The sequence below is a fragment of the Orcinus orca genome, chromosome 4 (assembly GCF_937001465.1).
Source record: "Orcinus orca chromosome 4, mOrcOrc1.1, whole genome shotgun sequence".
Lineage (NCBI taxonomy): Eukaryota > Metazoa > Chordata > Mammalia > Artiodactyla > Delphinidae > Orcinus > Orcinus orca.
The window spans coordinates 103,199,459-103,343,637 of NC_064562.1; the positions used below are offsets into that span (position 1 = coordinate 103,199,459).

General features: G+C 41.4%; 1 protein-coding gene and 2 long non-coding RNA genes across 4 annotated transcripts; 2 read left to right on the forward strand and 1 right to left on the reverse strand.

The window, feature by feature from the left end:
* Positions 1-15,060: 15,060 nt before the first annotated feature.
* On the reverse strand, positions 15,061-47,792 carry LOC125964309 (uncharacterized). The gene is made up of 3 exons (XR_007477215.1): positions 47,463-47,792; positions 45,590-45,720; positions 15,061-15,155 (listed from the first exon to the last, which is right to left on the reverse strand). It is a non-coding gene; the product is annotated as an uncharacterized LOC125964309 (long non-coding RNA).
* An 87-nt stretch (positions 47,793-47,879) lies between these two features.
* On the forward strand, positions 47,880-91,381 carry SEPSECS (Sep (O-phosphoserine) tRNA:Sec (selenocysteine) tRNA synthase). Of its 2 annotated transcripts, XR_007477214.1 has the most exons (12): positions 47,880-48,011; positions 48,833-48,987; positions 50,830-50,948; positions 51,281-51,439; positions 53,821-53,974; positions 57,815-57,917; positions 64,506-64,635; positions 64,768-64,859; positions 77,893-77,986; positions 80,978-81,068; positions 82,462-88,674; positions 91,070-91,381. XR_007477214.1 is itself a non-coding variant. In XM_004266203.4 (11 exons), the coding sequence occupies exons 1-11, from the start codon at positions 47,898-47,900 to the stop codon at positions 82,763-82,765; spliced, it is 1,515 nt and encodes a 504-aa protein (XP_004266251.1). In that variant the 5' UTR covers positions 47,880-47,897; the 3' UTR covers positions 82,766-91,381. The 2 variants fall into 2 exon arrangements, 1 of the variants encoding a protein (XP_004266251.1); XM_004266203.4 differs by having other exon boundaries at positions 82,462-91,381.
* A 38,092-nt stretch (positions 91,382-129,473) lies between these two features.
* On the forward strand, positions 129,474-137,118 carry LOC125964310 (uncharacterized). Its single transcript, XR_007477216.1, has 3 exons — positions 129,474-129,501; positions 130,850-130,936; positions 137,028-137,118. It is a non-coding gene; the product is annotated as an uncharacterized LOC125964310 (long non-coding RNA).
* Positions 137,119-144,179: the final 7,061 nt, after the last annotated feature.

Consider the following 144,179-nt stretch of genomic DNA (forward strand, 5'->3'; position numbering starts at 1 on the left):
TGCGAGGGCTTTCTCTAGTTGCGGCGAGCAGGGGCCACTCCATCGCGGTGCGCGGGCCTCTCACTATCGCGGCCTCTCTTGTTGCGGAGCACAGGCTCCAGACGCGCAGGCTCAGCAGTTGTGGCTCACGGGTCTAGTTGCTCCGCGGCATGTGGGATCCTCCCAGACCAGGGCTCGAACCATTGTCCCCTGCATTAGCCTGCAGATTCTCAACCACTGCGCCACAAGGGAAGCCCCAACTCTTAAGCATTATAGTTGTTCTGGGTGGGCGGTGGTGGTCTGTCCGGCCTCCCTCCCACCTTCCGGAAGGCGGCAGCTGCGCAAAACTTGAGTGCTCGGGTAGTTGGTTAGTGGATCTGTCCTCTGACTTTACAAATGGCATTGCCAGCATTTAATACGTTTTACAGTAGTAATGAAATCACTTTTATAATTGAATTGCTCCACAGATTACAGAGTGCTTTCAAATGCATCATCTCATTGAAATAAGTTTTTTTTTTTCAGGCATAAAGAAACATATGCTCATCATAGGAATCTTAAAAAAGTTTAGAAAGGTGAAAGATGACATTAAAAAAATCTCCCAAACCCCATTACCTAAAGACAACCATTGTTAATATTTTACAAATTTCCTTCCAGTTGTTTTTAACGAATTAAAATTGTCATAAAATGCATCTTCACTGTAAAAAAAAAAAAATCAAATACAGAGTTTATAAAGTAAAAAATGAAAGTTCCTGTCCTCTCCCTAACCGTCCCCCACCCCAACTCCTACAACCACCTTGCCAAATCATACTTTTCAGAGACAGACATTGTGTTTTGTTTTGTTTTTGGTTTTGTTTTGTGGTACGCGGGCCTCTCACTGTTGTGGCCTCTCCTGTTGCGGAGCACAGGCTCCGGACTCACAGGCTCAGTGGCCATGGCTCACGGGCCCATCATGTGGGATCTTCCCGGACTGCGGCACGAACCCGTGTCTCCTGCATCGGCAGGCGGACTCTCAACCACTGCGCCACCAGGGAAACCCCAAATGGATTTTCATTTTAACTGTTTTAATAGCTTGTGAAAATATGGTGGTGCTTTTTATGGCTGCGATGAATTTTAGAGATATGAGACTTCACTGTAGCTTTCTAATACTAAATCTTTTTAGTGGAGATACGATATGCAGTTTGCTGGTGTCTCTCCATGCATCCTGGTAGCCAATTCCTCCTTCTGTTGCTATTCATGCTTTCCTAGAAATTGCGGGCTATAAGTATTGGTAGAAGGGGGACAGTCTCAGCAGTTGGTGCCTAGGAAATTGGTATCATCCCCCATGAGCTTCATTTAACTTGAAACCAAGAAGGACCCTGTGGGGCTCCTGGGCACAGAAGCCTTTTTGTCCCCCGTTTCTTGTAGGCAAGACTCCAGTCTTCATGACCTTCCCTGAGTTCCAAAGGGCAGATTCGAACAGCTGCTAATCAAGGGAGGAGCAGCCAAGCTCCCACCTGAGGCAAGGTTAAAGGGACCAGGGATTTCCCTGGCGGTCTAGTGGCTAAGACTCTCCCAGCAGAGCTCCCAGCAGAGCTCCCAGGTTCGATCCCCGGTCAGGGAACTAGATCCCACATGAATGCTGCAACTAAGAGTTCACATGCAGTAATGAAGATCCCGCGTGCCACAACTAAGACCCGGCGCAGCCAAAATAAATAAATAATTAATTAATTTTAAAAAAAGATTAAAGAGACCAGAGAAGCTGAGACGACATTAAGCCAACATGAAGCAAGTGCAGGCCTTGCACACACCCTAACCTTGTCAGTAATCCCACCCTTGAACTATTGCTATAAAACTCTTCATCAAATCCTCAAGCGTTGGGACACATAGTTTTTGAGGGCAGGAGCCCGCTGTGTCCCCCTTTGCCTGGCAAAGCAATAAAGCTATTCTTTTCTACTTCACCTAAAACTCTGTCTCCAAGGTTCAATTTGGCACCTGTGCAGAGAGGCCAAGCTTTCCGCACCAGCCTTCCTTAGGTTTATTCTCATTTCTTAAAGACGAACTTTTCCCCTTCCTGTGAAGGGCACATGATGGCTTCTTTGGCATTGGAACTTTAAAAAGAGGATAAATATATAGGTGTATTAAGACTCTTTGACTTCAATAGCAGAAACTCAACTTCTTTGCCATAAAAAGGGAATTAATTGGCTCACATAACTGAAAAGTCTAGGCCATTTGACCTCAGGCATGGCTGGATCCAGGAGCTCAAATGCTGTCAAAGGCTTGATTCACATGTCTTGGGGCTTGCCTGCTTTCCTCTATAGTGGCTCCATTCTCAGACAGGCTGATCTCTAGTGCTGACAAGATAGCTGCCAACATTTTGTCTTCTCAGAAAACCCAGCAGAAAAAAACACATTCTTTCTTCAGTAGTTCCAAGAGAATGTGTCCACTCTGGAGGATGAGGGGTAAGGACAGGGTTGATGCTTACAGATGGGACAACAGTCTATCACTGCCATCAACTGGGCAGTGCCTATGCTGTACCTGTTGTTAACTAATCTGAAGTAAGGAGAAGTGGCAAAGAGTCATCCTGTTGGGTTTTTAATAGCTTTTACTTCATTTCATCCATTTTCACTTTTATTTTTCCCTTACCTCTTTCTTTGCTCCTCCAAAGTCTCAAGAAGTGGGTGGGTAAGATTTGATCTTAGTTTGGGGGAATGAGTGTGATGTAGTTGTAGTAGTGGTGACTGTGTGTTTGAGGAGTGGGGCCTGGTTATTCCAGCTCCTGTTTTCCACCACAAATCCCTTTGTCCAAGAAGAAAGTAGAAAAACTTCAGCTTCACTAGGGCAAGTGCCTAACGTCTAATTCACCATTAATTTCCAGCACATCACAGTCCAGTGCCTGGAGTACTTCAGAAGTATTCATCAAGTATTATTTGAATGCAGAAAAAAAGAAACTTGAAGAAGCTATAGGATTTTTTCTCCCTTAGTTGTCTTAAAAAGCATGAGCTATGGAGGTAGAGTTCCTGGGCTTGAAACCTGGCATCCCAGCTCTTCCCTTACTACCTGTGCCACTTTGGGTATGTCACTGAACCTCTCTGTGGCTCAGTTTCTTTATCTGGAAAATGAAGGTAGTAATAGGGGGTTGTCGAGAGAATTAAATGAATTAATACACATAAAAACACTCACGTGGTAGACAGGATTTCTAATCACCTATACCTAATCAGCTATGGGAAGAATGTACCTCACCACCCGCTTTGAAGTCAAGCTTGGCCTTGGGACTTGATTTATCCAAAGATGTGAGAGCAAATGCCACGTGGTACTTCTGAGTAGAAGCTTTAAAAGCCAATGTGTGTTTTGACATATGCTATGTAGTAAGGAATTTGGCCTTGCATAGAGAAAAAAACTGACTTTGCTATCAGCTACTAGGAGGTAATCAATGTCATACTGGGTAGGAGTGTCTTTGCTTAGTGTAGGGGCTAGCCACACCAGAAAGACCACACATGGGGTTCAGGGGGGTGTCTTTGAGTCATGTGTTATCTCAACTCAGGAGACTGAGTTCAACCGTGTGGATAACCATTCCCTCAATCATGCCTCTGTAACCCCATAAAAAGTCTGGACACAGAAGCTCAGGTGAGCTGCTTTGGTCAGCAATATTCCGTGTGTATTGTTACATACTGACGCCGGCAGAGGACTGCATCCTGAGGACAGCATAGCTTTGTGTTTGGAACCTTCCCAGAGTCTGCCCTATGTGTCTCTCCCTTTAGCTGATTTTGATCTGTACCCTTTCCTTGTAATAAGGAGTAACTCTGAGCACAATAGCTTTCAGTGAGTTCTGAGTCCTTCGGTGAATTATTGAACCTGAGGGTAGTTTGGGGAACCCTTGAACTTGCAGTTGATGTCAGAAGTGAGGACAGTCTTGGGGGCTGTACCCTCAAATTTTCTAGTTTGGCTACCTCTGGGTATTGATACTGAAAACTTGGCCTCTGTGTACCGGTGCTGAATTGAATCTCAGAGACAGAGTTTTGGGTGAAGTAGAAAAGAATAGCTTTATTGCTTTGCCAGGCTAGGGGGGACACAGCAAGCTTGTGCCCTAGAAAACTGTGTGTTCCCACCTGGGAGGATTTGGTGAGGAGTTTTATAGCAATGGTTGAAGGGTGGAGTTGCTGATAAGGATCAGTGTGTGTGCAGGGCCTGCACTCCTTTAATCTGGCCTCAGGTGGTCTTCTAATGAGCTTATCTGGTTCTCAGCCACCATTCTACTGTTTCTATGAATTTGACTACTGTAGATACCTCATACAAGTGGAATCACATAGTATTTGTCTTTTTGTGACTGGCTTAATGTGACTTAGCATAATGTCCTAAGGCTCATCCATGTTGTAGCATGTGTCACAATGATTCTCTACGTAATCACCTAACATGTTGTTTATTCATTTATCTATCAATGGACACCTGGATTGCTTCCACCTTTAGACTACTGTGTAGAATACCGCTATGAACATGGGTATACGAACACCTCTTTAAGACCCTGCTTTCGATTCTTTTGGATATGTATCCAGGAGTAGAATTGCTGGATCATATAGTAATTCCATGTTTAATTTTGTGAGGAACCACGATACTGTTTTCCATAGCAGCTGCATCATTTCATATTCTCACCAACAGCTGGAGCAGTTTTAAAATAGATTCTGCATTGAAAGCTCACAAGGGGCACTTTAGAATTTAGCCATGGTCTATTCTTCCTATTATCTCTTCCATCATAGAAATGTGGGAACTAAGAAGAATCTTCTTGCTCGAGTATATAGGGGGAGGACTATTCAGAGAGATCAACCACGATAAGGGAGTAAGCCATACCCTTATTTGACTTCCTCAAAGCTTCATCTTTTTATACCACTCAGCTCCTATATAGTCTTAATGTCTCATCCAGAATCTGCAAAGAGGACAGAGCTTGAAAAGTTTCCACATTTGATTTTCAACCATTACTTTTTCTCCTCTTTTCTAAAAGGAAAAAATTTTTTTTCTTTTAAGGATTATATGCTTCTTTTTACTCCACCTGTCTTACCAGTACATGGGTGGCTATTAGCCCAGTTTAATTTCTGATTATCTATTGCTTTGTAACAAATTACTGCCACAATTAAAACAACAACCATTTAATTCTATCTCATGATTTTTTGGGTCATGAATTCAGGCAGGCTTAGTTGGGTGATAATTCTCCATCGTGAGTATCAACTGGGGTCATCTGATGGTGTTTAGCTTGTGGATGACTGCTCTGAAAGGCGTCACTGGCTTGTACAGTTTCTTGGAAGGGATGACTGAAAGGCTGGGCTTAGCTGGGACCCTCGGCTGTGGGATGCTCCCACACAGGGCTTCTCCAGCATGGTGGTCTCAGGGCGGTCAGACTTACATGGCAGCTTAGGGCTCCCAGAGAATGTTCCAAGGACAGGAGGTGAATGCTTCCAGACTCTTAATGCCTAAGCCCAGGCACAGAGTGAGCTTTTGCCATATTCTGTTGATGAAAACAGTTACAGAGCCCACCTAAGTTGAAGGGGAGGGGACACAAACCCTATCGCTTGATGGGAGGAGTGTCAAAGAGTTTTTGGCCATTTTCAATCTTTCACGCGATTTACATAAGAAGAGACTAACAAATACTGTGACTCAGGTAGAGTAGAGTCTGAGTTTCATAGTGATCAGTGATGGCAGGATTAAATGACTGTTGTAGGTTTAGGCAGAATAAAGATTGAGGTTCCAAAAAGTTAGCTATAGCCAAATCCCCAAACTGTGAATGAAAGAGTCATAGATTAATAAACTAATTAAACATTAAAACTACTAAATAGAAAAAATAAACAATTTACAAGGGAAAATAGTAATATGTTTAATAAATAGAGGGTTACTATCCTTAACATAGAAAGTACTTTTTGAATTAATAGTAGAAAAATACGTTTGGAAATGCAAGGGACCAGAATATCGAAAACAGTCATGAAAAAAAAAAACAACTAATTTGGAGAACTTACCCTTTCTGATTTCAGAAGTTATTACAAAACTATTTTAATCAAGACTATGTGGTACTGGCATGAGGATAGAATACAGATCAATAGAACAGAATTAAGAATAAACCAATTTATGGTCAATTAATTTTTGACAAGGGTGCCAAGAACAATTCAGTGGGGGAAAGATTCATCTTGTTTTCTTTTTTTTTTTGGCCGCACCCTCCAGCATGAGGGAGCTTAGTTCCCTGACCAGAGATCGAACCCATGCCCCCTGCAGTGAAAGTGTGGAGTCCTAACCACTGGACCACCAGGGAAGTCCCAAGATTAGTCTTTTCTAATAGTGCTGCGCCAACTGGATATCCACATGCAAAAGAATGAAGTTGGACCCCTGCCTCATACCATATACAAAAAAGAATTAATAATGAACCAAAGCCCTAAATGTAAGAGTTTAAACTCTAAGACTCATAGGGGTAAATCTTCCTGACCTTGCATTAAGCAATGGTTTCTTAGACATGAAACCTAAAGCTCAGCAACCAATGAAAAAATACATTAATTGGATTTCATCAAAATTTACAACTTTTGGGCGTCAAAGGACGCTATTAAGAAAGTGAAAAGACAACCCATAGAATGGGAGGAAATTTTTCAACTCATATATCTGATAAGGAATTAGTACTATCCAGAATATGTAAGGAACACTTATAGCTCAACATTAAAAGGAAAAATTACCTATTTAAAAAACGGGCACAGGATTTGAATAGACATTTCTTAAAAGAAGATAGACAAATGGCCAGTAAACATATGAGAAGATAGTCACAGCATTAGTCACCAAAGAAATGCATATCAAAACCACACGGAGATACCACATCACACCTACTAGTACAGCTATAGTAAAAGACAGATAATAACAAGTGTTGATGAGGATATGGTGACACTGGGACCCACATACATTGTTGATGGGATATAAAAATGTGCAGTTGCTCTGGAAAACCATCTGACAATTACTCTAAAAGTTAAACATAGGTTTACAAAATGAGACTCAATTTCACTCCTAGGTATATAACCAAGGTAATTGAAATTATATAAACTGCAATAACATTTCTAGAGAGCAAATTAGAAATAGTTATCACAACTTGAAAAATACATACCCTTCAACCCATACATTCCACCCCTCAGAATATATTCTAAGGAAACATATTAAGGCAAGAGTACAAAATATATATCTAATTATATATTCAATATATACACGTTCATTGAAGTATTGTTTAGTAAGTTTGGAAATAACCTATGATATCTATCAATAGGAAATAAGTTCTGATATGGTTTCTTTTAGGCAGTGGAATTCCTAGCACTTGTTTAAAAGGATAGTATGTGGCTGGGCTGATGACTCTCTTACACTGTAATTTTTTTCTTTCTTGTGGAGATTGAATGAACAGACTAGGACAAACATCTGTTTTCCTTATCCACCTCCGGGCCCAATTCCCAGAAGATGGACTGTGTATTTGAAGCAAAGGAGGAGAATGTGTGATACTTGTAAATTTCTTTTCGATAGTTTCTGTTTGTTGGAGGTTGTGCTGAATTGCTTTCTAGGTTGTCTGTTTGGGAACTGGAGGAAGAAAGATGCCCCTCAGTGTCCCAAATGAGAGAATAGAAGTGTGATTGGGAGTGACTAAGGGTCACAATTTCAGCCTGGAGGAAGGTTAATAAAAGAGGTAAGGGCAGCTGCCACCTTAGAAAGGCAGTTCTCTTCAAGCCTGCAGGACATCAGAGGCTCCTTGTCATCAGCTCCCAAATCACTCCCCGAGCCTTCCTGACTTGGGCCCAGCATCACTTGGTAATCTGTGCATACCACCTTCAGGAAGAAGGTTGGAACAGTACGGGACTAAAGGCTGCACTTTGCTTAACCTTGAATGGTCTTTGACTCTCTTGGCCCTGAAACTTCTACCTCATTCCAAAGAGTCTAAGTAAAACCGAGGCCTGGGTGGTGGCACAGCTGGCCAGGCTGAATTTTGACAAGTCTTAAGATAGCTGTTTATAGAAAGGGAAATATGTCCAGAATATATTAAGTAGAAAAAACAAAGCTGAAAAATTATATATGTTATGATTTCTACTTTTTATGTTAAAAAGCACACAAGTCCTTGCATAGACAAAACATTCTGATGGATATACAACAAATGTAGTTAACAGTGGCTATCTCTGGGTGTGTATTTTTGGAGGTGATCTTATTTTCTTCTATATACTTCACCAGGGTTTGGTCTTTTTTTTTCCCCCAATGAGCATATATTACTTTTACAAACAGAAGAAACAGAACTATTTTTTAAAAATGTGCCAGTGTGAGAAGGTCAGGTAGATATTACTGGCCTAAACAGGTGGACTTTGGAACCTGGCAGGTCCATGCTGACACGTGGAAAGCACAGAGCACTAGGGTGACTGCAGATTACAGGGCAGAGGGCATTTACTCTCTGGCCCATTTATACCCTTCACTAGATGCCAGCGGTCATGTTTCTTCCTGTGTTATGTGGAAGTAAAAGGGATGTCAGAACTGGTCTGCTAAATGGAAGAGTGTGGTGGGCTGAATTATATCCCCCTAAAATTCCTATCTTGAAGCCTTGACCCCTAGCACCAAATACACCCGAGACAATATTTGGACATAGGGTCTTTAAAGAATAGTTAAGGTGAGGTCATTAGAATGGCCCCTAATCCAATCTTATTGGTGTCCTTATAAGAAAAGGAAATTAGACACAGAAAGACACCAGGGAGGTACAAGCACACACACAAAAAAGACGTGAGAACACAGCCAGAAGTCAGCCATCTGTAAGCCAAGGAGAGAAGCCTCAGAAGAAAATAAACCTGTCGACACCTTCCTCTTAGACTTCCAGCTCCCAGAACTGAGAGAAAATAAATTTCTGTTAAGCCACCCTGTCTGTGGTATTTTATTATGGCAGCATTAGCAAACTAAAACAAGCATATTCACAATTTTAAGTTTTTGCATGTTGAAATGTGTAAATATTTCAGCCCAAATATTTTCACAGATGCTGACTTTTTTTGCCTTCATTCAGAGTGACTTTCTTCAACAAATATTTCATAAGAAAAACCTCATCAAATAAGTTGTCTCTACTTATGATTCTGCATAATTATAGGCCTCCTAAATTTCATTTCATTCCAGTATAGAACATAAATTTACCCAATTAAAAATAGGTACTTCAGGGCTTCCCTGGTGGCGCAGTGGTTGAGCATCCGCCTGCAGATGCAGGGGACACGGGTTCGTGCCCTGGTCCGGGAAGATCCCACATGATGGGCCCGTGAGGCATGGCCACTGAGCCTGCGCGTCCGGAGCCTGTGCTCCGCAACAGGAGAGGCCACAACAGTGAGAGGCCCGTGTAGCGCCAAAAAAAAAAAAAAAAAAAAAAAGGTACTTCAGCAAATGATTCATTCTGCAAGTTGAGATATCCCAAAATGCAATTACAGAATTTCAATATCAATATTGTATACCATTTAGGGGCTCATTGTTTAATTTGCTCAGTAGCTCCTGTGCTCGTGAAATTATTGCTTCCAATAACTGCATTTTGGCATTTCATTTGATGGATATTTTGATTAAACATTTTCATAAGCACACGAAAAGTGTCCAACTTTATTGGTCATCAGAGAAATAGCAATTAAAAATCACAGTGAGGGCTTCCCTGGTGGCGCAGTGGTTGAGAGTCCGCCTGCCGATGCAGGGGACACGGGTTTGTGCCCCGGTCCGGGAAGATCCCACATGCCGCGGAGTGGCTGGGCCCGTGAGCCATGGCTGCTGAGCCTGCGCGTCCGGAGCCTGTGCTCCGCAATGGGAGAGACCACAACAGTGAGAGGCCCGTGTACCGCAAAAAAGAAAAAAATAAAAATAAAGAAAACCAAAAATCACAGTGAGATACCACTATACACTAGAATGGAGGAAGTGAAAAAGACTGACACTACCAAGTGTTGGCAAGGATGTGGTACGCCTGGAACTCTCAGACATTACTGGTGGGAATATAGTCACTTTGGCAAAGAGTATGGCATTATCTTAAAAAGTTAAAGATTCATTACCATACAACCATACCATACAAGCAGAAATTCTACTTCTGGGTATTCACCCAGGAGAAATGAAAATATATGTCCAGACAAAACATGTATATGAATGGTTGTAGCAGCATTATTTGTAATAGCCCCAAACTGAAAATAACTCAAATGTCCATCGCCTTTGAATGGATAAACAAAGTGTGGTGTATCCATACCATGGAAAACTACTCAGCAATAAAAAGGAAGGAAATACTAACATAGACAACAATATGGATACATCTCAAAAATATTACGCTAAACGAAAGAAGTCAAACACAAAGATTCCATACTGTATGAGTAAATTTATATGAAATTCTATAATATTCTAACCTATAATGATACAATGGTTGCCTGAGCCAGGGTGAGGGGAGATGCTGGGTATGAGGTGAGGAAACTTTTTAGGGTGAGAGAATCGTTCTATTTCTTGATTGTGGTGGTGGTTCAATGATTGTAAAAAATTACAAAAGTTCACCAAATTGGACACTTGAAGTTAGTGTAAATATTACCTTGCTTAACAAAAAAGAGGAAAAAACTTCCAGCTAACTGTGAACAACATACAGCCAAAATTTAGAGGACTTACAAAAAAAAATAGATACACTGGTAGAACATATATTCATTTGCAAAGTAGTTATTTCAAGGCTCAAATGCTTGTTTGTTTGTTTGTTTAATGAAAGCTTATTTATTTTTGGCTGTGTTAGGTCTTCGTTTCTGTGTGAGGGCTTTCTCTAGTTGCGACGAGCGGGGGCCACTCTTCATTGCGGTGCACGGGCCTCTCACTGTCGCGGCCTCTCTTATTGCGGAGCACAAGCTCCAGACGCGCAGGCTCAGTAGTTGTGGCTCATGGGCCTAGTTGCCCCACGGCATGTGGGATCTTCCCAGACCAGGGCTCGAACCCGTGTCCCCTGCATTGGCAGGCAGATTCTCAACCACTGTGCCATCAGGGAAGCCCTCAAATGTTTTTAATATAAGATTGATGTGTTGGTTTGCATCCTTGGGAGTTTCCTGGTAAAATTCAGAATTGGTATCCTTACGTGGGGAACAAAGAGAGACCAAAGAAAGAGGCAGATCATTGCAGATTGGTAGGTGGCAGTTTTAATAAGCAAGAGACCTTACATATGAGGTTTGTCCTGGGTGGCTGCAACATAAGTAGATCTCCCCACCTATCCACCAGAATCTTAAGAGTTTGTGTAGAAGCCTTAATGGGGTTCAGTCATGTATACTGTCTAGATGTTCTCAATAATACATTGCTCTATCAAAGCTGTGTCCTTTAAGTGGCTCCTAGTGTGGGTACAGTGGGCAGAATGTATATTCCAAGGACAGGGGAGCAGGGAGTGAGGAGCTTCTGATTGCTTGGGTCCAGCTTGAAGGTCAACTGGGGTCATGTCCTCTTAATGACTTCCTCAAACACGATGAGATTCCCACAATGCTTTGAGGAAGTATGATCTTCATTTTGAAGTTGTTAAAGCAGGCCGAGAGACCATGAGTAACTTGCCCAGGGAAAGAGCTAGTAAGTGGTGAGGCTGGGATTCAAACTAGCTCTGAAGTCAGAGCTCATATTCCATCTACTTCACGCCTTTGACTTCTTAACTGAATCCGACATTAGTGTTTAACAGGGTCTTTGGGGGCCATTTGGACATGTTGTGAATAGAATTTAATGACAAACCTCATTTTTAGCTTGTTTTAAAAGTTGTTTTCCTCTCGAATCCTCTACCACAGTCACAATGCTCTACCAGTGGTCGGAGAATGTCTCATGAGTCCTTCTCCACACCTTGGTCTCTTCCATTTGAATCACCCTCTCACATTCCCCTTCGCTATCCATCAGTGGTTCACACACCCAGTAAAGGTCAGCCCTCCGGGGGTATTTGGAAGTGTATATGTCGGGGAGTATTTTGGATCCCTGGTACGTAGCGGGCAGGAGTCAGGGATGCTAAGCATTATGTCATGCATGAAGCATGAACGAGTCATCCAGCCCCAAACTGTCAATAGCACTCCCTCCAAAACTTTGGCTAAATCCTGTCTTTAGAGACAAGTCATCCCTGCAACCCAGCCCGAAGTCACCTCTCCTTCTTGGATGACTCCATGCCGTTGCTACCCCGCCAACTCCTGAGTAGCTTTTCAGTCTTACTTTCTCTGGTTTCCTTCTCCTCTTGATGTAAAAGCCTATCTGTCGAAGCACATTGGAGGCACTCTGCCTTCAGGAAGCCAGTCTGCTATTCATAAAATGATTTAAAAAGGCTTCCATAGGCAGTGCTGTAGGAATTTCTTTAGAGATTGTACCTAGGGAGACATGAACACGGGCCTTTCTACAGAATGAGTATAAATGTGTATGCTACGGATGCCAGTGAGAGACCTGGGGTTGGGAGTGGGTTGGGATCGGGGTTTCAACCATGGCTGGCCTTTGCTTGGGCCTCTAGAAGGCATCAGAGGTGGCTCTCCTGGAACCTCCTGTTAGCACTTAATTCTGTGCGGGTTGTCGACATGATTCATGCACCAGGCCATTAATCCAATAAGAGGCTGCTAAATGGGCAGATGAACAAAAACAGGAGGCCCTTCTGAGAGCCATAAATTATCTCTCATAATAGCTTTATATACTTGAAAGTGAAGGGTATTCTGAGAGCACTGTGGAAAGTACCTGGAACCTCAGTTTCTAATAGAAACCTGGGAAATTTGATTCAACTACTATCAAATTGAAGACTTATTTTGTACAGGTGGCCGGGCTGGTACAGAGATGAATAAAAAGACAGTGCTTAATCCTTCTGGAGTTCAAAAACTTAGGAGAGAGAGTAATTTTAAAAAACTACATTTCCTTCCCCTACCCCGACCCTATAGCTAGCCCTAAAAACTAGCCCTTTAATACCCTCTCCAGACCTTCTGCTCCTCTTCACCCCTATTGCTACTGCCAGGTTTTCTGAAAGCCTGGATGGAGAGCGGCAACAGCCTCTCTACATGGTTTCCTTGACCACTCCTGCCCCATCCGGATCCAACATCCTCACAGCAGAACGTGAACATTTCCAGAAAGCAATCTGATCCTATCATTCAGTAACTGATGCCAAACCCTTTAACGCAGGGGTCCCCAACCCCCGGGCCGTGGACTGATACCGGTCTGCAGCCTGCTGGGAACCAGACGCACAGCAGGAGGTGAGAGACAGGCAGGTGAGCAAAGCTTCCTCTGCCGCTTCCCATTGCTCCCCATCACCGGAATTACTGCCTGAACCATCCCCCCCCCCCCATCTGTGGAAAAACTGTCTTCCATGAAACCGGTCCCTGGTGCCAAAAAGGATGGGGACTGCTGCTTTAATGGCACTCTAATGTTTTTAAGGATGAAATCTGAACCCTCGCCAAGGCCCTTCACCATCGCAGGTCTGTTTGCGTCTTCAGCCTTTCTGTAATATAATTCTCTAATCCAGACATACCGACCCTCTGGCAGTTTCCCAGGCCTCCAAGCTCTCACTCGCTGCTCCCTGATGCTATGTGTCCCAGCCCAGAATCCAGTCAACCACGCTTTCAAAATTCAGCCCAGGTTCCATCTCCTCCTTCTCCTCCTGTCCCCATGGGTCAGGGGCACCTCTATTTGGCCTCCCATCGCCACTCTGCTTTCTCACTTGTCACACACACCATACCTGACTCCTTAGTTGTCTCTCTCAGTCAACTTCGATTTTCTCAACTAAACCACAAGAACTATACCTGACTCATCTCTGACTGCTCAGCACCTAGCAATGAGTCCGGCATCTGCTAGGCACACAGTAAGTGCTTGCTGAATGTATTTGAATGAGTCCTATGTGAGGTGATAATAAATAGGACAAGAATGGCTTATTCAGAGATGCTGTATTGTGCCTTTATGTGGTCCCTGCTTTGTTTCTAACATTGCACTTGGAAAAGTTGCCGTGGACAACTGAATGCCTCATTGTTCCTGAATGATGTATGGGAGGGGTATGATCTTAGAAAAGAGACAAGGTTTGTTTTCCTTGGGGAAACCAAAATACAGGTTTCCAATATAATTCTATCTCACAAATGATAAGAACATCCATGTTCAAAGTGATATATGCATAGAAGATCTATAGTTTAGTAGGCTGAATATTTTAGTTAAGTAGCTGAGTTTGAAATGTCATGATTTTGTTAAACAATCTGCCTTGCTTTTGACTCCACTTGATTTTTTTGGACTGTGTGTTAGTTTCCTAGGGATACCATAACAAATCCCCACTAACTTGGTGGCTGAAAACAACAGAAATTTATTCTCTCACCGTTCTGGAGGCCAGAAGTCCAAAAGCAACATGTTGGCAAGCTGCGCTCCCTCTGAAGGCTCTGGGGGAGGATCTCTCCCCGCCTCTTCCATCTTCTGGTGGCTCCAGGCTTTCCTTGGCACAGGGCTGCATCACTCTAATCTCGGCCTCCATCTTCACATGGCCATCTCTTCTCCCTGTGTCCTCTCCTCTTCCGTCTCTTCTAAGGATACTTGGCAATGGTTTTAGGTAATTCCCCAGATAATCCATGACGATCTCATCTTGTGATACTTAATTACATCAGCAAAGACTCTTTTTCCGAATAAGGTCACATTCATAGGTTGCAGAGATTAGGGTGTGGAGAAAACTTTTTTTTTTGGGGGGGGGATGCACAATTCAATCTACTAATAGACTAATTTAAATACATTTATAAATGCGATCTGGATGGAATTCTAAGAGGCTAAATGATTATTTTGTAATTATAAATTACAAATAACTATTTTGAAATGCCTGAGAGGGGTCTTATTTCCTAAAGTAAGGGGCTGCGACTAGGTGAGTATTCAGTATTAATATGAAATGGAGATGCCACCACCCACTGGTTGCTAAGATCCACAATTGGCAGAGCTCGGAGGTAACAACACAAAATGCAGAATAACATGTGATATCACGGCTAATACACTTAATTATGTGGTATCTGTTAGCACTTTTGAAAATGTAAAATGGCCATTCAAATACATTGGATATGTTGAGCCCAGCAAGGACAATTGGCAACTTTATTTTCCTCTTGGGCTTTGAAGGCCTGAGTTGAATGAGTAGGGTTAGAAGCCTTTTTTTCCCCCTTAGAGCTGTTGGTATTTCATGTTCATTAAGGAAGAAGCAAGGAGAGGCAGATTCTCTTGGAATCACTGAGTATCAATTCAAGAGTCTGCAACAAAGGGGATAGAAAAAGTATTGCATAGATATTACTATTGTGCCATGAAATGAATCAGTTTATCCAGTCCAGGGGTTGGCAAACTATGGTCTTAGGCCAAATCTAGTCCACTGCCTGTTTTTGTAGACAAAATTTTATTGGAACATAGCCATGCCCATTCATTTATATTTATTGTGGCTACTTTTGCAGTACACTAATGGAGCTGAATAGTTGGATCAGAGACATAATGGCCCTCAAAGCCAAAAAGTATTTACTATCTGGCCCTTTACAGAAAAAATTTGCCTGATTCTACTCAATAATATTTAACATTTTTGAACATAAGTACTAGATGTTGTGTCGTTCTATATGCATTGTGTCATGTAATTTGATTTTATATTCAAAGCTACGCTCTGAATTAGTTGTTATTGATTGTTATTATTGACATTTTGTAGATAAGGAAACTGAGGCTTAGAGGACCAAGTAACTTGCCCCAGATACAAAGCTGCTAAGTGACAGAGATGGGACTTGAACTGGTCTGTTTGATTACTCAACTAGAGTTTTCATTCATAAACCAAATGCAAACTTTTTGTATCTCCTAATTACCTAAATTAGCACAGAAGAGTTTTACATACCAAGGACCATAAGGAATATAGTATATATTGACATATTTGTTGTTGCATTTTGAAAAATACAAAAATATTTTTTAAACCCTATTGGAACAATATTCTAAAATAAGCTTTAGCTTCTTTTAGTTATTTAGTTAGCCAGTATTTCGTTATTTAAACTGTATTATATGCAGAGAGGCAATGAATTCGCCTGTGGAGTGCACCCTCTTCTCTTGGTTATAAACGTGATTAAAGGGAGGTCTCATTCAAAAGCTACACCTGGGATGGAACCTTGGCCAACAGACTTCGTGTAATACTGTGGTTCTATTGGCAAGACTATCTTTGCAGTGAGGAGGACTGTCTCCTCACTGCATTCTCCCCTCCCTTGTTATCGGAGGGCCACTTCTAAAGTCTCCCTACCTGACTCTCCTCACCTGGTTCCATGTTTAACAACCAACCTATTGGTTATTCAGGGCCGGTGCACTGCACAGCTGTGGGAGTGGAGGTTGCACCAGTCTCACTGCAGTCCGCATGAATGGCAGCCCCTAGGGTTCTGCACTATGCAGCCTGGGAAGCTGTATATAGGTGGCTCTGGAAAGAAGGGACAAGTCTTGCTGACACCTGCAGTTTTAGTGGAAGTTATGTCAGTCGTAAAATATATTGTCATCCAGTTGTATGCACTGCTATCTGTGAACCTGAGTTAATGTGAGTGCACCTCTGAGACAGGTCCATTTTCTATGTGCTCACACCATCAGGGTTTTGGATTTGGCAGACCATGAACCAGTCCCTGGAGGGCTGTAACATCGCCAAGGAATCAGATGCCACATTATGAGGTCTCTAGGTAAAGAGTCATAGACTTCCTTGGCATTACCATGATTAAACCACATGTCCTCCCATCTGTGGAAGATGTTTTGCTGTGCCACTCAGAAGTGGATGACTAAATCCTCAGCTGTTGAGATGGCATCAGCTAAGAGGACTGCCTTGTCCCCTTGGGAAAGCTTCCAAGGGTCCATCTGTCTTCAGAACTTCTTGTAGGGTTGGCTGAAGCTCCTACTAAGACCGCATCACAGCTTGACTTCTCCCACTGCCCAATCCTGCTTTCTTCCCTTCCTCCCACTGGTGCTGATAAACAACCTGCATGCTCATCTCCATCTCAGAGTCTGCTTCCTGGGGAACGTGACCTGAGATACCACTCAAGCCTCAGAATTGGAGACCTAACTAAGGATTGGCAATCTATGGAAATGACCATGGAGAAATCTCCACTTATTCATCCAACAATTATTTATTGAGCACCTATTATGAGCCAAGTCCTTTCTAGACATTAAGAATAGAGCAGTGAATAAGAAAAGTGTCTACATTCTGGAGAACTGTCTAGTGGGAGGCAGACAAAAACAAGTAACAATTTAATATATTAGGCAGAGATATACACTTGAAGAGAAACAAAGCAGGGTGAAAGCTTACAGTTTTGGGGTGGGAGGGGCTGCCATAGGATGCTTCAGGGAAGGCCTTTCTGAGGTGGCGACATAAAGCAGAGACCCAAAGGAAGTCAGCAGTGCAAAGATTTGGGAGAAGAGCGTTCCCAGCCGAGTCACCTAAAATGTAAAGGCTCAAGGTGGGAATGAGCATTGGGTTTTTGAGAAACAGCAGGAAGGCCAGGATGGCAGAGTGGAGTGAGCAAGGTGACAGGCGGTAGGGGGTGAGATCAGAGGTCCAGAAGCGTGTCTGAGCACAAGGGGAAGCATTTAAGGGTTTGAGCAGAAAAGCAACAGAATCTGATTTTTGTTTTAAAAAGATCAATCTGACTGCAGTTGGGGAAAGAGTGGAAGCAGGGGACCAGTGAAGAGGCACTACAGTGATCTAGGAGAGCATTGATGGTGACTTGGACCACTGTGAGGGTGGTGAGAAGTAGCTGGATCTGGGGATGTATTTTGAAGGCAGAGCTTTAGGACTTGCTGATTGTTATGGACTGAATGTTTATGTCTCCCCAAGTTCATATGTTGAAGCCCTAACGTCCACCCCCACCCCCAGTGTGATGGTATTAGGAGGTGGGGCCTTTGAGAAGTAATTAAGATTAGATGAGGTTATGAGGGTACAGCCTCCATGATGGGATTGATAACCTTATGAGAGGAACTTGCTCTCACCACCGTGTAAGGAAGCTGCAAGAAGTGAGCCTTCCACAAGCCAGGAAGAGGTTTATCACCCTAACCAACCAGGCTGGCACCCTGATCTTGGATTTCCAGCTCCAGATTGCAAGAAATAAATTTCTGTTTAAGCCACCCACTCCATGGTATATTGCTATGGCAGCCAGAGCTAAGACACTGATGAGGGGATGAGGGGATAGGGGTGGAGAGAGTCAAGGCGCTCACTAGTTTCTTGGCCTGGGTACGTGGATGAATGGTGGTGTCGTTTACTGCGATACGCATTCTCCCCATTTATAGATTTCTACAGTCTCTCGTGCACAAGTCAGAGGGCCCATATGGTGATTTGTATTTGCAGGAGAATGCGTCACTGCATGTCTGAGATGACTTATGATGAAGGAACTAGAGGAGATAGCATTTAAATTAGAACAATATGCACTTATTGTTTTATAAGAAATATTCCTGGTGGGAAAGGGAAAGTGAGGGAGGTTGCAGTCACAAGCATTCTGCTCTTATTATCACTAGAAGAATTGTCAACTCACTTGTAGAACAGAATTAGGTATGATAAATAAGCTTCAAAACCAGAGGAGTGCTGAATACAGTCTGGTGTCTCTGGTCAGTTCTGCTGGCATTTGTTGATATAGTTTTCTTCTTTAAATTGATGCAATAAATTTTACTGATATATTATTTCATAATGTTGAGCCATTCTAGCAATGCTGAAATAAAATTGACCTGGAAGTGGTATAACAATCCTTTCAATATACAACTGGATTTGATTTGCTCATAATTAATTATTTAGTTAACTTATTTATTAACATTTAATGTTCTTTCAAAAATAAGTTTAGAATACTTTCTATTGTCTTTTATTTTCTATTTTATTAATTTTAGCTTTTATCTTTATTAATTACCTTCTCCTACCTTATTTTATTCTCGTTCTAGTTTCTTAAAACTGACCACATATTTAATTTGTTTTCAGATTTTTTAAAATAATGACAGCATTTAAGGCTATACATTTCCATTTGAGTATAACACTACCTATGCCCATAAGCTTGGATATGATATATTTTCCTTGTTGTTAATTTCCATGTAATTTTTCAGTTTTGATTTCTCTTTGACCGAAGTGTTTAATTTTGTTTTGTTTTCAAGAGAGTTTAAAAGTTCCCAATTGTTTAAGGTTTTTTTAGTCATAATTTTGTTGTTGACTTATAATTTTATTAGCTTATAGAGAAATTAATCTATAAAAACAATATATTTCAGAGTTTATTAAGGTTGTCTTTCTGATCAATTATATGACCAATTTTTGTAAATAAGCAATGAACATAAGATTAGAAGGTATACTGGAAAGGAAATTTCAGTTACTCATGGGTTTTCCAAGAAATCTTGCCATTCCCTACAGGGCATACATGATGTGTTTGACTGTTACCTTCTACTGGTGGCTCCATCTTAAGCCAGGTCTGCATCATTTTCTTCATTATGATATCTCACTTGGTTTCATCCCTGTCACCTCATGTTAGAATTATTAATTATTCAATTGCTCATTCCTTCTATTCTCTTTACTTTTACCGGCTTGGTCAAGTTTCTCTACTTTCACAGCACTCCCTCCTCATTCCAGACCCTGGTTTTCTGGAAGTTCTTCTAGGCTTTTGAATTCCACTAGTATTTACTTTTCCCTCTTTAACTATATTTTTCATTAAAAAAATTTATTAGTAAGCTGTTATGTGACAATGCCTTTGTTAGGAAACATGAAAGATATAAGGGGGGGTCATTTCACTGCTATACGCTTCAAATGCTTACAATTCCATTAGTTTATAGCAGGGGCTCGCAATCAACTACCACTCATCTTTCTACATTTCAGCTCACAAAATTAGGTTTCAGTCTTCTCTTTCTTATTCTCTTTGTCCTCGTGGATTTACAATTTTTTTAAAAAGCCATTTATTGTAGCTTTTAGTGAGGACTTGGTAGAGAACAGAATAAAATTATGTGCTTCATTTTCCATCTTTAACCAGCAACCTTTATTTTTATACTAACATAGAAAATTTAAATAATGTTTATGCCACTCTAATAAACTATTTTACCTGCCCACTTCCTACAAGCCTCTAGAATTTTTAAAAAGCCTATTTAAACCTCTCTTTCCAGACTGCCCTGGTGACGCAGTGGTTAAGAATCCACCTGCCAAGGCAGGGGACACAGGTTCATGCCCTGGTCTGGGAAGACTCCACATGCTGCAATAACAACTAAGCCCATGTGCCACAACTACTGAGCCTGCACTCTAGAGCCCGCAATCCACAACTACTGAGCCCATGTGCCACAACTACTGAAGCCCGCATGCCTAGAGCCCGTGCTCCACAGCAAGAGAAGCCACCGCAATGAGAAGCCCATGCACCACAATGAAAAGTAGGCCCCGCTCACCGCAACTAGAGAAAGCCTGTGCTCAGCAACAAAGACCCAGTGCAGCCAAAAATAAATAAATAAATTTATATTAAAAAATCAACAACCGTCTCTTCCCCCTCAGGCTCCCTCACCCTCAGCTGCTGGGTTTTTCTGAGACAGTTTAGAATTTCAGTTTCAGGCTATTATAAATTTTCCCCTGCAATATGTCTCATCTGTTTCAACAAACCTATGGAACACTTAGATTGTAATTCTCTGTCTCTTTAACAGAGTTTTAACTATAGATAAGGTACAATGCTTGTTATTTCTTGTATTCTTGATATTTTCTTAAGATATTTGTTTTGACATCATCCTTATTACATTTAATGTATTTCCTTGAGTACTTTCCTCAGCTGATTTTATGGGTGGTTTACTTTATTCATGTCAGATCACATCTTTTATCCTTTTTTTAATCAGTGATATCATTGCTGAGTATGGAAATCTTGGAGTTCCATACCGTTATAACAACATTCTATAATTTTATAATACCATCTTTTAGTCATCAATGTTACAGATGAAAAGATGAACACCAACCTGATTTCTTTCTTTGTGAATAATGTGTTCTTTCTGCCTGAAAGTTTGTAGGTTATCTTCTTTCTCTGAAGAGTTCAGATACTTCAACAGGATATAATATGTCTAAGTGTGTGCTTCTTTCTCACTTATCAAGCCGGATTCTTCTTTTTTTTTTTCCAGCTTTTAGTTTTATTGATCTTTCCTATTGTTTTCTTTGTTTCTATTTCATTTATTTCTGGTCTGATCTTTATTATTTCTTTCCTTCTACTAACTTTGGGTTTTGTTTGTTCTTCTTTCGCTAGTTCCTTTAGGTGTAAGGTTAGATTGTTTATTTGAGATTTTCTTGTTTCTTGAGGTAGGACTGTATCGCTATAAACTTCCCTCTTAGAACTGCTTTTGCTGCACCCATAGGTTTTGGATCATCGTGTTTTCGTCGTCATCTGTCTCTCGGTATTTTTGAGTTCTTCTTTGATTTCTTCAGTGATCTCTTGGTAATTTAGTACCGTATTGATTAGCCTCCATGTGTTTGTGTTTTTTACGTTTTTTTCCCCTGTAATTTATTTCTAAGCTCATAGTGTTGTGGCCAGAGAAGATGCTTGATATGATTTCAATTTTCTTAAATTTACTGAGGCTTGATTTGTGACCCAAGATGTGATCTATTCTGGAGAATGTTCTGTGTGCACTTGAGAAGAAAGTGTAATCTGCTGTTTTTGGATGGAATGTCCTATAAATATCAATTAAATCTATCTGGTCTATTGTGTCATTTAAAGCTTGTGTTTCCTTATTAATTTTCTGTCTGGATGATCTGTCCATTGGTGTAAGTGAGGTGTTAAAGTCCCCCACTATTATTGTGTTACTGTCGATTTCCTCTTTTATAGCTGTTAGCAGTTGCCTTATGTATTGAGGTGCTCCTATGTTGGTGCATATATAATTGTTATATCTTCTTCTTGGATTGATCCCTTGATCATTATGTAGTGTCCTTCCTTATCTCTTTTAACATTGTTTATTTTAAAGTCTATTTTATCTGATATGAATATTGCTACTCCAGCTTTCTTTTGATTTCTATTTGCATGGAATATCTTTTTCCATCCCCTCACTTTCAGTCTCTATGTGTCCCTAGGTCTGAAATGGGTCTCTTGTAGACAGCATATATATGGGTCTTGTTTTCTGTATCCATTCAGTGAGCCTGTGTCTTTTGGTTGGAGCATTTAATCCATTCACATTTAAGGTAATTATCAATATGTATGTTCCTATTACCATTTTCTTAATTGTTTTGGGTTTGTTTTCCTAGGTCCTTTTCTTCTCTTGTGTTTCCTACTTAGAGAAGTTCCTTTAGCATTTGTTGTAGAGCTGGTTTGGTGGTGTTGAATTCTCTTAGCTTTTGCTTGTCTGTAAAGCTTTTGATTTCTCCCTCGAATCTAAATGAGATCCTTGCTGGCTAGAGTAATCTTGGTTGTAGATTCTTCCCTTTCATCACTTGAAATATATCATGCCACTCCCTTCTGGCTTGTAGAGTTTCTGCTGAGAAATCAGCTGTTAACCTTATGGGAGTTCCTTTGTATGTTACTTGTTGTTTGTTCCTTGTTGCTTTTAGTAAGTTTTCATGTCAGATCACATCTTTTATCCTTTTTTTAATCAGTGATATCATTGCTGCATGCTTTTCCGGATCTATGTGGGTTACTCTACATCCTCTTAATCTTGACTATGAGGCTGTTCCATGACCACCATCTGCTCTTAGCAATTCCAGACTTTTCTCAGGGGCATGGGACACTTTCAGATACTCTGTAATAGCTCTCCGGTGCTGTGGGAGATTTAGGGTTTTTTCTTAGGTCTTTTGCCTAAATACACCTGGCTTTCATTTTGAACTTAATACTACAAAGCCATGAAGATACCAGGAGCTTCTCCACGAGAAAATCAAGTATGAACCCTTCTATTTTGAAGACCAACATGAACCTATCTGTAGCTTCTATCACTACCCCACAACTGTCAGCATCAGAGGCTTGGCCTTGAGGGCAGAAATGGCTACTAGATCCATTTCAAGGATGAAACTGCTGCTAAATACTAGTTGCTTTGCTTTCTTTCCCTTGTCCCGTCCACCGATTTTACTTTCATCCCTTTTCCAACTGAAAAACTGACCTTACATCTTTATGTATTCCTCCTCATTTTTGCTCTAATGTATAAATTATTTTCTGAATTGTCCAGACTCTTAGCTTCTTAAGGCTTAAAAACTGTTTTTGCTCTCCAAAACTCTAGCTCTTACAAATCTAAAACACATAGGATTGTCAGGCTATACCATCTCAGGTCAGAGTTACTCAACTCTACCATTGTAGCATATAAGACAGTATATAAATAATGGGCATGGCTAGAATAATAATGGGTTCCAAAATTCCAAAGCTTTATTTACAAAAACAGACTGCTGAACCAGATTTGGTCCACAAGCTGTAATTTGCCAACCCCTGGGCTAGAGAGTAATTTTAATCTGAACTAATCTATAATACCTTAGACATTCCTGATTATCTACACAACAGAGGGTAGCATAATTTTGGAGAATGAATAGCAAATGAAGTTCTACTCTACCCATGCAGTTCTTATCGGAGAAAGCAGCTTGAATCTAGTAAGGGAAGGAGAACGTTTATGATCTCACCCAAACTGAGTTTTAAGATTGCTGGACATAAGTAACAAGGATCTCTGGAGGTGCAACTGTGGAGAGATTGGGTATCTTTCCTGCCCATCAGTTCAGGTGTTCTCCTCTTTGGGAATACCTCTTTGAGATGCAAACACGCCTGTTTATTTACTTTGAGACCTTATTTCTGAACTACAGAGATAAGGAGGTCAGGGTGATTATCATAACAATTGCTAGCAATTCCTCACCACATCTCTGGGGCATCAGTTAATGTTAGCGAAGGAGATCAGAATATGCCACCCCAAAATATGCCATTTTGGCGTAAGGATTATTTTGAGCTGGAGGCAAATGAGAATCAACAGATGGAGAAAGAAGCCTTCTCAGAGCTTATCTCATGTGAATAAAAGCAGACACTTCTGAGAAGTGAGGTCTGCTATAAATCCCCTTTCTCAGGGGAATTTTATGGTCATGAGGAAGATGGAAGGTCAGCACTGAGATAGGTCTGCAAACCAACCTTTCTGAAATAAACCTTATCTTTCATTAGTTTTCCCCATACATTTCCTAGTCACTTTCCCACAGTTTACCACCCTTAGCCCAAACTCCTTTTTCTTTTTTCTTGTCATGTCTCCACAATTTATCATTCTTTGTTAAAAAGGTATATATAAAATCTGAGGCCTATCCATGTCTTTGGGTCTTCACTTTTCTGTGAAGTGAAGACCTCCAAATGCATAAGTAATAATAAATCTTTTCTCCTGTTAATCTGTCTTTTGTCAGTGTAATTTGTAGGGCCCCAGCTACTTAACCTAAGAGGATAGAGGAAAAAGTTATTTTTTTCCTCCTTCACATTAGTTATACTTTTTCAATATAACTAGAAAATAAAAAGTTCATGAAACTAGGTAGGTGGCTTAATTTGGTCAATAGCACCCAGTCATTGGGTTTTTGTTTTTAATCGTTGGTCATATCATCTCTCTGGGGGTATTCTCTAGAAGCTGTTTACTGTGAGGTAAAATATGTTAGTGATGATTTGTTTTTGAAAGTGAAGCTGCCATTGTGAATGTGGAGGCTGAATCTGTAATTTCTGAGGGAATCAGCGTGTCCTTGAAGTCATGACTTGGGTGTTTGAGGAAACAAGCCTCATATGGGAGGTATAGATGATCTGGTAAACAAGCACCAGAATATGAATAATTCATTTACACTCCATTGTTATGAAACAAAATCATGTCCTCCCTTCAGAGCAGAAGTGAGGGACTGAGGTGGTGTGAACAGTTAGCTGTGTGGGCTTCTGCAGAGGCAGACCCTCAAATTGCAGCTCTGCCACTGATCGGCTGTGCCTTTGGGGCAAGTTCCTTTCCCTCTCTGAGCCTTAGTTTCTTTACTTGCAAAGGTGGAGATTCACTCAGTTACTGCTTCATTTATTAAAACACTATTATTTGGGCAGCCTGCCTTGGAACTTACTCTTATTTGTTGAAGATCTCCAGCGTTTGGGGGGGTGGTACTTGTTGGTTCTTACTCTCCACTGCTCTCTCTGGTTTACCGAAGTTCCACCACCGTCTCATGTAGCTTGGTTAACTCTTTGGATCTGAACAAATTGTTAGGTACTATGAATTTCAAAGCAAAAGGAAGGAGGGGGCCAGGAGATACCGCTTCTCTCCACTCCTTCCGCTCTATTCTGAAGTCCCCTTGGCTAGTGCATTCTAAAAGAGATATTTCATTCTTTCACCATTATCTGATATCTTCTGTATATTGGATACTGTACGAAATGCAGAATATACAAAATCAGTGAACTATGGTCTTGGTCCTTGAGATAACAATAATATTGCAAACCCAAATTCTAAAAATGAACCAGACAGACCTCAGAGTCTCTGAGAGTGTAAGTGTGTTCTTCAGTGAATGTTCAAGACAGTGTTTGGCAAAAACAGGTCTCATAATTTTTATAAATTCAAATGCAACACAGTGTCCCATGGGCAGAGAATTTTCCTTGATGTCTTAACCATCTGCTAACCAGCATTCTGCCTCTGTTTGTATTCACTTTTACTTCAACTGGACACCTCCTAACATCCCAAGAAGGAAGTGTTTCTAAGCTATAAAGAACTTGGAATGTTGTGATGGCTTCAAATAAGTTGAAGAAAGCTGATGCATGAATATAAGGCATTATTATTCTACACTGACGCTTCAGAGAAGGAAACTAGTTAAGCGAATATTTTCCTCCCTAACATTTTATCCCTGCTGAAATAAGTCAAAATACCCAATATTCTTTGTATTCAGAGGTGACACTGGTAGCAGCACAACTGTCAGCTGCTGTCAATCCCAGGCTATTGGAAGCAATGTCATGGTGCTTTAACTTGCTTTTCAGTTTGCACAGCATGTCTTTGAAGCATTGCCTCTACTCATCTCTTCCACAGCTCACTGTTCAGCCAAATAGCACTATTTCAGCAGGAACTCAGCTAAATACTTAAAAGCTAGTGGGCCAGCCTCCTCCTTGTTGAGGTTTTAAGTCTGTGTTTTTCAAAGAGAGATCCTCAGACAGGCAGCAGCCATACTGCCTGGGGTGCTTGTTACATTGCCTATTCCTGGACCTTATCCCTCGACAGGAGGATTCAGAAACTCTGGGAATGGGAAATCAGATAACCTGCATTTTAAGCAAATAAATGCCTCTGGTGATGTCTATGCGCTGATGGTTAACACCTCTGAGTTGAGGGCTTTTACAGTCACCAACTATGTTTTGGTTGAGCCTCATGTATTCCTTTACACACTGGGACATCAACAGTCTGTAGAAGCCTGTTCTCAGAAATACACCTGGACGCCTCTACAAAGGGTAGATCTGTTCATATGATTCAAAGCTTCCCAGAAAACTCCCTGTCCCTTAAATATTTTATGGCTTATATGTTGAAAACGTCCCACTTGCAATCAAGTATATATCTTTCTAAATGGCTAGGTAGATCTAGAACAAAGATAGAAAGCAAACCAAATCCAAAACATTAACATACTTTGAAAGAAGAAGAGATTGAATAGTGAGAGTAGAATTATAACTTTTCATGGGAACAGAAAAAGCCCTCAGCATAGCTGATACACAGGCAAGAACTCTTTCAGGTATTTGTTAAGAAAATGAAAATAAGTGCAATATCTTGGGCTTCCTTCCCAGACAGGTATCCTCCCTGCTGCGCTGCTCAGGGCAGACTGCACTTCCTCTAGTGGCCCAGATGCAGTGGCCATTCTGCCACCTCCTCACCTCCCACCCCCCAGTTCAGAGCTTCCTTTTCCATCCATATTGTTTCTACAACCATGGACATCATTTCTACCCAATTTTTTTAAACTTTTGATTTCGAAATAATTGTAGATTTGCAGGAAACTGAAAAAAAAAAAAAAAAAACAAGCACAGGGAGCTTCCATATGACCTGCACCAAGCTTCCCCAAGTGTAACATCTTGGACATCTGCAGTACGATATCAAAGCCAGGAAACTGATACTGGTGGTTGGTACAAACTAGAGCTTCTTCAGATTTGACCAGTTTTACCCACACCGTGTGTGTGCGTGTGTGTGTGTGTGTGTGTGTGTGTGTGTGTAGATCTAAGCAAATTTATCACACGTGTAGATTAGCATAACTACTACCGAAACTAAGCTACAGAACTGTTCCATCACCCAAGGTTCTCTTGTGCTACTCCTTCACAGCCAGGCCTAGCCTCTTCCACCACCATCTCTAACCCCTAGCAATAGCTAATCTGTTCTCTAGCCCTATAATTTCACACAATTATTTTTTAATAGCATTTTCATAGCCTTGGAGCAACTTCCAACCATGCCGAGCTTCCTGCCTGGACTGTCCAAGTTGTCTCCCAAGGTACCAATGACTGTTTTTGTTAGCGCTCTAGTTATAAAACTGCATAAATTTTTAGTGGTCTGACTGTAATCCTAATTCCTAAAAGCATTATTTTGAATGTATAATTTTGCTGAATGTGTGGTTTTTCGGCAATGTCTATTATGTCACAGCAGAAATATTTGTATAATGGCTCCAATATAATAAAAGTTTATTTTTTATCCAAAGAAGAGTTCAAGGAAGATCTTCTATATAGCAAGTATTTCTCCTCCAGTTGGCAATCAAGTCACCCACACTCTTTTCATCTTGTGACTTTGCCACTTTGATGGTTAATTTTATGTGTCAACTGGACTGGGTCATGGGATGCCTAGTGATTTGGTTAAACATTATCTCTGGGTGTGTCTGTGAGGGTGTTTCTGGATGAGATTATATTTGAATCAGGAGACTGAGCAAAGCAGATTGCCCTCCCCAGTGTGGTCAGGTCTTATCCAATCTGTTGAAGGACTGAACAAAATAAATAAGAAAGAATTCCTTCTCTCTGCCTGACTCTCTTTGAGCCGGGACATCGGTTTTCTCCTGTCTCTGGACTCAGATGTGGACTGAAATTTACACCATTGGCTCTCCTGGTTCTTAGGCCTTTGCACTTGGACTAGAACTGTACTACTGGTTCCCCTGGATCTCCAGCTTGCCATCTGCAGATCTCAGGATTTTTAGCTCCCATAATCATGTGAGCCAATTCCTGATAATAAATCTCTTTCTTTCTATATCCTATTAGTTCTGTTTCTCTGGAGCACCCTAAATAATACAGCCACTCTCTAGGGCTGTGCATAGTTGCAGTTGCACCTCTCTAGAGATGGGTACAGAGAGAATGGGAGAAGCACAGCTACTTCTTCGAGATTTGACTAGGAAACAGTCTGATCACTTTCACTTACATCCCATTGGCTAGAACTCAGTCACATGGCCACACTCAACTGCAACAGGGGCTGAGGAAAGTTTGTCTAGATCAAAGGACATCTCTCTTCTAACTTCTAAAAATGGAGGTTTCCTTAGGAGGAAAAACTGGGAGAAGAAATGGCTTTGGGATAAACAAAACTAGTGACTAAAAAAAGTATGCATGCAAAGATGATGCCACGAAAATGTTCATCACAGAGTTGTTTACAATAATGAAAATATTTTAACAACCTAAATAAGCTATAATAGGAGATTGGTTAAATATAATACATTATGATGGATTCATACAACAGAATAAAATGCGATGTTCAAAATAGTATTGTAGAAGAAAACATGACTTAGAACTACATGGAAAATGTTTATAATGCATTGTTAAGTATGAAAAGCAGGGAATGAAACCTACATATTTCCTCTTTTGTAAAACATCAACAAAAATAGCAAATATGTGCACAGAAGAGAGACAGGATGGGTATATACAACAATTTTAATAGTGGTTCTCCTTCTCTGGAAAATTATCGGTGATTCTTAATTTCTTCTCTTTTTTAAAATCTGTATTTTCTAATTTGGGGGGACTATGCCACAAATGTATTACACTTGAATAGAAATAATAAAAATTTAATTTCTTTTTAATAATAAAAAGAAAATAATAGATATAGATGACCATAAAACTGGTGACCTGGGTTTGAATCCTCACTCTACCACTTACTAGTTGTATGACCTTGGGTGAGTTACTAACCTTTCTAAGTACTGATTTCCTCATCCATAAAATGAGAACACTGGTAATAAAAATACCAACCTCATTGGCTTGTCATGAGGCTTAAATAAAATATTGTTCTTATAGTTCAGTACTTGGCACACAGTAAGAGCTCAAAAAGCTTAACCATTGTTATCATGATCATTATTAATAGTAATAATAGTGTCTTAGGGCAACTCAATGTCATGGGGTAACATAGAAGTCATTGATGGTTCTCTCCACTCCTGGGTCAAATATCAATCTTCATAAATAAATTCCTGTTCTCCCCAAATCCACATTGCTTTTCTTTCACCTCAGTTTTGGCACCATCAATCAATCATCATTAAAGATCATTTCTAAAGAATTCAGCTCTTAAGAAACTTCTAGGCATTTATGATGACCACATTTTATAGAACACATCTCTCTCACCACCTCCACACACATACCTATCTCCATTCCCAGTGTTTCTTTCATGTGGAGCTAACTCTCCTGGCTCTCTCCAGCCCCTTACTCACGCCCCCACCTTCCCTCAGCCAGGACTTCCTTTCCTTCTCTTTGGGGAGCCTGCCCTGGGCCAGCGTGCCTTATGGTTAAGTCTGGTTAATTCTGGATGCTGTAGGGGAAGCCCATTTGGCAGTGTCTCTAACCTGGACTTTATCAGTGATAAAGAGGATATTTTGGTCCCTATCTGCCTTATCCTTTGTCTTATTTCTTAATTGGTTCAAAACCTGGATAGGGAATGCAATTTTATTTGTTGGGCCCTACTCAAAGTTCCCAAGAAAACACACACACACACACACACACAGCTGCTTTTTTTTTTTTTTTTTTTTTTTTTTGCGGTACTTGGGCTTCTCACCGCTGCTGTCTCTCCCGTTGTGGGGCACAGGCTCCGGACGCACAGGCTCAGCGGCCATGGCTCACGCGCCCAGCCACTCCGCGGCATGTGGGATCCTCCCGGACCGGGGCACGAACCCGTGTCCCCTGCATCGTCAAGCAGACTCTCAACCACTGCGCCACCAGGGAAGCCCCCCCACACACGGCTTTTTGATGATACAACTTCAAAGGATAAAGGTGGGGTTTTGTGTGTGTGTGTTTTGTTTTTAACTAAAGCTACAGTAGGAAGCAGGCAGCCAGGAAGGTATACTAAAGCATCTAAAGAAATAAAAATATCTTTAGATGTTTTAGTATACCTTCAGAATAGGAAAGACTAGGTGAGTGCTCAATGTGGCTTCAGTTTGCATTTTTAGGATAGGCTAGTGGTTCTCAAACTTTAATAGTGACAAAGAATCACCATATGGGTGATGTTGAAATTCATATCTGATTCAACAGGTTTGGTGGGGAGCCTAGCTCCACAGGAAATTCTGTATTTCCAATAAGCTCCAGGTAATGCTGCTGCCTCTGGTCCACAGACAACACCTTAAGTAGCAAGAGTGTGGAGTATCATGAATTACTATCTTCCACACTCAAAAATCACTCATCAACTTTTTTATTGTGAAGCAAATTTACATTACTAATTATGTTGCTTAATCTAATATTTACGATGTGCCTACAATTTCCTAACTATATGTCTATCTGGATAGCATGTCATATTTGCTCACCTGCCTCCACCTTTGAATGGCTCCCATTATCAGCAGGCTTTTGCTGTTTAACAAACCACGCCAAATGCAGTGGCTTAAGACAACAACCATTACTGTGCTCACAGTTCTTTGGCTTGGGCCCAGCTGGGTGATTCCCTTGCTGGTGTTGACTGGGCTCGCTCTTGGATCTATGGCCAGCTGCAGGGAGCTAGGTTGCTGTTCCCCTGCCAGTGCTGACTGTTGACTTGTGCAACGGAGAGAACTGGACCACATGTTTCTCATCACCATCCAAATGACTAAAGCAGGCTTGTTCATGTGGCAGCAGAAAGTTTCCATGTGCAGCATGGGTCAGCCCACATGTGCAAGCTCTCTTCATGACTCTACCTGAATCACATTTGCTACCATCCATCCCACTGGTCAAAGCAAGCTGCATGATCAAGTTCAGTGTCAGTGTGGGAAAGAATTACCTAAGTTGTGGATGCTGAAGGGGGAAGCATTTGTGGCTGCTTTTACAATCTGACTATTCAAGTTCAAGTTGGCCTTTAAGGTCCACTCCCTTACCCAGCGAAAGGCCTATCAGGCTTATTTTTATCTCCACACTATTACTCTTTTACTGCCCTCCTCCTGGAACACTCTTTCTACCTATCTTTGGACAGAGACCTGTTCCACTTTCAGATGATACGTCCTACTTAAGCTTGTTGTCTAAATTGGATGGGATCTTGAGTTATATGGCGCATCTCATTCAGACTCTTATGTTACCTACATGCAGGTTGCATCCTCCCTTACTAGATCAGATATTTCTAAAGGGTTTTGATTGTGGCTTGCTCATCTTTGCATTCCTGTGACATCCAGCAAATAATTTCAATTTCAAGTCCATTCATATTGCTGCAAATGGCAAAATTTCATTCTTTTTTATGGCTGAGTAGTATCCCATTGTGTGTGTGTGTGTGTGTGTGTGTGTGTGTGTGTGTATACATACACACACACACACACACACACACACACCACATTTTCCTTATCCATTCATCTGTTGATGGACACTTAGGTTGCTTCCATATCTTGGCAATTGTAAATAATGCTGCTATGTACATTGGGGTGCATGTATCTTTTCGAATTAGTGTTTTTGTTTTTTTTCAGATATATATCCAGGAGTGGAAATGCTGGGTCATATCGTAGTTCTATTTTTAGTTTTTTTGAGAAACCTCCATACTTTTTTCCACAGTGGCTGTACCAATTTACATTCCCACCAACAGTTAAGAGGGTTCCCTTTTCTCTACATCCTTGCCAACATTTGTTATTTGTATTCTTTTGGACCATAGCCATTCTGATAGGTGTGAGGTGATATCTCATGGTGGTTCTGATATGCATCTCCCTGATGATCAGTGATGTTGAACATCTTTTCAGGTGCCTGTTGGCCATCTGCGTTAAAAGTAGGTATTCTTATTGCTTCCTTTTACAAATTAGGAAAATGAAATGCAGAGAACTAAAGTAACTTGTCCAAGATCACAGAGCCAGGAAGCCAAAGACCAGGATTTGAACCCATATCTCTTGAACTCAAGAGCCTGGCCTTTTCAGTTAGTCTCCTAAGGGAATGAAAATAAATGGTGTTGAATATGCCACATGCAGATAATTAAGAATTGAACAAAAAGTGTATGTTTGTCCACTTGAGAATGCAAGTCGGGCTTTGGGGGGTAGAAGAAGGTCTCAGGGTTAATGGGCTTCTCATAGAGATGAGCTCAGATTTTGACTCAGATTTATAGGTTCACAAACTATTCTCACTTCTCTGTAGAACAGTTTTCAGGCTCTGTAAAACTGAATCATTGATAAAATGATTACAGACTCACAGAAAGCTGAAGAAAACTCTAGAATGCTAACTCATTAGTGTTGAGGGAGATAGAGAAGTTACAACCACACCAGCACAGGTGTCAGATGGGCAGCGTGATCTTTCATCAATAGGGAAACCTAGTTAAGATGAAAGGGTTGCAGAGTGTGTTTATTTCCTGCCTTCTTCTGAAAATGATTTGAGTCCATTGCAAAGGGAGTGGCTATTTTTAACTAATACAGTCACCAATGAGGGATGGTGAGTCATTCTCAGCGAAAAAGCTAAATCTGTCAAGCTGACGGAAAGACTCATATTGAGTCATCAGTGCTCCATCTCTCTTGGGCAATACTGGAGAAAGTCTCCTCTGTCAGCGTCTCCATTTTCAATATTCCATGAGCACATCAGTATGGATCGGGCTCCCCTTTCTTGGTTTGGGAATGTGAAGTCTGCTCTACTCTGATTTTCTGACTCTGATTACTCCCTCTCCAGCATCACGGTAGCAATCTGGGCAGCTGTCACCAGGGGATGACAATGCCTCAGGCTTAGTTACATAGGGATGGGGTAATTGGTCAATCTTCCTGTAGGTGCGACTAACTCAGGGAAAATAATATTACCAGGTAAAGTGGATGATGCTTTAAAGACATTTTTTTTTCACTCATGAAAAATGTGATAACAATTGAGATTGTGAAAGAAAGAAATGCAAACACCTAGTGTACTAGTCAGGATTGAGTGCAGGAAGCAGACATGCCTCTAGATATTTTAACTGTGAAGGGACTTAATATAGAGAATAAGGTGTTTACAAAATCATCGGGAGTTCTAGGGGTGTGGCCCCTAGACTGGGCCTCTAGAAATGCGTTCCAGAATACTGCGGAACTGACCTGCCAGGGAAGATACCACCTCTGGGGCCATTGCTATGGCTACTGATGTCAAGAACCCAGAGCTGAGACTGTGTTCCTAGTATCAAGGTCACACTGCCTCTGGACACCCAGGAGGCTAAAGAATGGATTCCATTCTAAAGAATGGATTCTGAAACGCCAGAAATTTCATGTGTCTACTGCCTTGCTTGCCAGTGACAAGAAACAGTCAAAAAAAGCAGGAAATGCCCTCCATCTTCTAAGTCTCACACAAGTACAGCTAATTGGCTAAACTTAGTTTGTTTCTAGAGTGCTAGTTGGGAGTCTGGAGAATGTATTTTGTAATTGTCCAGCTTCCGGTAAGGCCCATGAGAAAGAAGCTGTACTCTCCACACCCAGGGTCAAGTGACTGCCTCACTACCATGGCCACTACTAGCTGGAACAGCAGAGATCAGGGTCTCCCATTTGCTGAGTGCTCCCTTGGTGCCAGCGCTGGGCTGAATCCTTTACATCTGTCATTGCCTTCCCCTCACTATTATTAGATTCCTTTCACAGAGGAGGGAGCTGGGGTCTACAGAGATTGGGTAATTTGCACAAATTAATGCTGGAGGAAAAGGAGGAACCAGGCTCTGAACTCCATCTGCCTGATTCCAGAGGCCACTTCCTCACCATTACTTGACCACCAGCCACTCACTTCCCTTTATCACTGCTCCCCCACCCGCCATCACTCTAAGTCAAGGGCCTCTGGAACTCTCCTTACTCTCTTTCAAGTGTCAGCGAGCCCCAGGCTCTGGGCCAGATCACAGACTCCTGACGAGTCTCCCACAGCTTTCCTCTTGGCTCCTGCTTTTGCAGGAACTGTAACCATGGCGCAGTTTTATTGCTTGGAAGAAGCTTTCTCTACCCATCCCTCCTCCCTCTGGAGAGAGAATTGCTTTACTCATCCCAGAGAAGGTCTTCAATTACCTTCTGCTACATCCACATCTACTTTTATTTCATCTTTCTCCATCTGAAATAGAGATGAAGGTGAGACCAGGATCTCTGAATTCTGAGTCTTAGCAAAATGTAATTACTACATTTTTTTCTTTTTCTAATCACAGGAGACTTTTCTGAGCAACCTAGTTACTGATTCTACTACTCCCTCACTTCCTCCTTCCAACTGCTCTATGAAGCTTGACATTGGTGTGGAAGTTATTTTGCTTCAAATTGCTTAAGAGGTCTCGTTAATGAGGTTGACAACCACCAGATCCTGCCATGCTTCGTGAGACTTGTCATTTCCCCCACCCTAAACATTTTTAGAACACATGTGAGTGGAATGACAAAGTGATGTGGTCATTATTTGCCTATTTGCATTTGCCTTTGGAAAGTATCTCCTTAATCTGAAATACCCTCATCACATGAGGTGTCACCTGCTCATCTCTGGTCCCTGCTCTCTCCTCTCTCTTCATATCTGGGTTCATTCAGCAACCACCAAATGATAAGCAATCTTTGGGACCCATTTTTATCATTTATTCATTCAAAAATGTTTGTGAATGCTTACTACGTGTCAGACACCATGCTAAGTGCTGGAAGAGTAGGTGAATAGTCATGGTTCCTGTCTTCCAGAAGCTTCCATTCCAGACATTACCCAAGCAATCAACTCATTAAAGAATTTTAAGTGAATATATAGAGAATTTACTTCAAACTAGGTTCTTACTTAGATATGGTGATCCGGGAAGGTTTCTCAGAAGAGGTGACATTTACACTGAAGGAAAAGTAGGAGCTAGCCATACAAATGGTAGAGGGGAAGATCATTTAAGGCAGCAGGCACAGTATGTGGGTAGGTCCTGAGGTTGTAAAGGAAAAATTTCGTGTGTTCCAGGGTCTGCAAGGAGGTCAGTGGGCTAGAGGGGAGAGATATCACTTGATGTTAGTGGGGACTAGACTTTGTGGGGCCTTACAGGTCAAGGTAAGGAGTCTGGATTGTATTTGCCGTTGTCTAAGGTTAATGAGATGCCTGGCATAGGTGGCAGAAGGAAGATGGAGAGAAAGGGCTGAGGTGAAGCATGAAAAGATTGTTGATAGATGAACTGTGAGTGGTGGTGGAGTGGAAGAGTCTATGGTGCCTTCTGGGTCTTCAGATGCTATCAGGGCTCAGCATCAAGGACTCCTGATACCAATATGGTGGAGTCTTTTCTGCCCATAAGGTTTAATGGCTTTAAGACTTAATCATATGCTTTTGGCAACCTGTCCTCTCTCCCCTTCTGGCAATATTTTTGTTACTCCATCCACATCCCATTGGATAGATCTTTGAGGCTGCATATTTACCTATCTAAAGCATGGACCATGCAGTGCCTCTTGGCTCTGACACTGGGTGGGGACGGTTTGTTAAGAGCACAGTCTCCAGAGCCAGACAGCACGGTCAGAATCCTATTTCCCTTGACCACTGGTGCAATCTCACCTGGCTTCTTTGAGTCTTAGCTTTTTCAGTTATAAAATGGGGTGAGGATAATAATACCTGCCTCATAGGGGCACTGGGAAGATTGGATGAGCTATTGCAGGTGAAGTCCTCAGATCAGCATCTGGCACATGGGCTCAGTGTTAGCTCTTATTAGAGCTAGGGACCAGGTGCTTCTGAACTGCCTTTATTTCACTCTTCACCCACGCTAAGAGCAGGATTTAGTGCTTCAAGACATCCCCAAAATAGATCCAATCCCATAATGGATTAACAAGAAAAGACTATTTTACTAAGTGTTTCATAGGGAGATGGAGGATGGGGGTTTCCTCTAGAATGTACAGCACTTCACCCCAAAATCCCCGTTGAAAATCTGGCTCCTTCTCTCCCTCCCTGGCCACTTGCTGTGTATCTACCTTCCCCTGCGACCCCTCACACTTCATTCTTGTAGTTTCCCTGGTCTTTGGACCTGGACCCTGCTTCCCACCTCATCCTTAGTTTTTTCATAGAAACCACTATTGCTTTTGCTAATCCTCTCTTTGTTTTCTATTTCCTTAATTTCCAGTCTTACTGTTATTATTTCTTTCCTTCTATTTTCTTCAAGTTTATTTTCTACTGTTTTACTAATTCTTGAGATAAAAACTAAGAAAGGTTTAGCTTTTTTTTTTTCCTTTCTACTATATGCTTTTTTCCTTCCATGCCCCCTCCCTTTTGCTTTAAAATATATATATATTTATTTATTTATTTTGGCTGTGCCGGGTCTTAGTTGCGGCACACGGGATCTTTAGTGTGGCATGCGGGATCTTCATTGCCACACGCGGAATCTAGTTCCTTGACCAGGGATCGAACCTGGGCCCCCTGCATTGGGAGAACAGAGTCTTAACCACTGGACCACCAGGGAAGTCCCCTCTTTTGCTTTTAAAGTCATATGTTTCTCCCAAGCATGGTTTTAGCTTCTTCCCATAAGCCTTGATATGTAGTTTTATTATCATTCAGTTCAAAATACTTTCTAATTTCTATTATAACCTTGTTTTTATTATTGATTCTTAGCTTAGTTGCATTGTGTCAGATGAGGTACTCTGCATGACTTTTACTGCTTTGAAATCTGTTGTGACTTGTTCTATGACCCAGGATGTAGTCAATTCTGGTAAATGTTCCACGTGACCTTGAAAAGAATGTATGGCTCTGCAGTTGTTGGGTACAGGGCTCTATGAATGTCCATTAGGTCAAGTTTACTAAATATAGTGTTTCTTAATCTTTACTAATTTTTTGTGTTAATATGACCTATTAGTTCCTAAAAGGTGCTCTGTAATATCTCAAAATGACTATAGATTTATCTATTTCTCCTTTTATCAGTTTTGACCTATGTATTTTGAAATTATATTATTTGGTGTGTACAAATTTAGAATTATTATATTTTCCTGGTGAACTGAGTCTTTTATCATTATGAAGTATTCCTCTTTATGTTTAGTAATGCCATTTACCTTAAAGTCTACTTCATCTAATATTAAAAATCTATGTCAGCTTTCTTTTTGTTAGTATTTGCATGTTATATTTCTTCCCATTCTTTTACTTTCCATTTTCAATCTTTGTATAGTCTTTTGTTTTAGATGTGTTCTCAGTACAAAGCATATAATTGTTTAAAAAAATTGTCTGATAATTTGCTTCACTTATATTTAATATGGTTTCTATGTGTCCTACCTGTTCTGTTTCTTTTTCACTCTTTTCTGCCTTATTTTGAACTGATTATTTTTTGTTATCCCACTTTTCCCCTGTGTTAGATTGGAAATTACACACTTTTTAAAACTATTCCTTTATTGCTTACCCCAGAGATTATAAAATAAATTCTAGATTTGCAAAAATGTAATATCAGTTGGTAGCTTTACTCTCTTTTTGAGATAATACAAGCACCTTTGGAACAGTATTTCCCAAACTTTAATGTGCATGTGAATCACAGGGGAGCTTGTTAAAATGAAAATTATGATTTAGTAAGTCTGGGAAGAGGCCCAAGATTCTGCTTTCTAGTAAGTTCATGGGCCACTCTATGACTACAAAACCCTCAGAACACTTTAACTGTATTTACTCTATTTATCTTCTCCCTACTTAAATGCCAACCATGTACTTTAATTCTATATATAGTTAAATCCCTCACCACATTACTGTAGTTTTTTATGTAGACAATATTAGCCTAGATTCACCCATATATTTACATCCATATATTTTCATTGTTCCTTATCCCTTCTTGCATCTTTGCTATCTCATCTGGAACTTTTTCTTTTCGCCTTGAGGACACTCTTTAGCATTTCCTTGAGTGATGTTTTGTTGAAAACTCTCTGTTTTTGCCTGAAAATGTGTCCATTTTTTAAAAAAATAAATTTTAAAATTTTGGAACAATTTTAGAGGTACGGAGATGGATAAAGTTTCCCGTATATCCTTCACCTAGCTTCTCCTAATGTTAATGTCTAATATTACCATAATACATTTGTCAAAACAAAGAAACCAATATTGACACATACTGTTGACCACACTTCAGACTGTTATTTGGATTTTTCTGGTTTTCTCACCAGTGTCCTCTTTCTGTTCCAGGATTCAATCCAGGAAACCACACTGCATTCAGTTACCATGCCTTCCCTAGTTTCCTTCCGTCTATGAAAATTTCTCAGATTTTATTTTTTTCCATGATGAGGACAGTTTCGAGGAGTACTGGTCAGGTAGTTCCTAGAATGTTCCTCAATTAGGGTTTGTCTGATATTTTCCAATGGTTATAATGGGGTTATTAGTTTTGGAGAAAAATATTGTGGAGCTGAAGTGCCCTTCTCAATTGCAATTGAGGCAGGCAGGGCAGTGGGAAAGCGTTATAATGGAAAAAAAAGAGAAGGCGTCAGGTATGCTCCAATTGTAGGCTGTTGGCATGAGGAAGCTAGAGATGGGTTAACTAGAAATGAGGTATCTGATGTGACTGGTTTGAAGAATAGCTTTTTCGAATCGGTCCTGCTTTGGAAGTGGAGGCAAATTAAAGGGATGCTTTTGGTGCTTGGCCAAGTCCTGACTATTCTAGGATGATTGCTGCAGAGACTGTGGTTTGCCTTCCTGGGCTGGTTGCTGCAAGGTTTTGGGTCAGAGTTCTATCATCATATATGGTCTGGCTAGTGTTCCTTTGTATAGTCAGCTCCTCAGACCCTGCCCTTTTGGGTCATTTTCTCACTTGAAAGAGGTTGGCCAATGTAGGGAAGGCTAGAGATCCAGATCTTCACCTCCTAGGGATTGCTCAGTTGCCTTCATGGTCAATTTTATTGTGAGATCTTCTTAAACTTTTTGTTGTTTTATTATTATGATAATAATCTGATGAAAGAGCGAGTGTACAGAAGAATTTAAGACTCTACATAGAATGCAAAGACCAGCATCATGACCATTATGACAAAAACAAAAACCAGTAAAAGTTCTTTTAAGATGTTTTAGAACCAGGAACCCAATAGATCCAACTCAGGCCAAGACAGCAAATCCTACAGGCCATAAGTATCAACTTAAGACAGCTAATTAGCTTTTTCCTTAAAACAATGTATAGCCTTTTCTATGTTGGATTTTTTATTGATCTAAGTACAGCAAGAATTTTAGCAATGGCACAGATGCCACCATGACTGGCCAATAAGAAACCTAGAAAAATGCATTTGTCCATTACTACTCATGCCAATGAATTGCAACTAATTTGTATTCCATCTAGAGCAGAAATGGTATCATTGAAAAATTCTGCTTTAGTTAGCAACAAGTTTCTTATAGTCTTTTCTCTTTGTATGATTCTCACCACTGGGGACCCTGCCTGAGCAATGAATCAGTAATTCTCCCAGGTAGAGAATAAGCAAGCAGATAAAAACCAAAACAGGAATAGGGCAGGGATCTTGGTTCAATATCTTGGGAGGAAGCTATCTACTATTTGAGGTCATCTGCTTTTTCTGAAGGTCTTGAGTCAGCTGTCAACTTCCAAAGATTGGCTTCTTCTAGAAGATCCCTGAGAATCTTCACTTTGAGCTGCCTTATTGGAGTAATCTTCTAATTGCATGGAATTCTGAATTGATTCTTTAGTTGTGAAACTTGAATCCCATGATTGACTCTCTGGAGTAACACTGTTGTACTTGTTGTTAGCAGTTCCTGATAAGGTCCTTACCAATGAGGTTCAAGAACAGTTTGTCTCTTATATCTCTTCCAATAGCTGAAATCTCCTGGCCGAAGATGACAAAGAGGCTGTTTAGGAAGATGTTGTGGGAATAATGGCAAAATGATCTTGGTGATAGGACGGGGTATAGTACATGAGTCCCTGCAATATTTTCTCATGTCTGTGTGCAGCAGTACAGAGACTATTATTAGAGGTGAAATCCCTAAATGCTTGGGCCTTCCAGTTGCCAATTCATAGGGGAATAACTGATGTGATGTGTGATGTGTCCCCAAGGGGATGGACCATATGGCCATAAAGGCTAGTGGGAGTGGGATTACCTTTGGCCAAGTGATGGCACACATTTCTGAAAGTTTTGTTAATTTAAACTTAAGGATGCTATCGGTTCTTTCAACATTTCCAGAACATTGTGGGTGGTAAGGACAATGTAGTTTTTGAGTAAGGGGTAATGCATTACAGAATTCTTTTATAATGATTACCATAAAGTGTGTGCTTGGTCACCTTACGTACAAATTGGTATGCCCCAGGTTAAAAATAAAAATCAAGCAGATTTTTAGTAGCTGTGAAGCCTATAGCTTTTTGGCAAGGAAATGCTGCAGCTCATCCTGAAAGTAGACATACAATCACTAAAAACTATTTTAAAATAGACAAAACAGTAAATTGAAGGTGTTCAAAAGGCGATTGTGGCTTTGGTTCCAGGCTATGTCCCACCTTTATGGGTTTTTTTCAGGATTACGTTGTTGATTGGTGGCCCATGACCTGAAAATAACCTCAGCTAACCTTTTAGAGTTTCCTGATCAGTCCTGATTTAAGAGAGCGACCGATTTGTCTCTATCATGATGAGTAGTTTCATGGAGAAATTTAGCTAATTTCCATTTGAAGTCATCTGATGCCACCAAGCAGCCATCTTGGGAGTTCCAGAGACTATCTCAGTGAAAGGTACAACCAGAGCTTTTCCATTTTTACCTTTCAAAATCGGGGGTTAAACACTGATATTTATAATGGCCTCTTTGAATACCTCCATAGATTGATGCTTTGAGGTTTAGATAGGATCATAACATTGGTTACAGCTGCTTATTTGGCACAATGATCTGCTAGAGCATTTTCTTTACCATATTATCCCTTTCTGCATGAGCCTCCATTTTCATACCAGCCACCTCTCTAAGATGTAGGAATGCACCTAAAGTTTCCTAACTCATCCTTTTTTTTTGCGGCGTAATACGCGGGCCTCTCACTGTCGTGGCCTCTCCCATCGCGGAGCACAGGCTCCGGACGCGCAGGCTCAGCGGCCATGGCTCACGGGCCCAGCTGCTCCGCGGCATGTGGGATCCTCCCGGACCGGGGCACGAACCCGTGTCCCCTGCATCGGCAGGCGGACTCCCAACCACTGCGCCACCAGGGAAGCCCACTCATCCATTTTTTAAATGAGATTTCCAGTATTGTTTTCAAAATCATGTACTATTCCAAAAGCATACATTCTATCTTTCTATACATGCTTACTCTCTGGTCTTTGGTTAACTGACTAGCTCTATTAAGTTCTGGCATCTGGGCTGATTTTTACCTTGGGCAGAGGACTGCATTCCAAAGGAGAGCTTAAATTAGTGATAGTATATCCTGCTTGATAACCTCCAGTTTCAGTTTTGAGGTATGAGCCATCAACAAATAAAATTAGTTTGTGGTTCTCAGTGGCATTCTCTAATGCATTTGAATGCGTACACAACACTCCCTAGCAAAGGTAAGACAACTGTGAGGTTCACATTCCTCTGGCAAAGTGGCAAATTCAGTGTTGGAGTGGCGAATACTTAGCAATGCGAGACTACAAGAGTAACAATGTCATAGGAGGTTAATCAGCTGGCTGAAAAGTGTTGCATGTTCTTAGCCAGTAGTAATGTCTGTCCTGTATGAGGAACCGTGACGTCAAGCAAGGAGCCTAGAACTAGCTCAGCAGAAACCTCAACAATTATTTATTTATTTATTTTTAGCAGCAGCTATTACTATAAGACGTGGGGAATAAATCTTTGCAACCAGGTCAAGGGTCTGGCAATAGGTTTTTGATGGTTCCCATGAAGTTGAATTAAAATCCCAAGGGCTTGTCCAGTTCACTTATGCACATATAGACAAAAGGGAATTTTGTAGTTAGGAATGCCCGTGAATGAATCTACTGAAGAACTTTCTTCATATTACAGAAGGCCTGTTCCATATCTGGGTTCCCAGAAAAGGTCTCTTACTGAGAACTTAGTCAACTCATAAAGAGGCATTGCAATCTTATAAAAATTTGTCTGCAATATCCAGTTAAACCTAGAAATCCTGTCAGACTGTTATTTTGTGAGAGGTCTAAGGTAAGTTTGAATAGTTGTTTGTCTATCAAGAGAGAGCGTTTTCCCCTCCTTAGATATCCCATGACCTAAATAATGGACTGTGCTTTGTAAAAACTGCAGTTTATCTGTTGAAACTTTGTCCCTTTTCTTCTGAGACTGAGCGCAAGTAAATGGAATCCTTTTTCAAGTTTTCTTAATCTTTGAATAAAGTAAGGCATCATCTACATATTGTACCAGAACTTAATAACACGGGAAATTTAGATCTGTTAAGACTTGTTTGAGAAACTGAGAAAAATAGGAGGGGGCTTCAGCGAACCTCTGGGGCATGACTGTCTAGGAATACTGTTATCTTCTTCAGGTGACGGCTAAAAGGTATTGACTGTCCTAGATGTGATCTAGAGGCACATCAAAAAAGACAAAGCAAAGGTCCACTACAGTAAAGCAAGTAGCTTCAGGTAGAATTGATGCCAAGATAGTATTTGCGTTAGGTATCACTGGGAAGTGAGGGATATGAGTTTTGTTGATTGTCCTGAGGTCCTGAAGAAATTGATATCCTTATCCATTTGGTTTCTTTACTGAGTGTTACAAGGGCTAGTGAAGGATATAAGAAGACCTTTGGATATAAGGCATTCAACTACAGCTTTGAAACCTTCCTTTGTTTCTGGCTTCAAGGGATATTGGGGATATTTGGTGGGATCTATTTACTGCTCTAATTAGTTTTCTATGTCAGGAGACTTTTAAGGTCATAGAATGTCATGTATGATGTCAAGAGCTTTATCTGGGGTATGCATCAAATATAATAGAGAAGGCAAAGGTATATCTAGAACAGACACAACTTGATTATGAATAGAAGAGTCCTCTGGAACTTTAATAGTCGTTCTGTTGTGTATTTAATATTACAATTCCATTTGCAAAGTAAGTCTCTCCCTATTAAATTTGCAGGGTGGTATCACAGAGCAGGAAGGAATGTTTTTTATTCAAGGGCTCAAGTGTTACAGCTAAGGGCTGGGAGATAGGAAATATCTGTGGGTTATTTGAAAGAACTGTCACTTGTGTGTATGGTTACTCTGAGGAAGAGGTTGAGCAAAGATGGTGTTTACTGTAGTAAGAGTAGCATCCCTATCTACCAGGAACTGATGAGGTTGACCATCTATATTTATTCAAGTTGAGTGTTTAAGGGTAAGTCAGGATATTGAGAGTGTTTTCCTTTTTCAGAGCGCCCCCATAGATCAGAATTGAGGGATTTTCTTCATCTTGGTTTTTCTTTTACAGGATGGGACATTCTTTTTTTCCAGTGTCCTTTTTGTTTACAATATCTACCTTGTCAAAAATAGTTGTTTGGGAAGTGGGCCACCTAGCTGTTGAGTCTGCATGATTCTAGTTTATTTTGGAGCTTATCTAAAGCTGTTCAAAATATTCTGACAGGTGTTTTAGTTCGGGCAAAGGAGCTACTTCCCCTTCTAATATCTAATACTTTTGAATTAGGCTTCTAGTTTCAGGTTTAACCCCATTGACAAAATGAGATGTAAGGACTCCTTTTACAACTGGCACCTTCATTAACTCTTGAGTGTTGTCAGAAGGTATTTTCTACTAGAAAATCATGGAAATCTCCTATATTTTCATCATTTTTCTGTTTGTATGGTTCAATTATGGTCCAATAAATTTTTATTGGAAATGTTTGGGGATACTACAGTACTTTTAGGAGACTTTGTCCTGCTTTTCAAATATATATATATATTTTAGATCCTTTTTTTTGGACAGGTGTATTGTAGAAAGAGAGATTCTGTAGATGCCTTTCTGGGTCAATCCAATCAGCTTTGCCATCCAAGATCTAGCTGAGGTTCTGAGGTTCTGACCAACATGTGTACAAGTTGATACAGGTTAGGTAACCCTGAATCATATGCACCCAAACTAATTTAAAATGCTCCTATGAATAGTTGCTGGTCTTATATGGCAGCAGAGATGCTTAATTATAGCTCTTAATTCATCTTGGGTCCAAAGTTTAAATGATGCAGTGGCCCATATATCTGGCTCATAGGAGGGGTGGATCTTCAGAGGCAACTGGCATTTTGTACTCTTAGGAGAGTTTCTGGGAGTAGGGAAGGGGTGCGGACAAGAGGAAGAGAAGGGAAGAGTTGATGAGATCACAAGGACAAGGAAGAAGGGGGACATCTGGATGTAGGGAGGCAACAGGATAAGGAGGATTTACTAGGAAAGGAGTCTAGTTTATTGTTGCTTAAGTTTGTTAAATTGGGACTTCCCTGGTGGCACAGTGGTTAGGAATCGCCTGCCAATGCAGGGGACATGGGTTCGAGCCCTGGTCCAGGAGGATCCCACATGCCGCGGAGCAACTAAGCCTGTGTGCCACAACTACTGAGCCTGCGCTCTAGAGCCCGCGAGCTACAACTACTGAGCCCATGTACCACAACTACTGAAGCCCGCGCGCCTAGGGCCCATGCTCTGCAACAAGAGAAGCCACCGCAATGAGAAGCCTGCGCACCGCAACGAAGAGTAGCCCCCGCTCACCGCAACTAGAGAAAGCCCACGCGCAGCAACAAAGACCCAATGCAGCCAAAAATAAATACATAAATAATTTTTTTAAAAAGATAAAATCTTAAAAAAATAGTTTGTTAAATTGCTCATTGGCTTTGGCTACAGAATCTTTTAGTGAAATACTTTTCGAACCAGAATTTCCTTTGGAGGCTTCTGCATGCTAATCAAACACAGCTGCCCATTGGGCCTGAGAAATCTTAATTCCCTTTCTTTTCTAAGGTGCCTATCAAATAAAATATGTATTCAAGTCAAATGTTCCCCAGAGTGGCCACTGAAGGCCCAAATACCCACTGCTGACATTACGCCATTTAGAGAACTAGGCACCAGTATTAGGATTGTAATAAAAATACACATAAGAAGCAGCCATTTTTCCCAGAGGAGGAGAGGTTTTAAGCTTTGATGACCTCAGGAGAGCTGGCAATGGTTGGTTAAAAGTGATGTTTGTTCTCTTCATGTTTCAAGACCCCTGTGAACACAGACCCAACAATCTGTGCCCCTTGGCAGGTGGAAAATTAGAGTGAACTCCCTTTTGATCAAAGGCAAGCTCTCAGGACAAAAGATCAAGAGGAAAGGAGAACCTCATCCAGTTTTACTGGTGACTCACAACGAAGTTTGTCCAAATGTATGCCGGTCTGGTAAGAACAGCAAACTCATCAGTCTGTGAGGCTGGCTCAGACAACAAGCTTACAGGGCCTATGCCTGTGTTCTACCCCATGATTCTTCTTATGACCACACTTTCAGATAGCTTAATACAAAACAGAAGTACAAAAGAGAACCAAAAAGCATGAAAAAGAATGGTCTGATTCCACCAAGGATGTCAAACAAAATCGGAAGCAATAACAAAACCTGGGTACCACACTTAGAATAAATAGCTGAGGAACTCAACACAAAAGTAGTGGAGCTCAGATTCAGCACTGACTTACCATGTTGGCACAGACTTGACAGCAACAAGGCGCAAGGCACTACGGTCTCTGTGAGAACCTCATCTGGCTGAAGGCTGGGGTCCATGGTGAGGGACAGTGCAGTCCGTGTCTCAGTGGAGTCTTCAGGAAAACTGTGGAAAGTAACGTAGACCATCCAAATAACAAACAGAGACTATTTATTCAGAACTTGGTAGTGCAGGAGACTTAGTTACTACCACTTGCATTGGCAGACTCAGAGGCAGGCAGGGGAGAGGGAAAAGCTTTATGGTGAAAAAGAGGAAGGGTTCAGGTGTGCTCTGATTGGAGGCTGTTGGCAAGGGGAAGCTGTTGAACGTCTATTACATAGTGTTCCGAGCTGTGCTTTGAACACAGATGTCAAATATAGTCCTTGTCAACCAGGAGCTCACAGTCTAGTTGAGGAAGGCAAAACATTAACAATTGAAATGGAATTTGACAAGCACTATGGCTGATAAATGGCAGGATGTCCTGGGAACATGCAGTAGGAATAGTGGTGAGTTGGTACATGTTAAACAACTGAGTCCTAGGGGAGTGGTGTATGGGGGGAAGGTAAGAGCCGGATTTGTAGAGTTTTCTGATTTCCACGGTGTAAATACTCCTACCACAGCCAGTTTCAAGCTACCAACATGATAACACTAAAAAAGGGAGTTGGAAAGAGATGGGCAGTAGGATGCCAATATATCTTATTTCCACTATTCAGGTACAACAGATGTAAATAATCTCAAGAGCAGAGATAATAGTAAAATGTAGTAAAATAATTAGGAAGTGATGACTATTTACTACTTTTGCTTTTAATACAATTGGTTTAATTGTAAAATCACAAAATCACTGAACATTTTTTTAACAATCAGCTCTTGCAAGCAAGTATGAACCAGTGCAAGTGGGCCCCAGCATACCACTAGATAAGAGTGATTTCAGGAATTACTGTAGGCTCACCTAAAGGGAAGATTAGGAGGAAATCAAAGGCAGGGAATCTGCCTTTTCATTTCTGTATCTCAGGCACCTAGGGCTGGGTTGTTGAATAGTGAAACTAATTCATTAATTCAGTATTAAAAATTTTTTTTAAGCCCCTTCTATATTCTGGGCACTTTTCTAGGTGTTCGTGGAGTATAGCAGCAAACACCAAGGCCCTGCCTTTCAGAGAGTTTACATTCATAGGGGTGTGTGTGTGTGTGTGTGTGTATAAACAAATGTCTGTTATATGAGGAGGTGAATGATAAGTGCTATGACCAAAAATTCTGTAATGCAAAGGAGAAAAGGAGTGGGGCACCACTATTTCAAATGGGGTCGCCAGGGAATTGCCTGGCAGTCCGGTGGTTAGTACCCCACGCTTCCCCTGCTGGGGGCACTGGTTCAATCCCTGGTTGAGGAACTAAGATTCCCCCATGCCAGGTGGTGCAGTCAAAAAAAGAAGGGGGGGGGGCTTCATTGGTGGCTCAGTGGTTGGGAATCCGCCTGCCAGTGCAGGGGACACGGGTTCAAGCCCTGGTCCGGGAGGATCCCACATGCCTTGGAGCAACTAGGCCTGTGCATCACGACTACGGAGCCTGCACTCTAGAGCCCGCAAGCCACAACAACTGAGCCCGCGTGCCACAACTACTGAAGCCCGTGCGCCTGGAGCCCGTGCTCCGCCACAGGAGAGGCCACGGCAATGAGAGGCCAGCGCACCGCAACGAAGGGTGGCCCCCGCTCGCTGCAACTAGAGGGGGCCCGGGCGCAGCAACGAAGACCCAACACAGCCAAAAATAAATAAATAAATAAAATAAATTAAAAAAAAATGGGGTTGCCAGGCAACTGTAAATGTTGAGATGTATGAGGGTAAGGATGAACGGTTCAGGAATCTGAGAAACACGACCTGAGTAAGGCTGAAGCACAGACTCCCAGAGCTCATCATTCAACAAGAGTGGAACACAGAGTAACTTCGGAAATGTTTTCTTCAGAGACGCCACGCACTTTGCCCTGACTCCTCAGCTCCTCCTCACAGAAGAAAAGTCCTTCCTTCAAGACGGTCTCAGGCACACTAGTGTTTAACTGGACCAATCAGATGCAGGGAGGCGGGGCTCGTTTTCTGTACTGCCTGAAGCCCGCCAAACGCCTTGACACCGCTGCGCATGCTCAAATCCTTCCGCGCCTGGCACGCTATTTGGAGCGGTTTGCGCATGTGCGAGAGCGAGACGTAGATGTTTGTCCCAAGGCCTTCCCGTACCGTCCAGGCGGCGAGTCACCTCCTGGTTTCGGAGTGTGTACGGCGTGTGTTAGTTGTTCACCGGCAGCAGTCGCCACTGCGGACATGAACCGCGAGAGCTTCGCGGCGGGCGAGCGGCTGGTGTCGCCGGCTTACGTGCGGCAGGGCTGTGAGGCCCGCCGCTCGCACGAGCACCTCATACGGCTGCTTCTGGAGAAGGTACCGAGCTTTCGGGTCCCTCCCCAGCTGCCGCGCCCCCCAGGCTCCGGCTCCGCTCAGCGCCCCTGTTAGTTCCAGGACCTGCCTCACCTGCTCGTGTTTGCTGGTTGAGCCCTGTCCCCAGAGTCTTTCGCAGCTGGGCATGCCGTATGCCGGCTTGCGCCGCTCAGCTCCTTCTCAGCCTCGCCAATGCTGGCAAAAACCCAGAGAGTGTTATTAGGGGATGTGGGGAGTTCGGAACGTCGAGCCCCTTTTTTTTCTTTTTTTCCTAACTTCGGGTTGGGGAAGCGAGGGGAAGGCCGGCATGATTTACTTTTTCGTTTGCGGATAGGGCAAAGTTCGTGTCTTCCATCTTTCACTACTCCTGGGGAACACATGATATTTATAAATTACGATATACTAACTCGAAGCAAGTGTTGCTGAGGAACTTCACAGGCCTCGTTCTTGCCAGCGTCCTGAATTTTAATGTCACTAAAGTTTGACAACCCTAGTTCTAACACCCTGGTGTGAAAAATCCTAGTTGAAGATAAGGTTTATTCGTTTTCAGTTACTTTTAACTGCAACTTTAAACCTGAGTAATCTCATTGTATTTATCATCACTCCTCACAGCATCGTGTGGATAATTGTAATATAGTGTAACACAAACATTTTGCCTATTCAGAGTTTCTTCAGAGTGCTGAATTTATGTCTGAATTTTAGAAAACAAGGAGCATGGCAAAATGTGCATGGAAAAGTTTTAAAGTTCATTGAAGTAGGGTTCTGGGGAATGATGGTTTTTTAAATATAGTCATAAGCCTTTTTTTGTTTTCTTTTTTCTTAAGGGCAAGTGTCCAGAGGATGGTTGGGATGAAAGTACACTTGAGCTCTTTTTACATGAACTTGCAATCATGGATAGCAACAATTTCCTGGGCAATTGTGGTGTGGGAGAAAGGGAAGGGAGAGTGGCATCTGCATTAGTTGCTCGGCGACATTACAGGTATGATTTTTTTAAGTACAAAGTATTTCCTTTTCCCTTTTTTCTTTTTTTTTTTTTGTTAAAAACAATAGTGGCAGTATTAATCATATTAAATTATAAAATGTCTGTTTGTAACCTACTTCTTGTTTAAATGGGCATGTGAACTAGATGCCACAGGGAGATGGAAACAATGTACCTGAGTAGGTGCTTTTCAGGACAATAGGGTAAAAGTTCTAATATGAGGTGGTTATACCCTGTCAGCTTCTGGGTGATTAAGGATACTGGCTGTACGTTCTGTTAAGAATGTTTGTACTGTCTATACATTCTGTTAAGAGTGTTTAACCTAATAAACCTATTTGGTTGTTAAGAGTTTAAAATATGCTAAGGTTGTTTATAGTTTTCCATGTTTCTTTTCTAACATGGCAAGTTTTTTTAGAGAATGGTATATTTATAGAACTTTTCATTCATCTGCATCTAAACTGAATCCCATTTTATAAATATCTTGCTTGTTGCAGTAGATGTAGGAAAGGTATATTATAATTTTAGATTATTAAGTCACTTTTTTCTTTTGCATTATTCAGAAAGCTTTTCATCAATTCTGATAACCATTTAGTTGTTAGTGGTTCCAAATATGATCATTTCTCTGTTCTCCAACCTTTCTGTGAAATATAGGTAAACTCTTTAAAACTCCCGTCTTCCATGATTTTAAGTCATGATGAAATTTTCCTAGGAATAGTAGAATTTTATTTCAGCCGAAACTATTGCAGTCAAAACTAATGATAATGAATGTATGACCTGGATGAAAAACTAATGGTTAAAAATAAGGTGATAACATGGTTGATAATATATGTAAAAAAATGCTTAGTATGTGAGGTTGCAGTGGTAATAGAGTGTGACACGTGTTCTGTGATAATTCCAGTATGCAGAATTTCTGATCTAGGCAACTATAAATGACAAACAGATTTTTGATTTTGAAGTGTATTCAGAGGTATCTTTAAATAGTGTATAACATGATTAAATTTAAAATGAGTGGATTTGCACACTAATTTTCAAGGAGCATGTACTTCTTCTAAACTTAAGGCAGTATTTGAAACATCAGCTCATCCCTGTTAGAAGTTAGCTCACTGCTCTGATTAGGGAAATGGGAAGAAAGAAGAGAATTTAATGTTGCATATATCCTGGTTTTCTATTGCTGTATAACAAACCACCTCAAAACATAGTGGCTTAAAACAGTCATTTATTGTTACCTCTGACAGGTAACTGGACTCAGCAGGTGATTATTGCTTCAGGTCTCTCATGTAGTACAGTCAGGTGTTGGCTGAGAGTTTAGTCATCTGAAGGTTCAACTGGGCAGTTTATCCAAGTTGAGTCACTCAGATGGCTGGGAGCTCAGATGACCTCTCCAAGTGGCTTGGCTTGGGCTTTCCCCAGCATAGCAGCTGGCTTTGAAGAGAGGACCCCCTGCCCCCCACCTCCCCTTGAGCAAACCCTTCAAGAGGCCAGATGGAAGCTATAAGGCTTCTTATGACCTAGCTCAGAAGTTCCAGACCATCACTTCTGCTAGATTCTTCCAGACCAAGCAAGTCACTAAGGCCAGCCCAGATTCAGGTAGAGAGGAATTAGACCCCATCTCTTGGTGTGGCAGTGGCCTATGGGCATAGGGAGAAAAGGAGTTGATGGTGGCCATCATGAAGACTAGCTACCACAGCATACTTGATGAAATTGTTTTGATTTAATTAGATATTTTCACATTATTAATAGTCAAGTATAGTGTTTATTTGGTTATTATATTTGTATACTTATACAGTGGATTACTTAGAACACTGAATATTTTTGTCCAGTTTTTGGCCATTTTTTGCTTAGGTTCATTCATGGAATTGGACGATCGGGTGATATTTCTGCTGTGCAACCCAAAGCTGCAGGTTCTAGCCTTTTGAACAAAATTACCAATTCTTTGGTCCTGGACATCATAAAGTTGGCTGGTATGTACTGTGTTAATCATAATACTTTTGGCTGACCAGTCACACAAACCCTTGCCTAATTGCTTTTATTAATGCTTCTCTCCAAAAAGAGTATAAAATGGCTTTTGAAAAGACAAATATATATATATATATAAAACTTTTAGAATAAGATAGAAAATCAGAGCCATAAGCCTGGAGGATGAATTTAGCAGTGAGCTTCCTGAGTGTGAGTACAGAAGAATAAGCACTAAGTCTGTTAACTCTTTTTATTTGATAGAAGTATATCATTTCTTTAAGAAGGATGCTGTTTTTTTAGTGGAATAACTAATTTCTGTTTTTCTTCTTATTTGTAGGTGTCCATACAGTGACCAACTGCTTTGTAGTTCCGATGGCAACTGGTATGAGTCTAACCCTGTGTTTCTTAACATTACGACACAAAAGACCAAAAGCAAAGTACATTATATGGCCACGAATAGACCAGAAGTCCTGCTTTAAATCCATGATCACTGCAGGTAAAAGAAGAGAAGTAACATATATGTTTTTCAATGTCACAGAAAATTCAAACTTTTTATATAAAGCTAGATAAATGAAAAAGAAACTAAACCTGTTCCTATTCCTTCTTTTTACTGTGGTAAAATATACATAACAAAATTTACCCTTTTAACAAAACATTTATAAATGTATAGTTCCTTGACATTAACTACATTCCTCTTGTTGTGGACCATCACTGCCATCTCGCTACAGAACTTTTTCATCCTCTGAAACTGAAACTCTACCTATTAAACAATAACTCTCCCCTCCCCACCACCCTCAGTGCTTAGCAATCACTATTCTACTTTCTGTCTCTATAAATTTGTCCTTCATATAGGTGGAATTATAGAATATTTGTCCTTTTGTGACTGGTTTATTTGACTTAACATAATGTCTTTAAGGTTCATCCATGTTATAGCATGTGCCAGAATTTCTTTCCTTTTTTAGGACTCCCATTGTATATATATCCCACATTTTGTTTGTTCATTCATTCATTCACTGGTGCACACTTGGGTTGGGTTGCTTCCACCTGTTGGCTGTGGTGAATAATGCTGCTATGAACATGGAGGTACAAATACCTGTTTGAGTCCCTGCTTTGAATTCTTTTCAGTACACTCTAAGAAATGGAAGTGTTATGTCGTATGTCCCTATTCTTTAAAATGGGGATATGATTACCTGCCTCAGAAGACTGTTTTCAGAATTAAGTGCGATGACATATGAAATGCCCAACAATAATCTCTGGAGCATAAGAGGTGCTTCAGGAATGTTTGTTCTGTATACATGAGTGGAGTACATGTAAATAATTACCATGAATCAAAGTACGAGGATACAGGCATCATTGAGTATAGATGAGACAAAAACTTTAAGTTGGTATTTTAGTATTTGGCTTGCTTAGGTCAAGTTGAATTTGAGAATTTAAAGTTATTTTTTGAATGGCCTCAGTCTGTTGTATGAAATGAACAGTATTGGGCTGTAATTAAACTGCATAAATAATCCTAAAGAAACTCGTGTAAAGGGATTCATAATAAGGACATATAACAGAAATGGGTAGACTTTTAAAAGGTTTATTTTAAGTGGCATAAAGCTGTCAAGTCTGTTAATTTGCAAACTATTAACCAAAGAACTGATAACCAAACTTAGAGAAAGATTGGCATATTGAAAAACTGTAAACTTTTTCCAAATGATGTTATGACTTGGACTGTGTTATGTTCTTAGGAAGCAAGATGGTTGTATTCTTAAAAAAACCCAAAAGCTTGCATCATAGTTGTTTGAAAACAAAAATAGGGTTGAGTGTAGAGAATTTGAGAAATAATAGAGAATTAACTGTCCTTAGGAAGTTACTTATTTAAGTAAAATTTTCTTTGTTTTAATAGCTGTATAGATATGAAACCTAGAGTTCTGTGGACCACCGTATATGAATTGATGATTTTATAGTGGCTGAAGTTTTATATTTCTGTAGATAGAATGTGGACAACTTGACGTGGATTCTAAAACAGAAGACTACTTGCCTGTAACTTTGCTTTAAATTGCTGTGTGACCTTGGGGAAGGCACTTAATCTTCCTAAACTTTGACTCCCTTATCTTTGAAGTGAGTGAGTTGAGCTAAATGGTTTCTGAATCCCTCATAGCTCTTAAATCCACAAATCTAGCCTGCTGCTAGATCTGGTATTTGAGAAGACTGAAGATGGGAGTACATAACTCGCGTGCAAGACAATTTTTATATTTAAATTATAGAAGGCTTTTGTAAGCTATGAGATAGGTCTACTAAAATGTCTTGTATTTTTCTTTAGAGGTAAAACATTAAGTTGATGATTGTGATTTGTTTCAATACTTGAGCTATTATTTTTGTTCATCTCTGAAATAAAGAGAAATTTAAAATAAAACTTAAATGTTGCCAGAGAATGAGTAGATTTACTTTTCTATGGACTGAAATTGAACTGGGCTAAGTGACCCTTTTTGTCATCAGTGAGTCTTTATTACTTTTGTAGGCCTCTATTTAACATTTGCTTCCTTACTTCCCAGAATTAGTCTTTCATGTCATATCAAAATGTTAAGTAGATTTGTCGTCCTAATTGTGGTCTAGATGCCGCTCCGCGGCATGTGGGATCTTCCCGGACCGGGGCACGAATCTGTGTCCCCTGCATAGGCAGGCGGACTCTCAACCACTGCGCCACCAGGGAAGCCCTTGACCTGCCTTTGACTCATGCTGGTATTAAGCCAGGTCTTTATTATTAGAGAAGGGTTCATTGACTAGAATAAATGTTTAAGAGTTTTTGTGTAGAATAGCACTGCTTCCTAGAGTCCACAATCTCCCCTTATTTCAGTTTATACTAACATTTTGGTTTCTGGTTGACTTGGTTAGGTTTTGAGCCTGTGGTGATAGAGAACGTTTTAGAAGGTGACGAGCTACGCACAGACCTGAAAGCAGTGGAGGCTAAAGTCCACGAACTTGGGCCTGATTACGTTCTTTGTGTTCATTCTACTACATCCTGTTTTGCTCCAAGGGTGCCTGATAGGTAAATGATTTGTGAATATTGTCCTTCAGTGTTCATTAGTCTTTTACATAAAATGCACTTATACTAATTCTCAAAGATGCCTAAATAACATTTGGCAGTAAATACTACGTGAATGGACTGTTGAAGAAACAACATAATGGCTTGGGAAAATAAAAATTAGATATAGAAGAAGGAAAAACAACTAGTACCAAGTGGAGATCCTTTTATCACCTGAGTAGATGCATAGCATCTCTGTTTTCTTGCTCTTCTTTATGTTTCTGGACATCCTGCATCTTTTTCCTTATTGTTTAATAGAAATCTCTAAGCTAAATTTTGGATTTACATACTTGTTTTTATTGCCATCTCCACTTTGATCTTACAATTAGTTTTCATATATAGGAACTATCAGTATTAACAGATTTTAAAGAGAAAATTTTAGAATTATTGTCCTCTAATTTTTTTTTAATTGCACGACTAACCCAGATATACAGTTAGGTATATAATTGTCTTTGCATTTTGAGAAAAATGCAGATATTTAAGAAAATTTTTTTTAAAAAGGCAAACGTTTGCTTTTCTGAAGGATGGCTGCAAATTTTTATTCTGAAAATGTAGTAGGCTTAGGTATAGTAATAAATATTTCTAGTTTTGACAGCAACTGTTGGTTTCATTTTAACATTTTGAACAGAAGTGCTAATAATTTGTAAAAAAACTATTGCTTTGGACTATTTTCATAGCATCAAGTTATACTTTGATTTTAATTCATGGAGTCATATAATTTGGCAGTAATTAATGCATGTTAGCTTTTACTATAGGCAGACTTTAAGAGACAATTTTAAAACCCTGCTCTTGAAAATTTACCTTGCTTCATTCATGAGTCTGGATTCTATTTTCAGATCATGTTGCATATGCTTTAGTTGTTTATTCATTACTTATCAATCAAATTTTAAATTTGTATTTAAATATTAAATAAGCATCTTTAGTCTTTCTTCATTGATGTTTTTGCTATCTAGAAAAATTTTAATGTGGTTGAAATAAATTACATTTCTAAAAACACCATATGAATATTTGTATTAGTTAAATTATTTATCCTTGAGGATATCTTTGTTTTTGTTTCATTTTGACTAACTTTTTTTTTAATTGACGTATTTTTAATTGATGTATAGTTGATTTGCGGTGTTGTGTTAGTTTCTGGTGTACAGCAAAGTGATTCAGTTATACATATAGATGTATATGTATATATCTATATAACATATATACACACATACATATATATATATATTCTTTTTTGTATCTTTTTCATTATGGTTTATTATAGGGTATTGAATATAGTTCCCTGTGCTATACAGTATGACCTTGTGGTTTGTTTATTTTATATACAGTAGTTTGTATCTGCTAATCCCAGACTCCTAATTTATCCCTCCCCTAGCCTCTTTCCCTTTTGGTAACCATAAATTTGTTTTCTGTGTCTGTGAGTCTGTTTCTGTTTTGTAAGTTCATTTGTATCATATTTTACATTCCACATATAAGTGATATCAAATGGTATTTGTTTTTCTCTGTCTGACTTCTCTTCGTATGGTAATCTCTAGGTCTGTCCATGTTGCTGCAAATGTCATTATTTCATTCTTTTTTATGTCTGAGTAGTATTCTGTTATATATACAGACCACATCTTTATCCATTCATCTGTAGATGCACATTTAGGTTGCTTCCATATCTCGGCTATTGTACCTAGTGCTGTTATGAATATAGGGGTGCATGTATCTTTTTGAATTAGAATTTTGTCTGTGTATATGCCCAGGATTGGGATTGTTGGATCCTATGGCTACTCTGTTTTTAGTTTTTTTAAGGAACCTCCATAGTCTTTTCCATAGTAGCTGTACCAGTTTACATTCCCACCAACAGCGTAGGAGGGTTCCCTTTTCTCCACACCTTCTCCAGCATTTATTAATTGTAGACTTTTTAATGAAGGCCATTCTGACTGGTGTGAGGTGATACCTCATTGTAGTTTTGATTTGCATCTCTCTAATACTTAGCGATGTTGAGCATCTCTTCATGTGCCCATTGGCCATCTGTATCATTTTGAATAACTGTTTTGGAATGTTTACAGTATGCCTGGTATAGTGCTAAGTACATTTTACATGCATTTTCTCCTTTGGAAAAAATCAAAAAGTTTTTTTTTCAGTCAATAGAATTCTCATATACTATTTTTTGGTGGTGTTACATAATGAATGTTTCTGATTAGAGTGAACTTTAGGAAAATGGTGATGCTCAGTTATTAGTAATATGTTTGAATTTCTGATTTTATTAAATTTAAAAATACATTTTGATTTCTTTAAGTTTAATTCCTTTATAGTCTTAATTTGAACATATATATTGTCTTTATTAGTTAACTGGACAGAGAGTATTGTGGGGCAAAATCAAAGAAAATGTTAAGAAAAAGAAGAGCATCATTTCTTCAAATTGAGAAACACCTTAAATTGGCTTCTAAGTTAGAATACAATCTGATTCACATGGAAAATATTTTTTCTGCTTCTCTTTGCCTTTCTCATACACAATGAAAATATTAGCAAATTTGATCAATTCAGAATATTTAAAACTACTCAAGTGATTTAAAAAAAATAGTACTTTATGTTATTATAGTGCCTTACTCTCAAGGAAGCTTGTTATCAAGGGATACTTTCATTAGAACACAAACATGTGAAAGTGCCTTTTATGAAGAAAATACTTGTGTGTATCCCAGAAGGTCCATTTTGTTAAAAACAAAACCTGATTAGTTTTCTGCTTGATTTGTGAGGTTTATGAAAATGAGTGATAAAATAAGTTTTTAATTCATAAAACTTTTAGGGAAGTAAATTGAAAACTTCTGACAGTTGAATAGAATAATGTTAGTTCTGTTTGTAGTTTAAAAACATATTAATGCACAGCTACTAAAAAAGGAAAATGTATTCTGTGTAAGTTGATAATTAAACCATATAATATATATTTGTAGTACATTTATCTGAGAAATAATTTTTATTCTCTCAAAATGCTTTACTTCCAGATTTTTTATACTGTAGACAGAACATTTTTTAAAAATTAATTTTATCAAACCATAGGATTTAGTTTTAGCTTCATAGTTTGAAGACATTTCTGTTAGAGATGACTTCAGTCACAAGTATTATTTGGTTTTGCAAAGGAACATCATTTATTACACTCTAATTGAAATTTATTACCTTACTTTGCATAAAGTTAGACTCTCAGATTGTTTTAATATGGGGAGTGTCAAATGAAGGAGTACGAGTGAATTTAAAACCAGCAGCTATTTAAAAGATTCTTTAGTATCCAAGTTGTTGGAAAATGTTATTTTGGTACTGAAATATTTTAATGTTCTGTATTTTTTAATACATTAAAGTCTATTTGAAAATGTATTTTTTACTTTATGAGATGCTTAATGTGAGATTTCTTAACATTTCAAGATATGCTGATTATTTTGCGGATATTAGCTTAGGATGATAAGCAACCGAAAGCATTTAAAAATGAGCATATCAACCTTGTAAGAGGTCTTTATAAATAATCTGCTTCTTGCTTTTTATATAGGAAATTTTCAGGTGATTTAAAAGCTACTATCTATGTAAGATTTTTCTAAATACACATTTTCTTATTTATTGGTGACATTAATTTAAAAGCTTTTTCAAGTTTATCCTTAAATGCCTGCTATGCATTTCCAAGGTGCCAAACTATATGCTAAAATACTGCTGTAGAAATTTCAGTTTGTCTTTTTTTTCCCCTAGTATACTTTAAGGATAACTATTAAATTAAAAACGTTTTCTCGTAATTTATTAAGACAGAGTATGAATATGTCTTTCTATTGAATATGTTTATAGATTAGAAGAACTGGCTGTGATTTGTGCTAATTATGACATTCCACATATAGTTAACAATGCGTATGGAGTGCAGTCTTCAAAGTGCATGCACCTCATTCAGCAGGTAAGAGAGTTTCCAAAGATATGTCAGGGAAAAATGGATTTTAACATATTTGGGATTATTACTTTGTGTTTCTTACAACCTAATACAGAAAAACGGTTAATCTAGCATCTTCTAATTCATGGAGCATTAGAAATTTGCACCCAGTAGTCACTCAGTAAAAGTCATTATTCTTTGCTAGTGTCATTGGACTATAGTTTTGGTCAGCACCAACATGGAAATACTTTAGTAGCTTATTTTTTTAACTTTCTGAGAATGTTCCATTGCCAATGTTTTTTTCATTTTTCTAATATAGTGGGTTATAGTGTTTTTAAAACTATATTGATTAGTGAAAATGACTTCATTTATAAACATTCTAGTGTATAGCTATGGAGTTGGCAGGTTTTTAAAAACTGTGATTTTATTTTTTTTTATTTTTATAAGCATCACCTAGATCCCAGTCATCTGTTTTAGATTCTTATTTTTAAAACATGTCTGAGCTTCCCATCCCACTCAGAGTAAGAGTCCCACTCAGAGTAAGAGTCCCATCCCACACAGCCATGGCTCTGTGTCCTCAGGCATCTGCAGCTTCCCTGATTTCATTTCCTGCTGCTCTCCCTCTTACCCACCCTCCTGGCACATTTGCCTCCTTTCTCTTCCTCTCTTGTGCTACCCGTGTGCACCCCACTCCGGCTCATACCTCTTGTTAGGTTGCTTTTCAAGAGAGTTGCGTGGCTTGTTACCTGACTTTCTTTAGATTGATGAGACTTTCTCAGACACCTTATCTAAAATAGCACCTTCTTCCTTGCCAGCATTTTCTATCCCTCTTTTTCTGTTTTGCCATATTCATTGATTTTAAAGTACACATTTTTCCATGTTATATCTCTGAAATTGAGGTGTCTTATAATGTTAATTGGCAATGTTTATTCTTACCTAGTGGTATGTAAAGTAATGGTGCTTCTTGAAATTGATGGCCTCTTGCTCTTTTTCTCCATAGCACTTGTCACCATTTGATATGATGTTTGTTTACTGTCTACTTATTGGTAGTGATTAGAATTAAGGTTCTGTTAGGGAAAGGACTTTGTTTTGTTCACTGTTGTGTCCTCAATACTTAGGACAGTACCTGGTACATAACTGACACTCAATAATTGGTTACTCAAACAATTGAATGAATAAATGATGTATTACATTTACTTACAGTGATTAATTATTCACAGTATATCAGGATATGGATAGATATTATCTGGGTATGAAATGAATTTTATGATTTGCGTGCATAATGACGTTAGTCAAATATTCAGTTTTGACACACATGTGATATGTGGAGAAGAGTTATTCACAGATTATCTGTGGCCTTCTGCCATGTGGTGGTGAGTGCTCCTTAGCCCTGTAAATCCTATCTCATAATTTTTTTTGTTTTCTTTTTTGTTATTTTGAGTACTAGTATTATCTCTGATATAAATATGGTTTATACAGTAGTATTAGCTGATTTGCTTAATTTCTTTACTCAAAGTTTGTACCAGTTAGTATGTAACTGACTGCAAGTAACAAAAACCCAACCCAAATTAGCTTAATCAATAAGGAAATAGATTAGTTTACATAACAAAAGAAGTCCAGAGGTGGAGTGGTCGTATGCATGGTATTCGAGGGTTTCTTAAAACCTTTGAGGAAGACCATTTACTGTTTCCTTGGTATCCTTTTGCATTATTCCTTAACTTTTTAAGGCTTATCACAGTTTCAGACTAGATTATATCTAATTTGAATGGTAGCAGAGGAAGGTTGTACAGTTAGCTATGCTGGAAATCTTGAAAAAACATACTATTTCAGTGATTCATTTTTATTCCTCCTCCCCTTTTTCCTTTCTCCTCCTCTTTAATTTTTAGCAGCCTTAATTCTTTTAAAAGTCAGATATTCTAGCATTCCTAAAAGTTTAGAAAAGTGAGGAAGGGATAGAAGATCACTCATAACCCTGTTACCCTAACAATTACCCTTAATAATTTGTGTATCCCTTTTTTCTCTTTCTTTAATACATATACATATTGCTTTTTACATGGTTATAGCCATTGTGTACATTTAGTATTAACTTTCTAAAATGTAGTCAAAAGCATATTTAATTTTTAAACTTAAATATAAACTTAGATTATATTTCTGTACTCTCCACATGCTTATAAAGTCTTCATTGATCAGTTTAATGGCTCCTTAACATTTACCCATATGTTATGTACTTAACTCAGCAGTGCTCATTGTTTTGGTGCTCATGACATAGTTTTGAATACTAGAAAATTTGGTGGTGTAATTGAAGAGATTAAGACTCTTAAATGAAAACAAGCTCCAGGATACAATATGAAAGCTGCCCATGGAGTTGTGCATCACGAATACCCTACTTTGTCATCACCTCTCTTAATTCGTGAGGTGGTTTTACTAAAATTTTAACCAGAAAATAACACTATAAGATGGTAAATGAATTTTTATAAGGTAGCTGTTGTATTGTTGCAGATACTGTATTACCTTCTAGAATGGACATTTCTTTAAAAAAAAAAAAAGCAGTACATAAAAATTGGCCCTCACAAAAAGAGATGGTGTCCCTATTGCTTTCAGCCAAATAAATACTTGGGTCTTATTCAGTGCTAGTTGTTTCATGACATTCTAAAAAATTAAAATTAGCTTTAATTTATCTCAGTAGTTTTTATCAGTTGTACATACCATTTACTGAGTACCCATACGCACCATGTGTCAGGCATCCTGCTAGATTTTTTTTTTTTTTTTTTGCGGTACGCGGGCCTCTCACTGTTGTGGCCTCTCCCATTGCGGAGCACAGGCTCCAGATGCACAGGCCAGCAGCCGTGGCTCACGTGCCCAGCCGCTCTGCGGCATGTGGGATCTTCCTGGACCGGGGCACGAACCCGTATCCCCTGCATCCCCTGCATCGGCAGGCGGACTCTCAACCACTGCACCACCAGGGAAGCCCCCTGCTAGACTTGTAAAGTTTATTAACTTAATCCTAACAGTTTAAGGTGTACTTCTCATTGTTTCCGTTCTACAAGTGAGGAAACAAACTCGGAAGTATTAAGTGACTTGCCTAAGGTCCCAAGCCGCAAAATGGCCCATATAGTTCAGTGTGATTCCAAATCCCTTTATCTTCGTCTAAAAATCAAAGTACTAAAACTGGGAAGCTTTCTTGAGAAGATAGTATTATAATAATCAAGCAAATAATGAAGAAAGAGGTATAACTAAAATGTTTCAGAATTTTTTTTTTTTAGGGCAATGTCCCAGAATGACTCAATGCTGAGCATATAGAGCATTCTGATATGCATATGTAGTCCCCAGGAAATTAGCTTTGCAGAACCTATACTTCTGACATATACTAAACTGACTAATTTAGGAGACTCATGGAATATGGATGTGAGGACACGTTAATAGAGAGGGTTGTAGTAGAGTCACAAAAATACATAGAATTAAGGATTGTAAGGCTCCCCAAGTGTGGGAAGCAGCAACTTTTGTTTATTGAGAATTTGAGAGAAGTAGGTGTTATACTAGTTATTCATAGACCTAATTGTCAGTTCATTCAACATATATTTGCAGGGTTCCCACGGATGTGCCAGGCAGCAGGGTAGGCACTGGGGATGCAGTAGTAAATACAACAAAATCTTTATCCTCATGGAACAGAAGCAGACAGTAAACAATAAGGATGACAGGTCTTGATAAATGCTCTAGTATTTGTGGGGGAGGAGTATCCGATGGTGTGATCCAGGAAGTCCTCTCTGAGAAGTAACATTTGAGCAGAGCCCCAAGTGTTATGAAGCCGTGAGCTGGGCAGCTCTCTGGAGAGATTCCAGACAGAAGGTAACATCAAATGCCAAGACATTGAGGCCGGGATGTGCTTGGAATGCATGAAGAATAGCAAGAGGCCAGCGTGGCCGGACCAGGGCAAATGAGAGCAGCAGTGGTCGTAAAGAAATGTGAGGTGTGTTAATTGAGGTGTGTTAAAGATTTGAGATTTTATTCTTGGTATGGTCATCAGCCATTGGAGGGTTTTGAGCAGGAGAGTGACGTGTGACGGCTGCGCTGTGGGGAATGGCCTGTAGGAAGGCAAACGGGGAACGCTGTTGCAGTAGCCCACATGAGATGCGTTGGTGGCATGGCCAGGGTGGTTGCTGTTAAGGTGTTAAGAAATGGTTGGATTCAGATGTATTTTGAGAGTCGATCTTACACGGTATGCTGATGAACCAGATGCAAGGAACGAGGAAATGAGGATTCAGGGACTCCAAGACTTTTGGCCTGAGTTGCTGGAAGGATGGAAGTGCCATAGGAATAATATTTTACTTTTATTTATTTTTTTTGCGGTACGCGGGCCTGTCACTGTTGTGGCCTCTCCCGTTGCGGAGCACAGGCTCCGGATGCGCAGGCTCAGCGGCCATGGCTCACGGGCCCAGCCGCTCCGCGGCATGTGGGATCTTTCCAGACCGGGGCATGAGCCCGTGTCCCCTGCATCGGCAGGCGGACTCTCACCCACTGTGCCACCAGGGGAGCCCAATATTTTATTTTTTAAACATGGGCTCTTCATCCTGACTACCTAGGTTTTTGCCTGGGTGGCTTTCAGTAAGGTGCTTTAACTGCCTGGATTTGAATCTCAGCTATGCTATTAACTACATTTCTGACCTTGGGCACGTCACTTTAATTTCACTGTGCCTTAATTTTCTCATCTGTAGAATAGCTATTATTGTGGCATCTGCCCAGATAGCTATTGCATGGGTTAACTGAGTTAAGCATGTAAAGTGCTTAGAACAGTGCCTGATGCATAGCAAGTTCTTAGTAAATTTTGGCCGTAATTATTATATGAACAATGATCTGTTTTATTCACTGCTGCTATGCCCAGAACCTGGAACAATGTTCGGCAGATGATAGGTGCCCAAAATATTTGTTCCCTGAATAAATGAGTGAATGGATGAACTGATAAATGGCAACCGTTTACTTCATAGGACATGCTCCTGTGTTTCCTATTCTGTTTAAGCCCTTCCAGCCTTCTGGTGTTTTTCTCTCCTCCTCATTAATGGCCCCAGACTTTAGTGTGGAGAATGAGGTCTATACACCGTTCCTGAGATCGGGTCCAGCCTGTTTGTTTTCTTGCTACAGAATTTGCTACCCTTTGAATGCTTCTGTGTTTTAGTGATGAAGGGGTTCTAGCAAAGTCTGGTACACTGATTGCTCTCTTAGTACTCCTCCTAATTTAGGTTCAGATTTCTCTCAGGAAACCTTGGGCACTACTTAAGTGTTAATAAAAAGGCAACTCTGACTGTTCCACTTTATTTTTATGTGCTACTTTGCATGGTTTTCAGTTATTTATTCAATTAGTCTCATATGCTTCTCTCTGTTTTCCTGTGATAAGGTGAGATTTTCTCTGATCATAGTTTATGAGGAAGTTAGAAAGGAGAATGACAGGGGAAGGTTAAGATTTAAACAATCATGCGATAGCCTCCGAAGTTGTCTGTGCCCCTTCCCTTTTCTGCTTTTGCTGCTTCTACCTATGGCCTGGATCTGGCCTCTTAGATTAGGCTACTTCTGTTCTCTTCTATCTGCTCCTTCTATTCTCCCTCAGCTATGGATGTGGATATAAAGTGGGAGGATGAAGGTCAAATAGGGTTACAATATTAATAGGAATGTAGATTGTGAATACAGATTGAAAATCTGTGGCTACAGATAAAGAAAAAAACTATCTTAGTTGAAGTTTAGATAGTATCTTAGTTTTTAAGAGGAGGAAATTGAATCACATTAGGCAGAAGGTTATAGACTATGTCGCATGGGACTAGAGCTTAGTTTTACATTTCTAGCAAGTATTCCGTCTTTCACCAGAATACTAGATTTTCACTTGAAGTTCATTTGCAGTGGAATGAGATCATCTAAGATTATAACATTAGGAAACATAAGTTATGTAGAAACTCTTACGTAGAAATTCTTATGCCAAGAGTATGCCAAAACAATTCCATTAGTTGAAGTTAAAAATAAAATTTTTCTTTTCTCCTTTATTATCCAAGTGGTGGTAGGAGCAGAGCTTGTTGCTTAAAGTGGTCACGCAGGTTAGTAGATTATCCAAGCATCAAAGAGAGGCACTTAATGTATAACTTATTGATTGGCAGCGTGGGTGGCTACAGTCCATTAGATTATGGTGGCCACTCGTGAACTCACAGAGGGTGTTTAAAATTACTTAATAGTTGTAGGACCCACTGTTGTTATTTATTGTCAAATAGAAGAGCACAGATGAAAGGCATGGGAGAAATTCACTCTCTCTTACTCAATTTTAAGGTGAAAAGTTCTGTTTCAGTGTAGTTCCCACCTGAACTGATACTGAAACTCTGCCTTCCTCACAGGCTTGGTGTGAAATTAAATGATTTATGTGTGAAAGCAGCTTGTAACTATAAAGTGCTCTTCCACCTATAAGGAGCAGCATTTAAAAACTCAGTTTAACGCTTAAAAATATTTTACTGGCATCGGTACAAAGAAAATGAAAATCTTTCATCTGGTTTTTGTTTCTTTGCATTGTTTTAATGGTATTTATTAATAGCAGTTGCTGTCTCTTCTTCTAAATATGTAATACTACATCTTATTCCATTCTAGGGGGCTCGGGTTGGTAGAATAGACGCTTTCGTTCAGAGCTTGGACAAAAATTTTATGGTTCCAGTAGGTGGCGCTATAATTGCTGGCTTTAATGATTCCTTCATTCAGGAAATAAGCAAGATGTATCCAGGTAAATAAATCAGCTGCTCTTCAGAAAAAGTAACTAACAAACAAAAATCCATTTGTACATAGGCTACTGTAATAAATCTTAATTTACAAAGCTTTTTCCCCTTCTGAATGTAACTTATCATCCTTATTTCAGGAAGAGCTTCAGCTTCACCTTCTTTAGATGTCCTTATTACTTTATTATCACTTGGATCGAATGGCTACAAGAAGCTATTAAAAGAAAGAAAGGTAAGCTTTCCCGTTAGGTGTAAACAATACCGTTGACTAAAACAGTACTCCAAAGTATTGGTGTTTTTGTCTATTGGTTTATCACATTGGGATGTAGATACCTAGCAAAGTCCTAGGGGATTTGCTTTGATCTGGATGGTTTTTAATTAATCATTGTTATCCTGTCTATTCAGATATCCTGAGGAATCTTGGAAAAGTGATTTTTGCTTTTGTGTTTGTTTTTGTCTTAAGAAACTCCTGCATCAGGGATTCTTATTATTTCCGTAAAATTTAATTCATTTATCACTTATAGGTAGAGGCTCTTAAAAGACAAATGGACAAATTTTTTTCTTTTTAGTTTTGGAAGGCTGAAGATTTGTTTAGGTGTGACATGTCAGTTGCAGGAGGAAGAGCCAGGTCAGATGTTGGCCAGCTTCTCATTCTAAAATACTAAGTCCATCCCTTGGCATTATTAGAATGCTGAACTCATTGATTGTGTTGATTATGAAAAGAAAAGTGACATTTGTGCTTAAAAATAGGACTTTGTGGGCTTCCCTGGTGGCGCAGTGGTTGAGAGTCCGCCTGCCGATGCAGGGGACATGGGTTTGTGCCCCAGTCTGGGAAGAACCCACGTGCCACAGAGCAGCTAGGCCCGTGAGCCATGGCCACTGAGCCTGCGTGTCTGGAGCCTGTGCTCCGCAACGGGAGAGGCCACAACAGTGAGAGGCCTGCGTACCGCAAAAAAAAAAAAAAAAAAAATTGGACTTTGTCTCCAGCACTAAAAACTAGCTTAATTCAGGGGCAACTCCAAAATTGTAGACAGACAATGTTGGTAGGGCAGATCAGACTAAGATGTTTTATTCATCTCCCATCTGGGAGAGCTAGAGGCCCCTGGTGCAGTTTTTGTATCTGTATAACTTTCTAACACTTTGTAGCAATTACAGTCCCTTAGATTTATAATAGTAATTTACATATTTAAAGTATTTTCATGTACGTCATCTGATGAATCCTCTCAACAGCCTTATGAATGTGTAACAGAAGTTTAACATTTTCTGTGCCCTGTTTTACCCTAGTCCCTTTCTCCCCACTAATTCAATGCATAGGAAGGTAATTATTTACTTTCCATTGTTAGGACATCTCTTAAGATTTACGTGATATAGGAAAAGATGCTCAACCTCAGTCATTAGGGGAATGCAGATTAAAACCACAGTGAGATACCACTACACACCTAGGAAAAGGGCTAATATTAAACAAACAAACAATGAAAACAGACAACACTGGCAAGGATGTCAAGCAAGTAGAACTCTCAGATGTTGCTGATAGGAATGCAACATGGTACAGCAACTTTGGAAAACACTTTGGCAGTTCCTTATAAACATTTACTTACCACATAAACTAGCTGTCCCACTCTTAGCTGTTTACTCAAGAGAAATGAAAATTTGTATCTGTACAAAAACCTTTATGTGAATGTTCATGGTGATTTTATTCATAATTGCCAAAACCTGGAAACAACTCAAGTGTCCATCATCTGGGGTATGAACAAACTGTGGTATGTACATACTTAGCAATAAAAAGGAACAAACTACTGATATATGCAATACTGTAACAACTCTCAGATGCATTACACTAAATGAAATAAGCCTGGCTTGAAAGGCTACATATTATATGGTTTATTTATATGCCATCCTGGAAAAGGCAAAAAAACATCAGGACAGAGAAAAGATCACTGGACGCTAGAGGCTTGGGTTGGGGGAGGGGACTATTAATGGCAGTGAAATGTTTTGTATCTTGATAGTGGGAGTAGTTTCATGACTGTATATGTTTGTCAAAATTCGTAAAAGTGGACACCTGAAATTGTACTATATGTAAATTATGCCTGAAAAGAAATTTTAAATGATTAGACTAACACTCCAGTTTGATAAACTCCAAGAAGTAATCATCTTGTCCTGGCCAGGAGAAAACCTCAGCAGAATCTTTCAAGGGCCCTTCTCCGTATGACAGATGAAGACTGTTTATAGATGCGGAAAGCCATCATCTCTCTGTATGAGAGTTGAGTTGTATCCGATGTCAGTGAGTCTTAGCTCTCCTATCACTAGTTGTTTCCCTATGGAAAAGGTTCTTGAACTCACAGATTTTATTTCATTACTTGTGAAAGAAACAGTTGCTATCTCAGGCCACTTCTAGTTCTAAAAGATTGTAGAATATTTCCTGAAATAAAACAGCTACTTTCTGGGCCTTGAGCATTATAATCATGGGAATTGGCCTGTGATTTAGTAATCCAGCACAAATCATATGGGTAATTTATAAATCAAACTTTTTTAAGTTTGAAAATTTTAAGATGATGGTCTCTTCAGTTTCATGGTACCTCCTATCCATTTCCACCCCTATTAAGCTGTTTTGACCCCTCCCACCCCCCATCTGAACAATGACAAGCCCATTTAAAGTAGCATGGTCTACAGTATGGACTAGTGTGTTTCTTTGAAACTCAAAGTAGGTAAAGTTGAGTGTAGGATAAGTTTCATTGAGTAAATACTTAATTTACTAAGTATCTGTTGAGCATCTGTTATGTGTCAGGCACATAATATTGATAGAGCAATCAATAAAATAGACAAAGATACCTGCTCTTATGGAGCTTGCATTTCATATGGAGGACACCAGCAATAAACAAATCACATAAAATATAAATGTTTAATACATAAATTATAAAGCCGAAAGTGCTGTGGAAGAAAAGAATAAAGTAAAACAAGGGGGGGTTGGGGATGATGTGTGGGGGGAAGTGGTGAGGATTGATTTTTTAAATGTGGTTAGTGCAGGCCTCGTTGAGAACATATTTGAGTTGACTTGAAGAAGTTTGAGGGAGTATACATGTATGATGAAGAAGAGTGTTTCAGGTAAAAAGCCAGTACCAGGAATCAGGGTCGAGTCAGTGCGTTTGAGAAGCAGAGAAGAGGCCAGTATGGTTGGAGCAGCGTGATCAAGGAGAGCTGTGAGAGTTGAAGTCAGGATGGTAATGGGGGTGGGCCGGTCATGTAGGGCTTTCTAGGCCATATAAGGTCTTTGCCTCATATTCTGAGTGAGATAGATAGAGAACCATTGGAGGGTTTTGAATAGAGGAGTAACGTGATCTGATTTATATCAGGAAAGACATAAAGGATCCTTGAAGGATCCTCTGGTTGAAGGATCGCTCTGGTTACCGTGTTGAGAATAAATTAGGGGGACAAGGGTAGAAGTTGAGCTTTTGCAGAAATCAAGAAGTGATGTTGACTTGGATCTAGATGGTGCCAGTGGAGGTGATGGAAGTGGTTGGATTCTAGCTCTCTTTTGAAGATTGAGCCAACAGGAATTCCAGATGAATGTATTGTGAGTGAAAGAGAGACATCAAGAATAATTCTGAGATTTTTGACCTGAGCATTTGGAAGAATGGAAGAGCCATTAACTGAGATGGGGAAGCCCATGGGTTGGAGGGGAAGGCCAAGAGTTCAGTTTCAGACAAAGTTGAAATCAGGATGTCCTCTGATGTCTAGGTAGAGATGTAGGTATGGAGCACGATACGAGTCTGGTGTTAAGAGAGAGAGCTGAGCTGGACATAAAAAATTGGGGGAGTTAATTGGCTAAGAGATTAGCTGAGATTTTAAGAGAATGAGTCTAAACAGAAAAGAAGTGTGAGGACTGAGCTCTGGGGCACTCCAACATTAAGAGGTCTGGGAGAAGGAAAGAGACCAGAAAAGGAGACTGAGAAGGAGGGAGAGCAAGAGCGTGGAGTCCTAGAAGCCAAGTGAAGGAAGTGTATCAAGGAGGGAAGTGTGATTGCCCAGTGCCACTGATAGGTCAGGTAGAGTGAGCACTAAGGTTTGACTACTGGGTAGAAAAGTTTCATGTAAAAATCATTCTTAACATAGTCTTTCAATGCAGGGCTTGTGTTATCTAGCAGATACCATATATGTGTAGATACACTTATGTATATATATGAAGTTATAGCCCCTAATATTGAGCACTTACCATGTGGCAGGCTCTCCTTGAAGCACTTTGTCATGTATTCATTTAATCCTCACAGCAGCCCTGTGAAGTGTTATCCTCATTTTCACAGGAAACGTAGTGACAGAGAAGTAATATGTATGAGGTAAATTGTGGGGCATGGGTTTAAATCTAGGCAGTTGGGCTTCTGATCCTCTCTCTTAAAACCTCTAAACTGTACTTTTTTTTTTATATAGGTAAATAATGTAGTTTGGTAGCAATGTAGCTACTTTAAATAGCTATAAATCTGAAGACCTCGGTCTACTAATATCCAGAGGATGCAAAAGCAATAATACATTTAGCAGCTTTGGCCAAGAAAGCTCAGTTGTATTTTAGATATACACTATTTGCTTGTGCAGAACCACTGTTGCTGGGGAACTCCCTCTCTGACACCAGGTGGTCCTGGTGAGACTGTCAATCACAGGGTCCCTTCTCCTCTTTCTTAGGGGTGGGCATGTGATCTGGCTAGCCTCGTTCGCAGGTGGACATGTGGAGATAGAGTCCTTCCAGCAGATATGATAGTTCATTTAGAGATGTTGTGTCTGTTGCTTTGCAGATAGTAAACTGTAAGGATGTAATCTTAAGACTCTCAGCCACCATATTTCTGGCCATGCCAAGGAAGCCTTCTTTAGAGTAGAGAACATAAGAGGGAAAACAGAACTGAGAGTCATTTGAGTCTCTGGATCCAGCCTTACCTGCTTGTAGAACTGGCTGTTATATGACCAATAAATTACCTCTTTCGTTTTAAACTAGATTTCTAATGCTGATACTTCTTTTTTTTTTTTCCATTGACGTATACTTAACTTACAATGTTATATTAGTTTCTGATGTGCAGCAAAGTGATTCAGTTATACATATATTCTTTTTCATATTTTTTCCATTATGGTTTATTATAGGATATTGAATATAGTTCCTTGTGCTATACAGTAGGACCTTGTTGTTTATCCATTCTGTATATAATAGTTTGTCTAATGCTGATACTTTTGATTCCTCTTATACCCTTCATAATGTTTCAAACATTGATTTCTTCTTTTCAATTGTCCCTGCCACAACTCCCTAACTAAAGCCCTTACCATATCACACCTGGATGGTTACAATAACTTACTAACTCTTCTCCTGATCCCCAGTCTTGGTCTACTCTAATTTGTCATGTTGTAGAGCAGTGCCAGGTTATATATATTCTTAAAATGGGGAAGTCCCTTTTGGTCCAGTGGTTAAGACTGTGCACTATCACTGCCGAGGGCGCACATTCAATCCCAGGTCAGGGAACTAAGATCCCACAAGCCGCTCAGCGTGACCCCCCCAAAAAAAAAAAGATTATATTCTAAAAATGCACCTTTCTTCAAGTTATTCCGCTTTGGGTTTTGGTTGCCTGTAAGACAAAGTCCAAACTCCTTAGCCTCCCATTATGATCCATCGTGATCCTTTGTGGTCTGGTCCCACATTACCTGAGCAGCATTGGCCCCTGCTCGTTCATTCATTCAAGCAAAGAAATGTTTATGCATAGGCCCTAAGGTTAAATTTACAAACAAGACTGACATAGTCGTTACCCTTAAGGAAATTGTAGTCGGGGAAATCTACATATTAAATAAATAATTACAAGTCTGATGAGAGTTATGAAAGAACAAGCAGAGTATATGAGAGCATATATCACCTAACCTTAGCTGGGGCACCTAGCCCAGCTCTCACAGGGTCAAGTGTCACTAGAAGAAGTGACATCTATCCTATGAAAATGCAACTCGTGCACTGATTAAGTGGCCCCCATGGTTTAATTGTAGGCTAGAATTGATGACTAGCGTAAGTGTAGAATTCTTAAAGGGTATTTTAGACTGAGTCTGGAAAGCAAAGTATTGTGCAATTATTGGAGATTTTGTGATTTAGATCACTTTCCTTTAGGGTAAGTTCAGGTTCTGTAGGTCTGGAGGGGGGCTTAGACACTGCATTTCAACCAAACTTCCCTGCACACCCAAGTTTAAAACCCATTATTTTGGGGCACAGGTCGCTTGTATCTGTAACAGAAACTTGGAGAGGAATATATCATAGCATTTTAATACTTACACATAGATAATATTTCATAGAGTTTGAGGTGAACTGCACAAATACTGCAAATATCAAAGCTTGAAAATATAACTTGTTAGTTTTCTATTTATTTCTGGTATTTTTAGTTGTCATAGTTATAATCTTTTCTTATACCGTAGCTACTTTTTACCTTATATTGATCAGTCTGCAGGTTTGGCTAAAATTTCATTTTTAAACTAAATAAATAGAATATGTAGTTCAAACAATAAAACCATTACACAGAGTTTTAAGTTAGACATTTTAAAACTATACTTTATTATATAGATGCAAATTTTTTAAATTTTTATATGCTGTTATTATAATATCAAATAAACATACTATTTAGTTTTTCCTGTTTTCTTCTTGAATTGAAACTGTAAATAATAATAGCTAATAATATAAAATATTTGCTATATAAACTAATATAAGTCTTGAGTAATTTGGTAGTAAACTTATTTAATTAGCAAATTAAACTGACTGTTTGAATGCACATCCCTAAAAAATTACCATCAGGTGTCTGAAGTGAAACTTGATGCTTGATTTTGGGTAGTCTAGTAGATTACTGACTACTTTGGAGTTTGCCGATTGATCCCTTTATTCTTAGCATCCTTTGCTTGTTATGTAGTAGACGCTCATCAGATGTTCATAGAATGAACTAATGCAGGGCATTTGGGAACACACAGGTCCACTGTTGTACAGTCTTTTCTTGCTTTACACAGAATAAGTATCTTTCTATAAAATTAGGCAGAAGGTAAATAACATTTTGATACTGACTTCCATTGTGACTTAGATGTTCTTATAGAGACATTTCTCCATATGGATATAGTTGAAAACTTGTGAAAAAGAGTAAGTTAAAATGGTGATTACCTGTTGTATGTAACAGGCACTGTACTTCTGGGAGTAGGGCTTCCTCCCTAGTGGATACTCCTCTTCCAAAAGTACTTTTTCATACCCCTAAGGATTTTGGAATTGTTGATATTAGGGGTGTTCTGTCATATATTTGGAATCTAAGAATTTCTTTTATGCCATGCTTCTTCTGACCATTGACATTTAGGGTTTGACTTTAAAATTTTCAGCTACTTTTAGGTGATACCAAAGGCCCATGCAGGTGTACATTTTGCTTAGCAAGAATGAAAATCCACCTTCTTTGAGACTGACCTGCAGCAATATGTAGCTCAGCTGGTGAATGGATCGAGTAGGCTGCCCAGCTCTGCTTTTCATTGTGACTTTGTCCTTTATTAATCATCAGGTAAATATTTTGTGGGGAAATTTTATGTTTTTAGTGTTATGAATTAGACTCCATTTTAGATGTCAAGCGGTAACTCGCTTTGTAACATCCAGAACTTTGTTCTTTTTCTTTATCTAGATACTGTAGAGTGAAATGAACAGGGACAGGACAAGAATAGGATTATAGCTGCAGGTTATTAGCATGTGTCTGTAGGAGTCCTGCTAGCTAATGTTAGTTATTTCAACCTGAAAACTATTTTAGGCTAAGGGAAAAGTAGGTGGGTAGGAAACTAATATTTTTATGGATGTCTGCTGTATGCCAGGAATTCTGCTAGGTTCATTATATTCATTATAATGAATTCATTATTTTCATTATAATGAATTCATTATTCATTTCATGTACTACTCAGAGCCAGTTTCTGAGGTAGGTGTTATCCCCATTTTACAGATGAAATTGAGGCTAGAACAAGTATACTTACCCAAGGAGCACATATAAGTGCCAGAACCCAAGTCTAGGTGATGCTAAAGCCTCTGCACTTTCTGTCTTCCCACTCTTGCCACTGCTTCCAGTCACCCATCCACTGTTGTGGAAGTGTTTACCTGCTGTGTGCTAAGCATTTGAGCCATAAAAATGATAATCTCCTCACCTCTATTCTTATCTAGTGGAGGTGTGTAAAACCCCAAAGGCTCTAATGTATTCATTGGTTTTATTTAAAATTCTTTGTATAGAATTTATTTAGAACAGAGACTATCTATAGTAGTAATTGTCAGAGTATAAAAATGCTCATTTGAGAACTTTGAGAACGCTATCATTGTAAGAGCATAGAGTTTGCTTTTTAACAACTTCATTCAACAAGAAAGTATTTTTGTTGAAAAATGTGGATGTCCTCCATAAACCATAATTGCATATATGTAGCATAAGTATTGTTTTTTTATTGGATTTGTTGCAGAAGTAAAGGCCTCTTTTGTTTAAATGGACTTGCTTTTGAACTGTGAAAATTTAATCGTGATAGTTTATTGGTTTAGCTCTGGAGAAGCTGAGGCAAAGCTATTTTGCTCCAGCCAGAGCTATTTATATACCATCACTGAGAGCTCCTCTTTATATTATTGGTGTTATTGCCTACTAAAAAAGGAGTGTTAAAAGACAACTTAGGATTTTTTTTTTTATTCCTTGCCCTTATTCACCACAATGATATTTTTAGTTTATTTCATCTAGCTCTACATCTTCCAAAAAGGCTTTATCTTTTTCACAGTAGAGGAAGACAAGAACTCAGCTTGAAGCCATTCCTTCTCAAGCCTTTTTTTTTTTTGAAGGGTGAAAGGATCAAAGAGAGTGGAACTCTGGGTGTGAATTGAACCTCTTTGCTCTTAGCCCCTTCCTGATCAACACATCTGCTTCATTGAGAGGAGAAGTGACCAGGAAGTTTAACTGAAGAGGCCTTTAAGAAAAGGGGTGAAAATTGAAGAAATTATTTCTTTGAGTTGCTCTATGCAGAAGGAAAGATCAGTCTTAGATGTTCATTCTTCACATTTGGTTCTGGAGAAGATCATTATAATTCTGCTTAGCTTTACTTTTAGAAGAGTGCTTTGCTGAACAGGGCAGGCAGATAATCATTCATTGTTGCAACTATCTGCTGAACTGGACAAGCTCAGAAGAGGAATGACAGAGGACTGGCTGCTCCTGTGGCTGGAATTTGTTAGCTGAAACTTGGAGAACATAAGACATACAGTTTCAAACAATATCCTATAATAAAGCTAAGTTTGGGAACTTAGAAGATTTGCAGCCCTGAAACTAGAGTAGTTGAATCTCAACAAAAGTGTCAGATTTCAGGCCTGGATATGGGGCTTCAACAGAAGAGTTTGAAAGCAGTGCTTTAGCCTGTGATGCAAGGAGTATGCCTGGACGCTGTGGCCTGGCCACGGTTATAGATAGCAGCATCCCTCATTTAGTACCGTTGTCTTCACTTAAGGACATCTGTGTGTGTGGATACATACCAACAGTCCGTTGTCCATCCAACCTTCCATGTTATCAATGAAATACCAGACTACTTGTTATGTTTCCTTTTTTTTGTATTACCCACCTTATGAGGCATATTGTAATAATATGTGAAGTTCTCTTTTATCTTATCCTGTAATATGAAGCAGTATAAGCATAAGACCTTTTTCTTTAGAATTTAGTGAATTATGCACATCTTTGGGTTATGGGAAGGGATAAGCTAGATGCTGGGCTTCACAACTGCAAATCAATTTGCAAAAGACTATACGAAAGATAATGCTTAATATAATTCAGCTTCTCTTCCATTAACATCTTGAATTATGGTGTAAAGGTTTTATATTTTTTTTCTAGAAATGTAGCTGACATTAGCATTCAGGTATACAGTTCAGTTTATCTCTAGTGAAGAGTCTCTTAAAATTAAGTTAAATACAGCACAAGAGACATAGAAAATCAATAATATTTCATTTCTTTTAAGTAAGATCTTTCTGTATACATTTACTTGGGGTGCTTATAAATTTCTCCCTTTACGGAAGTATTTTATAATAAATGTCAGTTATAGATCTAACTGTAGCAAAAAATAGTGCAGGTTCTGGAGTACCTTTGATATATCAGATAAAAACTGCTTAGCTAAGTATTAGTGTAGGAAATAGTGTAGGAAATAGTGGTACAGTCTCTTAAATGATATTTTTAAAATGTAGTGATATCAATGGGAGAGCATTTAGGACCTTAATATGAGAAATACTGTAGGATTCAGTACATTGAGCTTTAAGATATTGTAAACTGCTTTGCTTATTGGATTACCTATCATAACACTTTATATGGAGTAGAGATACTAAAAATATTTGCGGATGGATGTGAACTTGACTCACTAATATATTCTTTTTTGTTTACTCCCATTTACTAGTGATATGTGATTGAGTTAGTATTACGTTTAGTCTGAAGATTTTTATCCTAATGTTAGCTACAGTCGTAGTGGCATTAGCAAGTCATTGATAGAACTGGTTAGAACTAATTTGTTAAATATTGAAATTTAACATTGGGAAAATTTGTTTTTTAATAGCCACGTATGCATTAGTAAATTTAAAAGCACCCTCTAGGGGTGTTACTGAGGAAACATTTCTTTTTTTTTTTCTTTTTAAGAAATAGCTAAGTACAAATTAAGGACGAATTAACTACTCATCAGGTTCCTTTCACACTACAAGTGTAACTGCATTGGTGATTATTGTGGCAGCCATGACTAGATAGAATAATATTCTAAATTGGCCCTCACAATTGAAATAAGTTTTTTTGTTTTTGGGGGGAAAATGTAGGGGTCTGTAAAAGGCATTTTCTGGTTATCAGATTTGTTTCTGCTTATGAGAGGTTAATGAATTTGAGAGTAAGAATTAGATGCAGATTAAGACTTTGGTGTATAATATAATGAAGAAGAATCAACAGTTAATATCTAAGTTAAAATGTGTGACTCCTTTTTTCTTTTTTAAACAACGCTGAGCATTTATTTTATTTTATTTTATTTTTGGCCTCGCCATGTGGCTCGTGGGATCTTAGATCTCCGACCAGATTGAACCTGGGCCTTCGGCAGTGAAAGTGCCAAGTCCTAACCACTGGACTGCCAAGGAATTCCCAACACTGAGCATTTAAATTATGACCTAGTTACTTCATAGTAGATGAAAATATAAATGAAACCTAGGAATTCTACTCTTCATTAACTCTGGTGTGGTACTAAAAGATTATGAATTGTTTCAGTTGCAGGAAAAACTCTTGATTTTTAAATTTCATTTGATTTTCTTATTGTTTCACCTTCTGAAGTGAACATCAATATTAGTTTAAGAAGGAGGGGCCAGGAAATCTTTATATGTCTAAGAAAAGATGCCTACTCTTTTTTCTGTTTCTGCAAGTGGTGATAACATATGCATCCTTAAGGATTTCTATACACTTTTTTTAATGACAAAAGAGAAAGACTTATTACATATAACAGTATGTTTACTTATAGCTTCATTCAGTATGACAGATGTGGGCGTTAACTTTTTGAATATAAAAAGAATCAGTACATTTTAGTGATCTAAGATTTCATCATTCTGGCATGCTGAGAATTGATCTTATAAAATATCCTAAAAATTTAAGAATGACTATTAAAGTTTTTTTAGTTCAGAATATAAAATATACTGTGTTGACAAGGATAAAAATGTTTGTGGTCTTAAGGAGACTCATTAATGATTCATAAACCTGGTAAGAATTTCCCTCTTTTTAAAATCTTTACCTAACAAAAGCTGGAGTTAGTCATCTACTACGTACTTTAGAAATGAAAAAGCTACTCTGGGTCTCACTGTGGGATCAGACTATCCAACCCTCACCTTAGAGAGAACTGAAGCCGCTTATGTGGCCTTTGAAGTTGAAGTATCATTTCCTCCTGTCTCCACTTGGGTACTCTGTTGGCCCTTGGCTCTTAGGTGCATCATTAGAGTTTTTATGTTTTGACTGTGGCTGGAGGAGGTCAGTGCAAATGGGTTTTGTTCAGCTGCAGACTCACTTGGGCAGATTTTCGTTTCAACACTTTTAAAGTGCTTACTAGGAGAAGAAAATACAATTTTAGGTCAAACAGTTGCCAACTTAATATTTATTGGTAGGTTTATTAAATTCTCACATACACGTGCACATGAGATTTTGTACTTGTAAAATATATGTATTTTTATTTTTTACTACTGGGTATGCACTATTTTTCAGAGTAGGATCAAGAATACAGTTTTTAGTTTTTAGATGCTGTGTTCTTTTAATTGAGTTAAGGGAATTGTTAATTTTAAGTTTATAATATTTAAAGGAAGTACATTTTTAAACTGCCTCTTCCTAAGTCTGGCACATACTAAAAGTCTGGCACGTTTTTCTTGCTGTTAGGAAAGCAGTAGTGAAGAAGATAGAAAGTCCCCGCTTTCAAGGAGTTTTTCCATTCTAATAGGTAGTCATAGGCAATATTTATTTAAGCGAATTAAAGAGAAATTTCAGACTGTGATAAGTATAGTGAAGGAACCAAAATAGGTAATGGTGTTGGAGGGAGATTGGGAGTTGGGGGTGGGCAGAGTCGGAGAGCTACTTTAACAGGGAAGTAATAAAGAAAGGTCTCCTTACGTTGTGACAAAAGGGACCACTCTTGGAATCATCTGGGAGAAGAGCTTTCCAAGTCCAGGGGAAACAGGCACAAAGGTTCTGACATGTTCAGGGATTGGAAAGGAGGCTGATGTGGCCAGCATATAGTGAGTGGAGGGAATGACTGTCACTGAGTTGGGTGTGTTGGCTGGGGTGTATCACGTGGATGAAGAGTTTGATTTTTTTAACACTTACAGGAGGAAGTCATTGGGAGGGACATGATCTGATTCATGTTTTTGAGAGACCACTGTGGCCTCTGTCTGGAGGGGTGGGAAAGTAGGCAGAGAAGTCATTTAGAATCTATTGCTGTGGTCCAGGGGAGAGGTTAATGGCTGCTTGGACTAGAGTGGTAGCCCTGGAGGATTTGTGATAGATATGTGATAGCCCCAGAGCAGGAAATGTGCTGGTTCTTTACCTTTAAATCCTGTGGTTTCTGATAATTCTGACAGCTTTAAATCTTTCTATATTGTGGCAAAGGAAAAGAATTGCTCCTAGGGCATATGAAGGAGTTAATTTACAGCATAGACTGTACACCAATCAGGGTTGTTTTATTAAATCTAGCAAGCTGCAATGAGTATTTATTTGATTTTCTTTAAATGTAACATTTTGTTGTTGCAGGAAATGTTTTCATATTTGTCCAACCAACTAAAGAAGCTGTCAGAAGCCTACAATGAAAGAGTGTTGCATACACCTCACAATCCCATATCTTTAGGTAATTTTTTTTCTTAAAAAAAAAAAATTGTACTTCTGAACCATCCCCAGTGGGAAGCTGGTGTTTCTAGAAAGAGTATGAATTCTTTCTGGTTACAGTGATGTTTCTAATTTCATTACAGTGCTAATTTGTACATTTTAAAAGTTTAGTCAGCCTTTATAAATGCTGTAATGTATTTCTTTTTTTTTTTAACATCTTTATTGGAGTATAATTGCTTTACAGTGGTGTTAGTTTCTGCTTTATAGCAAAGTGAATCAGTTATACATATACATATGTTCCCATATTTCTTCCCTCTTGTGTCTCCCTCCCTCCCACCCTCCCTGTCCCACCCCTCTAGGTGGTCCAAAAGCACGGAGCTGATCTCCCTGTGATATGCGGCTGCTTCCCACTAGCTATCTACCTTACATTTGGTAGTGTTTATATGTCCATGCCTCTCTCTCGCTTTGTCACAGCTTACCCTTCCCCCTCCCCATATCCTCAAGTCCATTCTCTAGTAGGTCTGTGTCTTTATTCCTGTCTTACTCCTAGGTTCTTCATGACGGTTTTTTTTCCTTAAATTCCATATATATGTGTTAGCATACGGTATTTGTCTTTCTCTTTCTGACTTACTTCACTCTGTATGACAGACTCTAGGTCTATCCACCTCATTACAAATAGCTCAATTTCGTTTCTTTTTATGGATGAATAATATTCCATTGTATATATGTGCCACATCTTCTTTATCCATTCATCCGATGATGGACACTTAGGTTGTTTCCATCTTCAGGCTATTGTAAATAGAGCTGCAATGGACATTTTGGTACATGACTCTTTTTGAATTATGGTTTTCTCAGGGTATATGCCCAGTAGTGGGATTGCTGGGTCATATGGTAGTTCTATTTGTAGTTTTTTAAGGAACCTCCATACTGTTCTCCATAGTGGCTGTACCAATTCACATTCCCACCAGCAGTGCGAGAGTGTTCCCTTTTGTCCACACCCTCTCCAGCATTTATTGCTTCTAGATTTTTTGATGATGGCCATTCTGACTGGTGTGAGATGATATTGTAGTTTTGATTTGCATTTCTCTAATGATGACTGATGTTGAGCATTCTTTCATGGGTTTGTTGGCAGTCTGTGTATCTTCTTTGGAGAAATGTCTATTTAGGTCTTCTGCCCATTTTTGTATAAGTACCGCACGCTAACCGATTGTGCCATTGGAGTTCCAAGGTCTTCTGCCCATTTTTGGATTGGGTTGTTTGTTTTTTTGTTATTGAGCTGCATGAGCTGCTTATAAATTTTGGAGATTAATCCTTTGTCAGTTGCTTCATTTGCAAATATTTTCTCCCATTCTGAGGGTTGTCTTTTGGTCTTGTTTATGGTTTCCCTTGCTGTGCAAAAGATTTGAAGTTTCATTAGGTCCCATTTGTTTACTTTTGTTTTTATTTCCATTTCTCTAGGAGGTGGGTCAGAAAGGATCTTGCTGTGATTTATGTCATAGAGTGTTCTGCCTATGTTTTCCTCTAAGAGTTTGATAGTTTCTGGCCTTACATTTAGGTCTTTAATCCATTTTGAGCTTATTTTTGTGTATGGGGTTAGGGAGTGATCTAATCTCATACTTTTACACGTACCTGTCCAGTTTTCCCAGCACCACTTATTGAAGAGGCTGTCCTTTCTCCACTGTACATTCCTGCCTCCTTTATCAAAGATAAGGTGACAATATGCTGTAATGTATTTCTAATATAAAACCTATACGCTGAAGGAATTCAAATCTATGTTAAGTGTTATACTGAATATATGGAAAATAATACTTTTAACTCTTGCTTCTCACCAAAATAACTTGGTCACTGATAAGGACTCTATATAAATATTTTAAAATTTCTACCAGTTAACAAAACACCATAACATTAAAGATATTCTTATAATTTTTAATGCTGTTATTATTTATTTTCTTGAGTATGCCTGTGTTAGAGAAATCTGTATTTATGATCATTTCATTCTGTCATGTAGTACAAGAACTACTAAACAGGATAAAAAGAATGTTGACTTTTATGCATTTAACTAACTTTTAAACTTCATGATTACCCCTTTTAATTTGTGAATATATATAGTATAATATGGTTCCTATTTCATGTATATCTGAGGAAAGTAAGGAAATAATAATTTGTAATTGAAGCCTTTTTCAGGAATGGGCTTCCTTGGAAAACCATTTGGCCACTGATAGATAATAAAATCACCCCAATCAGTCCTTTGTTGGTTTATAATCTATGTAGATATTATAGAAGGTGATACGGTATGATTTGAATCCCAGTTCTGCCATGTACTAGCCTCTAACTTCCTTTTCCCTGTCTATAAGTAGAGATAATGATCCCTCACATACAAAGTTGTTAAAAATGGTTGAGATTATATTTGTAAAGTATCTAGTATAGTAAGTCATATTATCCATGTCATTGTTCCATTTATGTAATTGGAAAATTCACTTTTTGGAAGGGTGATATGGAAATTCTCTTCTGATTCTGAGCATGTTTATGTTAACATATTTTTATCTGATATGGAAACAAATCCTTACTATAATTTATTAAATGCATTAAAGTGAAATGGTGCCATGTGACAATGAATAAAAAGTGATATCTCCATGAAATAAGACAGTCACAAAAAGACAAATGCTGTATGATTCCACTGATATGAGGTACTTAGAGTACTCAAAATCATAGACAGAAAGTGTAATGCTGGTTGCCAGGGGGAGGGGAAAATGGGGAATTATTGTTTAATAGGTATAGAGTGTCAGTTTTATAAGATAAAGTTATGGGGATGGATGGTGATGATCGTTGTGTAACGAGATTGAATGTATTTAATACCACTGAACTGTATACCTAAAAATTGGGTAAGATGGTAAATTTTATGTTACATGTTTATTAGCACAATAAAAAAAGTGATGTCTCTGTGATTGATTGTTTCTTAAGTGGTTTTGTGCTGGTGAACCAAGGCTCACTGGAATACTTTTTTCTTTTTCAGCTATGACGCTTAAAACACTAGATAAACACTGTGACAAAGCTGTCACTCGGCTTGGCTCCATGCTTTTTACCAGACAGGTTTCTGGAGCCAGGTAAGTATGTTTAAAAGAGGATTAGATTTATTTCACTTTTCAAAATTAACTCTAATAAAGCACCTTTCTTTAACAATAAGTCCCCCAAGTATGTGCTGAACTGCACCTGAGAATTCATCGTGGAGGAAAAGAATGATGAGGTAGAGGATCTGCAAGGCTGTCACACAGTCAGTCACCTGTGGAACGTGAAATAGTCACAGGAAAGATATGAATCTTGTTTGCTTTAATAGACATATAAAAACAAAGTTCATTACCCCTCTGTACAAATTTTTGTCTTTATTTTCCTTTATTAGATTATCTTCAGTGGTGTCACATTATGGTGTTAGAAATAAGTTGTCTTCATTACTAAGTTTAAGTGAAAATGTTTTTAAGGAAAAGTCCATTTCCCAAACTGAAAACGCTATGCAATTCTTGTCTAAGTACTGCCTTTGAAAAATCTACTTTTTGCTTCTATATATACATAGCTTAAGATGAATTTCATTTTTCATTTTATGTTTGATGAGGTCAGAGAAAAATGACTTGAAAAGTACCTTGCTCTAAGTACTCTTCTTTACGTGCTCCTGCTAAAGAATTTCTCTCTGACTACCAGAGGTTAGAGATTTCACATCAAAGAACAACTTTTTAAAAGGAAAAACATCTTAGATTAATTCGCCTTTTACCTTGATGAGCTATATCTATATGCAGCATAGTTTTGACACTTCTAAAATGGTTTTCTTGGCCTTGCTTTTTAGTGTTGCCACTATTTGTCTTTATGTTTAGGTTGATCTTAATTGAGTTCTTAAAAAAAAAAAGAGTACTGTTAGAAATCTGCTTATATCAAGTATAACAGTGAAATCAAGCTTTAAAAATGCATGTACCGTTGCTGAATTTAATGATTGCTGACCATCAACCCACTGTAAGCAGTTATGTAATTTCTGCTGGATCTTGGCTTTAAAACCCTCCATTGCATAATGTGATCAGATAGATGTAATTCTAGTCTATTGATTACTTGAGGCGATACACGGCAGTTGATCAAAGTGGTTTGATCTACAAACTTAAATATTCCATTGAAGTGTGTATATGTGAAATCAGATTCTGGTATTTGATACAAAAACAGAAATAACTTTCTTTTTACCTTTTTGAAGATGTAAAGGTGTTTTTGATTCCTAGAGCTTATAGCTCTTTAATAGAAGATAAGTAAACGATAAGCATCAGGTAGTACTTCCTATGTGAAGTGCACTGTATAATTTTATTTTAAGGCTGCAGTCTGTTTTCATAGGCTACGATTTATGGCTGTTATTAAACTTCTTACTAAGTAGGTGTAAGGCTTAGTAACACAGCTTTCTTTTGTTTATGGGTGATACTCTGTTAACATCACCAGACATACTAAATTGGTAAATCTTTTCCCTTTCAGGGTTGTGCCTCTTGGGTCTGTGCAGACTGTGAGTGGCTACACTTTCAGAGGCTTTATGTCACATACAAATAATTACCCTTGTGCTTACCTCAATGCCGCATCAGCCATCGGTATGAAGACACAGGATGTGGACTTGTTCATAAATAGACTTGACAAGTGTTTAAAGACAGTAAGAAAAGAACAAAATAAAGAGAGTGATGTATCTGGAGTTGACAATTATGATAAAACTGAAGATGTGGTTATAGAAGAAATGGCTTTAAAACCGGATAATGTACTTCTTGGCACATGCCAGGATTCTTCCTGATGACATGTGAAGGGTTTCTTTGTGATAATTTTAAAAAAGTGATGAGGCTACAGTATAAGCTAGCAGTTTAAAGACAAGACTTGAGATTTTTGAATTGAGAATTTCATGGAGAATATTTGGTCAAGGAATAGAACATGGTCTGAGCTAGCCATTGACGATTGTTACATTTGTTGTTCTTAGACTGCCTCAATCATTATCCTTAACAGGTTATAATGTACAATTAGCGTTTTTCTAATTGTTAAATATTTGCCAAATAAACATTATGATTCAGATAATTCTTACTAATATAATGATAGTAAAATTACACATTACTCTAATTCTCTTTGAAATGTGTGGACTGCTTTCTTCTGACCATTCTCTGTCATTCACAAATTACTTATGTTTCTGACCACACAGAATTTAGAAAGATCGCTAATGCTACTAATTAGTAGATGTTTGTTGATGTGTGTAAGTCACAGAATGCCTGTAAAATGGACATTTCCCAGGAAAGCAGAGTCAAGGTCAAGGTGTAAGCTTTAATTTTTTCTCAACAGAAATGGATCTCAACTGGGGATGATTGGCTTCTTATATCTAAGTAACAGCTGGAGATAGTTTTGGGGTTTTTTTGTTTGGTTTTTTTTTCGGCCATGCCACACGGCTTGTGGGATCTTAGTTCCTCGACCAGGGACGGAACCTTCGCCCTCAGCAGTGAAAGCGTGGAGTCCTAACCATTGGACCACCAGGGAATTCTCTGGGGATCTTTTTTTTTTTTTTTTTTGCAGTACGCGGGCCTCTCACTGTTGTGGCCTCTCCCGTTGTGGAGCACAGGCTCCGGACGCACAGGCTCAGCGGCCATGGCTCACGGGCCTAGCTGCTCCACGGCATGTGGGATCTTCCCGGACCGGGGCATGAACCCGTGTCCCCTGCATCGGCAGGTGGACTCTCAACCACTGCGCCACCAGGGAAGCCCCTGGGATCTTTTTTGATTGTCAAACCTAGTAGGATGCTATTGACATCTAGTGAGGGGAGGCCAGGGGTGCTGTTCAACATCCTACAATGGACAAGACAACTTCTCAAAACAAAGATTTATCCAGCCCAAAATGTCAGTAGTGCTGAGGTTGTTAAAAACTTCTCTAAAGTAAAAGAACTCCTCAGTAAAGAGAAGTTTTCCATAGCAACTTGAATTATTCAGTAGTACTTCAAAGAAGGTAGCTCTATAAATGTTACCAACTAAATAGCATATAGATTTTTTTTTGTTAACATCTTTATTGGAGTATAATTGCTTTACAGTGTTGTGTTAGTTTCTGCTGTATCACAAAGTGAATCAGCTGTACATATACATATACCCCCATATCCCCTCCCTCTTGTGTCTCCCTCCCACCCTCCCTACCCCACCCCTCTAGGTGGTCACAAAGCACCGAGCTGATCTCCCTGTGCTATGTGGCTGCTTCCCACTAGCTATCTATTTTACATTTGGTAGTATATATATGTCAGTGCTACTCTCTCACTTCGTCCCAGCTTACCCTTCCCCCTTCCCATGTCCTCAAGTCCATTCTCTACATCTGCATCTTTATTCCTATCCTGACCCTAGATTCTTCAGAACCATTTTTTTTTTTAGATTCCATATATATGTGTTAGCATACAGTATTTGTTTTTCTCTTTCGGACTTACTTCACTCTGTATGACAGACTCTAGGTCCATCCACCTCACTACAGATAGTTCAATTTCGTTTCTTTTTATGGTTGAGTAATATTCCATTGTATATATGTGCCACATCTTTATCCATTCATCTGTCAGTGGACACTTAGGTTGCTTCCACAGCATATAGATTCTTAAGTGAAAACCGAGGTTACCATTTCTAAATATGTAATTACAAATTGTTAATATGGCATGTGTGCATTTTTCCATTTGGGAAAGTGGAAACTTTATTCCATTGTTTTGCTTCAAGGAGTCTGTATATTTGGTTGGTTTGTTCAGGTGTTTTGCACAGCTGCCATTAAGAGTGGTTAACATGGGGATTCTGAACATATTTTTGCTGGAGAGGTGAAAATGATGGAGTATGAAGAACAGGTGTATTCCCTTTTCATTGCCCATATGCTTACTTTCTGAGTCTGAAATTCCAGATGTACTGGCTATAACTATTACGTTTGTTGTTAATTTTAAAAAATAGACTGATGTCTCATAGCCTAAGGAGTTAGTGAAGCCTCTGAATGCACCAAGATGTCAAAGCTGTATTTCTCAAGACTTGCTCTGTGGAGCATTTATTCCTAAGAGATGCTCATGGGTATAAAAGGTTCCACGGACAAATAAGTTGGGGACTTTGCAAACCTGCCTATTGGCATATTAAAGTTTCTAAGAATTCCTTCTATTCGAGTTTGAATGTATCCTTATCTAAAGATGGAACCCTTTTTTTAATTAAATAGTTACCGATATCGCATTGAACGAACTTTTGAAAACACTACAGTAGAGAATGCCACGTAGCTTTCTGGATGGTGTTTTTCTCTATTGTTTTGGCATTGTAAACTATGTTAAATGTGAGCTCAGACAGCTGCCACTCCCACGGGTAAGTTAGAATATTTTGGACACTGGCTTGACAACCTTGGAAGTCAACTGTGTTGAGATAAAGTACTTAATTACAAATATTGTAAAGATTACCTTAAAATTATTGTATCTTTGGGGTTCAGATATTTGAAGTGTCTGGGTTCTTTAAATAGCTATAATAACTTCTTTCAAAGGGGTAAATCCTGGATTAAAAAATTGTATAATTTTTTAATGTGAATTTGAGACTGAATTGTAGAACTAATAAGCTGAAGAGTTGCTATAGACCCTCTCGAATCTGTGAAAAGGAATGAAGTGATGTTGCAGATGTAGATGCTGGCAGTGCAGCATACCGTCCACGTAAGCCAAGATTGTTTTCTAGAACGAGTGATCTATATTGTGGGATCATCATTTAGTTTAAAAAAGGCCAGAGCCGAGAGACCAGCAAATGTTTTCTCATCTGCAGTGTATCAGCAGTTCTTGGGCTTCAGCTGCTGAATAGATAATAATTCTAATTGAAGATAAATTACATGAACCCACATGTGAGTGATAGATATGTTATAACATTTCATTCCTGGTGCATAAAAATCAGCTGCAGTTTTTTTTATTAGTCCTTTCTTTTCAGAGGTTTTGGAATTCCAGCTCTATTCCTGCTGGTTTCAATTTGACCTTGAGGTCGGAGAAGTCACAAGAATTTTTGAAGGGATGTTGTAGGTTCTGCATATTGAGGCTTTCCTTTGCCACCACCCCAGTGTCCTTTGACTTGCTGTCTCTCATCTCCACATATAAGTATAAAAAGCATACAGTTATTTATTTTAGCCTGCTAGTAATGATTGGTAATCCTCATAATTGGCCTCAGTTATTCTCGTACTGGTGCAGAGGGGCAACGGATGATATCTTTTCCAGTCAGTGACTAAGATGTCCTTTTCTGTCTTTATGATCCGACTGCCCTTACTAAGACTATCAGGTAGAATTTTGGAGTTTGGTTTTTAAAGTCATTGGGCTGTGGTAGTCTGCCCCGAAAAGAAAATTGAATAACATGAAATATTCTTTAGGTCACCGAACGTATTACTAATTATACACACAGCAGGGAAAGGTATTTTAAATCCAATTCTCAATTTGGCTCCTAAGTTCTCTGCTGACAAATTCTCCCTCTGTGTGATACTAGCCTTAGGAACTCTGTGTTCAACTATAAATCTTTTTATTTAGCTTTTTGCATTAGTTGACAAGGTGTCCGAATATGAACTGTTGAATACAGTTATGTTCAGCCAATAGGCACTTGATATGCAGAATGATAACTTTTAAGTTTTTTCTAATATTTTGCCATAGCACATACCTCTATTGTGGTTCTGTTTCTCTAACCACTATAATAAGAACTGTAATTGAGGTCTGAGCTATGGGATGTGCTTTTATTTTTAGACTATATGGCTATGATAACGTTTTAGGAAAATTAAAATTAAAGATAATTTTTTTAACCAGCAATGTTACTTTAATATTGAATTAGTAGCTCATCATGAGTTAAATTCTTGTGTTCTTTCATAGAGGAAAATAGCCAACAATTGACGACAATGACACACCCTGATGAGTCTCATTGATAATACACTCAGAGAAATTTTTTTGAATACATCCACATTTGGTGCATATGAAAGTTGGGTTTTCTTTCCCACTGTCTAAGATGGACTAATTTCTGCCAAGCCCTTAAATGGTTTTGTTATGTTTTGCATTCAGGAGGCTGACCTCATTTTGTAACTGAATTTGTGTACACAGAAGTTTGATCATTTCAGAAGTTTGATACCTTCTGAATAATCTGATAAAAACAATTGAATATGCTGTTAACGTATAACATCAAGAAATCCAGTGAACAGTTTTTTTCCTTGTCTGTCAAATTGTGTTGATTATTTGTCTCTTGTGGCTACTCAGTGTACAGGTCTAAGACTTACCCACTGCTTCCTTTTGTGCCTTCCTTTTTACTTGCATGCTCTTTGTTGGCCATTATGGTAACATACACATGTAAGATGATGAGTTCAAGGCTAATGAATATATCGTTATAATTTTCCACCTAATGTTCTACAGTTCAATCTAACACCTTAAGCAAAATCTGGAAATGTTTATATGGTCTTGTTTTTATCAAGTGGTATCAACTTTAACTTTTAGAGAAATGTGAGGAAAGGCTATGTTCTTCATATTTATACATATAAATGTTTAATTGTGGGGGATTTTAGCTGTTAGAATTGAAGCTGGTGTCAGCCTGCTAACCTGTATGTTACACTGAAAGAAAAAGATGTTTCCAAAAATACTTTTGGTGTAGACTATGTATAAATAAAACTAAATTGTATAATTTATTACATGAAATAAATTTTTAATAGATCATTGATAGTGCATTATATTATTTTACCTAATCACTGCTCCAGATACAATTTGAAAGTACAGATAACTAACATTAAATTACTTGCCCAGTTTTTGATTCAGTCAACAGTATCGACTTGCCCAGAAATCAGCAAGAAAAGGCATACTTTATAATGAGAATCGTGAGTCACGGGGGTGGAGGCTAGATTATTTAAAAAAGAAAAAAAAACAGCAACCATTTCCCAAAGGATCTATTGACTATAGAAAGTTGGAGGCTTAGAAGTATTGAATCTTTTCTAAAGGAAACACCTTAATTAAAAATAAAAGTGTCACTTCCTTCTTCAGCAAATTTCATTTTTAAATTGTACTATCTGAATTTTACATGTAGTTCTCATTTGATTTGGAATTAGATCTCTGCACTGGTACTTACTGACCATGTGAGTTCACATATTTAACCTCTCTGAACCTCAGTCTCGTCATATGTGAAATGGGTACAATCCTATAGGATTGAGAGTTAAATGAGATAACAAGTAAAGTGATTAACTCAGTGCCTAAAACATAGCACTTGCCATTAATAACTGCTATGGTGGTCTGCATAAAGCTATAATGTACCAATTTGTACTAGATTTAAATTAAATTTCAAAAATTAAAATTTCTTCATTAGTTTATTAGTAGAATGTTTTTTGAGAGGGAGTCATCAATGAATTTTGCTCATCTCCAGTGGAAATTAAAAAGTATGTACTTGATTTTAGATGACGATCTTTTTTTTCTTTTTCCAGAATTTTTCTACTTTCATTTTTATGAGTTTCTTTTTGTTTTGTGTTTACACCTGAGTTGTTTTTTTGTTTGTTTGTTTGTTTTTGCGGTACGCAGGCCTCTCACTGTTGTGGCCTCTCCCGTTGCGGAGCACAGGCTCCGGACGCACAGGCTCAGCGGCCATGGCTCACGGTTCCAGCCGCTCCACGGCATGTGGGATCTTCCCGGACCGGGGCACGGACCCATATCCCCTGCATCGGCAGGCGGACTCTCAACCACTGCACCACCAGGTAAGCCCCTTGAGTATTCTTTTTAAGAAACATATTTAAAGTGCATTATCTATTTTATGTACCTGAAATTTCAGATCACAACCCAGCAAAAATGTACAGAGAAAGTTCATTCATTGTGACTTCCACATCAATTGTATTATCTGACCAAAGTTTTTGGTATAGTCAGCAGACCTGCAAGCATAGCAGTTTATTATATTTAGCCCTATTCTTAAATGACTTTATAGTAGAATGACTGATCGTGGCTCCCAAGTTTACATCTTTGTAAACTGAAGAAGAATCTGAAAAAGAATATATTATATAAAACTGAATCACTTTGTTGTATACCTGAAAGTAACACAACATTGTAAATCAACTATACTTCAATTTAAAAAACTGTAGCTCTGTTTATTGGCCTGATCTTGATTAAATCCTGTTAGGTCAGATGGAAAAAAAGAAAATTGAGACTGGAACTGTATTCAGAGTTCTTGGTTCGAGCGGCTGTTTTCCTTGTGGCCCCTTCCCTCCCTTCTCTCCCCTTTGCTCCCGTCTTATTTGCCACTGTTGGATTCATTTCTTTGTCTTAAGTCTTTCTTTCTCCTGTTAAAGTGTAGATACATCAGGAAATAGATAACTGCTATTTATCCTTATCAGTTAGTGACATCTTAGTTTGTATGAGTTTATCAGATGTTTCCCTAAGAGTGGGTTATTAAAGAAAACTTATTATAGAAAATTTCAAACATATACAAAAGTAGAGCAAACCATATAATGAGGCCCAGTATTCATCACTCATCTTTGGCACTTGTCAAGTCCAATTTCGTGTCCCCTCTACCACCCTCTTATTTGAAAGCAAATCTCAGGCATTTGAAGGTGTAGCTCACATTTCAACATGGATCTCCTAAGTAAAGGACTCATTTTTTAAAAAGTCACAATACTATTATCACCCCCCCAAATTAACATAATATCTTGATATCATCAAATATGCTATCATTGTTCTTTTCTCTAATTACCGTTTTGTTTTTTTTTTACATTTGAGTCATGATCCAAATAAGATCCCCTAAGGGTAGATTTTAGTGGAAAAGGGAGAAGAGGTGAGAAACAGATGGCTTGAGGAACCAGAGAAAATTAGAGAAGTGCAGAGAGAAGAAGGCTTGAGATGGTGTTTTTCTAACGACTTTCCCATGGATTAATAATACTGGATTTATGAAGGATGTACTCCAAATGGGCTCCTAAAGATCTTCCAGGATGCTGGAGAAATTCCCACTTGACCTGCTCCAGGTTTCACTGGTTATCATAAGAAATGGACTTCAGTCCATAGTCGTGTATAACAATTCAATTTCAATGCTAACTTCCTTTACATAAGGCTGCGAATTAGAACCCCAAATTAGATTAAGCCTATAAGGCAGTGGGGGTAATCATTCTAGATATATAGAGGGAACCCTTATTCTAAATAAATGTGTAGAAGGCTAGTTGAGTCATTGTGTTGGGCTCCAGCCAGCCAGGTTTAATGAGCAGTGGAAGGTTGAGTGCCATCTCAAAACCAGTTTTCAGAGGAGAAGGGAGGCAGACAGGGCCCCCCTCTGGGATGGATCAGAGGAGCTGAGTGTGACGCTCAATGAGAAGAATGTCTGATGTATCTCATGGACCACTTTAGAGAGACAGGAACTTTTAGGAAGTACTTGGGGCTTTTGACCAGATAAAAAGCTGAGAGAGTGTTTTTTCCACATTCCCGCTCCAAAAAATGTGTTCATAGGCAGTAAATTGGTCCTTTACACCATAAAGGCAGAAAGTACTTTTAGCTAGAAAGCTGTCCAAAAACAAAAACAAAAAGAGAACAGAACAAAAAACAAAAGCAAAACCTCTCCTTGAAGAAATTAACCTGGAAATGAAATTCCCCCTTTTAAGCTTTCCCCAGTAAGAACACAGGTTCTGAGAATGGCTGACTACCCAAAGTCACACAGCTAATTAAGGTCAGAACTGAGGCAGGAGCCACCTACTGGCCTATGACAGGGCAGGGGCAGGTCTGAAGGAGGTGAAGAAACCCTTTGCAAGATAAAAAGTTGATCTAGAAAACATTGTCACAGCTTTTGGGTAAACTTTCTTTTTTTTCCCTTGTGGAATGCATCAGTTTCTCTTTGTGCCTTCCATTTCCCATGCCTGCTCTCACCATGTTCAATTTATGCCCTATTTGTCATCACCTGGTGACTCAAACCTTCTGGGGTGGAGGTGGTGGCAGGTGGGAGATAGGAGCCTTTTGCACAGTGACCCCTGCTAAGTTTCCTTGAAAGCCAGTAAAAATACTCATTAGTTTTAATCTACTAATTATAAGCAAATGGACATTTTAACCTTAGGAAATTCAGCATTTTTGTTTGCATTTATGATCATTGTCTATTTTCCATTTATTCCCATCTATTTGCAGCAAGTGCATTTGGGGGCCAACTTGGTTTATGCTGTTCCCCAGGAAACAAAAAGAAAATCCACAACCAACCAAACTGCTTGTATAGCCATTCCCATGGAGCCCAGTGCTTCCTAGGCATGAAATTGACTGACACACAAAGGCAGCAGGTGCGGGGCCACATGCCACTTGCCGCTTTTTTTTTTAGTGTGTGTTTATAATCAGTAAATGGCTGTGGATGTTTAAATGGTTCCCTAATACGATGGAGAGCGGATGCCATTATTACTTGAACTTGTATTGCCACGCAGATGGTGGAAATAAACATCCAATTCTGCACACAGTTTTGTTTGCCTCTTACTTTGAAAAGATCGGCTGAGCATCAGGCATCCTCGGTGCCAGCAGGGACTCTTGGGCGGGTCGGGGTATAGGCGAGCAGGGCTGCCGTCGGGTTCCAGATTGGCTTTTGTGTTTTGAGCCACGAGGACAGCAGGTTTCCTGTAAGTGGCTGAGGGGGTTCATTGCAGCAGTGGACCCCACCCCTGAACTACCAGGCGGCAGCTCCAAATATCCCTTCCTACTCGAGACGTGCCTCACACCTTTAATCTTCTCTATTAGACAAAACTGTTCTCTACAGGAACTCTCGCTGTACCTTCCTCTCCACCTTTCACTTTCTTAGACACTTTGGAAAATGGAGTTGGTTCAGTACTGTGGTGATGGTACCAGCTTTAATTTCACCCTCCTAGCTTCCCCTGCTGGTCCCTCAAATTGCCTCCTTCCTGGGGGTCATCGATCTACGTACTATATTTTCCTCCCTCGGCACGTTGGAGGACCTTAGTAAATATCTGTTGGTCCAGTGATCAACTGACTTGTTCACACTACTGAAAAAAACAGTAGGGTTTAACGGCAGCCTATTCCAGAAATATTTAAACAAGTGTTTTAAAGAGTTCGGAATAAAGATAGAAATGAATCTGTGTGATCTTTTGCAAATCAGTGAACAGAAAGAACAGGGCGGATGTGGGGATAGGGAAGTCTTCCTAGCACCTTGAGATTCCCCGGGGAGGAAGCCCACTCCTTGGGAAGTGGGTCAAACTTGGGAAGGCTAGGTAAGCCACTTCTCTGGGGCAGAGACACCGGCCAAATAGGAATACGGATGCTTGAGGGATGATTCCTCTCTGCAGGGCCAAAGAAACTGCTAGATGAGCGAGGGGCACAGGGTTTACACCAAAGGCCATTTCTAGCAGGTTTGGTCTGTTTCATTAACGAACCATGCAAAAGCAAAGCAGAACTCCCTTCCCCCAAACTGGCTTATTTTCCTCATGCCAACCTCCTTTCTTCCCATCAAATAATTTAGTAATCCTGCCCATTTCTATAGAGTGCTTTCCGGATTACAAAATGCTTTCACGTACACTATTCTGTTTTCATCTGCTGTCAGTCTCTGGAGCTGGGCAGGGCGTAATGATGATGTGGATTTTGCATTTAAGCCCCAGAGAGGTTTGGTGATTTAGATGGCTTGTCTGGCCTCATTCCAAGGGGTAGGAGGGTCTAGAAACCCTGGCACTCAGGGCTCTGATGCTGGCCTTGGAGCTTTCTTGGAAACTTTGGAACAAGGATTAAGATCCTGTGCTTTGGAAGAGGGATAGGCAAACTTGTCCTGTAAAGAGCCAGGTAGTAAATATTTTAGGCTTCGTGAGCCACACGGCCTCTGTTGCAACTACTCAAAATCTGCGGCAGACAATATGTAAATGAATGGGCATGGCTGTGTTCCATTAACACTTTATTTATGGACACTGAAATTTGAATTTCATATAATTTTAAGAGTTGTGAAATATTCGCCTTTTGATTTTTTTTCCAATCATTAAAAGTGTGAAAACTATTCTTAGCTCATGGGCCACACAAAAATAGGAGGCTGGTTCGGTTTTGCTCATGGGCCACAGTGGGCTGACCCTCTTTTAGAGCTGGTTCTGCCATTTATTAAGCATGTAATTTCGGGCAGATTACCTAGGTAAGCCTCAGAGCTCTCAATGACAAGATTGGAAAAGTCATAATGATTTCCACCTGCAGGGACTAGAGGATGAAATGCAATAATTGTAAAGTGTTTAGCAAATCACTTATACAATTAGCCCTCAGTGGATGGGAGGTGTCATAATTTGATGATGCTACATTCTAGGGAACCATTTGTCCTCCCAAAATATACTGATAGGGGATTCTACTCTCTCTCAAACAACCTCAGCCTTTTCCACACCTGGTGCTAATGAAAATTTGTGTATTAAAGGGAAATCCAGATATGTCCACAGGACAGAAATACTTTTTTTTTTTTTAAGCCAAAGATAAACCTTTAAAAAATAATAACTCGTGGTGACAAGAAAGGCCCAAATGAAATGAAAACAGGCTGCATGTTTGGCCTGCTGACAAAATCAGGATAAGGAGCTTCTGCTTTCTGGCCTTAGTTTCTTCATCTGTAAAATAGGGATAATAACCATGGTCTCTACCTCATAGGATGGAGGAGAAGATGAAACAGGATAATAGGTGTCAAGGGCATAGCGCGGTGCTTAGCCCGGGGTCAGCACTCCTCCAGGGCAGGTGGACTTCATGTTCTGTGTCTCACTGGCGCTCCCCTCCAAGCTCAAGTTCTGAAGAGACCGATGTTGATGCTGATGGTGGTGGTGAGGTGGGGAGGGAATTGCCTATTAGCTGAATATGTACCTTTTATTCCTGAGCATTAAAGAAACTGAGATCTTTGGCAACCCTTTGCTCCAGGCACCTAGAGGATTCAGCCCCAGGACTAGGGTCATGGTTCTGCGGGGCCCCGGCATCACCACGGGAGGCTGGGAGGGCAGCAGGAAGAAGACGCCTGTGAGCACAGAAAGCTGAGGAGCTGAATCCAGGAAAAAATGCCGAGTCTGTCCGCTCAGCATGTGCCAACCTGGCCTAGATTTGCCCAGATCTGGCTCTCTGCTCTCCCTCTTCAGAAGCAGAAGCTTGTGACTTGGCACCTGCTTCTGGAAGCCTCCATAGACAGACCTTCTCAGATGATGCTACACCCTTGAGGCAGGAAGGATAGGTCTGGAGGCGAGAGCAGGGCTCTCGAGACCCAAGAGGCCGAGTAGAGTGTCTGTCCTCTTGGGCCTGAGGTTTCCTGCTCGTCAGTGGGAATCTCGGCCCGCACCCAGAGGACTCCTGACATGTGCACTGACCATGCTGCAAGGTGACCTTCTGCATCCTGCAGTGGTGGATGGTGAGGACCATTGGTAACCAAGCAGATGAAGTCCTGGGAGGTACAAATGAGGAAGGTCAGCCCTGTCCTTGGCTGTCCCTTCAGACAGCTTCATTGCCGGCCAGTCATGCCTTCTAGCCCAGGGGCTGCACTGGCAGTGATTTGGGGCCTGCATAGGGGAAGGCGGGTGGTGCTGCAGACTGAAGAGGAGCTGCTTTTGCCTGGCCCATCCATCTCTCCAGAGCCAGCCTCCCGCCTTCCCACTCCCACTCAGTCAGTCTTATATAGGCAGCGCTGGCAAAAATTATAGGTCAACTGGCGTTTCAGTTCAGTGGGACTCCCCATGGCACAGTCAGAAGGGGCAGAGGCCCTTTCTGGACCGTTTATCTGAGACTTACTGAGCCCTGCTAGTTTCTTCTCAGTATTCCCACCTCTCCTCTAGAACCCTGACTTTAACTGGGAATAACGGCACCTTTCCAATGGATTAAATTTCCCAGCTTGCCTTGGAGTTCAGTGTAGCCACCTAGTAAGGTCAGGCCAATGAAATGTAAGCTGAGTTATTGTGTGGGACTGCTGGAAAGTTTCCTTAAGGAAGGAGTAATACACATGTCTGTGCTTTCTTGTTCTGAATGCAGAATTCAGACGTGATAGCTGGAGCTCAAGCAACCGTCTTTGACCATGAAGTAGACACACCAAGCCTAGTGGAGTAGCTAAGTAGAAGGAGTTTGAGCCTCTGATGATGACAGTGCCACGAAACTTTCCCTACGTTGCACACCTGCAGACATTTTTCATGAGAGGTAGATAAACTTCTACCTTTTAAAACTCTTATTATCATGAGTTCCTTTGTTACATGCAGCTAAACTGATACAAGACCCTGCTGTGTGCCAGATACTCTTTCAGGTGATGGTGACACAGCAGTGAGGATGGTACATATGGTAACCTGCCCTGTATACTCCCGTTCTAGTGGAGAGAGAACCACAAATGATGAAACGCAATAATTCCAGGAAATAATCAGTGCTATGAAGTACAGAAAACAAGGTAATATTGAGTGAAACATGATTCTAAGCCTGTCACATGTATTAGCCAAATTAATTTTCATGCCAATTCTATGAAGTAGGGGCTATTAGTATTCCCATTGTACAGTGGCCTGTGTAAGGACACACAGCCAGTGAGTGGACGAAGCAGCATGTGAATCCCAGCACTTAGCCTCCAGAGCCGACACCATTTAACAGTGGGCCCTGCTGCCTGCTGAGAGGCTAAAGAGAGAAAGCCACTCAGCTGGCATTGGGCCCTCTTATTCCCGTCCAATGGTCTTTATATCAATACTGTTTTCAGCATGGTGGTCCTGGGGTGTGAGACTTCTTAAGAACCAGCATCCTTAGAGTACCATCTGGAAGCTGCATGACCTTTCTGACCTGAGTCACGCTGTCTCTCTTCCATTGCATATTATTGGTTACAGGTGAGTCACAAATACTGGCCCAAATTTAGACCTCTACCTTTCTATATAGGAGTGTCATAGAATCTGTGGACATGTTTAAAATCACCACACATATCAGTAAGGCATGCACTCAGTAATGGCCACTCTGGTTGGGGAAGCCCCTGGGAAGAAAGGAGAGCACAGATGTGATGACTGGAACTCAAGCAGCCATCTTGGGCCATGAAGACTCCACAGAGAGACACCAGGAGCCAAGAGCACAGCACAGACAATTGGGACTGTGTGCAGTCAGTCTTTCCAGACCTAACCTAACATGGCTAGGTCCTGGAATCTGGGATGCTGAGGAGGCCTCTGTGCTGCCCCAGGCATCAATTCCAGTGATCAGTGCTGGCTGAATTCCCCTCATTCTCCTGAGGGCCCTGTGAACTGCCAACCATTGCACCACCTGACGTGGGAATAACAGGGGCTGTGTCCAATTTAGATGTGCCCAGGCGCAGGGGAGTGTCTGTACCAGGGCAGGGCCAGATAAGCAAGACCATTTATAGATGAACTGGTGGGAGCACCAATGGACTGTTTTTGAATCATTGACATCTTGGAAGTGGTGGTTTTGAAATCAAACTGTCTTTGCAGGAATCAGCCTCAAATCCAGGACAACCTTCCAAGATAAGTCCCTGGAGAGTCCCCAAAGCTGTGGAATTGCCTGAGGTTTGGGGAATATGGACCAGGGCAGGAGAAGCTTGAGATCCTGCTCCAAAACTCTTCCAAGTCCTCCCACCCCATCACCTCCACCCCCTCATATCACCTCGGAGACAGTGAGCCACTGGCCCCAAGAAGTGTCACTAGATGGTTCACGGAATAGCAAACATAGGAATGAATATATATTATCATATATTATATCATATATTACACATTATATATGTATTATATATATTATCATATATTATAAAAATATATTATCATATGTTATCTGGCTTAATCTTCACTGCAACCCTGCAAGAGACCATCATTATCCCCCTTCTACAGAGGGGGTTACTGGTATTCAGAAAGAAGTAAGTCACATGCCTAAGGTCACAAAGCAAGCAGCAAGGACAGGACGGAAAGTCAAACCTGCCCGGTTTTGAGTCTTTTCTTCCTCTGCCTTATTCTAACCCTCACACGTTGATGAGACAGAGGGAAAATCAGGCTTGGACGAGCTTGAGATCCTTAAGTGACAGTGGATATAGCTCTGCAGCTGCCTTGAGTTATTCAAGAGTAAGCTTGGCCTGGTCAAGGACACGTCCTACAGGAGGGGAGAATTCTCCTTGCTCAGCAGGTCCCAGGTGTTGCCCTGGAGGCCCCACAGATCTGGTTCCACCCAGACACTGCCCAGACCATCTGCAGCTTGGGACAGCAGGGCTCTGGGCAGCTGGGGAGATGCCTGTAGAACTATTCCCAGAAAAGGAGAACAAAGGAAAATGTGGCTTATTAGTGGGGAAAAGGTGGAAAGGAGTCTGGAACTAAAGGAAGGATTTGAGTTTCAACGAGAAGACTTCTCTCCCTGCCTCTCATTCTGCAACTGGCTTTGAGAACAAAGCAACATCTTTTCATATGTTGAACAAATGGTTTGTCCCCAACAGTTCTTGGGAACCCGCACCCCAAACTCACCCTGGCTCTGACCTTAGAACACAACGGCTGGGGAAAGGCTCTCTGTCTGAATACTTCCCTTCCTAGAAATGAGACTGGTGAGCAGAGATTTGCACCTCAGCTTGGCCTTGCTCCGTCACAGAGCCACACTCCGTTAACATTACCCTCAACCCCAAAACCTTGGAAAACCTAAAGCTGAAAAAAATCTGACTTGAACTATGTGGGGCTCTTCTTAATCTTCCTTTATCCCACTTTGTGTGACTAGTCATCTATTTTTGCTGCAGAAATGTCAGTGTGTTTTTGTACAGGATGCTGCCCCAATACGACTATGCCCCATCGTACCTTTCTTAAGACCTCCCAGAATCCCAAATATGGAAAACCTCTGGTTGCAGGAGTTTCAGGTAAGAAACTGTGGAGCCGCCTGAGAAAAATGAGAACACCCTTCTCATCCTTCTCTCCTATCTCTGTCCTCCTCCCTCCTCTCTCCCCACTTAAAAAAATCCTGCTTTTAAGGGTACTCTGTTTCTTCTTTTCCTTGCCTTCCTACCTTTGTGTCTTCTTAGCTGTTTGGCTCTCTGTGCACACAGGTGCCCATCCATCCACCTGACAGAAATGCATTGTGGGCCAAGCCCGCAGTTGATGGTACAGATACAATGGTACAGATACCACATGGGCGGGGTCCTGCTTCAGTCTGGAAGTGAGGACAGGGGAAGGATAAGGAACAACTCACCCGGACTGGGGTGGGGGCAGGATGGAGCCTGGTAAACCGCTTTATTCCCTCCCAGCTTCACAATCCTTCCACCCAAAAGCACCACAAGGAAAGGTACTTATAGCACAATAGTCTCTCAACCCCATCCCCTGGCCATCCTCTCTTCTGTAGACCACCGTCAGGGGATCCATGAAGGCTTCTTGAGAGAGGGACACCTAAGTGGGGGAGGCTTTCATTAGCTGGGATGGCCACGTTTCCTCTCTATTATTTGATATCCAGTGTATTCACTGCCTAGGGCTACTGTAACAAAGTACCACACACTGGGTGGCTTAAACAACAGAAATTTATTGTCTTGCAATTCTGGAAGCTGGAAGTCCCAGATCAAAGTGTCGGCTGGGTTGGTTCCTTCTGAGGGCTTTGAGGAAGACTGTTCCATGCCCCTCCTCCAGCCTCTGGTGGTCTGCTGGCAGCATTTTGCATCCCTTGGCTTCTGTCGCATCACCCTGATCGCTGCATTCATCATCATGCCTCCTTACAGCATTCTTCCTGTGTGTCTGTGTCCAAATTGTCTCTTCGTATGAGCACGCCCGTCACAATCTATTAGGGCCCACACTACTCCAGTGTGACTTCATCTTAACTAGTTACATCTGAAATGACCCTGTTTCCAGATAAAGTCACATTCTGAGATACTGGAGGTTAGGACTTCAACATATGAACTGATACAATTCAACCCATAACACCAAGTCTTTCCTTGTGGGTGATGCTTCCAGGGAAGAGATTTCCGTCTCTACCATCGTCTTAGTCTGGACTTATGACTCCTGAAAAGACTGATGGGGAATGAATCAGGAGGCAGGAAAGGAGCCTGACTGGCTTTCCTGGTGAAGGATGGAGAAGGGCAGCAGCCTTGTTTGTGATGAGCTGAGATGGGCAAAGCAGGGATGGGGCTTTGGCCAGGAGGACCTCAAAAGAGGCAGGGAAACTAGGGGGCTGGTGGGAGGAAGGCTAAGTTTCCATAAAGTCAGGACCAAACAGTGGTGCTAGAGTGACCTAAATGGGCTTTAAAAACAACTACTCATCTGATGCAAAAAATATTAATAGAAAACTGAAAATAATCTCCCATATTCCATAATGTTACAAAGGGTCTTTAAAGTTAAGTTCAGAAAAAGTGACAAAGAACGGACAGATCAGTGTAGCACTGTGGTTCAGGACATGGGTTTGAATGCCAGCTCTGCCACTTAGCTGTGTGACCTTGGAGAAATTACTCACCCTTTCTGGGCTTCTGTTTTCTCATCTGCACAAGGTGGTTAATAGCTACTTCATTGAGTTGTTCCAAGAATCACTGTGAGTCTGTGAGTAAAGCCCTTGGAACAATGTTGAACACACAGTATGTTCTTCAGTAAATGTAGCTGTTATTATATAGAATGTTAGTATATGTGGGAGCCCTGAACAGACCGTGACCACACTTAGTTTACTTCTAGCTTCTTCGGAAAGGCTCACCTTTAAACAACTGTTCAGGAAAGGAGTGAAAGGATCCTTACAAGCAGGAGGACAGAGAGAGTATATTGAGCTACTTTAAATTAGTGCCATTCCCAAGGCTCAATTAAATTGCACCCCATGACACTAAACAACTTGCTGACATGGCCATAAAACTGATAGGGGAGAGAGCCAGGGATGAGGAGAGTTTTTCTAGTTCTTTTTTAAGGAAAAAAGGGTGAATTGTAGCAACTCCAGACCAGTGTGACAACCATCACTTATAAAATTATTAGACAGTTTGAGCATGCTTATAGAAGAAAAGAGTGATCACTGAGTACTATTATGGGTTCCCTATGCTAAACCACTTCAGATCTTTTAAGGATGGATTAATATGGATTTGGGAAATGCTAAATCCCTGGTGGACCTTGATCTTGTGCAATATTTATCAAAGGCATCCATGATAGCTTTTTGGACAAGAAGGTGAAATGCGTTCTGGCTATATAGCCCAAACAGGTTGATTCATCTGTGGTTAAAGCCAAAGAATGCTGATTAATAACCAGTTTGAGAGGAAAGTCTTAAAAGCTGAGTCCTGGGCCCGAACATCCTTCTGTTGTCTTTTAGAAATAGATACCATTCTCCCCAGCACTATTCCTATTATTCTGATTTTTTTCCCTCTGAATATAGTTTTAAGGTTTTTTGTTTGTTTGTAGAAGCACATTATGAGACTAACAACAAACTTGGGATAGTTTTGTATTTGCATTTTTTTCTTAAATTCTACCCCCATAATGAAATGTTTCATCCAGATTCAAAAGTTCGATAATCATTTCATGTAATACCAAAGTCCCTGCAGTGTCTTGCTGTTGAAGAAGGAATGAATCTAGTTGGTCAGTTAGCATTCTTTTCTGCTTTTGTTCCTTCAAAATAATTTTTTTTTTTTTTTGCTTAATACCAACTATGTGCTAGGCACTGTGCTAGAAATGAGAGAATCACAGGATCATAAAATCAGAAGGAAACTGGAGATTTTTTAGAGCAAGTGCAAAAGGCATTTTCCTCATAATATAGGAGTTGCAGAAGCATTTTAATGCAAGCCCGTGCTATACAGCCATCCTCAAAAGGTTTGCAAGCTTCCTTACCCTTTGTGCTGGGGTTTTACTTTTGAAATAAAAGTGATCTCATGGGAGAGGCCATAAAGGCAAAATTGCAGTCCAGGCATCTTTTTTTAATTTTTTTTTAAAGCAAGAAGAATGTTCAGAAAGGAAGTCCTAAATGATTACATTTGGCCAACCCTGGAAAAGAAGCAAACAAGCCCCTACCTCCCCCTTGCCCGCCCCGCCCAACAACTCAAAAACCAAACAGCCCCTAGACGTGGAGCACAGGCTTGTGCCCTGCCTTAGCCAGTCCCTTTCCTGGCCCTCATTGTGGTATGTGTGTGTGCTGGGCTCAGCTGTGTTTACTGTTCCCTGCACATCACAGGGACATTTGTGCTTATAAGAGGAGTGGAACAGAGCATGAATCATGGCTGGGACAAGCCGGGAGCGAATATCCCTGAGTTCTTCTCGTTGCGGCTACTTTTTATACTTCATAGTCCTGTAAAGCGTGTTCTCTAAAAATGAAAGGCCACATTAAAAAAGGAAAGGAGCATTCTCTTCTCCCGCCTCACTCATCCCCTCCACCCCTCATTTGCAGCCTTTAGGTCAGATGGCGGTTCTATCACTCAGGGGTGACTGGATCGTGTAATCCAAATGGCGATGTTTAGTCAAGCTGAGGGTTGCCCTGAGTTGCTGGGAATTTGGGAGGTCACATGCTTTTGTGCAAGTGGCTGAAAGTACTTTTCAGAAATAGGAACTGCGTCTCCGTGATCTCATGCAATAGTTCTTCCTCCCAGCTTCCCATTAGGAGTAAGAACCACGGGAGATTTGAAAAGATATCAATGCCCGGGACCCACTCCAGACCAAGTGGTGCAAATCTTTAGGGATTGGCTTAGGTTTCTGGAATTTCTTAAAATCTTCCCAGGCGTTTCTGAACCACAAAGGTGCCAAGAGCTTGGGGTTCAACATCAGGGAGACCTGAATTTGAAACTCGATTTTACTGCTACCTTTAGAGGGGTGTCCTTGAGGAAGTTTCTGAAACTCTTTGAGGCTGTTTTCTCAGCTATAAAATGGGGAATAATAGTAACTACCTTTCAGGGTTGAGAGGATAAATAAGACAAAATATGTTAACATTTGACGCATGGTAAGTGCTCACTAAGTGGTTGTTAATATTCTTATCAGGGATTTTAATCATCACCAGATGCTTATGGACCCTGGGCTCACACTCTGTCTCGCAGTAGCCTCCTCCATGTTCTGTGGGCTGTATTTGAAGGTACAAGGACCCATCTTCTCTCCCTTCTGTGCTCTGCCCACCACTTTGTGGGCTCCAGTCTCAGACTCCATGGGATGTTAGTTCTACTTCTATCACCTCATATTCATGGTGAGAATAAAAGAGTGAAAATCCAGTTCACACCACTGGCCCCAGTGGTGTCACATGTTCATTCCTAACCAGTCACTCTAGCCCTGAGAGTGTGAGGCTCTGATTGGCTCAGGACTGGGTCCCATGGTTCATGTCAAAGCCAGTGGTAGAGTTCAAACTGAAGAGTATGGGCTGGAGATCCACAAGGGAGTGAGCGGTTCCCCTGAGAGTAGCCACGGGTAGGGTTTATTGGATGCTGGGGCAAACACGGTAGATGCCTGCCTTCCACAGCCCGCCATGCTCATGGCCAACCATGACTGTGCTGAGAAATAAGTCAGACCACAGTGAACAGGAAGGTGGAACGGGACAAGAGAGAAACACTTTCCAACAGAGTGCAATGGCCTTCATCTATTCGGTTGATTGTCATATCGCTTGTTAATTCTTTCCACAACTACACTCAATTCCTGGCTGCTTCCTGAACAGATTCTAATATCTCTCGTTGCCCATGCTCTCCCACCTACTTAGTGTCAGGATCCTTCCTCCATATACACCCATCCAAATTCTTCAAGATCCTTCAAGATCCCACTACTAATTCTCCTCCTCCAGAAAGGCTTCTGTGAACTCTTTGCTCCTTTACCTCCTTCCCATGGTCAAAGGAATTGTATTTCAATTTCTAGCACTGTTATCTGTGTCTCTTTTATAGCACGTACTGCTTTCTATTTTGTACTACTATTCTAGCTCATACTATTGCTTCCCTACTAGTCTTTGATCTTCTTGAGGGCTGGGCTTCTTCAGCTCAGTGCCTCCATTACCACGATACTTAATTTTAAGTCAACTTTCTGTGTCAACTTGCCTGGGCCAGTGCCCAGACATTTGATCAAACAGAATTTTGGATGTTTCTGTGAGGTGTTTTTTTTGACGAGATTAACTAAATCGGCCGACAGTGATTAGAGTGGATTGTCTTCCATAATGTGGCTGAGCTTCATCCAATCAGCTGAAGGCCTGAATAGAACAAAAGACTCACCTCCCCCGAGCAAAAGGAGATTCTGCGAGCAGGTGGTCTTTGGACTTGAACTACTGCATTAGCTCTTCTGGGTCTCCAGCCTGGTGGTACACCATGCAGATTTTGTACTAGCCAGCCTCCATAATCATGTGTAGATTCCTTAATATAAGTATCTCCCTTTATATATGAATATCCTATAAGTTCCACTTCTTTGGAGTGCCCTGGCTAATATGATTACCTAGGAGAGAGCTCAGTAAGTGTTTGTCGGTAAGTGAATGAATGAATGAATGAATGAATGGATCAATGGCCATTGGGTGCTTTGCATCTAAGGGAAAAACTGTCTTTTCAACTGAAGCTAATAGGATTATGTATGGAAACGTGCTTTGTAAAGGGCAAAGCTCTACACAAATGTTTGTTATTATAATTGTTATTTCTCTCACCACTGTGGCTACCGCTTCTAGGACTTGTATCACTGCTGTCCTTAAGTGGTCTGCAGCTCTTGTCCTCATGGACCACCAGATACCTCATTGCAAATAATCACCCCTCCTCTCTCTCTCCAACTGCCTAGTACTGAGTTGATTAGTGGTGTTTGATTTCCAGGTCCCTCTCACATCGGCGCCATGTTGTTTGTGCCTCAATCGGTGGAAGGAAGCTATGGGGAGGGGCCATTCACTGTCCTCTTTGCCTTCTCATGAGCGAATCATACAGCCATGGAATAACCAAACTATGTTAGACTGAGGGGCCTTTTTTGGCCAGTATATCTGATGGTAGGAGAAAGCCAGTTTTCCAAATTCATGATATGATGTTGCCAATATGTGTTACTGGCTCCACTGAAAAGCCTTTGCTGAAACTGTGGAGACAAAATGATCAGTGGTTGTCAGGGGTGGTGGTGGGCTGGGGGGAGATGAATAGGCAGAGTACCAAGGATGTTTAGGGCAATGAAAATACTCTATATGATACTATAATGATGGATACATGTCATTATACACTTGTCCAAACCCACAGAATGTACAACAGCAAGAGTGAACACTTAAGTAATCTTCAGACTTTGGGTGGTTATAATGTCAATGTAGGTTCATCCTTGGTACAAAGTGGACCATTCTGATAACTGATGTTGATCATGGGGGAGGCTATGAGTGGGTGGGGGGCAGGGGGTGTATGGGAAATCTCTGCACCTTCCTCTCAATTTTATTGTAAACCTAAAACTGCTCTAAAAAATTGTGTTAATAAGGCCTTTGCTGAATGAGAACAGTTTCTGAAACCAATGACAAGCCCCAGATGAAAAATCACCCCTATTTATTGCAGGTCCAAACAGCTTGGCTCTGATGAGGGGCTGGCCACGGCATCTGAAGAACAGCTGTGAGATCAATTTGGGTATAGGTTTATTAGCCATGATTCAGGCTTGGAAGGGTATCTTTGGGGAAAAGGGGTCTTGGGCAGGGGACGCAAGCTACTGTGGATAATACTGACAGCACACGCATTGCTGGGGAACATTTAACGGCCTCAGCTGTGCCCCGTCTGTTGGCCAGTTCAACGGAGCCTCCGCGGATAAGAAACAACAGCCCAGGGCCAGCGGGCCAGCTCCCAGCCCGACGTCGGGCCAGGATTGATTTCACTTGTGGGCTGACAGCCGCTTCAGCTTCTGAGTTGGAAGAGGCCTAGGAAGGTCACAGAGTCCAGCAGTTTTCAAATGAGAGGAGACCTGTGAAGCTTTCCTGGGGGAGAGCGTTTCACCTTGGGACACAGCAGGAGGGTAGCAGCCACACAGCTACACAGACGGTTGCTGGACACCTGCCCTGTGCCAGCCCCAGTCCCTACCCTCCAGGAGCTCAGATCCTCACCGGGAGAGTATAAGAGGGCACCAGGCCTTCCAGGAAGGCTATTTTGCTTTCCCCAGAAGTTAGTTTCTTGTTGAACTCTGATGTTATGTTGCTTTTTCCTCATTCATTCACTCACTCATTCTGTTTACAAAGATAACATTTGCATTCTGTGTACATGCTCTTGTAGAAAATGTAAATACAGAAGGGTCGAAAGAACGCAAAACACTCCATCAACCAGAAACAAATCCTCTGATCACTCTGACGTTTGGCAGTGAAGTTTTTGACACTTTTTTTCTATGTATGTACTTGTGTAGGCATTTATGTGTCACTCAACACAGTGAGACTTTTTCCGTTTCCCAATTTGCTTTTTTTCACTCGATGTCACCGAGCACTTCCCCCAATGACTATAGACACACAGCAACATTTTAAAGGGCTGCTTAGAATTCAGTTCTCTGGCTGTAGCACAATGTACTCTCAGCCCTCCTTGGATGGACTTGGGTTGCTGCCGGCCTTTTGCTTTGATAAACCCCGCTGAGGCGACTCTCCGTGGACCCATTCTCACACACATCCCCCTGCCTGTTAGATTTACACTCTGCCTGCTCCCTAGCTCATGCCCTGTGTACGGTATGCTCTCAATAGATGTTTGGGGACTAACCTAAATGAACAGTTTTGTGTCCTCGTTCTATTGTCTCCTTGGGAAAAGTTCTTAGAACTAGAATTTTAGGACGAAAGGAATAGAGATTTTTATGTTAGTCACATAGGGTCGGATTGCCCTCCAGAATGGTCCTGCCAACTTACAATCCTACTTATATTGTCAGGTTTTCGCCTCATCTCTGCAAACCAGAGTTTTTCCCTTTTTCAGTCTTTGCAGATCTAATAGGTTTGATGCTTTATACTATTAGTCCCTGTTATCAATTTGGGTTAAAATTGTTGTCTACCTTCTTTCTTCTCATTAGCAGCTAGCCCAGGGCCTGAAGCAAGGTGAGTACTTAATACACAGGTAATGTCGTTGCTCGAGGATATTTAGTAAGCCCACCGCCATGCTAGGCAACCTCGGACATGAAGAGGAATAGAGCATTGTTTCTACCGCTGCTCACATGGAGACCCAGCACATGACCTGGTGAGGGGGGCACCCGCTTTGGGAGAGAAGCAAGTCATGCTGTAGGAGGGAGACCACAGGAATGTGTCCTGGCAGCAGACACGATGTCTAAGGGGTGGAAAGGGGGAAACAAGGAACATCCCATAATTGGCATTCCTGTCGTCGCCCTCAAGGACAGATTCGATATAGGAGGAAGGGACTGCGTGTAGCGACCATATTTCTTGCACGACAGCTGAGAACCACCTACAAGAGAGCCCCGCATGGTACTTGTTCAAAATTCATTTTTCTGGGCTCACCTCAAAGCAACTTAGAACCGCCGGAGATTAGACAGGTCTTGACAAGGCCATCAGGAAATTCCTTTACACACCAAAACTCGGGAGCCATCTCTCAGGTCATGTTACACATGTCAAAGGTGTTAGAGTGAAACAGAGGAAGAGGATTTAGGGTAACAGAAAAGCAAATAACCAGTCTGTCTGGCACCCTAACTTCCCCTGTGTCTCCGCACATCAGCCTATTGTTCTGATGTCAGGTCGACAAAGGGAATGTCTCCTTGCTGATTCTTGTGTAACCTCACCATGGGCAAATATGCTTTTGTCTGAGGGACTTAGAGAACTGGCCGGCGTGCACGCTGATGTTGGCTAAGTATGGGTGCGGAGGTGTCTCTCCCACAACACTCACCGTGACACCCTTGGGAGTCTTTGTGTGGTCAAATTGTCAACAAAATGGGAAATTCTCCCGGGCTTTCTCAGGAAACTCAGGAGAGGGCCTCCAGACACCCCCTCCAGTAGCCTCAGAGAAGAGCACACTCTTACTCTCCTGTCCCCAGAGCCAAGTTGCCCTTCCTGGGTGGGGTCAGCTCCCCCCAGGGCGGCTGGCCAGGGCAGAGCGTGGAGGGCAGCGGCAGCTGCTGGAAACTTCCCAGGCAGCTGCCTATAGAACTGAAGAATGAGCCTCCCACATAAGTGCACTGTGGAAAATTCAATTTCTGCTTGTTGCCTCCTGCAGCTCTCCACTGGCCAGCCACGAAGGTAAGGCTGGGAAGAGCTATGGAAACGTCAGAAAGCAATTGGTGCAGCTAAATCACGGCTGTCATCGCTGAGGCGTCCATACATCCTGATCTTGCTTTACTGACAGTCTTGGCTTGGGACCCGCTGCTGATGGAGGGCAGGGTCGGGGGTGCAGGGGGAGCTGCGATGTCAAAGAGGCTGCCAGATGGCGGTGAGAGGCCTGGCGCACATATGTCACGCCGACTGACAGCATGGGGAATTATGCAGATGGAGAAGGAACCCTTTAGCTACAGTGGATGGTGTTTCTGCCATTCACTGAATACCTACGCGAAAGTAATTCACCTTGATAACTGACCGTGAACTCTTACTAAAGGTCTGATATGCCGAGACGGGGGCGCCTTTTCCAGCAGTGATGATGCTTTGTACAGTCAGCATATCAAGATAATGTTCGGTGGAACCATCTTTCCCTGGAACCAAATAGAGCAGTTCCTCTTTCAAGTTTGATGACTTAAGGCCTGATGAGTGAGGAACAGAAAAAAAGCAAATGGTTTTGCCCATGGACTTCCTACTCTTCCTTTTATTTCTCTGTCCATTACCACCAAGAAAACTTCTTCCTCTCCTTTAGATGACCAGGGAATCTACCTCCACCTTCAAGAAGCCTTCCTGGATTTACTGAGCCCAAATACCCAATACGCTTTCCTTGGCATGCACTGTTAAAACCAGACAGTCTCCAGTGCTAGAGTTCCAGCTCTTTCTGGTACTAAATGCATGGCCTGGGGCAACCCTCAAGGCGGCTGGGAGGATGGAATGAGTTAACATGCAAAGAATGTAGTAACTGTCCTTGGAATGGAGGTGCATTCATTGTAACTAGAATCTATGATATATATAGTGCATATACAGTAAGTTCCCTACATACAAACACCTTCTGTTCCAAGAGCACATTCATAAGTCCAATTTGTTCGTAAGTCCAATGAAGTTAGCCAAGGTACCCAACTAACCAACACAATCAGCTATATCGTACTGTACTGTAATAGGTACAGGTTTATAATACTTTTCATTTTTCACACAAATAATACTTTCACACAAATATAATACTTTTCATACTTTTCACACAATACATAAAAAACAAGCAAACGCAAAAAATAAAGAAAACATTTTTAATCTTACAGTACAGTACCTTGAAAAGTACAGTAGTACAGTACAACAGCTGGCATACAGGGCTGGCATCGAGTGAACAGGCAAGAAGAGTTACTGACTGGAGGAGGGAGAGGAGGTGGGAGATGGTAGAGCTGAAGGATCGTCAGCAATAGGAGATGGAGGGCAAGCTGCAGTTTCACTCATGCCTGACGTTGACGGCACAGGTTCTCGTTCCTTGCTGGAACCAGATGCACGTTTGCATCTTTGAAAGTTCACGACTTGAAGGTTCGTATGTAGGGGTCTTACTGTATATATAATATATATAACACATCCATAATGTGTATATATATATACATAAAATACTATATATATATTAAATAAAATATAATATTACATATATACTTTATATATAATATATATAATGTATATATACATATATGTAATATAATAATAATTATTATTAGTTCAACAGATATTCATTAAGCACCTATCACGTGCCAAGCATGGTGCTGGCCACTGGAGATGGGGGTAAGAGGGAAGGGGAATAAATATAAAGCAAAATAAAATGTCTCCCATTCCCATCAACATGTAACAAACACCTAGAATGGGAGTAGGATGCATAGGCAACTCGCTCTAGCACAAAGCTGAACAAAACCTTTCTAAACAGAGAGTCAGGGGATAGGGGAGAGACCCGAGGAAGAAAGAGGACCTCCCCAAGTTACTCCGACTGCTGGAGGGGACGGAAGGCCTTCCTGGAAAACGTGGGTGTGTGCTGGAGTCTGAAGGATAAATAGGATTTGCCAAGGAGAGCTGGCGAGGCGGGTAATGGGCCTGGCACCCCTGGATCAGAGTCAGGGAAGGGAGCAAAGGCATTCACTCCTCCAGAGCGCACTTGGTGAGCACCCACTGTGTGCAAGGCACTGTGCTGGGCCCTGGGAACAGAGCAGCGACCAGCATGGATCACGAAGGCTTAGCTGGAGTTGAGAGGAGATATAAGGGAGAGGGAAAGCCCTCTCCCACCTCTCTGACCCCAAGGGGTCATGGAGGAAAATGGCACCAGAGGGAGAATGAAAAGTTCACATACCCAGGTCTTTGCTTTTCTGTTCCCTGATGGCTGCTGGTGGAGAAGGGAGCTTTAGAAATAGCCGGATAGGCATGAATATGCTAGGAAACATGGAGTTCGGACCTTTTGGACTGGGTGGTCATGGCTCAGGAAAGGCTGCCCTCAGGAGAGGTCATGGCCCTGGGGATCCCCAACCCTCAGTGTGTACACACACTCACACACACACACGACGTGGCCATGGGGTGATGGTGGAGAGGCAGGGGTGTGGGGCAGCCCAGCTGCCCCAGTCTGCCTGCCAGCCGAGTAGGCTGCATAGGTGAGCCCAGGTGAGTCCAGCAGAAGAACCAGCCAACCGGCCAACCAACCAACCAATCGAATTGTGAGAATTAAATGTTGAGGGTTATTATGTAGCAGTCGACAAGTGGAACAAGGTATTATGAAGAGAACAGTCAAGAAAGGTAGGGCACCCAGCCGCAGGACTTGATGGTGCTGGGGCAGGTGGGAGGGGGCCCAGTGGAGGGGCAAATGGCAGGGACAGATGGTGAAAAGAAAGGGTCTGAGTCTCTTTTCTTGTCAGTGAGTCTCAATGAGACCACAGCTGGTGGTTAGTTTCTTTGGGTTGGAAATTCATCCTTACTGCAGTCTCTCCTTCACTCTCACTTCTCTCCCAAGGCATCTACTGGGACCCCTTCCTACAAGGCTCATTGCTGGCTCCTCTTCTAGCTAATTCTATGCACCTTCATTCTCAGAATCCATTGTCACGTCCTCAGAAAGTCCTTCATCCTGAACCAGGGCTCCTGTACTCTCTCAAGATATGCTGAGTTTTCCTACATAGCACTCATCACAGTTTCTAAATATATCTTTATTTTTATGTTTCAAAGGTCCGGGCTCAGCAAACCCTAAAGACCTTATATGCATTGAGACTCTATAAGACCTGATGAATTGGAGCAGAACTTCCTAGTTCCTCGCCCTCCATACTGGTTTCTCTAGACTGTTGGTTCTCAAAGTGTGGTCCCTGGATCAGATCAACATCATTCGACATTACCTGGGAATTTGTTAAGAATGGAAATTCTCAGCCCCACCCTAGTCCTATGGAATCAGAAACTGGGGGTGGGACTCAGCCCTCTGGGCTTTAGCGAGCTGTCCTGATGATTTTGATGGTACCCTATGGTTTGAGAACCACTGGTTTGGACAGTGAGGAGAAAGGTGAGTTGGCGTGGAAGCAAAGAATGAGGAGATGGCACCTGGAAAATAGACAACTCAATGGCAGCTCCCCTCTGCCTTTGGTTTGTCACATCAGGGGGTGGTGTCAGAAATGCCAGATGGGTTTGGAGGGCATGGGTCTGAAAGTACAAGGACCTTTGTCCAATGAGAGAGAGGACCACAGTGCCATTTAACGGGTGAGGAAACAGTTTTAGCAGGATTAGGTAACTCCCCAGATCACATAGCTAGGCTGTGGCAGAACCCGGACGTGACCCCAAGTCCATCTGTCCCCAGGATCTGCACTGCTAGCCAGCCAGTTCGACTGCCAGACTCATCATTATTAAGAAACGCATTTCACACTTTTCGAGAGAATCAGCAAAGTGAGCATCTCAGCAGTGAAGTACCCAGCACGCGGCGTTGGCTCTGAAGGTGAAGAGCGTGTTAGAGGCTTGGCGGGCGGCTGGCAGCTCTGCTGTGGACTCGCACTGTATGCCTGTGTGTGTGTCTCTCTCCCTCTCAGTCCTTTGCTCCAAGCGCTCAGGGTGAGGTCGACGGGGATAAAGAACAGTCGGCAATGCATCTCCCCGAGTTTATTTACTAAAACAACATTTTTTTATTACCAGGACATGTTCACAGCGAAAATATGACAGCGTACATTTTATGTTGCCATTGATCTTTAATCCGAGCCTGCCTCGAGGTTTCCTGTAAAATCAGGGCTTCCTGGCCCCAAATGTGATTCCAGCACTGGAATGAATGACGATCCGGGCTGCACTTTTCTCATCTGAAAAGGCTGAAATTGCTTTGTGTAAATGGGTGGAAAATGCTGATATTTGGATTCTATAAATAGCTCGCCTGCCGAGCGAGCAGCGCCGGTTTCATCTGCGCCGTCTCTTTGGAGTGTTCGGGGCCGTATCACTGTTATCCAGGCTGCGGCATACAAATGAACCCCACCGTGGTGCGCCCCGCCCGGCAGTGCGCATTTGGAACATTAGGGCCCATCTGCGGGTCGTGAGGGAGGGATGCTGCCGAAGGAAGCAGGACATTGCCCACGAGCGCGGCGCGGGGCTGGAGATGGGCATGAACCTCCCTTTAGGGGAGAGATCCGCACAGCCCCTTCTCCCCACTTCCACTGGCAGCCTGTGCCTGCCTGCGTGGGAGAAGGTTCTATCTATAGCGCGCTATTTTTAGCTCCATCATCTGAGGAACCTGACAGCCAGTTAATGACTGAGACCCATCGCGGCGTGTCTGCCAGGCTGTGGAATGCGCACTCGGGGAGCAGATGTGCTCAGGCTCAAGGTTGCTGCGTTTGAAAATGTCCTTCCTTCCCTGGGAAGCGGGTTGTTTGGGGGGCTTCATCCCCCACTCTCTGGGAACCCTCATTTGGCTCAGAGGGGGGGCATCTTGTATCATTTCTGGTGCAGTAAATGACATCTTCCTTCCAGGACCCCATTCCTAGACACGGTTAACACAGCCTGGAGAGATGGAGGGGACAGGGAAGGCTGGAGTGTAGGGCAGCTCTGGGCGCTGAGATAGGAGTCTCATTTCACCTCGGGGAGATCAGAAACCTGGGAAGAAGATGCGTACACAGCCACCCTGGTTAGGAAGTTTCATTTTCCCCCAGGAGGGAAAACCCTGTGTTTCAGAGATTTTATGCCTCTCAGGGGCTGTACTCTGTATTGGCTCGAACCTTTAATTCGATAGACCCTGTGCCACATGCTCAGGAGGCCCAGTGACCTGCCGGGACAACACAGCCCGCCCCTCCTTCCGCTATACCTCGGCAGGCAGCCGCTGCACCCAGGACCGAGTTACAAGTCAAAGGGCCTGCTTATACTCAGTTAATGAATACAGGGACGTGTTCATTCATTTCCTCACTCACCCTACACGCCAGAGACTGCAGTGGGCCAACCAGCTGAGCACCAGAAGATCAGACTCAGAGTTAGGGGTGGCATGGAAACGCCAGCATCGGGGCCCCAGTCAGGAAGCCTTGGTGCCGTGCTGAGTAGGGTTGAGGGGCAACACAGCAGGTGTGTCCAGCGAGGGCCCCTCTGGGGGATTTGGCCACCTGTCAGGCCTCCTGGATAACAGTGATGGCTGGCACTTATAGCAGGTGGCATGTGTCAGGGCAGCATTCTGAGCACAGTACGTGAATCAGTTCAGAGTTCTCACTGCAACGCCAGGAGATGCTTTCCTGTTATCACTCCCATTTTACAGATGGAGAAAGAGAGGATAAGTAACTTGTCCAAGGTCACCCATCCAGTAGGTGGGGGATCTGGGATTGAGACCTAAGCTGTCTGGCCTCACAGTTCATGCCCTTGACCACCCTTTTTCACTGCCTCCAGGTCAGGCCCATCTGGCTTGCCTCATTTAGCCAGACCAGATTTAAGGGGCCTTGAGATTCCTAACAGGCTCTCTTACCCTCAGGTTCTTCTGGAACAGAGCCATCCAATTACAGCATCATCTATGATGATGGAAAGTGCTATATCTGTGCTCTCCAATATGGTAGCCACTAGCCCCATGTGGCTACTGACTATTTGAAATATAGACAGTATGACTAAGAAACTAAATTTTAAATTTTATTTAATTTTAATTAATGTCAATGTCAATAGCCACATGGCTACCATATTGGACAGAGCAGCTCTAGAGGATGGGCTGCGCAGTTTAGTCAACTAGGGCAACTTTAAAAATAACAATGCCAGGGTGTATTCCCAGAGATTCTGACTTAAGTGGTCTGGGGTTTGGCTTGTGCATCATTATTTTTAAAAATCTTGAGGTGATTCGAATGTGCAGCAAAATGTTGAGACCACTGGGCTCCATGACATCCTAAGTCATTCTAGACTCTTCTAGCCTCTAGTAAATGGTCTTCTCTTCCTATCGTGGCAGATACTGTAGGTAACTCATTCAAAACCATTCTTAAGCCTTTCATCCCTTACCTTGCTCTACTCTAGAGGTTAGAAAGCTAAATACGTGATGGCCATGCAGTTGGGAGTGGCCATGTGACACTGTTCTGGCCAAAAAACATAAGCAGAATTCTGCTGGTGTTGTTTCTTCACCCTTCTTCCTGCCTAGAATGCAACTAGATGCCCGGAGCTCTGGCAGCCATCTTACAACCATGAGGGAAGACCAGGAGAGTTGTAGGCAATTACCTTCACTTCGCTGTGCTACTAAGTCAAACCCAGCAGCTGCCTACCTCTGGACTTCTTGTTTTGGGAAAAAAATACAACTTATTTGCTTAAGGCACTCAAGTCATGCTTTCTGTCTCTTCCAACATAAAGCATTCCTAATACAGCTGTCTTTTCTCTGACCTTGAGATTGCTCTAAAGACTGAACATGCTGAGGTATGTGAAAGCGCTCTGCATACTGTAAAGCCCTCAACAAATGGACAGTATTTGCAATTGGTTTGGAAACATTGCCAACCTTTGCTTTAGGCAAGAAATCCAAGCTTGAGGGCTTGAAATCTGTGCTATTCCAGGGCAAGTTGGGGAGAGTTCTGAATGGGGCTTTGGTGAGGGGAGGTGCAGAGAGAGTCCTGGGAATAAGGTGACCAACTTGTCCTGCTCTGTCTCGGGCTTTCTCGGTTTTAGCACTGAAAGTCCTGTGTCCCGGGAAACCCCTCAGTCCTGGGCAAACCAGGAGAATTGATCACCCTACCTGGGCCCATGGGGCGCAGAGAACGCTCTTCTACCCCCAGAGCATCTACTCTTAGATTAGGCTGCTCACTGACCCCAGGGGCCTGGCCACTCCTTGTTGGAAAATCCATCAGCTGATACTCTCTGAGTCGGAACATCCTCCACTCAGCATTTTAGTTGTGGTGCTGGAAATGAATTAAAAATGCTCATGCATTTCCCTCAAACCCTCCACTTCTTCTTTCTCTAAGAAAGAAGAATCTGCCACCCTAGCGGAGACGGGGCCAGTCTGTGTCCAGCGCCTTGCACGGTGCCCAGTCCACAGGCACCCTCCCAAACACATGCTGCTTGGGTGAAGCGCTGAGGGCTGGTCTTAGCTCCCCGTCCCAGCTGCTCTGCCCACTGCGCACCCCCTGCCTTTCATCTGAATGGCGCTTTTTGGTTTGCAAAGGAAGCTCATGCATATTATCTCTTTTGATTCTTCCAAAAGTCCTGGGAGACTTCACTTCATTATCCTTCAATTCAACTCCATTATATAGATGAGAAAACCGAGGCTCAAAAAATAAACTGACTTGCCAGTTTCCCATCAGTTTCCCTCAGCTCTTGCTGAGGTGTAAGAGGTGGTCCTGGACAGGGCTTTGGAATCTGGTAGATCTGCCTTTGAATTCTGCCTCTTCTTTTCTGCCGTGTGACTTTGGGCACTTAATCCTCTGAGCCCCGCCTCTTGTTTGTCAGGAGAAGTAGATCAGATGTGTCTGGAAATCCCAAGACAGTGCCTGGCACCCAGGAGGGGCTCATAAGTGACCCCCCGCTTCTCCCTTTCTCCTTCCCCACTCACCATCCCTTCCACTATGTTTAAATTGTAACAAGCTTCTAAAGGACTAAAAGTCCTTTTATAGAAATAGGTGAAAGCCATGTGCCAAGCACTGTTCCAAGCACTGGTCAATTCTCCTGGCCCTTAATGTCCATACTATTTTCATTCCCATCCACAGATGAGGAAACTGAGGCACAAGGCGGCTAAATAATCTGTTTATAGTCTCAGATGCCACCAGCTCCAGAAGGCATGTTCCTAATCACCACACCGTCCTACCTCTACTGGTTTCCTAGTGGGGAATTCTAGGAGCTGATGGGACTGGGTGGCTGGTGAGCCTTTCTGGATCCTACATGCTTTCTGTGCTGTTTCTATCAAGTGTGAATTTACTTTAAAATAACACATTTCTTGAAAACATCATGGCGGGTGTGTGCTGGGGGCTATATCCGTTTTCTGTGGCTTCTGTAGCAAATTGCCACAAACTCAGTGGCTTAAAATAACACAGATTTATTATTTTACAGTTTTGGAGGTCTTAAGTCCTAAGTGAGTCTATCTAGGCCAAAGTCAAGGTGTTGGCAGAGCTATGCTCCTTCTGGAGACTCCAGGCGAGAATCGATTTCTTTGCATTCTCCAGCTTCTAGGGGCTGCCTGCATTTCTTGACTTGCACCTGTCACCTTCAAAGCCAGAAGCATCGTCCAGTCTGTGACTCAAACCTCCTCTTTATTAGACCCTTGTGATTGGGTCCAGCCAAATAATCCAGGGTAATCGTCTCATCAGAAGATTCTGAATCATACCTACAAAGTCCCTTTTGTCATGCAAGGAAACATATTAATAGGTTCTTGGGTTTAGGGAACCCATTATTCTGTTTACTATAGGAGTGAGGCAAGGCTTGACTCCCAGCTCTGCTATTTGTAGCTTCTCTGCCTCAGTTTCTTCCTCGGTAAAGTGGGAGGATGATGAGGCTGGTGGAAATACCCACCTCTTAGAATCATAAAGGTTAAAGAAGATGATATATGTTCAGACGCTTTGTGAAGTTCTGTGAACATCTGATTTCTTGTTATTTAATAAAATGGTACTGAAGGAGAAAGACTGCTTCAGGCCAGTCCAGACCTGGTCAGAAATACTTGCCTCTCTCTGCCCAGAAAACCCAACATTAAGATTACCCACTGTACCTCTTGTTTCTATTGCCAGACCTGGAATATGGGGTAACCACTCCCTATACGGCTCAACAGGCTCTTCTTTCTGACCATAATCAAAGTCATGGAACAGTCCTTTCTCGTTTGGGCCTGCATTCAGTGAACGTGCCCCCCCCCTCCATTTCCGTGAAAGACTCGACTTCATCTGGGAACATGCTCTTCATGCCCCCTCCCCCAGCAGTCACGTGCTCTGGGGCAGAGTGAGGAACTGCAAGGGATGCAGGAGAACTGGAAGTCTATGCTTCTGTCCTTTCAAGAGACTAACACTTGAATGGGGTGGGGTATTCCCCAAGGGGCCTCCAGAGAATGCATGTAAAGCATCCAACAGGGCAGGTAGTAGGTGTGCCACAAATAACCGAAAGCCTTCTTCTACCTGCTCTCCATAAAGCAGTTAATTTAATCCTCAGAATAACCTTAAGAGGAAGGTGTGGTCATTATTCCCATTTTGCAGATGGTAAAACTAAGGCACAGAGAGGTTAGACTGCTTGCTTAAGCTCATACAGCTACTAAGTAGCAATATAGAATGTCCAGAGCTTGTTACCACTAGTCTTTACTACCTTTGTGGTCTCATCTCTCTTTCTTCTTCCCACTGAGGGATATTTACATTTTAAAGAGACTCTTAATGGACTTCCCTGGTGGCACAGTGGTTGGGAATCCGCCTGCCAATGCAGGGGACATGGATTCGATCCCTAGTCTGGGAAGATCCCACATGCCATGGAGCAACTAAGCCCATGTGCCACAACTACTGAGCCTGCGCTCTAGAGCCTGCGAGCCACAACTACTGAGCCTGCATGTTGCAATTACTGAGGCCCACGTGCCTAGAGCCCGTGCTCTGCAATGAGAAGCCACAGCAACGAGAAGCCAGTGCACTGCAACAAAGAGTAGCCCCCGCTCGCCACGACTAGAGAAAGCCCATGCGCAGCAACAAAGACCCAACGCAGCCAAATATAAATAAAATAATTAATTAAAAAAAATAGACTCTTAAGCCTTAGAAACTAAATAATAATGATAGAGAAGAAGAGAATGATGATAGCAATAATGATAATACATGAGGCCAAAGAGGAGGGCTTTTGGGACAAAAGAGGAAGGCTTAAGACGGAAGGACTTTGAAAGGGGGGGACTGAGTCGGGCTTTGGGGGTGGGTGAGGCAGTAGTGGGAGCGGGGAGGTAAGCCTTTCTTTAAGCAGAAGCCCCGAGGCCAGGCATGCTTGTGAGCAGCTAAGAATTCTGTTTGAATGGAGTGAAGAATTTGCGGCCCATGTTGGAAGTTGAGGCCAGTCCTACTGATTCATTCAATGAGCATTTACTGAGTACCTCGATGGGTCAGGCCAGGTGTTATCCTTGGTGCTGGGGAAGTAGCGATAAATGACAGACAGTGAGAACCCTGGCCTCCGGGAGCTGCCACTGCACTAGAAAAGATAGGCAAGAACAAAAACTAATGAGAAAATATCAGAAAGGTGGATGCTGAGATGAAAATAAAACAAAGCAATGGGTGTTGGAAGAGGCAATCCACTGTGGGCACTGCTCATCACTGCTGGGTAGGCCAAGAATGCAAGACCCTGATGCCTCTTTATCTTGGCCATTTCTCAGGGTTGTATTTGCAGTGAGCAATCTTGTCTCCCATCAAACAGACAAAGAGCAGGTTTGCTTACTGCTCACTGTAAAAGCGATAATTCCCCAAGTGCAACGGTCTTTTGCTGTGATGGAAATCCACTGTGTGTGTAGCATCCATGTGGGACTTGGGAGATGTGGGAACCAATGGCAACAGGCTTTGCTGTGAGTAATAAACCCTTTGTCTCTGACCCAGGAGTCTCGTGTCTTCTGCCAGCACCCATGAAACTGTGGCAGGCTAACTTATTAGCTTGCAAGTAGAGTAAAACCTTAACCCCTGACAAAACGGTGGTGATAAAGTAGGAAGGAGGTGATAGGTTGGCTGGAGGCGATCTTATTTTGATCTCAAGGGACAGGGAAATACCACCTGATCTTGAAGTTACATATAGATGATTTGGCAGTAAAAAAAAAAGGGCTGTTAACATTATTAATTAGGTGATCTAGGAAACTTCATCTGGTGACTATAGGGAAGGTGGGGAGAATTATGTTCTTTGACATAAGAAAGGAGAGAAGGTAATGGCAATGCATTATGTTTTTTATAAGTTAATCTAAAATATTTTGATAGAGATAGTATAATATGTAAGTGTATGTGGGTCAGTTTTAATCTATACTCTAATGACAATTAACATTCCTAGTGTTTTGGTCAGAACACTCCAGGGTGGTTGGTTAGCACTTGAAATCTGAAGTCCAAAATCTTGAGGCAGCTTCCGCAAGTTTTTAGCAGTCTTTATCTCAGATCAGAGGCTCTGTTAGTTAATATAATGGATACTAGAAATTATTTTTCAATCATGACACCAGGGCTTCCCTGGTGGCGCAGTGGATAAGACTCTGCGCTCCCAATGCGGGGGGCCTGCGTTTAATCCCTGGTCAGGGAACTAGAGCCCACATGCATGCCGTAACTAAGAGGTTGCATGCCACAACTAAGGGGCTGGTGAGCCACAGCTAAGGAACCCGCCTGCTGCAACTAAGACCCAGTGCAACCAAATCAATAAATATCAAAAAAAATCATGACACCAATAGTATTCAATGTGCAGATGAGCTTGAAATATTATGGAGGAACTCCTGCTTTTACATGAACAGAGTTAAAGAATCCAGGGAGCCCAACAGTACATGAGTTCTCAAACTTGGCTGTACGTTGTAATCCCCTGGCTGAAAACTTTAAAAAATACCAATACCTGGGTTCTACCTGCAGAGATTGACTGAATTGGTGTACTGCACATTTAGCTCTGTCACTTATGAGCTGTGTGAACTTGAACAAGTTACTAACCTCTGTGAGGCTCAGTTTCCTCACCTGGAACATGGGTATAATAATGTGCCTACCTTACCTGGTGGTTGTAGGGATTTAATGAGTTAATTCATGTTGACCACTTAGAACAGTGTAGGAAGTAGCAAGTTCTCAATTCATTGTTAGCCATTATTCTATTATACTTATTCAAACTATTTTTATTTTGATTTTTGGAAAAGCTCCTAGCTGCTAGTTGGCTGAAACCTACAACTAGAATATTTGCCTTGAATGAACTTTTCAGATGAGTTGCTGTAGGAAATCCTGAAAAGACAGAGGGAGACAGAACTCGATCTCACTTCCAGAATCAGATGTAGGTATTGCTTTAGAGCAAGCTTGCTCATAAATGTCTGTGTAGGTGGCAGGACTCAGTCTGAAAGTTGCTTTCAATGAAACCTGGTGGGAAATTTGTGGAGCAGAGAAATTTGGCCCATGCATACCTCCAGTTCAGGGGCTCTTATTCCTTTTTAGGGCCATGGACCCCTTTGGCAGTCTGGTGAAGCCTACGGATACCATTGCAGAAAAATGATTCTAAATGCATAAAACAAAATACTAGTGTTACAGAAAAAAAGAATTACACAGAAGTACATTTATCAAAATATTAATACATTTATTATAATATTAATATTATAATAATATTCTTCATTAACACCTTAAATAGCAAGGTCTAGTAATGGGTGATGATAAGCATGAAAGGTCTTTTAGGATATTTGCTAACAATTGTAATGTGATATGAAAAAAATCTGTGATTTCTATTAGTGACAAAGTCACAAATACCCTTGTACTACTGTGGTTTATTACCTCGTTCATAATTAAAGACAATGCGAAATTTCAGTTAAAGGTTAATGAAAATAAAGATGTCATATCTATATATCTATGTCTATCTATCTATCTATCTAGCTATCTATCTATCTATCTATCTATCTCTCCATCTCTCTGTCCAGTTCATGGACCTTCTTGAATTCCAGGAGCCTCAGGTTAAAAACCCTTATTGGGAGGCTGCTAAGAGCTGCCCAACTAATAATTGGGTGTGACCAAATGGGCTTAGTTAGGTCAGATTGTGATGCTATACAGTGGAAAGAAAAGGTGTCACAGGAGGGTTTTTTTCAGTTACTATTGCTATATAACAAAAGACTTCAAAATTGAATGGCTTAGAACAGCAACTTATTAATTTCCTCCTGATTCTGTAGGTTACGTATTTGGCCAGGGTTCCACTGGATGATCTTCTGCTAGTCTCAGTTGGGGTTTTTTCATGTGTCCCCATTCACTTGGGAGCTTGGCTAGACCTGGAACTTCCAAGTTGGCGTCTCATCCTATGTCTTAGTCTGCTCAGGCTGCCATAATGAAATACCATAGACTGAGTACCTGAACAGAAATGTTCACAGTTCTGGAGGCTGGAAAGTCCAAGGAGTTTCTGGCAGAGTTTGGTTTCTTGTGAGGGTTCTCTTCCTGGCTTGTATACAGCCACCTTCTTGATGTGCATTCATATGGTCTTTCCTTGGTGTATTCACATGGAGAGAGAGCTCTGGTCTCTCTTCTTGTTATAAGGACACTAATACTATCAGACTAGGGCCCCACCTTTATGATTTCTTTTAATCTTAGTTATTTCTGGAAAGGCCTTATCTCCAAATATAGTCACATTGTGGACTCAACATGAAATTTAGGGGAATGCAATTCAGTCCGTAGCATGCACCATGGCCTTTCTCCATGCATAACCTCTATCATGCAGTCAGCTAGCCTCCACTTCCTTCCAGCATGGCGTCTGGGCTCCAGAGAGAGAAAGTAGCACCTGTCGGTCCTCCTCAGGCCTGCGCTTGGAAGTTCAGAAAGTTACTTTCACAACCTTCTACTGGTTAAAACAAATCACAGGCCAGTCCAGATCCCAGGGGAGGGAAAATAGATCCCACCTCTTGATGTGAGGAGTGGCATGCCAGCACAGAAGGGGAGGAATTACTGGGGCCATATCTGGTGTCTATTCACCACGGAGACCTAAGAGCACTGCTGACTGCTCAGACCCAGGGATGAGGAAGAGATGAGTCAGAGCTGCCTCTGAGATTTTCTGGTCCAGGAGTTGGTGTTTTGTTTTGTGGTAGTGCCACGCGGCATGCAAGATCTTAGTTCCCCAACCAGAGATTGAATCCGTGCCCCCTGCTATGGAAGCCTGGAGTCTTGACCACTGGACAGCCAGGGAAGTCCTGGGACTTACTTTTTTTGCTCACACATCAGACTTCTTCTCCTAGAGTTCCTGATAGGCTCCATCTAAACCACCAAAAGATATTCCTGGGGCTTTAGAAGTGTTAATCTAAATGAAAAAAAAAAGTGCCAATTTTATTAATACTCATTAACAGACAATTATTCAGTGTGTCCTATACTGTCAATAATATAAGGGGCTGTTGCTTTAGAAATGAGAATTAAATGCACACTTTTCCCTTCATTATCTTAACATGTCTGACTACTGCTGATATCTGAGCAGAGACGATAATTTCCCCCTCAGGAGCCTTCGTTAAGTCCGATGCCCTCCCCTAGTTGGAATCAGGTAGCACTCCCTGGGCTCTCATAACCCCAACACTTGCTTGTTGATTGTTTTAACATCTTTATTGCGATATAATTCATGTACTGTATATCACTTGCCTGTTCTAGCAACACCGGATTGGAAATCATCTTTCACCTACGGGTCCTAGCAGATCACTGGCTCTCTGCTTGGCTACACATTGGGCTCCTTGGGGGATATTTAAAAAATACTGCTGCCTGGGTCCCATGCCGTGAGATTCTGATTTACTGGATCTGGAGGCCCTGGCACTTTCTAAAGCTCCCCAGGTGATCGTAAGTTGCAGCCAGGGTTGAGAACACTGTCCCAGGCTGCCATCTCTTTGAGGGCAGGGGGAATGTCTTACTGGTATACAGTACGCACTTAGCTTAATACAAAACGAACAAGTGAATAAATGGCCTGCCTTCCTTCTTGGGGAACTGGATTCTCCTCTTCCTTGGGCTCCTAGCTGTTGGCGAAGATACTGAGGTACCAGTTTTTGTTTGTCCTTGCAATTGTAGATGAGTTGGGAAAACTAAAAGGTTTCTTTTTTTTCTTTTATTTCGTGGGAAGCAGAGCTTGGAAACGTGCAATCTTGAAAGTATTTTGTTACCCTTGGGGCGGAAGGAAGAGGCCCTGAGGTTAGGAGGTCAAGGGTTGCAGGGAGGATGGGAAGACTGGGGTTGGGGGGTGTTCTTTAGGGTCAGGGGGCATTTTAAGGGTCAGCAGCATCACCGAAGCTACTACATATGCAGCATGTGCTTGGTGCTAGGCTCTGTGCTAGGGCTTTACGTTAACTTGTTTCTTTACTACCACATGATGCCGTGAGGAAGACACAGTGACTACTATGGCTAAGTGGGTGACCTCGGAAGGGCAGGACCAGCAGGGAAGCTAACGAAGACTGGAGGGTTTGGGTTTGGGAGAGTGGCAGGAGGTGGCCTCACCTCAGTTCCTTTGGCATGGATAGCACCTCCAAGGCGGTGTGCCGAGCATGGCTTTCTGGGAAGCTCCCACCTGGAACACCTGGAGGCGCCGGGTGTCTTAGATGATGGGCTGGTCAACAATATCCAGTGAGAACTGAGCACCACAGGGCCCTCCAGAGATGCTCTGGATGGCTTAGGAACTCATGCTTCCCTCCACATAACCCTCTAAAGGGTCTTCCATAAGAAAAGGACTCTGGTAGGTAGGGGCTTGACATGTATTTAATTGTACGTTTAATAAATAAAGCAAGAATAAACCTCAACCTCCTACAGTGTCTGCAAGCAGGCTGAGGGTTTTGCTTCTGGGCTTCTCCTGCTGCTGTAACCAAGTTCAAGGTCACTCTATCCCTAGGATACCTCATGGGGCATGTTCCCAGCCTCCACCCCTCTGGGTCCCAGTTGCCTTGATTTTCCCACCAGTTCCAGGGGCCTGGCCCCAGCCTGCCTCGTGTCTCAGCCTGCTTGAATTGGGTTTATTTAGGGAGATTAAGAACCAAACCTGGCTTAACTCAGATCAGTCCCAACTCGTTACTGCTCTGTGCCCCTAAGCTTCAACCCAGCCTGAACAAATTCCTGTAAGCCGCTGTTAAAGGGCCACCCCCTTAAAAGCATTCCTGTCACACTTCGAGGCAGGTGCACGCTAGGAAGAAATCTGTATGTGATTGTTTATATTCGTGTTTGTGTTTGCCTAATAGGATTTAGAATGTTCTGAGGGAAAGCTGTGTTTGAAGGGAGCAGCAGGTGACTGACAGAGGGAGGGGATCCATTAAGAGACAAAAAGACAGCCCCTTCCTCACCTTTGATAGACTCTGAGGGATCTTGGTGGAGGAGGCAACAAACTGCAAGTGAAAGAATTCCTGTGGGAAAACAGTAAGCCCATCCTTACCCCAGGAACTAAGTAACAAGAAGATTTCATAATAACACGTATCATCATGCAGTAAGCCAGCGGTCCCCAACATTTTTGGTACCAGGGGCCGGTTTTGTGGAAGACAATTTTTCCATGGGGTTGGGGGAGGGGATGGTCAGCCATGCGAGCGATGGGGAGAGGCAGATGAAGCTTCCTTTGCTCGCCCGCCACTCACCTCCTGCTATGCGGCCCGGTTTCTAAAGACCGCGGACAGGTACCGGTCATTGGCCCAGGGGCTGGGGACCGCTGTACTAAGCCCTTAAACTGCGCTTCATGCATGCCAGGCACTGCCCTGTTTCCCATACATTATCTCGTTACTCTCACTGCCCCCATTGAACAGATGAGAAGACTAAAGACCAGAGAGGTTATAAGATGTGCCCAAGACCACACAGGAGGGGCTGAGATGAGACTGAAGCCTGAACATGTCCGAAGCACTGCTTTTAGGAGCTCTGCAGAAAGGCAGCTGGGAAGAAGCCAGACCAGACTGTAGCCAGTGGTTCTCAGCTGGGATGCACATTAATATCATCTGGGGAGATTTTATAACAGCACTGGTGCCCAGGCCCCACCCCAGAGAGTCTGACTTAATTTTGAATTGAGCTGCAGCCTGGGCATCGGTATGTTTTTGAAGCTCTCCAGGTGAATCTGATGTGCAGCTGGGTCTGGGAACTCCGGCTGGATGGGCTGGAGCTGGGCTTAAGTCCTGAGGTGACCTAGATGGAGGGAAGACACAGAGAAAAAGCAAAGCCAGCCAGCATGTTGGGGGAGCCTGGGAAAGGGATGACTGGGATTATTGCTTCTTTATTCTTCCCTCTTTTTAGTAATAAGTGACTTTGCCTTCATGATAGACTTTAAGAACTTTAAATACCATGTTTAAGAAAAAAGAGTGAATCATCTAAAGCTTTCTTAGTTTCCTGGGTTTAGACCCAGAATCAAGCTGACTGCCATCCAACACGAATACCGTGGACCAGCTCTCGCTGTGCCCTGGCACCAGGTTAACTCAGACCTTGGAGTTACCCAAACCTAATTTAAAAATTATTTACTTAAAAAACTGTGGTCAAATATACATGATATAAAATTTATCATTTTAACCACTTTTAAGTGTCAGGCCGGTGGCGTTAAGTACATTCACATTGCTGTACAAACACCACCACCATCCATCTGCAGAACTTTTTTCATCTTGTAAAACTGAAACTCTGTGCACATTAAACGAGTTCCACTTCCCCCACCTCCCAGCCCCTGGTAACCACCATCTTTCTTTCTCTATGAATTTGACTGCAACCCAGACCTAATTTTATGAGAGATCATTTATACTTATATCAACTCACATACAAATAGCAGTAAGTACCTTTGCATGAGCAGGGAATTACACAGCAGCCATGTCAGTAGGTTGCATTCCCCCCATCGTACAGATGCTCAGACAACAGAGCAGAGACCGTCCTATGTGCTTGTACCGAAAGACTGTCTTTGCTAGCCTCTGTGGCAGTTAGTTGGGGCCATCCTATTGGGCCTGGCCAGTGGAAAATGGGCAGAAGTGATGATATCACTTCCAGGCCTGGCCCTAACCCCCCCTGCACTGTCTACCACACTCTTCGCCTTCACAGCAACCTCAGAGGCTATGTGTCAAAAGATGAGAGGAGCCCAAATCCTTGAGTCCCTGTTTGGAGCAGAACCACCAAGAATTGTTGCCCAAGCTGGCACGTGAACGAGAAATCAGACTGAGCTATTGGGCATGTTTGTTGCTGCAGCAGAGCCTATTCTATCCTGACTAATGTAGAGGGGTTAAGTAGCTTACCAAGCTCTCCTAGCTAATAGTCGCTGGAGTCAGGATTCAACCCTAGCTCATACTGGTACCAAATTTTGTGGTCTTCAGTATTATACTCTATTACTATCACGTTACAATATACAATATCCTGTATTGCTGCCAAACTATTTATTTGTGGTTAAATATATGGTCATACATTTTAATATTTCTCTACAACATGCCACCTCCCAAAGGAAAACTAATACAAATTTCTTTGGTTGGGCTCCATCCCACCCATTGATAAAAATTCGAGCAGCCTCTGGTACTCAAGTCAGGCAGATATTTAAACCTACTCTTCTTTAAGAGATGCTTCACCAGCAATTTATTTTCTGTCACTGCCTGTGTTTCTGCCTATGAAGGATGATATTTTGTTCACCTTTGGTGCCTTTACCCCACTGTAGTCTGCAGTAAATGTCCCAAACAATGCTCGTGCTATCCATTAGGTATGGCTGTCTTGACAGGTTGTCACCCAGCGAGGTTGTGTTTCCCATTCTTTGGTCTAAATATAATGTCATCTCTTCTTAGCATTTTCACCCACCACTATCTCTTACTGAGTGAGTGTATGTTCATTTAAAGAAAATGTTTCGACAGAGTGTTTTTTCTCTATTCTATATCAATACAGTGCACATCACCACACCTAGAGCAGGCTCAGTGCTTGATAACCTTTTTAAAGCTTTGAAGAGGAAGGTGTAGAGAATGGGCCAAGAGATAGCACATAAATCTGGGAACTTGGAAACAGAAAAACAAAGTTAGATACACAGCAGCAATGGTACTAGGAAGAAAAAGGCCAGACAACTTTCCACATTATGAACGTAATAGGACAGTGAGGTAAGTACTTTTACCCAACCATTGAAATAGAGTAGGGTGGCCCGATACAGCAAATAAAATACATGCATTCATCGAGGGCCTCGGTGACGTTCGGTGCTGTGGTATGTATGCTCCATAACTTACTTTCTGTGTGATTTGGGGCAAGGTGTTAATCTCTCTGACCCTCACTTTCCTCACCTGTAAATGGAGATAAATAGCATCTACTTTCAGTATTACTGGAGGTGTTAGTGAATTGCGTGTGAAGTGCCTGGCACACAGCAGGTGCTCTTCCCTCATTCAAATCACCAGTCCTGTGGGTTAAGTATTGCTCCTCAGTCAAGTCTGTCCTCATGAAAGCATGGAGCAGACCAAGGCACCGGAGTCTTGCTGAAGAGATGAAGTAGGAGGGCTGGAAGGGCCAGAGGATGTACCCTAGGCAGAAACAGGACTCAGAAGAAAGCTTCCCTTTCCTTGCACTTTGCCTTGGGTGGGAGGAGCTGGGTTTTAGTAGGAGGTCCTCACTGAGAAGTTCCCTCTATTTTCTCCCCACCATCCCCTCTTCTCTGATTTGCTGATGTCTGAATATTTTCCCCAGAGAACCCGACTTCTAAATCAATGCAATTCTTCAAATACTTATTGAGAACCTATCACATACATTCAGGTGGCAGGTGGTTGTGGGGAGGCATATATAGGATTTAAATGGGATCAAAGTCTTCGGCTAGAAGGAAAAGCTCTCATGGTAGATTTTAGGAAGTGGAAGAGGCACTTCTGGGAGCAGGAGAAAATTTCCAGGGACTCTTGTAATTATACTATGGAGTTCTTTTATTCACCAGGCATCTTTTGAGCACCTGTTACGTCTTGTACTAGGGGCTGGAGAGGTAGAATGAAAAGACTCAGTTCCAGTCTTGCAGTTTTTCATAGTCCACTAAGCAAAGTGTTAAAAACAATACAATGTGGCAAGTGCTATGCTAAGTGTAAGAACAGGGTGCCATGGGAACACAGAGAAGGGTCAGCTGACTCCCCCTGAGGGGGTCAGGGAAGGCTTCCTGGAGGAGGTAACATTTGACTTGTGTCTGGAGGATGAATGAGTGTTAACAAGGGGGAAGAGACAAAGGAGAAAGACACTGCAGGCACATGCAGCACATGCCCCAAAAGAGCAGCACATGCTCTATAAGACACACCCAATAATAATAAAACAACACCCCAAATAGTAGCAGCCAACATTTCCTGAATGCTTACTGTAAGGTAAAGCACTTTACATGTATTATCTCATTTAACCCTTCCAATAGTCCTTGGAGACAGGTGTTACTCACTTTCCCGTTCTCCAAATGAGGAAACTGAGTCATAGAGAGGTTGGGTAACTTGTCCAACTGTACACAGCCTGTTAGTATCTGAGCTTAGAACTGAACTTGGCTTTTCCAATCCCCAAATCCCAAAGCAAAGCCCCTTCCATACTTCCTCTGAATCTTAATCTGAATCTTAATTTGGAGTGATGAGGCCAAGAACTTCACTAAGCATTCCTTAGTCATCTTTCTATATACTTGCGGTCTTCTCTTTAATGTGGAAATCTGGCCCAGTCTGAGACCCAAGCAGCTTGGGTGTGTATCAGGCGTCCCTGGACTTCCTTTCTGCCCTCTCACTGCCCAGTATTCCAGCCATCTATCTTCACAAAGCACTGAACCAGAGCAAAGTTCTGGGAAAAACAGAATCGATATCTGATGTCACCCCCGGGTCTTTAATGAAATTGCAGCCATGCTTGAATTGTCGCGCCGCGGCCCCTTCCCACCCCTGGCTCCCCAAGCACTTAGCCAGCCCTATCGATTGCCAGCCTGCTGGAGACGGGAGCCTAGAGAAGGAGTCGCCGGAGTCTGTTAATTTGCCTTCCACTGTGGGTTGATTTTTCACTTGTTGGCTTTCCTATCTCATTCCCCTAGTTACTCTATTTAGAAATAAATAATATTGTCAAGCTGAAAACGGAAAATAAAAGTGTGTTGCTTTTGTTGTTCTAGAATTCACTCCCTTTCTTGGTCTGCTCCGTATCAGAGGCTGTGCTTCCCAGGCTCCAGGGCAGTTGATCCTGGCTGGGTTTGGTCAGTGGGAGGCACCGGTGGGAGCCCTGAGAGTGGAAAGAAGATAGAAGCCAGTTTATTTCTTACCCATCTCTGCCCCCAGTGCTCCCTGCAGTGGCTGCATCTTCTCCGTGACATCATCCTCCAGGATCCACCGTGGTCCTGTGGGGGGACATTGGCCCTGGGCTTCGGTAATACCACCTCCTCCCTTTATTTCTACAGTGTAGCAGTTGACTCACTGAAAGGATGACTGGACCCAGTTTCAACGTGTGTGTGTGAAGACTTCCCCATACCAACAGGCAATTCTCAGACACCAGCAGGGTGTCCAAGAATTGAACTCGATTCTGACACTTTACCCAGAGATGGAATCAGATTCCACAGGTACAGGGCTCAGGCCTACAAGACCACCCTCCACTTCAGACGCCAGTTGCAAGCCCAAGTTGTTACCTGTGCTTCTGAGTGACAGGCTGCAAACTGGAGGTTCTGGTGACTCCCACCTTGGTTTGGGTTAATTTACTGGAACGGCTCACTAAACTCAGGAAATCTGTTTACTCACTAGATTACCAATTTATTATAAAAGGACATTAAACGATATGAATCAACAGCCAGATGAAGGGACACAGGGTGAGGTCCTGAACAAATGAGCTTCCGTCCTGGCAGAGCTTGGGACCCCACATGGCAGCACATGGAAGCATTCTGGTTCTCCAAGTAAAAGCTCTCCAGAAAGGGCCAAAAAGCTGTCCTTTGGGGGTTTTATGGAGCCTTCATGACATAGTCATGATTGACGAGCTCATTGGTCAATGGCCACTGATTCAACCTCAAGCCCCTCTCCCCTCTCCAGAAATTAGGGGCTGAGGCTGAAAGTTCCAACCCTTGAATCACATGATTGGTTCTCCTGGCAACCAGCCCCTACCCTGCGGTGAGATCCAAAAGTCACCTTCCTTAACATAAACCCAATTGTGACGGCAGAAAATTCCAAGGGTTTTGGGAGCGAGGAACTGTGGATGAAGACCACATCTATCTGAGAAATATATTTTGGTCATCCAAATGACTGACCATAAATATATTTCTTATAAATCACAATATCTCACTCATCATCGCCTGTTTGGCTTCTCAGTTCTTCCATCAACTGGGCAAATAATCCCTTGTATTAAATTTCTTCTGTTTTAAATACTTAGATTGGTTTCTATTTACCTGGCTAAAGCCTGAATGATACAGAAAGGGAAGCCACTTGCTAAGAAAAGACATCTCAATCTATAACCTACTAGCAATCCAATCCAATATGATTTTGTTCAATTCAACCTAACTCAATTTAACTCAATTCAAATCAACAAATGTTTGTTGAGCACCTACTTTGAGAAAGGCATTGTACTTACTAGGTAATTGGGGTACAAAATAATGAAATAAAAAAAACCTGTCCTCAAGGAGTTGACTGTCTAGCAGCATAAGAGCTAAGGTATTCTGCACAGTGAATTGTAATAAAGGGTATTATTACATGAGGCCTGGGGAGGGGCACTTCATTAGATTGGGGGTTAAGAGAAGTTTCCCAAGGAAGCTGCACTCAAACAGGAAAATGTGGAATAAAGACTGCCAGCCCCATAATACAAGTCAGTAGATGGGTGATTATGAAGTCTGAGAAATCTAGTTTCTAGAAAATATAACATGACCATAAAAATCCAGCCTCTGAAATCCATTCAGCAGAAGAGTTAGCCCAGAAATAGACTCTTCAATAAGATAATTTTTTGGATAAACATAACAAAAAAGGAAAGAAAACTTGGCTAAATACATGATATTGGGACAACATTTTAACTATTTGAGGGAAAATAGATTTTACCTTATATTTTTTACCAAATTTACTGACTGAAGAGTTAAGCTCTCCCCTCACCCTCAGGAAACCTTAAAATCTAGAAGACTCTTTAAGTTAAAGTTTATTGGATGTCAGGATGGAGATGGGCTTTCTAAGGCATGGAATGTATGATGAAAAGAAAAAAGAAGTTTTGAATAAATTAAATCCCCATGCAATATCAAAATTAAGGTGAAAGAAACCAGGATTAAAACTTTGCAAAAAGAAATATGACAAGACAGAGGATTTGTATTCTTAATACATAGAGAGATTTTACAAACAAATACGGAGAATATGAGCTAATGACATAAATGTGCAACTTATACAAAATACAGGTATATGGGAAATTTTTAACCTACTAGTAATTAAAGATAGTAAATTAAAATAATAAGATTTTTTTTTCCACTAACCACATTGGCAAACTGTGTTTTATTTTCTAAATAAAACTCAATACCGTTGAGTGTGGTATAAATAGGGATCTCTCATCACTGCTGGTAGAAGTGTGAGTTATTACATTTCTGGGAAATAATTTTGTGACATGTATCCAGGGCCTTAAAAATGTTTATGACTTCTGTTCACATCCATAATATCACTTTTGGGAATCTATCCAAAGTAAATAAGCAGAGATACAACCATCTTAGTATTACATATAATGAAAAATTGAAAATAATCTGTCTTAGGCAGCTTTGTTGTGTAACAAACAATCATAGCATCGCATATCATGCAACAAATACAATACAAAGTGATAAATGCCCTTTATAACAAAGCTAAATGTACAGCAAAGCAAGACACCAGACAAGAAAGAGACCACTCTGCCTGGAGGTATCAGGGAAGTCCTAAAGAGAAGATGATATTTAAATTGGGTCCTAAAGGATGAGTAGGAGTTTACCAGGTAGAGCAGAGAGGAGTCCAGGCAGAAAGAAGATATGTAAATGTATTGAGGCCTAAGGGTACATTTAAGGAACAGTAAAGAGTTTGTTGGGGGAGAGAGGGAAGATGGAAGGGGAGAAGTCAGCTGGGGTCAGAAGGTTTTGGTACCATCCAGAGATTAGACCATGGACAGTCAGTTTGGGTTTGCAAGCAGAATTGCAGAAGGATTCGTTCTGTTTCAGGAAGTTCATGAATCATCGGGGAGGCAGAGGGACAGTTAGGAGGCTCTGGAGAGAGGCCAGCCAGGACTTGCCAAGGGTTGACCCAAGGTAAAGATGGGGGAAGGATTAGAGAGGTTTGAAGGAGCAAGGCTGCCAAGGTGAGGATAAACAAAGGCGCAATACCTGGATTTGTGCTATTTTGAGACAGATGGGAATAAATCATTAGAATACAGTTGATACCTGCACTCAAGAATTCGAGGGGGACCAAGGAGGAAAGCAGTAAAAATAGGAATTTGGGAAGTTATTTCCTCCAGAAGAATACCTTCACACCTGGTGTCAGACTTATCTGATGAAAATAAAACCTCTGGTCCCCCCACAGAAAGAGTCCAGGAAGCGGGGTCTACTCCCAAGACCCTGTTGTGGGCAGGCAGATGTCCATGTCAGTTTCTAGTATCTACCTCTTTCTAGCCTTTTCTCTCTCAGCTTCGCCCCATAGTGAAAGTGGGAGAAATGAAAGTTCATCAACTACTGCCTTAGAATTTGTTAAGAGAGCACACTTGGTGGCCAAACTCAAGATACGGGTTTTCTGGTAATATCAACAGCAGCCCCTCCCCTAAATGGATGAATAACCTGGGATGCTGGAAATTGTTTGTGCTCACACACCCTACCCTACCCACCCTGCATACACTTTTGCCTTCCTTTAATGGGTGACCATCAAAACAATTCAATATATTACTGTGACATTCTTTATATAATAAGAAAAGAGGAGAGGGTTGTGTGTTGGCTTGTAGGGCTGCAAGCTGTGTCTGGTAATAAGGCCCTTGGTTTATAAGGTTAATTCTTCCATCAGCTGAAGAGGCTGCCTTCTCAGGCATGTCAGGGAGAGGAGAATTTATTCCCCAGGCACTGCTGTCACGCAGGGAATGCAAGTGAATAACTGCATTGCCAAAGTGCTGTAAGGGGACACTCTTCCGGCCGGCAGAGGAGTGAAAAGGAGAGCCTAGGGACTCGGAGACAGGGCAAAGGAAGGACCACCCAGCTTATGTGTTTGGACATTTCCCATTTGGGGGCACTGTCATGGTCCTCTGGGGAGGTCAGATATTCAGCACTTGTTAAACCTGGGCAAGTTTGGACATTTCCCATTTGGGGGCACTGTCATGGTCCTCTGGGGAGGTCAGATATTCAGCACTTGTTAAACCTGGGAAAGAGAGCTGATTGCACATTTTGGAGTCAATTTCCAAACAGCACTGTCATTCTTACTGAGGGCTTTAAACAAGCCATAGCCTGGTGACAAAGGGGTTTAAAATGCCAAGAGAGTGAGCGTTGAGTAAAAGTTGGCAATTAACTTCCATGACCCCTATCATCAACTGGTTTCTCAGAATTAGGTGCTAAGCCCAGATGAAGTTTTGACCTTACATTATAGGTTCATGGTCTGTGGTGACAATGAACATTCTGGGCCGAAGCCCTGAGGCTGCAAGGAGAGTGGGAAATGTAGTTTCTAGCTGGGTGGCCATGTGCCCAGCTAATATTTGGCAGGGGCAGTTCTATCACTAAAAGGAAGAAGGGGAGAAGAGGTATTAGTAGGCAGCAATTTTTGCCATACCATGTAAGGTTTATTTAATTGTTCAACAGAGTCTTAGCTCTGATTCTGAAATCGCCCTCTGGTCTAGGGTTGTCCTGAAAGTCAATCTGTTGGGATGGGAGGGATGGGAGTTCCTAATTCAGACCTTGTCTTTCTCTCCTTGACACCACCCATCCCTCTGCCATTCTTCTGTCTCTCTCTATGCCCTGCACCAATGCTCCATCTGTGTTAGTTTCTTAGGCTCTTGTAGAAAATTACCACAAACTTGATGGTTTAAACAACAGAAATTTACTCCCTCACAGGTCCAGAGTCCTGGTGGAGCGCAATCCCTTGCTTCTTCTCACCTCTAGCCCAGCTCTTGGCCTTCCTTGGCTTGCAGACTCGTCCCTCCAAACTGGGTTTCTTTGTTTCTTCTTGTCTTACAAAGATGCCAGTCATTGGATTTAGGGCCCACCCCCAATCCAGGATGATTTCATCTCAAGATCCTTGACTAATTACACCTGCAGAGACCCTTTTTCCAAATAAGGTCACATTCTGAGGTTCCAGGTGGACATGAATTTGGGGGACACTATTCGATCCACTGCAATGCCTTATTAGGACTCTGAATCATGGCCAGAAGCTTTCCAACCACCTTCTCCCCATGACCCTAAATTTCCTCTGCTCAAAGGCCCTTGCATGTAGGAAACCCAGCACCAGAGAAGAGCTCAGGGAGTTTCTTGAGGACCTCCCATATGGCAGGAGGACTCAGAAAAGACAGGGGAATGCTGTGTAGAGAAGAAAGCCCCTCAGCACTGAAGGTGGCAGAAGGGAGTGGAGGACAGAGGGTGTAGAAGCAAAAATGATGCTTTGAACACCTCCACTAGGAATGAGTACACCCCAAAGAGAGTACATTATAAAACACTTTGCATCCTGCCATAAAATCACAACAAAAGAAAACGACAAAACAAAAGAACAAGATCACCCTGTCTAGTTCTAGTACCCCAAATAAATGAAGCCTTGAGTATTTCCTGACAGTCACTGATTACCTAGTAAAATGCCTTTATCCCTGACTCGTGCAATGCTGATTTCTGCAGATGTGGAGATGATAATCATGTCTGAAAATGGCTTTTATTCCATCATGGAAAGTTGGTAACCTTGATAGTTTTGCAGGGTTTTTTTTTTTTTTTCTTTTAAATATCTGTTGTGTTTTTATTTTCTGGCTTCCTCGCAATTTTTTTGCAAATTGACGTCTTGCTTTTGTCTCTGAGTCTTCCTTTCGGGTGGGTTTTGTAGTTGTCAAGGGGGAAGAATGATGACACTGGGATGAGACTTTCCTCGCTATCTCTCCAGGTCCTATTGATTTTGTCGCCTATCTCTTCATTCTGTCCCTCTCTCTTTACCACCCCTCCACCATCCTTTTCCAAATTTCACCTGGACTACTGCAACAATTCTAACTGGTCAGCCCAATCAGAATTTTTGCCTCTCTACAATCCATTTTCTACACAGAAACTAGAGTAATCTTTTTGAAATTCAGACCTGATGATGTCACTCTCTTGCCACTAAGCTGCCCTGTCTCCCTGTCGTTCTTGGAATGATGACAAATATGTGTGGAAGCAAACGTGTGCCAAGCACTGTTCTCAAGTTTTACACACACCATATTAATTAATTTAATCCTGCCATTAATATTGTCATATTTCACATGAGAAAACAGAGAGATAAAGTAACACAGCTAATAAGTGATAGAATGGAGGGACTTCCCTGGTGGTCCAGTGAGTAATACTCCATGCACCCAATGCAGGAGGCCTGGGTTCGAGCCCTGGTTGGGGAACTAGATCCCACATGCATGCTGCAACTGAGTCCACATGCCACAACTAAGAAGTCCACATGGCACAACTAAAGATCTCACATGCCACAACTGAGAGTGGGAGCAGCCAAGATAAATAAATAAATAGTAAAAAAAAAAAAAAAAAGTGATGGAATAGAGACTTGAACCCAAGAAAATAGGCTCCAGAATCTGGACTCTTACTAGGCCACTGTTCTGGACAATGGTCTAGTGAATTTTGAAACCCTCCATGATGCTCTTGCCATCTCACTAGCCTCGGCACTCCCTGCCCTTCAGTGACACTGGCCTGCTTCCACTCCCTTGTACCCCTCCTGCTCTCACTCACCACAGGGCCTTTGCACACACATTGCTCTGCTGAGCATCCTCTTCTTTTCTCTCTTAGAGGAAGCAACTCTTCCCAGACCATGTTTCAGGAAGGCCATCCAAGATCTCCCCCGGTAGATCCAATCCCCCTAGATGGGTTTTCAGGGCATTGTGAACTTCTCCGCACAACACATACCCGCTTCTACCTCTTGTTGGTTTGGGTGATTACTAGATAATGCCCCTGCCTCCCTTCTTCCCACCTCCTCCAACCCATGGATGAACTCCATGAGGACAGAATTCTGCTCTCTGCTGTCCCTTCAGGGACCCAGCATGGGGTCTGGCTCACAATATTTGCGGAAGAAGGAGATGGATGAGGAAGATGTTGATGAATCAATGATACCTGATACCAGGTTGTACAAAAAGTCCTTATGATGCAGATTATAGAAAAGCTAACCAGAGACGGAGAGGACTAACCATGTGGTTTTGTTGAATAGTCATGGTACTAATTCTAGTTCTCAGTGTAAGCTGCAGTTGTTGGACTTGATACACAGAGCAGTGAGCTAATGGGCTGTCATGGTGAGAGCTTGGTCTTGGGACCAGAAAGACCTTGAAATGAAGCCCTTCCTCAGGGCTGATGTTCTGTGTATGTATATATATATATATATATATATATATATATATATATATATATATATATTTCTGTACATTTCAGATGTCCTTTTTTCCTTTCAAATTTTAATGTTTTTGAAAGCACAATTGATCTTAAAACAGTGCTGTACATTCAACGAAGTGTGTTTTTTGTTGGTCCCTGTAAAGCAGTTATGAAATCAATGGTGAGTCCCATGTCAATGGCATTTTGGAATTGAGGTAATTCTATTTGTGGCCTTGGGTAAAGTCTTTGTTCTTCTGAGTCCTAAGATGCTTATCTGTAAGAGGGCAGGGCTGTAGTAAATATTGGAGATGTATATCACGGCCTCAGCACCGTGGCTGGTAGCTTTAATTCATCAACAGGAAGTCTATTAGGAGTTTCATAAAATATGTGTCAGGTTAGTGCTTTGCTAGAATAACCCATATCCTTGCATGATCAGTCATATATTTGGCTACTCAGAGACTTAAAAAGGAAACAAGAGAGAAGATTTTAGAAGCTCTTTCTTCTTTACATTTTAATTAACGCTGTACGAAAACTCTTTCTAGTATACTATTAGTATTCTACTTCTAGTAAGGCTTCACCGGCTCCAGCCGCGGAGAGAGAGGCGCTGTTTAACCAGTCACTAGGGTGTGCTCGTAAAGCTCAGTTTTTTCCTCTCCTCCACTTCCTAAAGATTCTACAAATATTCTCCAGAGGACCTTGTTTCTCCCTCACATTAAAAATTATCTGAAAGTTGACTCATAGATGAAGCACATATATTTTTTTTTTTGACTCAGAGCAATTACTCGTTCTATTTCTACAGCGAATGCTCTTCCTCGTTTATTGTTGGTGAGCATTAGTCAGTACAGCATATATTTTCTTAAAGGATTCTATTTGCTTCAAGCCAGTAACTGGAGTATAATCTCAGCAAGATCCTCTACAATCTTCATTTACGTCACTGTTTGTCATTCACCAACTTGACCCAGGACACAATGATATAAATTAAGCCTTCAGATGATTCTGTGAAAAATTATGCCTTTAGGAGGGACCTCCCTTTACTCTTAAAAGGAGTCAGAGGACCAATAAATAGCTGTCTTGACCATATTTAACTTGGCAGATGAATATGTACTAAGAATAAACAGAAAACATATATTTGGATTAAAAACAGAAAAAAACAACTGCTGCGTGAGGGCAGAGAAGAGTGTGAAGTAGACTGAGCAGATTTTTCAAGTACAGAGACCCAAATCCCTCTTCTGCTGATTGGAAGAGTCGGCCATTGTGAAAGACTGTTCAAAGCACAACTTTTCCATTGACCAACTTTCGTGGATGTCGGCAAATCACTTTTCCCCTCTATTTATGCTGCCGTGGAACACATTGCTTATCTTTCAGAGTTGATTTAATTTTTGGCAACGGCAAAGAACACTGAGAGCTAAGTTGAGTGAAGGAAGTTGATGATCAAGCAGGGTAATGAATGTGTGTGTGTGTAAGAGATTTTCCTAATTGACTATAAAGCAATGAAACTAGTCGTGGTGGGTTAAATGGTGCCCCTCCCAGAAAAAGTATGTATTTGAGGGAAATACATAATTCCTCTGGTAATTTGAGGAAACTGTGAATGTGATCTTATTTAGAAAAAAAATCTTTGCAGAGGTAATTAAGGTTCTCAAGATGAGAGCATCCTTGAATATTTGGGTAGGCTTTGAATCCAATGATAAGTGTCTTATGAGGTAGAGGCAGAGGGAGATAGGAGACAGCAAAGAGGAGGAGACATTGTGAAAACAGGGGCAGAGATTGGAGTGATGCAGCCACGTGCCAGGGACTGTCTGGGGCCCATAGAAGCTGGAGCTAACAAAGAATTCTCTCTTAGTTCCTTCAGATGCAGCACTGCCCTGTTGCCACCTTGGTTTCAGATTTCTGGTCCACAGAACTAAGAAAATAAATTAATTTTCTTGTAAGCCACCATGTTTGTGGTTATTTGTTGCAGCAGCTCTAGAAAATTCATACTCTGGTTTTTACTTTTGGGGCTTGAAGACTTGGTTTTAAGACAATCCCCAAAGAGAAAGGAATTTCCGAGCTAATTTGAGCAGTGACAATATCGTTGAAATGTGTCTCTTTCCCCCCCATTGTCTACTTAAAATAATTCCTCCCCATCTCTATCAATCAGGGCCTAACTAGGGAAAAAGAAATCACTTTGGGTATTTACAGAGAGGGAATTGAATGCAGGAATTTGTTATACCACCGAGAGAGAAGTCAAAAGGAGACAGGGCGGTAACCCCGAGATCTGCAGCTGCAGCAGGGAGCTATGATCGCCTGTAGGGAGGGGGTCAGGATTACCCAGAAGAAGCTGGAACCGTGGTGGGGTTATGTGGGAGGAGCTTGGGCTGCAGGAGACACGATGTGAGGTGGAGAGGGAGGGAAGAAATACCCTCGCTTCTCCCTTCCTCCCCCTCCCATCCCACTCAGCCCCTCTCATGGGCTGAACTCAGTCAGCAGTTCACTGGCACAGAAGCCCAGAAACTGTCTCTAGGTGACAGAGCAGGGGAAGGCCAAGCCACAGACTGAAGACAAATCTGCTCAGAACCTAGAGCCTGTTATGAAGATACGCGTCAAGGAAAATGCTCTAGAGGGTGGAATGCCATTCTACTTATTTCCTAGAAGATTTGGAGTCACTCCTCTCTCTTTTCTTTTTTTATTTTCCTCTCTGTGGCAGACAGGATAAGAGTCTCCCAAAGACGTGCACATCCTAATCCCTGGAACCTGTCAATATGTTACCTCTTTTGACAAATGATGTGATTAAGATGTGATCTAGGTGTGATTAAGCTGAGGATTTGGAGATGGGGAGATCATGCTGGATTACCCGGGCTGGCCCAATGTCATCACAAGAGACCTTACATGAGGAAGAAAGGAGGGTCAGAGTCTAAAAAGGAGATGTGATGATGGAAGCAGAGGTTGGAGTGATGTGCTTTGAAGATGGAGGCAGAGGCCACCAGCTGCAGGATGCAGGCAGCCTCTAGAAGCTGGAGGAGGCAAGGGAAAGGATTCTCCTCGAGGTCCTCCAGAAAGGAATGGAGCCCTGCCAACACCTCATCTTAGCCCGTGAGACTGACTATAGGCTTCTGAACTCCAGAACTGTAAGATACTAAATTTATGCTCTCTTAAGCCACTGAGTTATGGTCATTTCTTACTGAAGCAAAGAAAAATTAAGCTTTTTAACCTTCTACTTCAAATAGTAAGATGAAAACATACAACGTTATTATCTCTCCAGCTGTCACACCTTACTTTTTCCACTCACTTCTCAATGTACCTCTTCACCAGGAAAGTTCAGTGTAAAGTCAAAAGGCCAAGAGAATAATTGCAGTGATTTCATGCAATCCAAAGGATTACAAACCATAGTTTTTCTAGTAAATGATGTTACAATTATTTTGTGTCAAAGTTGGATTTACATCTATAGGGTGGTATTTAATTCAATACCTGTACTCAACAGGTAATTACATTGCATTCTGACAAATGCCCTTTTTCAACTCTTGGGCGTAACCCCTTTACTTTGGTGGTTGGTTAGCATTGCTTGGTGATATTTATTAAAGCTATAAAATGTCTTCTGCTATCACTTTAGTGTCTTCATTCAATTAAGCAGGCTTGATCCAGATAAATTAAGTGGGAAAGGATATTTTCTAAAATAATAGCTCATGCATTTCCAAGAGTTTTTACAACCTAATTAATGGCAGAGCCCATGCCACCAACATTATTTCCTTTCTTCTTTCTCCATTCTAGGGGGAAACAGAGAAAGAAAAAGGGAATAATAAGGATCAAGATTCTTTTCAGACCAAGTGACACACTAATAATGACGTAGCAATAGCAATAATAATTCAATTTAACTATATAGGATCTATGAAGGAGTGATTTTGCATACCCTTTATTTATTTATTTAATTTAGAGGTTCTTTTTTTAAAAAAACCAATTTATTTATTTATTTATCTTTGGCTGCGTTGGGTCTTCATTGCTGCCCACGGGCTTTCTCCAGTTGCGGCGAGCGGGGGCTACTCTTCACTGCGGTGCGAGGTCCTCTTATTCGGGTGGCCTCTCTTGCTATGGAATACGGGCTCTAGGCACATGGGTTTCAGCAGCTGTGGCTCGCAGGCTCTGGAGCACAAGCTCAGCAGTTGTGGCTCACAGGCCTAGCCGCTCCGTGGCATGTGGGATCCTCCCGGCCCAGGGATCGAACCCGTGTCCCCTGCATTGGCAGGTGGATTCCTAACCACTGCACCACCAGGGAAGCCCTGCATGCTCATTTAATTTAGCTCTCACGACCTAATAAAAGGAGTATGATTAACCACACTTCACAGCTGAAGCAGTTGAGTCTTGGTAGATCAAGGTCATCCAGATAGTTCAGCATCCAAACTGGAACTCCTAAGTCAAACTTTTTAAGGGATATATTCAGGTTTTTAATTTTTTCCCCCACCTTAGCTTTCTGTTATTTGGAAAGGGGAGAATGCCTCAGCTCAACAGTAATTTATATATGACATGCATTTGTTAAATATTTATCACATTCATATATGAATAAATGAATGAAAATTGTCCACCCAGACACTGCACACCTCCAGGCAAGCTATATGCTAATCTTATGCCCGAGCAATGTGTTAAAAAAGAGTCAAGGCTGCTTCTGGTTGAGAAAAGAGTGAATGGCTTGAGTTTGTTCATTCATTCATTCATTCATTCTTTGCCCCATTGAACAGACATCACTGAAGACTTACCCAAACCAAGTACTATGCTGGCTGGTGGGAGTTACGGGTGAAGAAGACAGTTTCTTCTCTTAGGGATGTTCCGTGGCCTCTTCTTAGCGCCAGGAACCTCTGCCCACTCTGATAACTTGGACACCACTGACTCACGAAGCCTAGACCCGAAAGGAAATGTGGAAGGCATCTTCATGTGAAAGAGGAATCAGCTGACCAGCTGGACTGTAGCTGAGGGTCAGATAGGTCTGGGTTCATATCCTGGGTCAGTTACTTACCAGCTAGACCTCATTAGCTGCACTTGCCCACGTGGGTATATTAGTACATCTGCCGGGGAGTTGGTTCCAGAACTTCCTGAGAATACCAAAATCCCAGGGTGCTCAAGTCTCTTATATAAAATGGCATAGTATTTGCATATAACCTATGCACATCCTCCCATATACTTTGAATCACCTCTTGATTACTTATAATACCTAACACAATGTAAATGCCAGGTAAATCTTTGCCAGTGCATGGCAAATTCAAGTTTCACTTTTTGGAACTTTCTGGAATTAAAAAAAAAAAATTTCTATCTGCAGTTGGTTGAAACTGTGGGTGCAGAACCCGTGGATGTAGAACCCAGAGATACAGAGGGCCAGCTGTACACACCCCAGAGGGTTGAGCTGAAGTTCATATGAGATGATATCCAGTGCTTAGCTCACGATTTCCCCATAGGAAGCGCTCAGTACGTGTTTATATGTCACTGTCCCTGCCATGCTTTGAGTCGGTATGCACTGCCTCCTCCATTATTGAATATTTAATGTCTGTGTGTCATATCTGCTTATCTATATGGCACATGCCTCCCAGATTGGTTAAACAACGTGTGAATATAAAGTGATGAGACTGAATATTTTGGTAACTATTTAAAATAGAGAGGAACTTATGTACAAAACAGAAATAGACCCACAGACATAGAAAACAAACTTATGGTTACCAAAGGAAAAAGAGGGGGAGGGATAAATTAGGAGTTTGGAGCGTATACACACTACTATATATAAAATAGATAACCAGCAAGGACCTACTGTATAGCACAGGGAAATCTACTCAATATTCTGTAATAACCTATAAGGGAAAAGAATCTGAAAAAGAATATATATACATATGTATAATGGCATCACTTTTCTGTACAACTGAAACTAACATAATATTGTGAATCAACTATACTTCAACAAAAAAATAAATAAAATAAAAATTAAAAGTCTAAAATTTCAAAAAAAAAATATAGAGATTCGAGACCTCAAACCTCCTGGTACCACGACTCGTCCAAGCCCCCGTCACATCTTGCAGGGACACTTCTACAGCCTGCTGCCTCTCTCACTTGCTATGTCCAGTCTCTTCTTTACATGCTAGATCTGGGCGCTCCCTGCCTTCCAGTGAGTGCCCATTGCACTTAAAATGAACCCAAGCTTCCTACCGTGGGCTGGAGGCCCCTACTGACTCCTCTGCCTTCAAGCCAGCCCGTTCCCGCTTTGATCCCTCTGTGCTGGTCACCCGACCTCCCTTCTGCTCCTGAACACATGAAGCCCTTCCCTGTTCCAAAGCTTTTGGCCTTCTGTCCCCGCTACTCAGAATGACCTTCGCAACCGTCCCTCAGCTGACCCTGCCGTATTAAATGCCACCTCCTCAAAGGCAGCGCTCCCTCCCTAACTCTCCAGCCCTTGCCTGGCTGTATGTCCTTCCTGGCTCTCATCCCCGGGTTCTTTCTTGTTTATCGTCTGCCTTCTCCACAGGAAGGGAAGCTCCAAGAACACAGTCTGCCTCACTTACCGCTGCGTCCCCCCGGCCTAAGACACAGGCTGGCATGTAGCAAGTGTTCAATAAATATCTGTTGCATGAATGATTAAACCTCTCACGAGAGTGACTTTTCCAATTTGGGAAAACACACTTTTTTTTTTTTTTTGCAGTACGCGGGCCTCTCACTCTTGTGGCCTCTCGCGTTGTGGAGCACAGGCTCCGGATGCGCAGGCCCAGCGGCCATGGCCCATGGGCCCAGCCGCTCCATGGCATGCGGGATCCTCCCGGACTGGGACATAAACCCGCGTCCCCTGCATCGGCAGGCGGACTCCCAACCACTGCGCCACCAGGGAAGCCCAAGGGAAAACACACTTTTGTAATTCAATAACAAATGATTACTATCTAATTTTTCTATTGTGCATGCTTGAGTCATGACCACTGAACAACAACAAAAGTAATAGATACTTATAATTCTTCCCTCCCATTGCCCTTTGGGCCACACTGGACAGAGTAGCAGGAAGATACATGTTTATGGACAACATTCCCAATACACCAATGAGGAGAGCGTGTCCTTAAGGCCCATGACTGCCTGTGAAAAGTCCAGGAGGTCAGAACAAACCAGGAAGAGCGCCAGCACCAAGGAAATAAAATTCCAAGCCAGAAAGGGCAGCTTCTATAACTTTTAAAAGACGTACAGGATGTGTCATATTCCACATACACAAGGACGTGGCTCAGCTGTCTTCAAATCTGCCCCCGTGTTTCCTGGACCCTTGAAGAAGTGACTTGGGAGAAAAGTGGCTTGTTCAGTGGGTTCTTAGCACTGATGGTTTGTTTGCCTCCGAAACTTTGATTCAATGGATGATAGAGAAAGATGATATGGGATGGTACAGATCATGCATTCTCAATGTGAACATCGGTTCTTGGATGATAAAAAAAAGTACCATTTTTATGTATAAAGCACGGATATAAATACACATTTCACGGTGAGGGGTGATTAGGAAAAAAACTGTCTAAATGTTACATGTAATTCACCTAACAACCCCTGTGAGGTTAGCACTCTTTAGACCATTTAGAGATGAAGACACTGGTTCTCGGATAGAGTGAATGGTGAGCTCAGGTTCACCCTACTGTAAATGGGGAAGCAGAGACAGGAAGCTCCAAAGTGCGATGTTGTTCCAGAAAAAAAATATTTCTCCTAAAAAGCCTAGAAGGTGCTTAGGTTCACTCAGTGCTACTGGAATACTCTGTTAACAGAGCAGGAAGCAAACCTGGGAGCTGGGGGTCCTTCCCGCTTCCCATCAGGAAGCTCTCTGATGTCTCAAGGGTTCCGGAGCCTTTCATCAGGGACTAGTGTGTAAACACACCTGAGAATTAACACGTCATCAGTGTTCACGGGTATTCCTATGAGAACACAAGATGGTGAGGCCTGGAGGAGTTAGACTGACAGAACAAAGCACTCAGGGAAGCTAGAAAGGAAAGCAAGAAAGAAATGCAAAAAGAAAAACCATTAGGCTTCACAGATTTCTGAGCCTATGAAGGACAGTGAAACCCAGCTCTGTCCCCTGTGTGCTGTGTGAGCTGGGCAAGTTACTTAACCTCTCTGAGCCTCACTTTCCCCATCCAGGAGAAGAGTGTGAGGACTCGTGAGATCTATGAGGACGGCCTCCCAGTCTCTGTTAGAGAAAGAGATATATCTCCATGCCCTGCCTGCCATCCTCCAGGACACATGGTTTCTTTCCCCAGGGTTCCTCCACTTCACTCTGAATCTTGGTATGTTGCAAATGATCCACTGGGTGGTGGACGAACCCCACTGAACCCCAGTGTATGTGTTTTTTTTTTTTTGTGGTACGCGGGCCTCTCACTGTTGTGGCCCCTCCCGTTGCAGAGCACAGGCCCCGGACGCGCAGGCTCAGTGGCCATGGCTCACGGGCCCAGCTGCTCCGCGGCATGTGGGATCCTCCCGGACTGGGGCACGAACCCGTGTCCCCTGCATCGGCAGGCGGACTCTTAACCACTGCGCCACCAGGGAAGCCCTGTTTTTTAGTTTTTAAAAATGTGGTTACTAGAAAGTTAAAAATTACATCAGTAATTTGCATAATCTTTCTATTGGGCAGCTCTTCCTAGAAGAAAATTACAGGTGTTATAAGCATATAAGACGGGGGTGGGGTGAGTCCTGACCTACTGAGGGAGTTCAGGAAAATCCTCCCTGAAGAAGCCATGTTTGGGCTACAAAATAGAGGATCATTAGGGCTTAATTAAGTGAGGGAGTGGGCGAGTGGGAGGTGGAAGGGCAGAGAGCTCCAGGCAGAGGGGATAGTTTTTGCAGACATTCAGGCAGAAAAAAGCACAGCTCTTGCGTGAACCCTCCGCAGTCACAATATGCCAGAAGTTGTCCAAATGAAACACTCTTCTGGTGAAAGTCTTTCAACTCCTATGGGGTAAATTACTCCCTGCAATCCCAGGGATTGATGGGCGATGTCGAACAAAATGATGGACATGGAATAGTAAAGAAGAAT

Excerpts from the sequence above, each read along its gene's own strand:
- SEPSECS (XM_004266203.4), top strand. The coding sequence starts at position 47,898 with ATGAACCGCGAGAGCTTCGCGGCGGGCGAGCGGCTGGTGTCGCCGGCT. Across the intron at positions 48,012-48,832 it reads TACGGCTGCTTCTGGAGAAG|GGCAAGTGTCCAGAGGATGG; the intron begins GTACCGAGCTTT and ends TTTTTTCTTAAG. Across the intron at positions 77,987-80,977 it reads TCACAATCCCATATCTTTAG|CTATGACGCTTAAAACACTA; the intron begins GTAATTTTTTTT and ends TTTCTTTTTCAG.